Source organism: Lissotriton helveticus, chromosome 3_1, assembly GCF_964261635.1.
Source record: "Lissotriton helveticus chromosome 3_1, aLisHel1.1, whole genome shotgun sequence".
Classification (NCBI taxonomy): domain Eukaryota; kingdom Metazoa; phylum Chordata; class Amphibia; order Caudata; family Salamandridae; genus Lissotriton; species Lissotriton helveticus.
Genome location: NC_136061.1, coordinates 1,768,836,878 through 1,768,981,056, shown reverse-complemented (window position 1 = coordinate 1,768,981,056; position 144,179 = coordinate 1,768,836,878). Strand labels below are relative to the sequence as shown.

Here is a 144,179-nt window from a genome sequence, read left to right as displayed (position 1 = left end):
CAAGGACCACCTTTCCTGCCACCTTCTGGGAGGAGTCAATTAGACTTATGGGTCGATAGTTAGCTGGGTCGTCCCGACCTCCCTTCTTGAAGATCGGAACGACCTCCACTCCCATCCAGGAGTCAGGGAGTGCGGCACCAAAGTAATAAGTAATATATAGTGTAGGAGGAGTACGGAAGTGCTAGAGGGTGAGCCCCCAGAACGGTAACCAGGAAGAGGACTAAGGATGACAGCATGGAGAGACTATGATCCTGTAGCGGGGCGGTTTTCCGACTGCCAGCACGAGGTCAGCATTTCTCCTGCAAGAAATGCCTTGCCCATGAGACTGGTGCCCTCTGGTGACCGGGCACCGCTGACGCCCACGCCGAAGCGGTGAGGATTGTTTGGCGCATAGGAAACGTTTTGAATGACGATCCCCCTCTACCCAGAGTCAGTGCTTGATTTTGAACTTATAGTTGGCGCTGCTTGTCACCAAAGAAATTGCGAACTTTACCCCAACGAGACGATATTTCATTGTCCTTAGTATGCATGTAGTGCTTTTCTATCGGCCAGTCTTAATATATCCATGCCTTTGACTCTCTCACGGACATTTACTTATGAATTGTTGCCAAATAAATAACCGTCAAGATGCATTATGGGACAGGCAGTCCCGTTGTAAATACAGGCATGCGCTGGGAGGCTGTCATTTAAGTCTTTTCAGTTTAAATTATACACAATTTGCTCCTGGGGCATGTTTGCGATCGTTTTGGCTCTTTGCAGGCTCAGTTGAAATTGTTGTATTTGTGACACACAGCTGTGAACATTTTTCCTGCAACAGAGGTCAGAGGTCTGCCATCAGCGGCTGGGTTACTGGTGTAGCATTACATTTGAGGTTAAAAGTTATGTCAATGTACCGAGTTTATGACATGCAGCAGTGCCGCTTCATTTTAATAATATTTACATATTTTGTGTTTGATTTATAGGCAACACACGAGTGATGGGCGCCATATATTTAATGCTTAAAGTATTCCTATTAAGGAGGGTATTATACACAGTTTCGAAATGTATTTTGAACCATACATGCATTTATAATTAATGGAAAGCATATTAATTGGTCTTTGGCAATGTGCTAATCTCATTTTGATTTATGTTTTACTCGTTATTGCATGTGTATATTGAAGCACTGTGCTTGCTAGTATTTCTTCTGTGTCTATCCAAGCCTTAAGTGGGAAGGATACTATATATACCTACCTGATATTTATTTTTTATTTTATTTATTTAAGAGGTTTTATATAGCGCTAGCCAGACCCGAAGGTATCAGAGCGCTTTACAGCGAGTAGAAAAACACATAAAAGAGGAACAAGAAAGCGTAAGTGATCAAAAGATCCAGTGTGCTGTGCGTCCCTCGGAGCACATTGAGGTAGAGTGGTTCCGATGTAGTTTCGATCCGAGGGTAAAGTCCTGAGCTCCGTTTCCCTCCGGGAGTGGAGGAGAGTAGGGGGTTAAGGGGCGTGGATGAGGATGGGAATGTTGGAGCAATTGTCTGTTGGCAGCAAGGTGTCAGCTTGTGCACTTCGGATTTCAGTTTGGGAAGGTACGGTTGAGGTATAAGTCTTTTAGGAGTCTTTTGAATTTTATGAAGGAGGGAGTAGTCCTGATGTCAACCGGGATGGAGTTCCATATTTTGGGTGCGTTTCCTGCGAAAGAACGAGCTGCAGTTTTTTGCTTGCGTGTTTTCAGAGGGATTAGTAGGAGGGTGTTGGAACTCCTAAGGTTTCTTGACTGGCCGGCTTTCTTGAGCTTGGAGGCCAGGTATTCTGGTTTCCCTGTGTGTAAGGCTTTGTGAGTAAGGCAGGCGGTTCTGAAGTTGGCACGCAATTCCACTGGGAGCCATTTTAGTTCTCTGAGTGCGGGAGATAGGTGGTCGTACTTTTTGACTCCGGTGACCATTCTGGCAGCCGCGTTGAGAGTTGTTTTGAGTGGGGCTAGGCGGGAGAGATCTGTACCGGAGAGAACTGCATTCCCATAGTCCAGTCTAGATAACACCAGTGATTGGGTGGCTTGCTTGAGGTCCGTGGGTGGGATGAAAGGTTTGATTTTGTTGAGGAGCTTCAAATTAAGGAAGGCACTCTTGGCAGAGGTCATGATGTGATTTGTCATGGTTAGTTTTTGGTCGAGGGTGATTCCTAGAGATTTTACTGAGTTAGCCAGGGTGAGATTGCCATTGAGAGCATCTATAGCTTTCAGCCACTCTCTAATTTGCGGGTTTTCATCTTTGTTGGAGATAAGGAGGATTTCGTTTTTTTCATGATTAAGTTTAAGGTGGTTTGTGGCAAGCCATTGTTGAACTTCTTTGAGAGTGTTGTTGAGTCTTAGGATGTCATTAATGGAGGAGGTTTCCAAGTAGATCTGGGTGTCGTCAGCATATAGGTGGAAGGGTATGTTGGCTTTTTGTAGGATGGTTGTGAGGGGTTCCATGTATATGTTGAACAGTTGAGGAGAGAGTACTGAGCCTTGGGGGACGCCTCTGTTGACGGGGAGTGGGTCGGACGTAAAGGATTTGATTTTTATCCTTTGGGAGCGACCATGAAAGAAGGAAGAGAACCATTGAAGGACCACCTCGTCTGCACCTACTCGGTCTTTGAGAGCCTTGATGAGAAGATTGTGATCCACAGTGTCGAAGGCTGCCGAGAGGTCTAGGAGATATTGGCGCCAATCAGATTGACAAAGGCTTCTGTGAAGCCGAAACGCGTCTCTTGTGCCTTTGGGTGGAGGGTGACCAGAAACAATAAAAGAAGCCACATCCTAAACAGCCTCGAGTCCGTGCCTTCTTCTTTGGATGTTTCTGAGGAAGCTGGAGTGTTTGTTCATATTTTTATATATATATATATATATATTCACTGAAAAAACCATAGGTTATAGACCATATATAGTTAGGAATTAGCATTTACAAAACCTTATTTTACTCACACAAAACCATTGAAATTCCATATATAGTTAGTTGCACTAACTATATATCGCGCACCCACAATCCACTGCTGATGATGTCACATATTACATCATTCATGACATGGTCAGTGACATCACTGATGACATCACTGATGACATCTCAAATGACATCACTGATGACATCACTGATGACATCTCAAATGACATCACAGATGACATCACTGATGACAACATCCAATGACTGTATGTTTCTGTAAAGTTAAAATATGTCTTACATATTGAAGAATGAGTGGATTTATAAGTGTCTGGATGAAGGATTTAGTAGGTGCATGACTGACTGTATGAGTGAGTGATTAAATGTGTCTCACTGAGTGCATGGGTTAGTGACTAAACTGTCTTAATTTCTGCATGATTATATCTTTTGTTCTGTAAACTGATGCATGTGTTGATCAGTAGCTATATGAGTAACTATATGGGTTATTGATTGGTTGCCCATGTATTTGTATGGGAGACTGAGTGTGTGTGTGGGTGTCTGGTAGGTGTATGACTCTGTGCATAGATGTGTGAGCAGTTGATTCACTAGATGTATGGGTTCAAAAGTGCATGTGGAAACAGCTGTATGGGGGGTTGACTGTGTGCATGAGTGTATTGGTGAGTGAATGGATATCTCAGTGCTACATGTCAAAGTAAGTACATATGTAAAACACAGTACATGTGAGAGTTGACATATATAAATAACTGTGCATAAGAGCCAGTGAATGTGTGAGTGGCTGTATGGATCATTGTGAACTTGTATCCGGGATTGTATAAGAGAGTAAATATGTGTTAGTATGTGTTTGAATAAGTAAGGTGTGTATAACTGTATAGTTGAGAAAATGGAGGTGTGATTGATTCTTTGCATGACTGACTAGGTGTGTGTGTAACTTCATGGATGAGTGACAGTCTGTGAGTGTCTGTTTACACTGAGTGTATCTAAGGTTATATTAGAGTCTGAAGAAGTTCATCGTATTATCACATGAATGATGTCATCAGTGATGTGATCAGTAATGTCAAACCAGTGATGTCATCAGTGATGTCATTTGAGATGTCATCAGTGATGTCATCAGTGATGTCATTTGAGATGTCATCAGTGATGTCATCAGTGATGTCACTGACCATGTCATGAATGATGTAATATGTGACATCATCAGCAGTGGATTGCGGGTGCGCGATATATAGTTAGTGCAACTAACTATATATGGAATTTCAATGGTTTTGTGTGAGTAAAATAAGGTTTTGTAAATGCTAATTCCTAACTATATATGGTCTATAACCTATGGTTTTTTCAGTGAATTTTCAAGGTTTTGTAAATGCTAATTCCTAACTATACATGGTGTATAACCTATGGTTTTTTCAGTGAATTTCAATGGTTTTTTAATAGCAAATATCAAAAGCTTTAAAATGTATTCTTCTTTAAATCTAAAAATATATTTTATATGTTTTTAATACAATTTTTTAATGTATTTTTTTTAATATATTTTTTTGTTTCGCTTCCGGTCCGCGAACCGGGTAGCTTCCCGTTAGCTCAATTTCTTGCCGCGACCTGGTCCGCGAACCGGTAAACGTTCCGTTTGCGCAACTGCCACGTTAGAAAACAACATCGTGACGCATCGCGTAATCGCGAAGTATCGCGTTGTCGCGTAATGCGTCATATGACGCGCCGCGTCAGCGCACCCGGAAGCGCTCCGGTCCGCGAAGCGAAGCGCGAAGCGCAGCTTCCCGGAAGCGATCCGGGGCGCGGCGCGGAGCGCGTAACGTAAGCATAACAGGTCATGTGATTTGTCATGTGACTTGTTAATAACACTTTTCATTGGTTCATTTCACTTTTGGTTTCCTAATGTTGTTAGGCTAGGTCATGTGACCTAAAAATAACACTTTTCATTGGTTTAGAACTATTTTTTTTCCCCAAATGATGAAAACCCCTCCTTGTTTTTACCTCATTCTTACTTTCTACTTCCAGAGAGCAAGACCTATTTTTCACAATGGCTTCTGTAATAGCTGCAGCTGGTGCTTCTCAGCAACCACCACCACCACCACCACCACCAAAAGGACCACCTCCAACACTGGACTTTGGTAGAGAGGAAGATAATGAGGACGAAGAGGAGGAGGAGGAGGAAGAGCAAGTAAGGCAGTTCCTGCCAGAAACACCAAGGCAGAGCCATATTAAAGAGCACTACATATGGCAATTTTTTTAAATTCCACCTGGACAAAATAAGGTCAATGCACCCCAGGTGTCTTGTTCGATATGTAAAAATATACTTTCTCGTGGCAACCCCAACAAGAAATACAGCTTTGGCAATCATACAATGATTTGCCACATGGAACGATGGCACCCTAATAATCTTTCCCAAGCAAAAGTAAGGGATCTTGCTGCCAATCCCCCAAATGTCATCCCCAGCACATCCAGTGGACAAAGCTCATTCGCCGGACCAGACAATATTCAAGCTCCTTTTGAACACTACAAAATAGTTTGTATATATTGTGGAGGAACTATTTGTTATAGAGAGAAGAGTATTACTTTGATTAACCGAGCTGGAGAAAATCATAAATGCAACAAGATGAGAAAACAATGAATCCTTTTTTTTTTTTTTTGCTCCTGTTGAGACATGTTCAAACCCTGCTTTTTTGTTATTTCCTCTAAAAAAACACTAAAAAAACACAAAATAGTTTTCAAAAATCAAAAAAAAACAAAAAATTGTTCAGAAAATTAATAAAAAAAAATAAAAAAAATAAAAAGAATAAAAAAACAGTTCTTTTCAGAACTACCTTCCATTTATAACAAAATTGCCCAATTTTTTATACCCTGTCTTTCTTTTTTCCTCATAGTACGCTCCTCGGACCGCTTCCCGGTGCGCGTACCGGGCGCTCCCCACGCAAAAACAAAGAAAAAAAATATTATTTTTTTTGCCCCGTGGTGCCCTTTTAAAGCCTCCACATCAAACCTAGGGGGTCAGGGAGGATCTACTATGCCCCCTTATGGTCATTTCCCCCTTTGTTTTGGCCTCCTCTTGTCTCTCGATCCTACCGAGAGACATGCATTTGCATGTGTGAATTTGTGTGTGAGTAACTATATGGATGAGTATTAGTGTGTAACAGGATGTATAGGTGTATGAGTACATATGATGAGTAAGGACATGCATGAGTGACTATATAGAACTGTTGGTGAATGAGTGGATGTGTATGTAGATGTTGGAATTACCTAATAAGTTGTTGTAATTGGTATTGGTTTCTCCTTTTTTAAGAAAATGTTAGTTTCTATTTTTGAATGTGTGTGTCAAAGGTTATTTTATGCTGATAGGAGGTCTGCCACTTTGTCACAAGGATGTTGTCATCAGTGATGTCATTTGAGATGTCATCAGTGATGTCATGAGTGATGTCACTGACCATGTCATGAGTGATGTAATATGTGACATCATCAGAAGTGCATTGCACGCGCACGTTATAGTGAGTCCAACTAACTATAACGTGGGAATTTCAATGGTTTTATGCGAGTAAAATTTCCACCTAACTATAAATGGTGTGAAACCTATGGTTTTTTCAGTGAATATATATATATATATATATATATATATATATTCACGCTCCAAGGTTGTCCACCTTATGAGTAGCACGCGAGCAGCAGCTTTATTTATGTGTAGGTGAGGACGGGGATCCGCTCGTAGACGCCGCTCCGTAATGGATCTGCCCGGCGCGTTTCGAAGCTCCATCTGCTTCTCTTCAGGGGCTTTAACGGAAGCGGTGTGCGCACCCGTTACACTTCTCCAATTTCATATAACTCACCCGCCAATGGGAGGCTCCAATGAGACTTCTGGGAAGTGTAGTGCGGAAAGCACACAATCAAGTCCTGTATGGACTCCACGAGTGGGCCCGTCCTCGATCCCATGTACGGCTGCTACTTCACTGCCGTGACCCCCACGTTAACGGGGTGGTGCATACTCTGCGGCTGGACTGCCGCATATAGATTCACGCTCCAAGGTTGTCCACCTTATGAGTAGCACGCGAGCAGCAGCTTTATTTATGTGTAGGTGAGGACGGGGATCCGCTCGTAGACGCCGCTCCGTAATGGATCTGCCCGACGCGTTTCGAAGCTCCATCTGCTTCTCTTCAGGGGCTTTAATGGAAGCGGTGTGCGCACCCGTTACACTTCTCCAATTTCATATAACTCACCCGCCAATGGGAGGCTCCAATGAGACTTCTGGGAAGTGTAGTGCGGAAAGCACACAATCAAGTCCTGTATGGACTCCACGAGTGGGCCCGTCCTCGATCCCATGTACGGCTGCTACTTCACTGCCGTGACCCCCACGTTAACGGGGTGGTGCATACTCTGCGGCTGGACTGCCGCATATAGATTCACGCTCCAAGGTTGTCCACCTTATGAGTAGCACGCGAGCAGCAGCTTTATTTATGTGTAGGTGAGGACGGGGATCCGCTCGTAGACGCCGCTCCGTAATGGATCTGCCCGACGCGTTTCGAAGCTCCATCTGCTTCTCTTCAGGGGCTTTAACGGAAGCGGTGTGCGCACCCGTTACACTTCTCCAATTTCATATAACTCACCCGCCAATGGGAGGCTCCAATGAGACTTCTGGGAAGTGTAGTGCGGAAAGCACACAATCAAGTCCTGTATGGACTCCACGAGTGGGCCCGTCCTCGATCCCATGTACGGCTGCTACTTCACTGCCGTGACCCCCACGTTAACGGGGTGGTGCATACTCTGCGGCTGGACTGCCGCATATAGATTCACGCTCCAAGGTTGTCCACCTTATGAGTAGCACGCGAGCAGCAGCTTTATTTATGTGTAGGTGAAGACGGGGATCCGCTCGTAGAAGCGGTGTGCGCACCCGTTACACTTCTCCAATTTCATATAACTCACCCGCCAATGGGAGGCTCCAATGAGACTTCTGGGAAGTGTAGTGCGGAAAGCACACAATCAAGTCCTGTATGGACTCCACGAGTGGGCCCGTCCTCGATCCCATGTACGGCTGCTACTTCACTGCCGTGACCCCCACGTTAACGGGGTGGTGCATACTCTGCGGCTGGACTGCCGCATATAGATTCACGCTCCAAGGTTGTCCACCTTATGAGTAGCACGCGAGCAGCAGCTTTATTTATGTGTAGGTGAGGACGGGGATCCGCTCGTAGACGCCGCTCCGTAATGGATCTGCCCGACACGTTTCGAAGCTCCATCTGCTTCTCTTCAGGGGCTTTAACGGAAGCGGTGTGCGCACCCGTTACACTTCTCCAATTTCATATAACTCACCCGCACACCGCTTCCGTTAAAGCCCCTGAAGAGAAGCAGATGGAGCTTCGAAACGCGTCGGGCAGATCCATTACAGAGCGGCGTCTACGAGCAGATCCCCGTCCTCACCTACACATAAATAAAGCTGCTGCTCGCGTGCTACTCATAAGGTGGACAACCTTGGAGCGTGAATCTATATGCGGCAGTCCAGCCGCAGAGTATGCACCACCCCGTTAACGTGGGGGTCACGGCAGTGAAGTAGCAGCCGTACATGGGATCGAGGACGGGCCCACTCGTGGAGTCCATACAGGACTTGATTGTGTGCTTTCCGCACTACACTTCCCAGAAGTCTCATTGGAGCCTCCCATTGGCGGGTGAGTTATATGAAATTGGAGAAGTGTAACGGGTGCGCACACCGCTTCCGTTAAAGCCCCTGAAGAGAAGCAGATGGAGCTTCGAAACGCGTCGGGCAGATCCATTACGGAGCGGCGTCTACGAGCGGATCCCCGTCCTCACCTACACATAAATAAAGCTGCTGCTCGCGTGCTACTCATAAGGTGGACAACCTTGGAGCGTGAATCTATATGCGGCAGTCCAGCCGCAGAGTATGCACCACCCCGTTAACGTGGGGGTCACGGCAGTGAAGTAGCAGCCGTACATGGGATCGAGGACGGGCCCACTCGTGGAGTCCATACAGGACTTGATTGTGTGCTTTCCGCACTACACTTCCCAGAAGTCTCATTGGAGCCTCCCATTGGCGGGTGAGTTATATGAAATTGGAGAAGTGTAACGGGTGCGCACACCGCTTCCGTTAAAGCCCCTGAAGAGAAGCAGATGGAGCTTCGAAACGCGTCGGGCAGATCCATTACGGAGCGGCGTCTACGAGCGGATCCCCGTCCTCACCTACACATAAATAAAGCTGCTGCTCGCGTGCTACTCATAAGGTGGACAACCTTGGAGCGTGAATCTATATGCGGCAGTCCAGCCGCAGAGTATGCACCACCCCGTTAACGTGGGGGTCACGGCAGTGAAGTAGCAGCCGTACATGGGATCGAGGACGGGCCCACTCGTGGAGTCCATACAGGACTTGATTGTGTGCTTTCCGCACTACACTTCCCAGAAGTCTCATTGGAGCCTCCCATTGGCGGGTGAGTTATATGAAATTGGAGAAGTGTAACGGGTGCGCACACCGCTTCCGTTAAAGCCCCTGAAGAGAAGCAGATGGAGCTTCGAAACGCGTCGGGCAGATCCATTACGGAGCGGCGTCTACGAGCGGATCCCCGTCCTCACCTACACATAAATAAAGCTGCTGCTCGCGTGCTACTCATAAGGTGGACAACCTTGGAGCGTGAATCTATATGCGGCAGTCCAGCCGCAGAGTATGCACCACCCCGTTAACGTGGGGGTCACGGCAGTGAAGTAGCAGCCGTACATGGGATCGAGGACGGGCCCACTCGTGGAGTCCATACAGGACTTGATTGTGTGCTTTCCGCACTACACTTCCCAGAAGTCTCATTGGAGCCTCCCATTGGCGGGTGAGTTATATGAAATTGGAGAAGTGTAACGGGTGCGCACACCGCTTCCGTTAAAGCCCCTGAAGAGAAGCAGATGGAGCTTCGAAACGCGTCGGGCAGATCCATTACGGAGCGGCGTCTACGAGCGGATCCCCGTCCTCACCTACACATAAATAAAGCTGCTGCTCGCGTGCTACTCATAAGGTGGACAACCTTGGAGCGTGAATATATATATATATATATATATGAGAAAAACAGAGTTATCCACAAAGAGGAAGCCACACTGGATGAAATCAAGCCATTTATTCGAAGGATTAGTCCGCCAGGTACTCCCAACAAAATTGTAGCCAAACGCGTTTCGGGCGTAACCACCGCCCTTGATCACTGGCAACAGGGAAAGCGGCAAGTGAACCCGATGCACTCATTTAATGTCCCGCCCCAGTGGGCGTGAGCACGGTTGCATGTTGGTCTCCGTAGTCCACCTGATATCAAGACCACTGTGGGTCCCGCCGTACCTGCCAAATATACAGTCTTGCCCTAGTGGGCCTGTCAGGAGCATAACTGGCCGAACAAATGAGGCAATCCTTCGAACGGTTTCATCCCTCCTGAAGCGTCCCTTGATCTCTGACGCTGTGGACCCGCTCTGTACGCGGTGGGGCTTCCTCGCGGCTGGACGGCCGCTACACAAGAAAAACAGAGTTATCCACAAAGAGGAAGCCACACTGGATGAAATCAAGCCATTTATTCGAAGGATTAGTCCGCCAGGTACTCCCAACAAAATTGTAGCCAAACGCGTTTCGGGCGTAACCACCGCCCTTGATCACTGGCAACAGGGAAAGCGGCAAGTGAACCCGCTGCACTCATTTAATGTCCCGCCCCAGTGGGCGTGAGCACGGTTGCATGTTGGTCTCCGTAGTCCACCTGATATCAAGACCACTGTGGGTATATATATTTGGGCCTACATAAATATATTTAATCTGGTGATACATTCCCTTGTTATGGACAGCGACAACTAATGGCCGGTGTTTTTTTTTAGTGCTTATTAAAATTTGAACAATCTTAATATTTCATTATTCATGCCAACATTTCCCCGTTTGTTAGCATTATCTCGACAGTTCATTATTCCATCAGTTACAAGATTCAAGCTGAAACCAAAAGAAACCAGTCATTATATTTATAGGTGAACATGTAAGTCCTCGCTCTGATTCAATCCATATGGCCACAGCGTTCTGAAATTTAAGATCTGCCTCGACTCTCTTCTTCTCAGCTTTTTTATCCGGTCCCCTCCTCTTACATGTGATGAAATTGATACCAATGCATAAAAGGTTAGTTGTTTCCAATCTCCTTTATGTTCCGCCTCCATGTGTTTAGCAATGGCGTTACTGCGATCTTTATTCACAGTAGCACAAACGTGTTCTAATGTCCTTTTTCCAATTCATATATTATACTGCCAATGTACATTAGTGGGCAAGGACATTCCACGACATATACCACAAACTGTCTCTTACATGTTATTAGATCTCTAATCTGCCACATAGAGTTATCTGGGAGTTTTACTTCCGTTTTATTACATGCTATTTGGCAAACTTTACAATTAAAACACTTTAAGAAGCCTTTCGTTTTCAGCCATTGAGAGCCTTTTGATTTCCCACTTCCTTGATGGTGACTGTGGATTAGTTTGTCCTTTAAGTTTTTTGCCCTACGAAATGTGATATTTGGATGGGTACCCATGATTTTTCCCACTGTTGGGTCCAGTTGTAATAATTTCCAATTCTTTCTCAATATCTTCGTAATTTGTTTTGATTCATTTGAAAAGTCCAAGATCAATCTTACTGGATCTTTTTTCACTTGTGTGTCTTCAAGGGGTTTCCTTTATATTGTGTCATCTCTTAGTTTCTGGTCGGCTCTCTTCCAACTTTTTTCCACCATGTGGACTTTATATCCTCGTTGTTTGAACCTCCTAGCCGTATTCATACTCTGTTTCTCTCTTTCATTATTTTCCGAGCAAATCCGCCGGATCCTAAGGAACTCTCCATAGAGTATGTTTTCAATTACTGTTGCTTTGTGAAAGCTTTCGGCATGTAATGTCGCATTGGTAGATGTTGATTTACGATGTAACGTTGTATGTAATTTATTTTCACGAACGTAAATTTCAGTATCCAGGAATATGACCCTTTCTTTAATTATGTTATACGTAAATGTGATGTTCGCACTTGTAGAATTCAGGATTTTAAAATATTCTTCAAATTCCTCCTCTTTGTGCACCTCTCCTACGGCTTTCTTTACCCCTCTTACCTCTTTTTGCACCTCTGTTGGTTCTTTCTGCACTGCTCTTGCTTCTTTCTGCATCTCACTTGCCTCTTTCTGCACTTATCTTGCTTCCTTTTAAACTTCTGTTGCTTCTTTCAGCATTTATCTTGCCTCTTTCTGCATTTCTCTTCCTTCTTTCTGCAGCCCTCCTGCCTCTTTCTGTACCTTCCCGACCTTCCCGACGTTCGCAGAAATTGGACACGGACCCAAGGTAAGTGCTTCAGATTATTTTAATCCTGTATGTCATATATATATCTATATCTATATCTATATATATATATATATATATATATATGTATATATATTTTAAATAAAAGTGGGGCGACAGCAAGTGAAGGCCATGAAACATCAGAATCAGAGGTTGAGTTATACGATGGTGAACAGCCTGGAAATAAAGCAGGAACTAGCAGAGCGAACATAGAAACAACATCTGAACCGCCATTTTTTCACGAATACCAACTAATCAGGGAAACGCGGCAAAGGCCGGTACAAAGAACCCACCCTCCAACACCGCAACAATCGAAAAACACAAAAAGCGGAAAACAAGGAGGGGGAGGAAAGGCAGCAGAAGAAGCGCCCACCCCGAGAGTGACCAGAAGCAGAGGGAGGAGAGGCAAATGGTGAAACAAATGCCAGCCCAAACGGTCATAAATCTCTCAAATAGAATCTTAACTGACGCTGAACAAATTGTTTTGGAATTGGGCCCAAGTTTCTGCCCCACATCTGGATATGACTTTGCAGAAGTCCGAATAGATCTTTTTAAATTTATTAGAAAACTTAAACTTCAAAAAATATTTCTAATAAATCCCAGAAATGATTTGACCAATATAAACGAAGAGAATATCGCAACTGAAACTGAGGAATTATCAAAAAATAACTTTCTGGCAACAATGCAAGCACTAGAAACCATGAGTGCGGGCGAAACCTCAATAAGAAATACCCAAGAGTCTCTTGAACAAGCTGGCATCACCCAAATTGGGGGTCACAGTAAATTTAAGAAAAAATCTAGAACCATACCACATACCACGTCGGATGCCATCGATGTGTTTAATGATGTAGTCCTATCAGACCTTAAAGATCTTGCTAAACATTCTAGTGCAAAAATTGAACATTATAACATGCCACGAAAATACTTACATACTATAAATTGCAAAATAATAAGAAAATTGAAATCAAGCCATCAGATAAAGGCGGCAATATGGTTATTTTTAACAAAGAACATTACCATAGGGAGGCATTGCGGCAGTTGGAAGATAAAGAAGGCTATACTCCTATTCATCGGAGAGAATATGTGAAGTGCATTGAACTATACTATCGGCTTTTGGGCAACTGGAGAGATGATGGCATGTTAAATCAGGACGAATATCTTTTCCTTTTTTATGACATGCCAACTTTGCCCACGTTTTATCATCTTCCAAAAGTTCATAAACACTACACCAATCCTCCCGGAAGACCTATTGTCGCCTCAATTAATAGCTTGTTGGAGAACACTGCTATTTATATAGACTCCTTTTTGGCTCCGATAGTAAAAGATTTGGCATTCTATGTACAGGACACACAAGACTTTTTAAGACAAATTGAAGGAATAACTTGGGAGGACGATATGCTACTGATAACGCTGGATATTACCAGCTTATATACATGCATCTTTCACTCAGATGGCTTGAGTGCTGTCAAATGGTTCCTAGGCAAAAGGCACCCTAAATTCATCAAACATAATGCCATGCTATTGGACATGATCTCCTACTGCCTACTTAATAACATGTTCACCTTTGCAGGCCAGCTGTACCAGCAAAAACGGGGGACAGCGATGGGTACGTGCTTCGCCCCCAGCTATGCAAATTTATTCGTCGGCTGGTGGGAGAAGCACGTAGCCTGGGGGGACAAAAACGACCTGTGGTTAGATAAGATTATACTATGGTCACGATACATAGACGACCTTTTTATTATCTGGCGCGGTACTCGTTCCTCGGCTGAGGAATATGTTGCTGCTCTTAATAGTAATAATCTTAATCTAATATTTGCAGAGATAATCAGCAACACCGCAGTTAATTATCTTGACTTACAGGTCTACATTGAGAATAACACGCTATTGACACGACTCTTTAGAAAACCTATGGCAGGGAATGCTGTTTTGCATGCAGGAAGCCATCACTCCAAAAAATATACCCTATGGGGAACTATTGCGCCTTAAGCGCAATTGTTCCAACAAAACAAGCTACATTTTAGCTAAAGATGAAGCACTACAGCGCTTCAGGGAAAGGGTCTACAGAAGGGGAGATTTAGAACTGGCAGAAACTAAGGTCCAAAAAATTGAAAGAAGGGACCTTTTGATTAAAAAGAACAAGAATGTTGGCCCTACTGAAACTCCTGCCCGCATGATTACAAAATACAACGAAAAATCAGCAAACATTGTCCAAATCTTTAAAAAGAATTGGCACATCCTCTGAACAGATAGTGTCCTCAAACATCCCCTCCCAGATTGACCATTAATTACCTACAGAAGATGCCCATCTATTGGGGACCAATCAATTCATAGCCACTTTAGCCAGTCCACAGTAGCAAAAAGCAGACTGGGAATTTATGGCTTTTTTCCTTGTAGGAATTGCAAAGCGTGTAAATACAGCAACAAGATTACCACCTTTGACGGCAGACCAGGGGACCCTAGGCCTTTCAGAACGATCAAACAGTTCCTCAATTGTAATTCAGACTTTACAATTTACTGTCTGATCTGCCCATGTAAACAAGCATTAAAAATGCAATAGGTCTCGCCATTAATTAGGTTAAAGCCATTTGCTATGCTGTACAATACCATTAGCAAAGCAAATGGCTTTAACTTAATACAAGCATTTGCAATGCAATAGGTCTCGCATTAGGAAAGTTTGAGCTATTTGTCTTGTAAATGACACATTTTTTATTTGTGTGTTGGTTTTGAAAATAGCGAAATTAATAGCTTTGTCAATTACAATGCCAATAGTTATAACTTTCACAAATGTGACACCTATAGCATTTGTAATGCAACATGTTTTGTATTTACGTGACTTAGATGTATTGCTATTACAAATAACAATGGCTTTTATTTTTTTTAAATAATTAATACTTAAATAACAGTTATTGTAATTTATAATGGCAATAGCTTAAACTTTTGTAAATAACATGCCTTGGGAGGAATGCAACAAATGAGCTGCAGCAATGCAAGCACCATCCTACGGTTGTGCATGGCTGCAGTGGCAGCCTCTATTGCGGTCTCTCTTCTGCTGGTTGGGTTTTGAACTGCGGTCTCTTTTCTTCTCTGAGGACTATCAGCACAATTTGTAAAGGGTACCTTAGAGGTTTTTATAGGGTAAAGCTAGATGAAACATTACATTACTGAAATAATTGTAAAATTATAGCAAGCTGAATCAATGTCAGACGCCTTTTAATTGCTCATATCAGGGACAACTCTCAAGAAACACATTTTATGTCCACTTTATATTCTGCTGCACCTACACATTTTAGATTGCCCTCTGTGACTTGCGGGGAAGGACCTTCGTCTTTTCCAAAATAAAGCACATTTGGTAACTAAGCAACGAATAACCGCTTTGAGCTTAAAAGCAGAAGAAATTATTTTTTACACACTTGTGGATGTTTTAACTTACCTGCCAATAGCCAGTTCCATTTTTTACTCCAGTGGTAAATAAGTGTGATGTGTTATTGAAGACATTTCATGTTCCCTGAAAAAGTCTTTCTCGGTTCTTAAATCTCCCTTTATTTAGACACAGAGTTAAGAAGGTTCGACGTTGTTTGAGCAAAGAAGGAAGTAGGCTTTCCATTGTTCATTGATTGACAGACACCACCTTTAAATGCGTTAATAAGCGTGCAGTCTGCACTTCAAAGACTGCTGTCATTCCTATACATACCACCCAGACATTTCTACACATTTGTAACCTCAGTTTTTTTGCTCATCTTAAGAGCCCTTTAGGCAACATCTTGTTAAAGTGAGAGGCTTCGAATATTTTAATTTCCGAGCCGAATTATTTAAAAGCGCTCCTTGATAAAGGACTACTCCAGTCCGAAATGCATTGGAGCATTTGTTGAACTACTGTTGATTCATAATGAACACAGCGTGATGTAACGCTTGACTGTACACTTTTGTGAATCCACTAAATACAAACGATGATGAAACTTTGAACCCATCTTCTTGAACTATTTTCGATTGAACCCATATTTGAGTCAGGCCTTCCTGAACATTTACAAGTGTGCCTATCATACAGGGATGCGCTTACGTACCCACGTAGCGCACTCATCTTCAGACTCTAACCATTTGAGCCACACTTCTCCACATACAAGAAGCATGGCTCTGTGAGCTGGCAGATAATGTGCCGGCAGAAGGCAGTTTTTCTTCTGCCTTTTTTCTTCTCAGGAGCCCTACTGTTGGGGTGATTTAGAGTGAATATTTATTGCTATTCTGTCAGAACGCTGGGTCTGTGTTCTGAAAAATGACATGTTGGTGCTTTGATCTCTTTGACATACGTGTATGCAATGGTAATGTGCATTTACATATGATAATCCCATAAAGGCTTCTCACCATGGCAACACCAACCAACACACGCCATGTCTGTGAATCATCAGACCAATCATATTTATTTTCCGCGTTATAATGAATTTGTTTTTCAGTGCATAAATACCTCTACACTCTATCTAGTGCACATTTGTCGAAAAGTCTTCTTTCGGGTGAGTGACTATTGTTTTGGGTTCAGCTAGATAATATGCAAAAAAGAAATTAACTCGTATAATGAAAGCCAAAAACGAATTTCACTTACCCTAAAGATCTTTCTGTGTATCAAATATTCTATTGGCTTATCATATTGCATGAGTCTTACGGGTGGTAAATGGCCTTTCTAGTTTAAAAGTTATGACAGCTTTGTACTTCTGTTTACCCCCTTCGTAAGAAAAAATAAAACACACATCGCACATCGATGACGTCACGTGTTTTTTTAGATGCCTTGCCTAAACATCGTAATGGTGCTGCGCAGCCCGGTCCAAACAACATTTCAGGAAGGATGACAACTTGCACCCTTCATCGAAGGCACTCAGCACATTTCCCAGAATCCTTCTGGCCCGTGTAAGCACCCATCCAATGCAGGACTATCAACCCCTGTCGGCAGATCTTTCAAACTAGAGAGGTACCGGCGTTGATTCACAAAGCATTTTATGCAGCGAAGTGTAACGCAGGTGCGCAAACAGCAACTCCGAGAACGTAACTTTTACATTTAGGAATTGAACTTCTGAATGCTGCAATAATAACAGTGTTACTGCTGGGTGGGGCACACTGAAAAACAGGAGAAGACTCACAAACTCAGAAGATTGTCGGTATCCACATAAATGCAGATTTGCTTCTGTTAAAGCATCATTTCCACCGGCGGTCGTTGGGAACGAACACCCTCATGTATATTACAAGGTTTACAATCCCGGGCGGAAGTCAGGCAGGCCGGTGGCAGGACGTGAAGACACACCGGAAGCCCGGGCGGGCTCCCGTGAGGCGAGAGAGCCTCGCACGCACAGAAGGAAGAGACCGCCGCCGCCTGCAACGAGCCCTCGCCTGGAGACGAGTACCGGTGAGTGGGGGCCTTTGCTGAGCTGCGAGGGCGGGGGGCATGTGTGTGTGCGTGGGGCGGCGGGGGGCTCTGTATGTGTGTGAGCGTGTGTGTATGTGTCTTGGAGTCTGTGTGTATGCGTGCGTGTGTGTATGCGTGTGTGTATGTGTCTTGGAGTCTGTGTGTGCCTGCGTGTGTGCCTGCCTGTGCCTGCGTGTGTGCCTGCCTGTGTGCCTGCCTGTGCCTGCGTGTGTGCCTGCGTGTGCATGTGTTGTGAACAGCCGGCCGGGATCGGAGCGCGTGACCTGATCCGATTCCGGCCGGCTGCGTGCGCGTGACAGTCTGTTGTCTTTGCCTAGTCCTTGAACGGGAAAAGGACTAAAATGATTACAATAGATCGCTTTGCGACAGCAGGGGCTTTCGCCCCTGCATCGCAGGCGCGACCTAAAAACGATATATAGGCAGCACAATAAATCCAACCAAAAAGCATATTCTTGAACATATGCGCGCCATCATTAACAAAGATTCGACGTACCCTGTTGCCCGTCATTTTGAAATACACCATCAGAGTGATGAAGCAAGGTGAAGAACAAAATTTTGTTCAAACTTGTGAAGTTGATCTCCCATAATAGTAACTGAATTAATAAGCTTGTGGTGAAATAACTAATCACCTTAGTTCAAGAAAACATTCATCAGTACACGCGGGATAAACTAATGTGCTTTATGTTGCAAATGCAAAAGAAAAAATAATAAACTAACCTTGTCTATTGTCTTTGTCAGTATTAAATGCGGCTGTTTAACTAATGGCATGTGCTTATTTTATGTGCTTATGTTATGTCTTTCTGTGATAAAAGCTCAAGGAGTTCGTGCAGTTCCCAAAGGAGAAGTAAATATAATGCTGCTTATTTGTGCTTCTGCTAGGTAACATAATTAACATGATTAATTAGTAAAGGGGGTGGGTAACAGAATGGGTCTCAATTCTTTAATTAATTGATGTCTTGTGTTTGTTTAATAATAGTTTCCAAAGTGAGGCCTAAAGGTGGTACAGAAAACATGGCTGACAGAGCTGCAGATGCGAAAGCTTGTCCAGAGTGAAGCCTTGCACATGCGTAGCTGTGAAGATTTTTACAGCACAGTCATCATTAATTGAAAAAGCAGTTCTTTGGCTGTATTGAACGTGCTCACGGAGAAAAGGCTCAAGGACAGAAACTTAAAGTGTCTGCCAAGGCTAGGAAGTAAATGTTTGAAACTCGAGGAAAAGTAACTTTCCTGAGGAAGCCGAGAGATGTGGAAATGAATAGACAATAGGGCTTATGTGAAGCCTGGATTTGGTCAAGAAACGGAGATGACCTAATTGTGGACTGACACAGGACAGCCAATGAAAAGTTTGGATTTACTCAAAAGAATGTAAAATGTAGAAAGTTTAGCTAGAAAGAAAAGTATAAAACCTGACACTAGGAGCAGAAAAAAAACCTCTCTTCTTTCTGATTCCTGAATGACGTGACATGCTGTTGAACTTTTTGCGCACGTAAGGACAGCAGACTTTAAATGATTTTTCCTTTCTTAGGTGAAGTGAGAAATAGACAGGGAAATAGATTTAGGGAATGGAAACTGTTATTCTGCTAATATTTCATGTTTCTGAGCTTGCTTTGAAAAAGTCAGTTCATTAATTCATTTCCTTATTAAAATGCTGCTTTCTTAATTGCTTATGAAATAAAGATTTTAAACGTAAATGCTTTTTCTTTTTGAAAAATAAAGTTAATAAAAATAGATTTGAAATGACAAGCTGGTTTTGTTTATTCATGATCTAGGTACCATCAGTTGATTCAATCGCCTTGGTGGTCTGATTAATAAATGATAAATGATAAAACCATGGTAATAATAGATAAACAGCTGTTGTATATAATTATGTAAATAATATGTAAGTAGTTTAGCTAATCATACCACCTGATTCAGACGCTCAATAATTGTCTCATTGGTAGTATGGGCCTTTATATGTGTTTCATGATTAATGGTGAGTATTGAGGTGATAGGTAGCGTTTGTGAGACAGTTTTTCAAACAGAGCGCTGGATCAAGAGCAACAGGGATCTCCTACAATTCTTTTGTATTGACAGACTGGAGAAACATGAGAGGGGTGGTGACAGAGTCAGAAAATTAAGGGCAATGGAATCCCGCTACATCATTGAGTTACAAAGTATGACTCCAGTGGGACTCATTAATGATGAGGAACTGTGGACACATTTGGAATGAAACTATTCTGACCCAAAGTATTGGCAATTTGAATGAGACATGAATGTCCTGAGTCACTTTTCTGCTATTTTTCTTGCCTTCTCTCTCTCAATTTCTATCTTTTCCCTCTCCACTCAATTTCTTCTCCTATTGAATGTGCATTTGTGCTAGGAGATTGGAAAACGGAAAACATAAACAGAAACCATACAGGGCACAATTATGGAAACAGCATTCGTAAAATACTGATATACACGTTTTGTATTATGATCAAATATATTTTGGTATATACATATACACATATATGTTTGTTTTTCCTACGCTGGATGATTGTAACAAAATACCACATGAATTCATTGTTATTGGTATTGCAATTATCATGATGATCATTATTTTGTTTTGTTTTTGCACATGCACTTTATATAATTTGGTAAACCAATTTTGTTTAAAACACACTACAAGATGGCTGCCATGGATTTTTAGTATCATGTTATGCAGAAGTCTGTCTTTTATGTCTATTAACATCTATGACGAGTGGTGGTTTTAAAATGAATGCAAAGTGGCACTTGCAATTTGACATTGAGAAAGCCGCAAGGCGAAACGCGTCTGTCAAAGAAAGGGGGGGGTCAGCACCAATAAAGCATCTTTGCTTTGGATCCTTCGTGTGTGCCTTTTTCCCCTTCAACAAGGGGTGGTGATGGACAGAGTCTCTGAATTAAGCAGAGTACTCTCACCCAGTCAAGAGATCAGGGCTAGATCCAACACCGTTTTTTTAGCTCATTGCACCATCCCAGTTTCAGAACCCGGCTGTATGCAAATTAGTCTGTCCCTGGCCCAGTGCATCATGGGAACAGGGCAGACCAGACTACAAAAGCCAATTCTTACACTGGGAAGGAAACAAGCTTCCGGGGACCGGTTTCTGCCATTTCAGGCGTCGTCGGCCCGGCTTGCTTGAATCCTGATGGTGCAATGAGCAAGGGACTCACATCTGAGCATACCCTTCCACGCCTAGGGTGGACAAAATTATTTACAACAAGGGGTGGTGATGGACAGAGTCTCTGAATTAAGCAGAGTACTCTCACTCAGTCAAGAGATCAGGGCTAGATCCAACACCGTTTTTTTAGCTCATTGCACCATCCCAGTTTCAGAACCCGGCTGTATGCAAATTAGTCTGTCCCTGGCCCAGTGCATCATGGGAACAGGGCAGACCAGACTACAAAAGCCAATTCTTACACTGGGAAGGAAACAAGCTTCCGGGGACCGGTTTCTGCCATTTCAGGCGTCTTCGGCCCGGCTTGCTTGAATCCTGATGGTGCAATGAGCAAGGGACTCACATCTGAGCATACCCTTCCACGCCTAGGGTGGCCAAAATTATTTACAACAAGGGGTGGTGATGGACAGAGTCTCTGAATTAAGCAGAGTACTCCCATCCAGTCAAGAGATCAGGGCTAGATCCAACACCGTTTTTTAGCTCATTGCACCATCCCAGTTTCAGAACCCGGCTGTATGCAAATTAGTCTGTCCCTGGCCCAGTGCATCATGGGAACAGGGCAGACCAGACTACAAAAGCCAATTCTTACACTGGGAAGGAAACAAGCTTCCGGGGACCGGTTTCTGCCATTTCAGGCGTCTTCGGCCCGGCTTGCTTGAATCCTGATGGTGCAATGAGCAAGGGACTCACATCTGAGCATACCCTTCCACGCCTAGGGTGGACAAAATTATTTACAACAAGGGGTGGTGATGGACAGAGTCTCTGAATTAAGCAGAGTACTCTCACCCAGTCAAGAGATCAGGGCTAGATCCAACACCGTTTTTTTAGCTCATTGCACCATCCCAGTTTCAGAACCCGGCTGTATGCAAATTAGTCTGTCCCTGGCCCAGTGCATCATGGGAACAGGGCAGACCAGACTACAAAAGCCAATTCTTACACTGGGAAGGAAACAAGCTTCCGGGGACCGGTTTCTGCCATTTCAGGCGTCTTCGGCCCGGCTTGCTTGAATCCTGATGGTGCAATGAGCAAGGGACTCACATCTGAGCATACCCTTCCACGCCTAGGGTGGACAAAATTATTTACAACAAGGGGTGGTGATGGACAGAGTCTCTGAATTAAGCAGAGTACTCTCACCCAGTCAAGAGATCAGGGCTAGATCCAACACCGTTTTTTTAGCTCATTGCACCATCCCAGTTTCAGAACCCGGCTGTATGCAAATTAGTCTGTCCCTGGCCCAGTGCATCATGGGAACAGGGCAGACCAGACTACAAAAGCCAATTCTTACACTGGGAAGGAAACAAGCTTCCGGGGACCGGTTTCTGCCATTTCAGGCGTCTTCGGCCCGGCTTGCTTGAATCCTGATGGTGCAATGAGCAAGGGACTCACATCTGAGCATACCCTTCCACGCCTAGGGTGGACAAAATTATTTACAACAAGGGGTGGTGATGGACAGAGTCTCTGAATTAAGCAGAGTACTCTCACCCAGTCAAGAGATCAGGGCTAGATCCAACACCGTTTTTTTAGCTCATTGCACCATCCCAGTTTCAGAACCCGGCTGTATGCAAATTAGTCTGTCCCTGGCCCAGTGCATCATGGGAACAGGGCAGACCAGACTACAAAAGCCAATTCTTACACTGGGAAGGTGTTATGATCTGACTCGCGCCTCACTGTACTGACACGGAGAGCAAACAACTACAGGGTCCAGAATGCTTAGCGGCATGGAGGAGGGAATAAAAGGGCCTTAACTTCCTGTTTCCGGTGTCGGATATTCTGATTCGTGACCCGGCTGGGTTGTGACCTGCTTCGATCTTGTGTTCTTCGTGTGGATCCGTCCGTTTTGCTGTTCTACTTGCTGGAGTGTTGCTACCCTGGTGGGAAGCGCCAGAGACCGAGATTCGGTGTGCGCGTTCTTCGGCTTTCCGTTGGCGAGCCTTTTCCTCGGCTCATGCGGAAGGCGCTCCAGAGTTCATCTTGTGCGCTGCTTTCACTGTACCTCCGTTGGCGAGCCTTACCATCGGCTCATGCGGAGGACAGGAATTGAAGGGTCCAGCGCAACAGTAGTCTCTCCGTTTCCGTTGGCGAGCCTCCTTGCATCGGCTCTTGCGGAAACGGAATTGTTATAGCTTTCTATTATCGTAACCCTATTCCGTTGGATAGCCTTATTGCATCGGCTAATGCGGAAAGGGTTTTTTCCAATTCTATTTAATCCTCTGTTGGCGAGCCTTTTTTCATCGGCTATTGCAGAGGATTAATTCGTCAGTATTGCTTCAGGAGGAGAGGTCTTGGTGGAGTTAACCAAGGCTGCATTTCTTCAACCTTTTGGAGGCTGGTTCGTGTGGCTCCAGACTACAAAGGTACTGGTTGATCTTTACATCATTAGGGTGACGTAACCCATTTTCCTTTATTAGTTTACCACATGGCTGTTGAGAAGGCATGTTCATAGACCCCCACTTAATACCTGAACAAAGGGAGTTTAGGGTAGGTGGAGTTTCAGTTCTTCATTTCCATTTGTTCTATGATAGTGTTGGTGCATGACATTTCATACCTTGGTTCAAATTGTGTATTACAGAAGGGAGGTCCCAGTTATTCAGACAAGGCCTGTTCTCATAAGACGAGAGGTATCTTTTGAGTATCGCAGCCTTTATTCATTTATCAGGTAGGGAACTAGTAGATGCACGTCCTTGATTATATATCTTTGAATAAGAACAGATTTCATTATCTTTGTTCTTTGTCTTACAGCTCTCCCTCCCTGCTGTCCCCTTCCTTTCCTTCCCGTTTGTTCCTGCAGCCCTCATCTGATCCGTCTTTAGCCCACGGCTTTAATAGCAATCTGGGTTTGGATAGATCTGAAGGGGGCCTTTTCTAACTACATACTGATCCCGAGGAAACTGAGGTCAACAGAAGGAAACAAGCTTCCGGGGACCGGTTTCTGCCATTTCAGGCGTCTTCGGCCCGGCTTGCTTGAATCCTGATGGTGCAATGAGCAAGGGACTCACATCTGAGCATACCCTTCCACGCCTAGGGTGGACAAAATTATTTACAACAAGGGGTGGTGATGGACAGAGTCTCTGAATTAAGCAGAGTACTCTCACCCAGTCAAGAGATCAGGGCTAGATCCAACACCGTTTTTTTAGCTCATTGCACCATCCCAGTTTCAGAACCCGGCTGTATGCAAATTAGTCTGTCCCTGGCCCAGTGCATCATGGGAACAGGGCAGACCAGACTACAAAAGCCAATTCTTACACTGGGAAGGAAACAAGCTTCCGGGGACCGGTTTCTGCCATTTCAGGCGTCTTCGGCCCGGCTTGCTTGAATCCTGATGGTGCAATGAGCAAGGGACTCACATCTGAGCATACCCTTCCACGCCTTGGGTGGACAAAATTATTTACAACAAGGGGTGGTGATGGACAGAGTCTCTGAATTAAGCAGAGTAAGAGTGGTCTGCTTAATTCAGACACTCTGTTCATCACCACCCCCTTTTCTGAATCGTTTTTGGCCACTATAGGTGTGGCAGGGTATACTCAGACATGAGTCCCTTGCTCACTGCTCCATCAGGATTCAAGCAAGCCGGGCCGACGACGGCTGAAATGCCAGAAACCGGTCCCCGGAAGCTTGTCTCCTTTCTGGTGAAGAATTGGCTTGGTAGTTTGGTCTGCCCTGTTCCCATGATGCACTGGGCCAGGGACAGACTAATTTGCATATAGCCAGGTTCTGAGCTGGGATGGGGCAGTGAGCTAAATAACGGTGATGGATCAAGCCCTGATCTTTGGACTGGGTAAGAGTGGTCTGCTTAATTCAGACACTCTGTTCATCACCACCCCCTTTTCTGAATCGTTTTTGGCCACTATAGGTGTGGAAGGGTATACTCAGACATGAGTCCCTTGCTCACTGCTCCATCAGGATTCAAGCAAGCCGGGCCGACGACGGCTGAAATGCCAGAAACCGGTCCCCGGAAGCTTGTCTCCTTTCCAGTGAAGAATTGGCTTGGTAGTTTGGTCTGCCCTGTTCCCATGATGCACTGGGCCAGGGACAGACTAATTTGCATATAGCCAGGTTCTGAGCTGGGATGGGGCAGTGAGCTAAATAACGGTGATGGATCAAGCCCTGATCTTTGGACTGGGTACGAGTGGTCTGCTTAATTCAGACACTCTGTTCATCACCACCCCCTTTTCTGAATCGTTTTTGGCCACTATAGGTGTGGCAGGGTATACTCAGACATGAGTCCCTTGCTCACTGCTCCATCAGGATTCAAGCAAGCCGGGCCGACGACGGCTGAAATGCCAGAAACCGGTCCCCGGAAGCTTGTCTCCTTTCTGGTGAAGAATTGGCTTGGTAATTTGGTCTGCCCTGTTCCCATGATGCACTGGGCCAGGGACAGACTAATTTGCATATAGCCAGGTTCTGAGCTGGGATGGGGCAGTGAGCTAAATAACGGTGATGGATCAAGCCCTGATCTTTGGACTGGGTAAGAGTGGTCTGCTTAATTCAGACACTCTGTTCATCACCACCCCCTTTTCTGAATCGTTTTTGGCCACTATAGGTGTGGCAGGGTATACTCAGACATGAGTCCCTTGCTCACTGCTCCATCAGGATTCAAGCAAGCCGAGCCGACGACGGCTGAAATGCCAGAAACCGGTCCCCAGAAGCTTGTCTCCTTTCTGGTGAAGAATTGGCTTGGTAGTTTGGTCTGCCCTGTTCCCATGATGCACTGGGCCAGGGACAGACTAATTTGCATATAGCCAGGTTCTGAGCTGGGATGGGGCAGTGAGCTAAATAACGGTGATGGATCAAGCCCTGATCTTTGGACTGGGTAAGAGTGGTCTGCTTAATTCAGACACTCTGTTCATCACCACCCCCTTTTCTGAATCGTTTTTGGCCACTATAGGTGTGGCAGGGTATACTCAGACATGAGTCCCTTGCTCACTGCTCCATCAGGATTCAAGCAAGCCGGGCCGACGACGGCTGAAATGCCAGAAACCGGTCCCCGGAAGCTTGTCTCCTTTCTGGTGAAGAATTGGCTTGGTAGTTTGGTCTGCCCTGTTCCCATGATGCACTGGGCCAGGGACAGACTAATTTGCATATAGCCAGGTTCTGAGCTGGGATGGGGCAGTGAGCTAAATAACGGTGATGGATCAAGCCCTGATCTTTGGACTGGGTAAGAGTGGTCTGCTTAATTCAGACACTCTGTTCATCACCACCCCCTTTTCTGAATCGTTTTTCCCCTTCATACATCAAGAAAAGTTTGACGTTGCAGACAAATATATATATATATATGGGCTTAATGAACCTTCCGGGCACTGTTGAACTAGTGACGGATTTGGTTTTTAGCCTCCCTGTAAATATGTGTTTTAAATTGGTTGGATAAGCTGATATTTTATCATGACTAACCGTATTTTTCATACACATTTTACCATGGTTTTAGGGAAGCGAAGTCTTTTATCTTTGCAATGATTTATGAATATTTATATTTTAAAACATCTTAGAGTGACATTCATTGTGTTTTATCATTATTCTTAATTGCAAACGATAATCAATTTAACCTTATACTGTGTATAGTATGTGCAATCAGTAATGGCGAGATAATGTGATTATAACATTTGCCACGCAATACTATTTGATGTTAAGACACTATGTCATGAAGTATTTTCTCTATGTCTATGTTTACTAATGGCACTGTGCACTTTAAATTTGCTAGTCCGCTTCCCTGACGTTGTCATGTGATCAAGGCCTTGCCAGGCCGAAACGCGTCATGGCAGAGTGGTGTTGGGTCTAAAATAAATTAACACGCACCAGATACTGGGTTTGCCTTGTCCTTTGACTGAACCATTGGTTGCTGGGACGTCCACGTACCGAATATGTATATATATGTATATATATATACGAGAAAAAACACCATTCCACCCAGGGCCAGCCGAACTCACGGCGGGTGCAACCAAAAAGCGGAGGTGGAACAGCTTTAAAGATCAATAAACACAGGGCAACTTCGGTGCACACTCGGGCATTAGTGGGCTTTGTCATATCCGCAGACGCGTTTCTGGCTTCTGCCTTCATCAGTGCGGAAAAGCCATCTATGATTGGCCACAGTCTTTTAAACAGTCCTGCCATTTAATAGGTGTATCCTTGGCCAATGAGCGACCAGCAATGGGGCGTCTTCATTCCCGTTGTTTCTTGCCAATCGCAATGTTCATGGCGCATCCATTGTTAAAATTAAATGACAACTGCATTTCCTGTGGTCCTGTGTCCCCTCGCCTACCGCTCCACACCTGTGAGTGCCCCACGTATTAGAGAGACACTCCTACTTTATATAAGCAACGACCTCACTCGGTCGACAGTATCTGTTAGCGGCGTTTCCGGCAGCCCAATTTAACAGAAAAAACACCATTCCACCCAGGGCCTATTAAATGGCAGGACTGTTTAAAAGACTGTGGCCAATCATCGATGGCTTATCCGCACTGATGAAGGCAGAAGCCAGAAACGCGTCTGCGGATATGACAAAGCCCACTAATGCCCGAGTGTGCACCGAAGTTGCCCTGTGTTTATTGATATATATATATATATATATAATTTTTTTCAAACGTAATCCTGATTTGTGGTCATCCATCACAACCAGCAGGAAAACAGCCCCACCAACGCAGTTTTCTGTAACACAGTTTTATTACAGCAAAAGAAACAGACGTGTTTCAAACTTTCGGTCTTTATCACACCTAGTCAATCATGCAAAGAATCATTCACACTCCAATTTACTCACCTATACAGTTATACACACACCACCTCACTTTTTCATACAGATACTAACACATACTTACTCTCTTTTACAATCACTGATACAAGCACACACTAATCCATACAGCCACTCTCCTAATCACTCACTCTCACATATACTCATTTATATACTCCAACACTCGCTTACACTGCCTTTCACATATGTAGTTATTCACCCATGTACCACTGAGACATCCATTCACTCACCAACACACCCATTCACACACTCACCCACCCATACAGCCCCTCACAGACACTCTCTTGAACCTATACACCAGTGAATCACCCACTAACATATCCATGCAATGAGTCACACACACCCCACCCACACAGACACTCAGGCACCTATACAGATACTCAGAAAAGCAATCAATAACCCATATAGACACTCATGTAGCTGCTCACCAACCCAGGCAACCGCTTACACACCAACAGACAGACTGATAAAAATATTCACACTGTTTAGTCACTAACCCATGCATTCAGTAAGACACGTTAATCACTCACTTATACAGTCAGTCACACACCTACTAAATCATCCATTCAGACAGTCATACACCCACTCATTCTTCAATATACCTTGGCCTATATATGTATAAAACATAGTTATACTTTACAGAAATACATAGTCACTGGATGATGTCATCAGTGATGTCATTTGAGAAGTCATCAGTGATGTCACTGACCATGCCATGAATGATGTAATATGTGACAGCATCAGCAGTGCATTGCGGGGGCGCGAGTTATAGTTAGCTCAACTAACTATAACAGCAGAATTTCTCTGGTTTTGTATGAGTGAAACGTCCAACTGACTATAACATCCCTGAAACATATGTTTTTTAGTGAATATATATATATATATATATATATATGTATATATATATATATTACCTACTGGCGGTCGCCAGTAGGTATATATAGTTAGGATTTTTTCTCTATGGGTTTTTTGAAAATTCTATGTCTAATAACTTTGGCGTTTGTGGACGGAATTGGCTGAAATTTTCAGGAAAATGGCACATTTTGTTTCTGAGCAGCCCCTGAAAATTTTGGGGGGGTTCGTCAAGGGGGGGCCGAGAAAAAAGGGGGGTCCCAAAACGCGTTTTTAACATTGAGTTTTCCATAGGGCGGTTGGCCTCACTTTTAGCCCGAACGGCTGAATGGATTTGCACGAAACTTGGCAAAATTGTAGGGACTGGTAGCCCGATGTGCCTTTTGTAGGTCTCAATATATGTGCTGCAGTGGATTTTGAGAAATTAACGTTTAAAAAAAGATATATATCTGTAACAGCGGACTGGGCAGCGGCCCAGGACGCGGACTTTTCGCGCAACGGAGCTTTGTGAAGCGAAGCTGATTGGTTCTCCGGCGTCTGTCAACATTCCAAATAGTCCGTAGCGGCCGCCATCTTGTCTCTCGGTAGGATCGAGAGACAAGAGGAGGCGAAAGCGAAGGGGCAAATGACCATAAGGGGGAATAGTAGATCCTCGCTGACCCCCTAGGTTTGATGTGGAGGTTTTAAAAGGGCCCCGCGGGGCAAAAAAAAAAAATAATAATAATAATCGAACGGCTGAATGGATTTGCACAAAACTTGGTAAAATATTAGGGACTGGTAGCCCGATGTGCCTTTGCTAGGTCTCAATATATGTGCTCCAGTGGATTTTGAGAAATTAACGTTCAAAAAAAGATATATATCTGTAACAGCGCTCCGCTTCGCGTACTTTTCGCGTTACGGAGCTTTGCGAAGCTGATTGGTTCTCCGGCGTCTGTCAACATTCCAAACAGTCCGTAGCGGCCGCCATCTTGTCTCTCGGTAGGATTGAGAGACAAGAGGAGGCCAAAGCGAAGGGGGAAATGACCATAAGGGGGCATAGTAGATCCTTCCTGACCTCTTAGGTTTGATGTACCATTTTGCCAAGTTTGGTGTAATTCCGTTCAGCCATTCAGGCTGTAGACGTATGTAAATGTCCTATGGAAAATTGCATGGGGAAAACACATTTGAAAGTGTTGAAATTTAGAACCAATTAAAATGTTACTTTGGTTTTGTATTTGTGTGTGATGAAAGTTAATTGGTTATGTATATATGTCAAATGAGAGGAAACCACAGCCATTTTGTGATACTACTGTCTGAGGTACATTTGTGAGGAATTTTTGGTGGTGAATTTCTGGTGTTTGATTTACACAGTACTAACACTTTTCCTACTTTTAAAAAGGTGAGTTGTTAATTTGTAAGGGGAACTATGTTGTACACTTGAAGATAATTTGAAAAATGTTTTCTGTTATTTATTTGCAGTCCTTCTGTTATACTAAATACTTGATAAAGTTAGTTTTATATTATGTATTACTAAAAACGATAAATGAAAGTGATTATTTTTTTCTGCAATTTACAGCAAGCAATTTCAAAATAAAATGGCTCACAATGAAGAGACCGTGGCAATTTCTTTTGAATTGTCCACTACATTGATTGAAATTGAGAGCACCAATAATGAAACATTGTCACAAGGAGGACATGACTTGTATGATTCCATTAGATTGATTGAAATGGACAGCACCAAGAATGAAATATTGTCACAAGGAGATGACTTGAATGATTCCACTACGTTGATTGAAATTGAGAGCAGCAATAATGAAATATTGTCACAAGGAGGAGATGACTTGTATGATTCCATTAGATTGATTGAAATGGACAGCACCAATAATGAAATATTGTCACAAGGAGGAGATGACTTGAATGATTCCACTACATTGATTGAAATTGAGAGCACCAATAATGAAATATTGTCACGAGGAGATGACTTGAATGATTCCACTACATTGATTGAAATTGACAGCACCAATAATGAAATATTGTCAGAAGGAGGAGATGACTTGAATGATTTTTTTGATCAATCTCTTGATGGCGAATTTATCGAGTGTTTGGAGACGATAGAGTTACAAGAATCATTATTGCAGACTTTTCATGAGGACATTGCTGATGAGGACATGTTACTAGTTCTTTCAAATTTAGAAAATTCTGAAGAATAAATTTATATTTAGAAATCAAAAATTGTTTGAGACATTATTCATTTTTATTTTTAATTTATGAGGTTGTAGCGAAGTGATTGTAGTATAAAATGAGACTTATAGTATAGAGTGCAACATTTTTATGTTACATGGTAAGTTTACTCATATTTACTTCCCTTCTGCCACTATATTATCTCCAATGTGTATTTGACATCTCTTCTTCATCTCCGGCCTCCTTTCTCTCACTGTGTGTCTCCGATGCATCTTATCGGTGCTATTTTGTGTAATTACAGAAGAGAGTAAAATAAAATAGTTCGGAACGTGAAAAGGGGGCAAAGTAGAGTACTCCTCACCCCCTAGGCCTTTTTAGGCGGTCCCAAAAGGATCAGTTTCTGCTTTCCTGAGAGATTATGGTATGAGTTCCATATACCACAATAACTTGCATTACAACATGCAAGATATCTATCTCCTATTACCAACTTTTGGAGATATTCGCGCTAAGCGCGAATATCTCCAAAAAGTAACACCTGCCCTGAGCAGTTCTTAGCCATGTTATCCAATGGGAGGTGGATAACATGGCTAAGAGCATTAGCTCGGTAATGTATGAATATCGCTGAGTTTTTAGCGATATTCATGCATTGCGGCCGTTTATTATCGCATTTGTGATAAACCTTGATAATAGCAAGGTTTATCTTTGATAATTTCTGACGATGCTTAGCGGTAAAAAATTCGTTGGTAAGCATCGTTAGCGATAAATATCGCTTAACTTTGGTAATATGCCCCAACGTCTGTTAACGTTCGATTCGAAGGAAATGAGGAAGTGTTGAAAAACATTGTCTGCGCCATCTTGCCTTTTTTGAAATGCCACACTTTTGTCGTGCACGGCAGCCATTTTAGATGTCTTGACCAGACCCACTCTCTGCACGCTGTCGATTCGTAGCATGGCTCCTCACCCTCGCAAGCATCTTCCCCAGGCACTGGTCACCCCCGCTCTCTGTCTTATGCATGGGCAATAAACCTCCCCCCATCTGCGCTGCTCTTCCCTGAGAATCACACTCTGTGCCCGCCCGACACCTCCCTTTCGCCCTATTCACTACCGCACCCTCTGACACTCCTCTTCCTCTGTGTCCGATTGTCCAGGCTATCAGCTAGCCCTGCAGATGTAGTTTATGGCCTCAGCTGTAAAGAATCACCCCTCTTCAAAGGAGTTATAGTAGATCAAGGCCCACACCCGATGAGATCCGTCACACCACACGTGTTCCTACTATCTGAAAACTATCCTGTATTGTGATTGGGGAGGGGATCGAGCCTGAAGCGGAAGATTCCAGGAATGACTCTTTGTACATCAAAGTTTTTACAATTATGTCTCACATTAAAAATATATAGCACTCCAACAAAGTAGTAGGAATATAAAACTTTAATAACATATAAATATATACAACAAAACAAAAACAGTAAAAACATTTAAACAACGAAGAGACCGTGGCAATTTCTTTTGAATTATCCAATAGATTTATTGAAATTGACAGCACCAATAATGAAATATTCTTGTCAGTAGCGGTCTGTTGTGCGAATAGTTCCAAGGCAGCAGAACGCGCTGAAATCTAGATGGCACTAAAGTGATGTCTAGCAAGTTGCCGCCCAGCACATAACGGCGTGGGGCGCCGCGGGGGTGAGTGAGTCCAGTAGGCACCACAGCTATTCTTACCGGCATTGCAGAATTACTGCTGGGGACAATGCCTGTGCTGTAGCAGGGTCACAGCAGAAACAAAAAGGATTCTGTTGAAGATGTTGTTGGTTTTCAATTTGAAAACAGTTCTGGTGTCAACTGCTATGCTAATGTAGTGGTTAATGTTTTGTTTTCTCTAGAAAATGTAAAAGAGGGGGAGGCAGTCCAAAGTTCCGTTAAAAGGGCAAAGGAAAGGATCGGTGGTTTGAACTATCAGTCAAAAAGGGGAGGGGGTGCAACAATTTTTCCTACCGGGTCACACTGTGCTTTTACCGGAAGTGAGGTCTGCAGGATTCTAGTAATTCAAAGTGAGGCTGGCGCCGACGTCCCGCGAATACAGTTTCGTCACTCCACGGGTGATCATGGCAGTCATTCCCCATCGGGGGTCGGAGACTCCCGCGGCTCCTCTAGAATCTTCAAGGTCGTGGAGGACTACGGTGGTGGAGTCAACCAGTGACCGGGCCATTTCTTTATGCTGGGCCCGCTCTTGCAAGGTCGACCGCCATTTTGAGAGTTCGGTAGCTACTGGCGATCGCGGGGTCAAATGAGCGGACGGGCTCCAACCTGCCGGGCGAGACGTTGCAGCATGGCCACAGTGGAAGAACTCTTTTCCGGGCGCCTGGAGCGCTGAGGGTGCAGCTGGGAAGCCTCCACTGGGGAGGCGGGAGAGGCCTGTTCGCACCGTCTCTTCCTCCCAGTGCACCCCACGGCGTCTCGCTTGATATTTGTTATGGCCGGACCAGGCGATGAGGACGAGGGGGGGGGGGTCGGAGGCATGTGCAAGACATCCCCCCCCAGGGTTGTTGCAGCAATTATACAAGAAAGAAGAAGTGTCCCGTTCGTCTTCGGGCCGGGCTTCCGGTAGATGTCGGCCGGACGCCCCTGGCTCTGGCCCCATGAACGGGTTTCTTGGTTTATCGGCTGCAGCCGGATCCCGTCGGCCTCGGCCCCCCGACCGTTGGTGGCCGGACCGGAAGAGCATGTGGCGGGACTACCTGCAACTCTCAAGGGCCACCGCGGCCGGACTGGGAGAGAGAGGGGAGGGTCGAGGAGACATTTCCCCCCCCCTGCAACTGTTCAGCGTTGTAAAGGCAATCCCCTGGCCGGGTCCCGCTGGTCTCGGCCTCTCCTCCGGCTACACCCTACGTTAGGATCTCCTGGCCGAGGCGTGGCAGCAGGACCTGCCTTATATGGGCTGCTCCCGGCTGGGCGTAGCCGGAACCCTGCTCCACCTTGGAAGTTTCCAGAGTGGGGGCGGATGTTCTACTGACTTGCATTTTCCCTAGTCTATCGATTTTTTTGGCGTGGCAGGCGGTGGGACAGCGAGGGGTGATTTGGTTTCTCTTACTGTTTTTCTGGTCTCTCACCAATGGCATATTTTAACGTTTTCTTGTTTCTAGGACATTAACAGGTTTTATCATTATGTTATGTTATCGTTTCTTTGTTCGTTGTTTAATAAAAGTTCATGTTCATCAGTGGCCTACTGATTTTCGTTTTCCTATTCTTTTCTTTCCAGGTTGTTTCATGCTAAAGTTTCTGTTAACAGGATACAGTGATCACTTCGTTATTATTGCATATGTCCTTTTCACTAGGGGTGCTCTCTGGTCGGGCCAGATGACGTATGTCTAGTAAATGGTCCGGGTGAAACAGGTGCATCAATCAGTGGGGAGTAGATAGGCATGACAGATTACAACGGGGGAGAAAGGTCCGCATTACGTACCCTTTCACTACTTGCAAAGATTTTCCTACGTTTATTTGCAAACAGGGAATACCTCCAAAAAGAACTAATTCCCAAACAGTCAATGTTCGGACAATCAATCAATCAATGAGGAATGAAATAGGTACGACGTGTTAAAGGCTTGCGTTACCTACCCTTCACTATCTGCAAAGGGAGAGAGAATATTCCTATTCTTCCTCGTTTGCAGGCAGAGAAGATCCTTAAGAGAACCAACTTCGAACAATTCAATGCTCGATTCAAACAATCAACAAGGGGTACTGTGAACACAAATGAACGCCGCTTATGTACATACGCATTGCTATTTTCAACAGGTTGTTCCTAATGTTTCTATTTTAGCGAGGTCAAAAAGAGATCCCATTAGTGGCCTACTGATTTTGCTCGATTCCTTTTGTTTTTTTACACGGTTTTTCGCTATCTGCAAAGACTAAACAGAGTATTGCGACTCTGTGCTTGTTTGTAAATAGAGAATGAACCAAAGAGAACAATCAATCAAATGGAGAGAGAAGCAGGCACGACGGATTACAAAGGGGGCAAAGGGCTGCGTTAACTACCCTTCACTATCTGCAAAGAGAGAGTACTCCTAATAGAAATGAGGGGTGGGGGGCAGCATTCAAAGCAGATCAGTGTGCATAAACACGAAAATGTTTTTACTTACCACGTACTTGACATTCGACAGCTTATGATATTTGCTATTAAAAAACCATTGAAATTCACTGAAAAAACCATAGGTTATAGACCATATATAGTTAGGAATTAGCATTTACAAAACCTTGAAAATTCACTGAAAAAACCATAGGTTATAGACCATATATAGTTAGGAATTAGCATTTAAAAAACCTTATTTTACTCACACAAAACCATTGAAATTCCATATATAGTTAGTTGCACTAACTATATATCGCGCACCCGCAATCCACTGCTGATCATGTCACATATTACATCATTCATGACATGGTCAGTGACATCACTGATGACATCACTGATGACATCTCAAATGACATCACTGATGACGTCTCATTTGACATCATTCTTGTGCTAATACGATAAACCTCTTCAGACTCTAATATAACCTTAGATACACTCAGTGTATACAGACACTCACACACTGCCACTCATCCATGGAGTTACTCACACACCCAGTCAGTCATGCAAAGAAACAATCTCACCTCCATTTCTTCAACTATACAGTTATACACACCTTACTTATTGAAACATATACTAACACATATTTACTCTCTTATACAATCCCTGATACAAGTTCACAATGATCGATACAACCACTCACTCATTCAGTGGCTCTCATGCACAGTTATTTATATATGCCAACTCTCACATGTACTGTGTTTTACATATGTACTTACTATGACATGTAGCATTGAGATATCCATTCACTCATCAATACACTCATGCACACAGTCAACTGCCCATGTAGCTGTTTCCACATGCACTCTTGAACTCATACACCTAGTGAATAAACTGCTCACACATCTATGCACAGAGTCACACACCTTCCAGCCACCCCCACACAAACTCAATCTCCCATAGAAATACTTGGGCAACCAATTAATAACACATATAGCCTCTCGTATAGCTAATGATCAACACATGCAGCAGTTTACATCACAACAGACATACTGATGCACAAATTAAGACAGTTTAGTCACTAACCCATGCATTCAGTGAGACACATTTAATCACTCACTCATACAGTCAGTCACGCACCTACTAAATCCTTCATCCAGACACTTATACATCCACTCATTCTTCAATATGTAAGACATATTTTAACTTTACAGAAACATACAGTCACTGGATGTTGTCATCAGTGATGTCATCAGTGATGTCATTTGAGATGTCATCAGTGATGTCATCAGTGATGTCACTGACCATGTCATGAATGATGTAATATGTGACATGATCAGCAGTGGATTGCGGGTGCGCGATATATAGTTAGTGCAACTAACTATATATGGAATTTCAATGGTTTTGTGTGAGTAAAATAAGGTTTTTTAAATGCTAATTCCTAACTATATATGGTCTATAACCTATGGTTTTTTCAGTGAATATATATATATATATATCAAATGTTTGCATTAACACATAGACATGCTGATGATATTTGTAAAAAGATATTATGTTTATCCAGGTTTAGCTTTATTATACCTAATGAAGGAATGAAGTTAAAAATGAATTAATATTGGTTGCCATCTTGCTTTGTGACACATGAACATTGTATTTCTAGGTAAGCTGGATGTTGCTTAAAATGTTTTAAAACGTGATGTTCTTCTCCTTTCTTTCCCATGTGAAGAAATACTTTCTTTCCTTTGTGATTATCGTGGAATGTTTTAATGAATAGCACATTAAAGAGACGCCTGCTGTGTGCAGACTAGTCCATGTATCATATCTTGTTAGTGGATAGTTTTCCAGAGAACTGTGTGTAGCTGTACAACTGTTGGAATCCTTTGGGTTTTATTTAGTGCGCACCCGCTTAGAAAGGGTGTTACTCTTTCGCCACTTCTCTTTGCTCTTTGGCAGTGACCCTGATGGAGGGAGGTGGCAAACACAAAATTATGTGTACCCCTCTCGAAGTTAATGTCCCATAACGTTAATATTTACTAATTGCATGTTTTGTGAAAATTAACCAACCATAGAGTGAGATGCATACAATATTTTGTTATTATACATGGGAAAACTAACTTTGCTTGCATGTTGCAATAAAAACTACCTTATATGTACTGTTATTGTGTTGTGAATTAATGCATAGCTTAAATATATAAACAAAATGCAATTTAAATGTGCTTATTGTCTTTGTTTGTGTGGCGGAGAGGTCGAAAATGTAAGTATACAATGCGTTTATGTGGCTTATTTGCTAGGTAACAACTAATTGGGAAACATTAGTAAGGTGGGAGGTAAACAGAATAGGTTTAAATTCAATAATTAACATGAATCTGTGTTTGTTTCTACGATAGTTCCAAAGAGTGGTTTCTGAGGCCTACAATAAAAATGGCCGTTTGGCTAAACAGTGAGCAAGAGCTGAACTGCGCAGACGCGCCAAAACCTGTAATTCAGAGTGAACTGCCTGTGCTCGAGGAGGTTCAAGGCTGCCTTAACCCGGAACCTAGGATGGGTGCCAAACATGGACTCTTGTACGTTGTGATCATGGGAAAGGGTGTCGATGTATCTAATACAAGAAATAATTACGCTATGGACTGTCCTAAAACAAAGACCCTTTATTTTTCTGATGAACCATCGAGAAAATGATGTTGTAATGGTGAGAAGATGTTCACCTACCCCGAAATTGTCCAATGAAATTCTGAATAAGAGATGATAGCTACTTTTTAGATAGATTAAGTTAGAGAAATAGGGTATAAAAACCCCTGGATTTGAATAGAAGGGGTCGCTTTTCCGATTTCTACTGGAGATGCTGTCCGATTGCTGACTGATTCCTGGATGTAAGATTCTAACGACGTTTTACTTGTTTGCTTTGCAGGATTGAAGGATAAGATGAGGGTGTTAGTTAGGGATGTTAGGGGAGAATGAATTTGGAACTATCAATCTTTTGCTAAACTTGAACTGTTTTCCTAAAATAAAGCGATTTTCGTGAGCTCTAAATAAAATGATCATTTTGAAATAAAGTTTAAGATTTTACTGAATAAAGATTTACTAATGTATAAATATCAGACATAAATTGCAGTTTTGCTTTGAATAAAAATTAGATAAATGAAGAAGTAAAAGCTGGTCTTTGATTCTTCCTACGCCTAATTTTAGTTCTAGCAGATCCATTGCCACTAGGGTGGTGTGTCTGAATAATTAAATGTTCGAATAAAACCATGGTAAAATGTTTTAAATCTGCAGGTGTAAATAATAAATAGTTAAATAGGTTTAGACGCTCCACCAAATGTTACAGCATTTCTCCATTGCGATTCACCAAAGCCTTGAAGTCAAGTGTAAGTGAACAGGGTAAATGCACAGTGTTATGGGCCCCACTGATGCATGATTTTTGAGTTTTAAGGTTTCAGGGAAATGGTGAGTATTGATTAGAAATGATTTCTGGAACCGCGCTGTAGCAGTAATAACTTGGTAGCAGAGTAGTGGGTGCTTAGGAAATTAGCTAGGATTATGTATAAAGTACTATTTAGAGTTTGATGTACAGAATTATGACTAACATCTGTTGAGTTTGTATTACGTTACATGTATCCTGGAAAGGCTTCCAAGTGTTGGGTGAAGCCAGGGCCGCTGTCTGCAGGCGGAGGAAGTGAGGCTAGGTAAAGTCGCACAGTGAATTAGTCTGTTTCAAAAAAGGAGTATTGCTGAATACTGCAGTGGTATCGTCGTATATCACTGTTTAGGAACCTTAGGTGTGAAAGGATAAATGTATAGTGAGGACAGTCTATGAAATTTCAGCCTTCAAGTATAGGGATCATTCCGTGCATACTGACTAAAACTTACTGCTGGGAGAGTAATAGGTCTTAACCCGAGCTTGATTGAAGGGTAAAGGGAGTGGCGTCTCTCTTTTGCTAACAATAGAGGAATTCTGTGGTGGGTTAGATGGACGCGCTGCCTACTGGTAAACAGAGTTCATGTATATATGAATAGGGTTTTATGTATGAACGTGTGTAAATGATATTGCAATATGCGTTCAAGTGAAACTCTGGGACTGTCCCTAAGGAGGTGAAAAAGCTCTCTGTATGTGCTTTCCTAGAGAAACGAGATCGTTATTGCCTGATAGAAGGGTAAGGCCAGTTGTGTTGCTTTATCGGCGAGTCTAAAAATTCTGTGGAGATAAGCGTTGTCTACTCCGGTTAAAGAATACTTGTGTGAATGAAAATTCTATCACTTTATTAGCGAAACAGATTAGTGGAATTGTTTTGTGTAAGTTACTAACTGATTTTGTAAAATATCTTGTAAATACGGCTTCTTGAAAAAACCCTGTAAAGGAGGGGTCAGTCGGCGCTGCAGAAGCTGGAGCGCTGGTGACGTCAAAAGTGTCACGCTGGGATTGGTCCGTCTGACCGAGACAGAGTAGGAGCTGATTGGTTCATCACAGAAAGAAGCAAAGGCTATTGGTTAAGCAATATAGTGATGTATTGTGTTCTAATTGGTGCATTAGTGCGAACCGCGCTGTGATAGGTTGGTGTTACGGAATCAGCAACAGAATAGTACGTGATCTTTTGAAAGCAGGAAATTTTACCGAAAATGTCATACTACTATTATGATGATGACAAGAAGAAATCTTCATGGTTTAAAAAGCTGAAAAACATGTTTGTAAAAGACAAGGAGGTGGTTACAAGAGAGGGAAAAATACTTCCTTCACCAAAAACGCCTGCTTCCTGTATGTTGACGAAATATGGTTACCTTACGTGTGTTTGGTTGGAAAATTGGGTACATTATACCAAGGATGATGGTGTGTTAGCTTTTCTGGAAGGAGGATCATTTTATTTGGCTATTCTGAGGAATTTGAGAGACAAAATGATGATACTTGAACCGAGACCCAGACCAACTCAATTTGAGGCATTAGTTGAGTGGGAGGATGAGATGCATCAAATGGAGAGTGAGAGGTTGAGTAGACATCTTAGACCGAGAGGTAGAGGTAGAGATTTGTGGGGAGAAACACATGAGACTAGAATGCAAAGATGGAGAGATGGAAGTATGTGCGATGGCATGTATCCCGTCAGATTGGTTGAAGAATATGAGGGACGAAAAAGTACAGAAAAGAAAAAGAATATAGAATTGGGAAATCAAAGCTGTGGTGAAAGTGAATCAGAGGATGCTGTTTTAGAAGAAATATTAAATAGGAGACCACCCCCATATCAACCAAGTTCTTTATGGACTACCCCAAATGCCCCGATGGCAGAAGAAAGAGTTAATGAAACGCCAAGACAACCATTACATTTTAGAGATTTTCCTGAAAGAGTAGAAACAAGATCTGTCCCAAGTACACCGATAGGAGAAGCTAGAATTATAGGAACTCCTGTACAAAGTAATGATTCACACAGAATTGTGCTAAGTGCGGAAAGACGAAGTAATGAACAGCCAAATATGTCTGATTATGAGCGTCCTGCACAAGAAGTGATTCAAAACCTTACTAAGAATATGGAAGCTGTAACTGTACCAGTAACTATAGGACCTGTGATACCAGTATTTGAAGATCAGAAATTAAAAGAGATTACCCATTCCATTACAACAAAGTCTACAGAGAGCAAAAGAGAGTACTGGTCATGATTTATCAGAAATAAGGCAGAATATAAGTGTAAATCCACCAGAGTTAACATTTAATCAAAATTTGTCATGCGGATACCCGACAGGAGCAGAATCTGACTCTGCTACTCCAGAGAGAAGTGCAGATAAAGTAGATTTAACGCAAACACCTATGGGACCATCAGAAAAAGGAGTTAAGTGAATGGATAAAATTATTAAAATTAAAAGAGTAGGAAATATAAGTGTTGGATGTGACTAAATTAAAAGTGGATAGGGAAGAATTAATAATTGGAACAATTGGGACTGACAGATTAAAAACTTACCAGGATGATGAGCTCATGTTTTTATGTAAAAGTATAACAAGGAGAGCTAAGACAATGTATGATCAATTAGAAGAAGTGGCAAGTGAATTTGGAATAGATTTTTCAAAAATAAAGTCATTGCAGAAAACCTATCGAGTAGATTTTGCAGAAAGAGACATTGAAAATATGAATACTGCAGGAAGACAAGTTCAGATAAAAGATTTGGGGCCAGATGTAGGAGAGGAAATACCGGTCGGTAACGGCCGAATTCGGCCGTTACCGACCGGTATTTAGGATTCGGCATGTAGGGGCCAGCATTTTACAGATTCGGTAAATTTACCGAATCGGTAAATTTACCGAATCTGTAAAATACCGAATCGGTAATTTTACCGATTCGGTAATTCCACATGTAGGTGACACTCCTGAGAGTGCCACAGGCCCTTTAGAGTCGGTATTTTACCACCCAATCCTATTGGGTGGTAAAATACCGAATGCAGGTGTGCATGCACATCGGTGCATGCACACCTGTGCCATGTGACACACAGACATGCCCTTAGGGCATGTATGTGTGCCACATGCCTAACATGCCTGTATTTGGGGTGCTAGAGGGTGTCAAAGTGACACCCCCTGCACCCTTGCAGGATTCGGTATTTACCGAATCGGTAAATACCGAATCGGGGCCCATAGGAATCAATGGGCAATACCGAATCGGTATTTACCGATTCGGTAAATACCGATTTTTACAGAATCGGTAAATCAAATACAGATTTTACCTACATCTCCCTCCTTCTATTTTACCGATTCATAAATATCGGTAAAATTCGGTATTTATGAGTCGGTAAAATAGAATTACCTACATCTAGCCCTTAATTGTGTTATTGCACAAATGGGGTGATGTAGGCAAATGGAGAGTCAAGTGGGCAAAGAAGAAAGAAGAAAATAGTGATAAGTCTACCTTAGCTTTCCCCATTAGAGAAAAGGGAAAGGTGTTAACTGAATTCCCTATGAGAGAGATTCCTGGAGGAGGATATGTACATGTTCCTTGGAGCAGACAAGATATATTGTCATTTACGAAAGATTTCCCCAGACTAAGAGAAAAGCCAGTAGAATGGTATCAACAAGTTGACAGATTTGTAAAGGTGTCAAAGGTACTGTGGATTGATTTGGATGGATTGTTTGACATAGTGGTGCCAACAGATTTATGGACAGAATGTCAAATATCTGTTGATTGGCCAAGGGAAGAATATCCCAGAGATGAGAATACAGGAGCTCCGATGTGATGAGAAAATAGGAACAAGTGATAGTGTGGTTGAAAAACAAAATACCTCCAAATGAAAATGATTGGGTAAAGATAGACAGAACTACCCAGGAGCCGAAAGAAACTGTGCATTCATTTTATGAAAGGTTGTTGTTGGTTTTCAAACAGTATAGTGGTTATGAGGAATTAAATGAACAAGACATGAGCCACTTTGTATACAGATTTGAATATGGATTAAGAACAGAAATTTCAGACATGATTAGGCATAGCATGATGGATTGGCAGTCAAGTTCAGTAGATAAGGTATTGAGAAAAGCAAAATATTGCAGTGAGGAGATTGATGCAAAACAAAAGAAGCTGAAAGAGAAAGCCATGTGGGCACAAGTAAAAGTAGCCGAACAACAAGTAGCACAGATGGAGAATAAGAATGCAGGAGATCAAGTTGGGTTTAAAGGCAAACCTAAATTGGTAGGGAATATTGATGAATTGAAGAAGAAAATGCCATGTTTCAACTGCGGCAAGATAGGGTATTGGAAACGAGAGTGTAAATGTCCGCCTAGAGTTAATGGGAAACATACATCATTTAATCCGCAGGTGCAGTTTGAGGTAAATCAGCAGCAACCGCAGCAACAACAGATAGCAAATCAGCAAAGTCAGGTGCCGCAACCGCCACTGCCATACAGTGGGAATCAGCAGAGATACAGTGCAGAGACAGGATTCAGCGGTGGTGAGCAGGTAAAAAGACCGCAAAGAGTAAATGCGTGTCCTCAATATTGGTTGCAAGAAGAGAATGGCAGTGAGCCGGATGAAAGTTTCTGACAGTGCCTGAGGGAGGAAGAAGAGTGTGTGCTTGGAGCCACTCTTGAGGTAGATCAGTCAGGTCCATTTGTGAGCGGAAAGGTGAATGATGTGGAAATAACTTTCCTAGTGGACACTGGTGCTACCCGTTCTACTGTTAGATCAGTGGAAATTCAAAATCTTCCTCTCTCGGGTGAAACAATCCAGGTTGTAGGTGTAGCTAACAGACAAATAAATACTCCTTTGGCAAAACCAGTTGAAATAGAGATTGGGACATACAAAGATATGCATCGGTTTGTGGTGTGCGACAGCAGTCCTGTTAATTTGCTAGGTAGGGATATATTGTGTAAAATGAACTGTGCCATATACTGTTCACCAGATGGCATAGAATTGCAGACTCCAGACGAAGATAGTTTGTATAAATTGACAATGCTCATGATTGAAGCAGAACAAGACAAACTGTTTCCTGTTTTTGATAAAGAGACAATTCCTGTTTGTTAGAACCGGCTATTTCTGGTAGGCTAAGGCTGACGCCAAAGCCAGGCAGAAACCACCATTCTAGTCAGGGCAAGGAAGTCACACGCCAAGATAACCCCTGCTCACCCTCTAGGTAGCTTGGCACGAGCAGTCTAGGCTAAACTCGGAGGCGATGTGTAAAGCATTCGCGCCAGTGCACAACAGCAACAACATACTAGGCACACCACAAAAGGAACTCCACACAAGGTTATATTAAAATAACTTTTGTATTGTAAAAATCACATCAGATAGAAATTACACATGTACATGGTGCCAACTGGCACGGCAATATTCACAAGGGATTATTTACAAGACAGGGCCACATGGGCCACTGTCATAATCAGCACTTTTAGAAATAGAAATAGTACTTATAGAACTTAGAATAAAAGTGTATAAAATCACTGTAACACAAAGTAACAGTTATAGATCACATCCAGTAACTACTGGGAACAGGTAAGTACCTCCTACGCAACCCTAAACACATTAGGAGAATGTCACGCCGGGGACCAGGACCTCACTAGGACCACCTGTACTAAAAAGAACACCCACCTAAGTATCACACAGCATTTGGGGGTCTAAGCAAGAACACATTACCCATGATGTATGAAACACATTCAGGGGAGTAGTAAAGGAAAACCACCTAAGTATCACACAGCATTTAGGGGTCTAAGAAAGAACACATTACCCATGATGCATAAATATACATTCAGAGGAGTAGTAAAGAAAAACACATAATGTATAAACCTACACATTCAGTGGTGTTAAGAATAAAGCAAATGATGCAATACAGAACAAGACAAACTGTTTCCTGTTTTTGATAAAGAGACAATTCAGAGGTACCAGAATACTACAATAGCGCAAAAGCCACATGATGTCTAAAACATTCAGAGGTGCAGGAATAACACGTGATGCAAGGAAATACATTCAGAAGTGCAATAACCATACAATTGCGCAAAACCTACATAAGCCACCACCTGTGGCAGCCCCTAGGCCAACTGGCCTTGTTGGGGCTAGTACGCCCTGAGTCTCAATGTCAGGGGCCTAAACGATGCAGGTGCCCACTACTTGCTGGGCACCTGGGAACACTCACAAGGGCCTAAACGCTGCAGCTGGCACTAAGTGCTGCGCAGCTGTGACTGGCCGGGCACCTCTGTGCCATCTCTATCCCTCTCAGGGACTCACTCTCCATCTTGCGCCTAAACGGTGCAGCTGCCCACTAATTGCTGGGCAGCTGGAGAAAAACTGCGCCGGGGCCCTCACTGGCCCTCAGGCGCCCACTGCGCCACGCTGGAGCCACACAGGCTCTACAAACACCTAGGTCCACGTTGAAGCCACACAGGCTCTGGCATTACACCTGCCCAACGTTGGAGCCACACAGGCTCTTGAAAACAATGGTGCCCCCTCTACCTAAAACGAATGGCCCCCGAGCCTTTTCAGGGCTCTCCAACAACCACAGCCAGAGGGGGAGCCAGCACGGGCTCAAAAATACATAGGGCCCCACGGGGCGCACTGGCGCTCAAAACAACCATCCCCACGTGGTAGGAGCAGCGTGGGCTCTAGGAATGCGCCATGCCCCCATGGGGCCACACAAGGGCCCAAAAAGCTGTCTAGGCACGTTGGGGCGGCCCGCTGCCATCTGGGGCCGCCCGACACTGACACGGCGCCCTGCCCCAGCCCTCACTCACCGGGCTGCTCCCTTTGCTCTCGCCGGTCTTCGGTGCGGCGGGGGCGGGCTCGTCGGCATCTGAGGAGCTTCTGCTCCTCGCAGACTCTCCTAGCTTTGCCCGGTCCCCCGTCTCGGGACCGGGACTCAGGGTGGAGCCAGCAAGGCTCCCGGAGGCAGTCTCTTCTCTCGAGGGTGAAGGCGGGGCTCTCCCGGCCACGTGGGAGCCTCGCTACTCCCGCGCCGGACTTCTCTCTCTGCAGGGCTCCCTCGGCACACGGGAGCCCTGTTAACCGGCCGCCACGTTTCTTCCTCGCCGCCTCGTCTTCTCGGGGCTCCCTCAGCCGAGAGGAGCCCCGCGAACGGCCGCCATCTCCTGCGCCTTCTCCTTTCCTTCTCCCGGGCTGCGGGGGCGGGCACTTCCGGCCGGCCGCGCTGGGATTGGCCGGCCGGCCAACCGCTCCCGGGTCGCTGCGGGCAGCGCAGCGGCCCTTCTCCTTAGGCAGGCAGGCGGGGGCTGATTTCTTTTAGGGTCAACAATTAAACAGCGCTCTCACGCGCTGGGGGGAACAAAGCGCTCCAAAGCGCTTAGAACACAGCTAGAGCGCTCCCAGGCGCCAAAGGAGAATTAAAGCGCTCCATGCGCTAAAAATAGCAAGTCAAGCGCTTCCAGCGCTAGAACTAAAAATAAAGCGCTCTTTAGCGCTAGAGCACAATCCACAGCGCTCCAAGCGCTAGAACAGCAGGCAGAGCGCTCCCCGGTGCTCAGGGGGAAGCACAGCGCCTCCAGGCGCTGGAAATACCACTCCAGCGCTCTTCACAGGACAATGCAGCTTCTCCATGCTGCAACGGTCCCAGAGCTTCCCAGGGGGCAAAGCCAAGTCCCCCCATCAGCCCAGGTAGGGCAGAGGGGTCCCCCAGGAGTCCAGGAATCCAGGCATCCAGGGGCTGGGCAGCACCCGCCCCTGGTAGATTCAAGTCAGCAACAAGAACATTTTGGAAGGGGACACAGCCCCTTCTTATACACAGAAAAGTCTTTGAAGTCCTTTGAAGTCTTTGTGTAAGCGGGCCCTGAGCCCTGGGTGTTTCTGGTTTCCCTCTCCTGTCAGCCTCAGGTCAGAGGTGACAGTGGGCCATCAGGAGGGGGAGCCAGCAGGGTGGCCAGGCAGACACAGCCCTGCACCATCAGACGCTATCTCCTCCCGCTTCCCTGGCAGCAGATGTGCCCTTTCATCTACGGGCTGACTCCGACCCCCTCCCTCCGGGGGCTCTGCAGCGCCTCTCACCCTCAGACCAGACAGTCAATCCACAAGCAGGCCCAGGCACTCCTGGGCCAGGCTCACCAGCCAATCACGTGCCAGCAGACTCACTACACAAATATGCCAACTTCTAAAAGTGGCGCTTCTAGACTAGACACAACCATGCTGCATACACCATTACGCAGCATTCATTCTCACGAGTTCACACATATCAAACTCGACCCTGTACTCCACACACATCAGGAACTACCATGGGCATACATATTCCCCATTCATTCCTATGGGAGGGCAGGTCACTCACCACACATACACAGAGAGCACACGTACTTTACACTGTACCACAGTGAAAAAGTGCGCAGCGGCCTAAAATCACCAACCCAGGTTCCAGAAACAGGCTAGGAAAAAGCAAAAAGTCTCGGCGTGAACCTGCCCAAAGGACCGGGTCCAACACAACCCCCTTCCAGCCAAAACGCAGGGTAGACCAATCACTTCACTGATGGGCTTCACTGCTTTGGGCGACAAAACCATGGACACGGGCCTGCACGGCAGGGACACCTTCCAGTTTTTCGCCACTCTGAACCCACATAGATTTCCCTCAGAAAAAAAACTCTCTGGCACAACTAGGATACCCCACTGGTACACACTAGTCATCCACAGCCAGGACCAGGCCCTAGGCCATCCAAATATCACAGGTCCTAACCAATCCACAGAGTGGGGGCAGTAGCCCCTGGCACACAATAGCCAATCTCCACTCTCTCTCTCAGGGTAGCTACAACTACCACTGATCCAACAACCTTGGGACCACACCCTCAGGTTGACCAGAGGTCACGGCAAGAATGCCCCATCCCACCTCTACTCCACCAATGTTAGAACTGGGGGTCTCTAGTTGGCAGAGGTAAGTACCTTAGACCAAGTAGGGACCCTTGCTTCTAGTCAGGGTGAAGGAATAACCCTCACAGGGAAGCACTCACCAGAACACAACTCTCCTACCAGATCAGGACCTCACTCCGTCACTGGTCTACCACCTGGAAACTATTCCACTTCTGAGGTACAAAGCACACAGCACAGTCCCTCTTCAAGCAGGTGGGGGGCACAGCACACAGCAAAGTCCCCTTTCCTCTACCTTAGGGGAAACAACAACTGCAGGTGGGCCCCAGAACACACAGCAAGGGCAGGCCCCTCAGTCTCTTCAGCTGATCCAATTTGGTAGAGATTCCTCTTGACCTAGAAGATTCCTAATCTCCCAACCTAGGATCTAAACCCTCAGGTTGCACCGGGGTCAGAAGTACACCGTCCTTCTGCACCCCCTTCCAGTTCCGTGATTACAGGCCCAGTATGTCTCAGGCTAGATAGAGCACACGCCAGCGGCGTATCAGCGACACACTCTCCTCCAGTACTCCCTATCACAGGGTGATTCTCAGTATGTTCCAGGCTAGACAGAGCACACGCCAGCGGCGTATCAGCAACACACTTTCTTCCCACCGGGGTCAGAAGTAAGGACACCGTCCCTCTGCACCCCCCTCCAGAGTTCTGCACCCTCCCACCTTGGAGCGGTACCCCTGGAAGCCAACACCAGGTCAGGGCACTGATTACAGATGCCCTTCCCTCCAGGTCAGGCTGAACCTGAACCTGGCCTCCCCCCTCCTCGGGGAACAACCTCCAGAGGCCCCAAAAAAATGGTCAAGCACTCTAGACGGTCAAATGCCCAGCGAACCAGGACTTTTGCACTTTCCACTTAGGAGCGGTACTGCCCAACACTAGGACCGCAGGAGTTCTGATTACAGACACTCCCCGTCCTCTAGACACAGGAAGCTCCTCCTCAAATGACTTGTAAGTACAGCCTAGGCCCCTGACCTGGTGCTCCCTTAGGGAGCCCTCCAGGCCCTGAGACAGGGTTTCGGGCCAACGTGGGACACACCGTCCCACACTCACTCCACCTCCAGTGAGACAGGACGTGAGCCCCTACACCCCTACTATCCTAATGGGACCTAGCTGGGCTACACATGAACCTCTTCACCTACACAGGATCATCAGATACACAAGCCACTACTTTTAGAATCACTCCCTAATGTCTCTGCAAGACATCCAGCACACCGCCAGACATCCACCTTCTTGTCCAATGCCTCTGCAGGACCTCCTGCACACCACCAGAGGTACACCTCACGTGCAAGCTCCTTAAAAAAACTCACACCAACTCCTCCAGTTCAAGACACCACTCATCCACCCACTCCCCCTCCAGACTGGTGAGACAGTTCCTCACTGCCTCTGACTCTCAACCCGTCACCCTCTTACTGAGCACCAGGCACCATACTCTGGGAACTGGGAATGGGAATTCACGCACTGGACCTATTTAAGCTGCCACCACTGGATCCTACCATACTGGGGAATCCAGACACACACACTACACTCAGGGAATAACCACCGTCCTGAGCAAGCAATTTCTCCTCCACACTCCCTCTCTTCCATCTACCCACACAGGGGCAGGAACAGGAATTGGACACTGGACCCAGCAAGGGATTCCTAATCTATGGGAACCTCCCCTCTCTACTGGCGTCCCGCCCTGTCATTTTCTCTCATCTGTCACTAAACATAAAGCGCAGGAACACCGTCTGAAAATGACACTCTTGAGGAAAAACAAAATCAAAAACAATAATCCCAAATATGTGACTATCTGAAAAACGCAGAGTTTTTGTAATGTAGCCAGCTGTCGCTGTGGCACTGCGCAAACACAAGTCCAAATCCGCACCGCTGTCCAACAATGTTAGAACCGGCTATTTCTGGTAGGCTAAGGCTGACGCCAAAGCCAGGCAGAAACCACCATTCTAGTCAGGGCAAGGAAGTCACACGCCAAGATAAACCCTGCTCACCCTCTAGGTAGCTTGGCACGAGCAGTCTAGGCTAAACTCGGAGGCGATGTGTAAAGCATTCGCGCCAGTGCACAACAGCAACAACATACTAGGCACACCACAAAAGGAACTCCACACAAGGTTATATTAAAATAACTTTTGTATTGTAAAAATCACATCAGATAGAAATTACACATGTGTGGCACGGCAATATTCACAAGGGATTATTTACAAGACAGGGCCACATGGGCCACTGTCATAATCAGCACTTTTAGAAATAGAAATAGTACTTATAGAACTTAGAATAAAAGTGTATAAAATCACTGTAACACAAAGTAACAGTTATAGATCACATCCAGTAACTACTGGGAACAGGTAAGTACCTCCTACGCAACCCTAAACACCTTAGGAGAATGTCACGCCGGGGACCAGGAACTCACTAGGACCACCTGTACTAAAAAGAACACCCACCTAAGTATCACACAGCATTTGGGGGTCTAAGCAAGAACACATTACCCATGATGCATAAATATACATTCAGACGAGTAGTAAAGAAAAACACATAATGTATAAACCTACACATTCAGCGGTGTTAAGAATAAAGCACATGATGCAATACAAATACATTCAGAGGTACCAGAATACTACAGTAGCGCAAAAGCCACATGATGTCTAAAACATTCAGAGGTGCAGGAATAACACGTGATGCAAGGAAATACATTCAGAAGTGCAATAACCATACAATTGCGCAAAACCTACATAAGCCACCACCTGTGGCAGTTCCTAGGCCAACTGGCCTTGTTGGGGCTAGTACGCCCTGAGTCTCAATGTCAGGGGCCTAAACGATGCAGGTGCCCACTACTTGCTGGGCACCTGGGAACACTCACGAGGGCCTAAACGCTGCAGCTGGCACTAAGTGCTGCGCAGCTGTGACTGGCCGGGCACCTCTGTGCCATCTCTATCCCTCTCAGGGACTCACTCTCCATCTTGCGCCTAAACGGTGCAGCTGCCCACTAATTGCTGGGCAGCTGGAGAAAAACTGCGCCGGGGCCCTCACTGGCCCTCAGGCGCCCACTGCGCCACGCTGGAGCAACACAGGCTCTACAAACACCTAGGTCCACGTTGGAGCCACACAGGCTCTGGCATTACACGTGCCCAACGTTGGAGCCACACAGGCTCTTGAAAACAATGGTGCCCCCTCTACCTAAAACGAATGGCCCCCGAGCCTTCTCAGGGCTCTCCAACAACCACAGCCAGAGGGGGAGCCAGCATGGGCTCAAAAATACATAGGGCCCCACGGGGCGCACTGGCGCTCGAAACAACCATCCCCACGTGGTAGGAGCAGCGTGGGCTCTAGGAATGCGCCATGCCCCCATGGGGCCACACAAGGGCCCAAAAAGCTGTCTAGGCACGTTGGGGCGGCCCGCTGCCATCTGGGGCCGCCCTACACTGACACGGAGCCCTGCCCCAGCCCTCACTCACAGGGTTGCTCCCTTTGCTCTCGCCGGTCTTCGGTGCCGCGAGGGCGGGCTCGTCGGCATCTGAGGAGCTCCTGCTCCTCACAGACTCTCCTCGCTTTGCCCGGTCCCCCGTCTCAGGACCAGGACTCAGGGTGGAGCCAGCAAGGCTCCCGGAGGCAGTCTCTTCTCTCGGGGGTGAAACGGGGCTCTCCCGGCCACGTGGGAGCCTCGCTACTCCCGCGCTGGACTTCTCTCTCTGCAGGGCTCCCTCGGCACACGGGAGCCCTGTTAACCGGCCGCCACGTTTCTTCCTCGCCGCCTCGTCTTCTCGGGGCTCCCTCAGCCGAGAGGAGCCCCGCGAACGGCCGCCATCTCCCGCGCCTTCTCCTTTCCTTCTCCCGGGCTGCGGGGGCGGGCACTTCCGGCCGGCCGTGCTGGGATTGGCCGGCCGGCCAACCGCTCCTGAGTCGCTGCGGGCAGCGCAGCGGCCCTTCTCCTTAGGCAGGCAGGCGGGGGCTGATTTCTTTTAAGGTCAACAAATAAACAGCGCTCTCACGCGCTGGGGGGAACAAAGCGCTCCAAAGCGCTTAGAACACAGCTAGAGCGCTCCCAGGCACCAAAGGAGATTTAAAGCGCTCCATGCGCTAAAAATAGCAAGTCAAGCGCTTCCAGCGCTAGAACCAAAATTAAAGCGCTCTGTAGCGCTAGAGCACAATCCACAGCGCTCCTAGCACTAGAACAACAGGCAGAGCGCTTCCCGGCGCTCAGGGGGAAGCACAGCGCCTCCAGGCGCTGGAAATACCACTCCAGCGCTCTTCACAGGACAATGCAGCTTCTCCATGCTGCAACGGTCCCAGAGCTTCCCAGGGGGCAAAGCCAAGTCCCCCCATCAGCCCAGGTAGGGCCGAGGGGTCCCCCAGGAGTCCAGGAATCCAGGCATCCAGGGGCTGGGCAGCGCCCGCCCCTGGTAGATTCAAGTCAGCAACAATAACATTTTGGAAGGGGACACAGCCCCTTCTTATACACAGAAAAGTCTTTGAAGTCCTTTGAAGTCTTTGTGTAAGCGGGCCCTGAGCCCTGGGTGTTTCTGGTTTCCCTCTCCTGTCAGCCTCAGGTCAGAGGTGACAGTGGGCCATCAGGAGGGGGAGCCAGCAGGGTGGCCAGGCAGACACAGCCCTGCACCATCAGACGCTATCTCCTCCCGCTTCCCTGGCAGCAGATGTGCCCTTTCATCTACGGGCTGACTCCGACCCCCTCACTCCGGGGGCTCTGCAGCGCCTCTCACCCTCAGACCAGACAGTCAATCCACAAGCAGGCCCAGGCACTCCTGGGCCAGGCTTACCAGCCAATCACATGCCAGCAGACTCACTACACAAATATGCCAACTTCTAAAAGTGGCGCTTCTAGACTAGACACAACCATGCTGCATACACCATTACGCAGCATTCATTCTCACGAGTTCACACATATCAAACTCGACCCTGCACTCCCCACACATCAGGAACTACCATGGGCATACATATTCCCCATTCATTCCTATGGGAGGGCAGGTCACTCACCACACATACACAGAGAGCACACGCACTTTACACTGTACCACAGTGAAAAAGTGCGCAGAGGCCTAAAATCACCAACCCAGGTTCCAGAAACAGGCTAGGAAAAAGCAAAAAGTCTCGGGGTGAACCTGCCCAAAGGACCGGGTCCAACACAGTTGAACTGAAAGAGGCAGTAAAAGAAAGTGTGTGGGATTTCACTGGAAAAGATATAGGTTTGATGAAAGGAGTGGATCCTGTGAGTGTCCATAAAAGAAGGTGTAAGTTATCCGAATATACCACAGTATAAAATGACTGCAGAAGTAATTCTAGGAAGTACTCCAGTGATTGACAAAATGATTGAGCAAGGAATTCTAAGAGAAATTGAGAGTAGTCCTTGTAATTCACCAATTATGGGATTGAAAAAGCCAAATGGAACATTTAGGATTGTGCAGGACCTGAGAAAGGTTAATAAAATCGTAGTCCCATGTTGTCCAATTGTTCCGAATCCAGCAGTGATTGTGTACCAAATACCTCATGATGCAGAATGGTACACAGTGATTGATTTATGTAATGCGTTCTTTACTGTTCCATTGCATCCAGAAAGCCAACCAATTTTTGTGTTTCGTTTACAAAATCGTATCCTAGCATGGTGTAGAATTCCACAAGGGTACACTGAGAGTCCATCGATTTTTAATCAGCTGCTAAAGAAATCATTAGAAAATTTGAGCATGTCTGGATAATCTGTGTTAGTAGAGTACATTCATGATTTTTGGTTGCATCAAAAACAAAGGATGCCTGTATAATTGATACAGTAGCATTATTGAATCATTTGGCTGAGGAGGGACAGAAAGTGTGTCCATCAAAATTGCAGTTTTGCCAGAAAGAAGTACAGTATTTAGGTCACAAGATTGCTAGAGGAATCAGACAGGTCACAATTGAGAGAATTAAAATGGTACAAGGAATGCAGCCCCCCAAGACTCAAAAACAGATAAGAATGTTCTTAGGAATGGTGGGTTATTGCAGACAGTGGATAAGTGGATTTTCATTGATTGCAAAACCATTGCAGAGACTGACAAAGGCAGACATCAGAGACCCTGTTGTTTTGACCAAAACAGAGATGGAAGCATTTGAACAGCTAAAAACGAAATTATGTGAAGCACCAGCTTTGGGAATGCCTGATTACGAAAAAGAATTTGAGCTGTACTGCAGTGAGCGAGAAGGATGTGCTCTGTCAGTATTAATTCAAAGGCATGGAAGAATGAGAAAACCAATTGCGTATTACTCAGCTGTTTTGGACCCTGTTGCAAAGGCTTTGCCAGGTTGTCTGAAAGCAGTAGCAGCAACCAGTGTAGGTTTGGAGCAAAGTGAAGGAATTGTGATGGGATTTCCTGTGAGAGTCTATGTACTTCATTCAGTCGAGATTCTTCTCACAAGAGCAAAGACTCAGTACATGACTAACAGCAGAATGACACGTTATGAGAAAATAATTTTGGGAGCTGAGAATGTGCCAATTGCAAGATGTGTAAATGTCAACCCATCGACACTTTTACCTGATACAGTTGAAGCAGAAGTGAAAGGTGAGCTTGATCACAAGTGTTTGGATGTTCTGGAATATTGTACAAAGCCTCGTCCAGACATTAAAGATGAACCATTGCTCGAATCAGATTTTCTAATGTTTGTGGATGGATCATGCTTGAGAACATAGAGTGGTGTTCTAAGTGCTGCATATGCTGTTTGTACAGTGGCAGAAGTGTTGGAAGCATCTTGTCTGAAAGGAATTCATTCTGCTCAAATAGCAGAGTTGATTGCTTTGATACGAGTATGTGAGTTAGGAAAAGAGGTGAAAGAAACCATAGTGACTGATAGTCAATATGGTTATGGAGTTGTTCATGATTATGGACAGCTCTGGTCCCAAAGAGGTTATTTGACCTCTGCAGGAACACCCATTCGGAATGCAGAGTTTGTGAAGACATTGATTGGTGTGATCCAGTTGCCTGAAAAATTGGCTGTGGTAAAATGTTTCGCTCACAAGAAAGGCAAAGATTATATCACAAGAGGAAACAGTTACGCTGATGCAATTGCAAAGCATTGCGCAAAGAATCAAATTTCAATCAATCGAGAAAAAACTGAAGAACATGTTCCAAGTCCTTTAATGCTAACCACAGTAGTTGAGACTTGGCAGGAAGTGAAGCAGATGCAGGAAGAGGCAGAAACAGAAGGAAAAGATAATTGGTTAAAATCAGGTTGCAGACAAAGGGAAGAAGATAAAATTTGGGTTTACAAAGATGAAATACCAGTAATGCCCGATAGCATGATTTCAGATATGGCCCGAATGTACCATGGTCAAGCACACATTGGCAGAGACGCTATGATTCGTCTCTTTAGACAGACTTGGTATAATCCTAAATTCAGGATGATTGCTGAAAGTTTGTGTCAAAGATGCTTAGTCTGCCAGCAATTTAATCCAAACAGAAAAACTATTGTAAGTTTGGGAACCATAGGACGGGAGGGTGGCCCATTCACAAGAGTTCAGATGGATTTTGTTGAATTACCTCCATGCAACAGACTCAGATATGTTCTTGTGATAATCTATTTGTTCTCTCGATGGGTAGAAGCTTTCCCCACAAGAAGGAATGATGGATTAACTGTTGCTAAACTGTTCTTGCGTGAGATAATACCACGTTTCGGGTTTGAATCGGACAGAGGCCCGCATTTCCAAAATGAGATGATGCAGATGATTTGTGAAGCTCTGGACATTCGCCAGAAGCTACATTGTGCATATAGACCTGAGGCTTCAGGAGTAGTTGAACAGGTGAATGGAACAATTAAAAACAGAATTGCAAAAATGTGTTTGGCAACAGGAATGAAGTGGCCAGATGCTTTGCCACTTGTGTTAATGACATTACGAAGCATACCTGACAGAAAAACTGGATTAAGTCCACACGAAATCTTGATGGGAAGGGTGATGAGACAGGCCTATGTACGAGTTAATACGTTGTTGACAATAAATGATGACATCATACTGGATTACTGCAAGAATCTATCTGATGTAGTAACTTCTGTGCTCCACCAAGTGGGAACTGAATCAAATACCAAAGAGAAAATTCCAGCTCATGATCTAGTCCCTGGAGACTGGGTACGAGTGAAAGTCCATCGTAGAAGGAATTGTTTGGTACCAAGGTGGCAAAGACCACGTCAAGTTATCTTGGTCAGTACTACTGCAGTTAAGTGTGCTGGACTGAAAAGGTGGGTTCATGCTAGTCACACCATCCGTGTGCCGGAACCTGAATACCCATACGACGGTGAAAGTACAACTGACTCTGATTGTGAAGGTGAACCAGAGAAGGATCCAGATATTGAAGATCGACAGGAACGTCGACATCTGGAAGTATCAGAAGCCAGTTCTGCGTCTGAAGGTGAAGATGAAAGGGAGATTGTTGAAGTACCAGATTCAGAAGATCAACTTGAAGGTCGAGAATCAGTAAAGACAAGCACCAGTAAACACGCAAAAGAAAGTGAGGAAAAAGTTGTTGAAAAGGAGAAAACTGTAAAACAATCTGAAGACTCTGAAAGCAGGAACGGAAATCCTGAAACTGGAGAAAAGGAAGTAACTCACGACAAGGACGAGATTCCAAGTACCAGTTATGAAGGTGTTCCCAACAGAGTAACAGTAGAGAGAACTGAAACTGATGAAGACAAAGACATTGTGAAGATCATAATCAATGATACAGTAGAAGACACTGAAAGTGAAACTGATGACAGTGCAGATAAAACTCCATTAAGAAAAAGCACAAGAAAAAGAGCTTGGAGAGTGGAGCATAATACAATAGAGCCAAAGACTAAGAAAGTCTGCAAAGGAGACAATTGGCCTAAAGGAGCTGGAGGATTAAGATTCAAAATAGTGAATGAAACAAAAGAGCAAGAAGACCAAGTAAATGAGTTCTCCAGCCAGAAAGAGACATTGGGAAAGAAAATAGAGACTATTCAGGGGCCTAAAAGAGTAAGACGTCAAAATCAGAGGTACAAATCACCTGAGTGGACATATATCGTCCTGCCACCAATTGTTGAAGTTAATAGTAGTCAAGAAAACTTGTACAACCCAAAGCCAATTGGGAAAAGTGAGTAAAGAAGTCAACTTAGAAAATGGAAAGTTAGGTGCTCAAAGAATATGATATTTAAATAAAAGTCTGAAGTCCTGTGAGACAGATTTTGTAAATATAGAAGAGGTCGGACTTGACAAAAGGTCGATGAAAACTTGTTAGAGAATCTAATTATAGTATAATTTAGAATAGAAATGGACATAAGGTCGAAGAAAACTTGTTAGAGTGCTCAGTGGTGTGAAATTTATAGGTGACATAAGGTCGAAGAAACGGTGTTAGGGAAGATGGCAATGAACAATCATAGAACGAAATGTTCTATTTTTAGAAAATGGTGTAGATGTTTTACAATATGTATGGGGTTGTTGATGATATTGTGGGTAATTTTAGCTATTGTGATTCCTTTTCAAACTAACTTAACAAGATTAAAACCAAATGTGAGTTCAAATAAGCCAATTGAGAAAGAAAAAGTACATGAGACTCATGTGTACAAGCCAGAGTTGCATCAAGATATGTCTATTAGCGATTACACCAAGAATACTTTTTCAAAGTTATTGCTTGAGTACATTAAAACAATGAATGTTGATGACTGTTATGTTTGTGTAAAATTGCCAGCATCAGTGTCAGAAGGGGTGACCTATCACCACCTTCCTCTTACATATGGAGTAACTTGTAGTGTAATTGCAAGTTTACTTTATAAGACTGGGAAACTGGAGTATCATTATTCTAATGTAGATGAGATATTTGCGAATTTAAAGATTGACAATACATTAAATAAAAGAAAACATGCAGAGGTAATGGGAGAATATTTTCTAGAAGTAGATGAGTTAACGCACGAGTTTGCATTTAATAATAATTTGACATGTAAAATGAGAGTTAAAAAAAGGCATTCTTAAATATGGTTGAGGAAAGAAGAATTGCTTACAAACGAAATGAGAAAATGAAACATGCAAAGTCTAAATATTACACATTTAATGATGAGAACATTGAGGACAAGAATGTAAATGTAGCAATCAATATAGATGCACCAATGTTGGGAAAATGTTGTATTAGAAGAGACAACTCAATGTATGACAATTATTTTGTGGGTGCGAGTCATAGAATTATAGGGCGTTGGGGATTTAAAGGAGGAAATGATCCTGTTTTTCCTGAAATTTATTTCATATGTGGGAATAGAGCTTATTATAGACTGCCAGACCACTGGTATGGGACATGTTATGTGGGTTTGGTCTTTCCTAAAATGTTCCATGTAGATAGAAGTACTAATGGAAAGCATGAGATAGGTAAAGTTCTAAGTCGAAAAAGAAGAGACAGTGTGTTAGAAATAATAGGTGATGTATTTGGAGCACTGATACCAGCAGTGGGAATTTCGTTTAATGCAAATAGAATCAGAAAATTGTCCACAATAGTTGATAAATTATCAACAGATACAGCAGGAGGATTCCTGATGGTAGATACTGAAATGGTTGCTATGAGAGCTATGGTTATGCAAAACAGACTTGCCCGTGATATAATTTTAGCAAAAGAGGGAGGAGTCTGTGGAATTTTGAAAGTTCAACATTGTTGTACTTACATTCCAGATAAAAGTCAGAATATTGAAAAGTATACTATAAATATTACAGATTTGCATAAAGAAATTGAACCACTGGAGGTTGAAGGTGTCCTTGAAAGACTGGGAAAAAGTTTCTCAGCAATTAAGCATTGGTTTCAAGAAATAGGTAGTTCAATTATAGGTAAAATACTAATACCGATAACAGTCTTAGTGATAGTAATCCTTATGATAAGGTTATGCTGTAAGTACAGAGGTAGAAGAGATTTCAGAAACTTGATAAAGAAAAGGAATGAAGACCGACTAGCAAGAACGAGAGAAAAGAATGAGATAGAAATGGAAGAAATAAAAGAAAAGTTTTTCAAAAATTCAAAAGAAAAGGAGACAAAAGTATAGATGACATTAACAAAAGGAAATTGAAACATGTTCTGCTAAATTTTCCAAAATTTTGAGGGTTATTTGGTGATATAATCACCAGATGAGGGAATTGATGGAGCGAGGTGGCAAACACAAAATTTTGTGTACCCCTCTTGAAGTTAATGTCCCATAACGTTAATATTTACTAATTGCATGTATTGTGAAAATTAACCAACCGTAGAGTAAGATGCATACATTATTTTATTATTATACACGGGAAAACTAACTTTGCTTGCATGTTGCAATAAAAACTAGCTAATATGTATTGTTATTGTGTTGTGAATTCATGCATAGCTTAAATATATAAACAAAATGCAATTTAAATGTGCTTATTGTCTTTGTGTGGCGGAGAGGTCGAAAATGTAAGTATAAAATGCGTTTATGTGGCTTATTTGCTAGGTAACAACTATGTGGGAAACATTAGTAAGGTGGGAGGTAAACAGAATGGGTTTAAATTCAATAATTAACATGAATCTGTGTTTGTTTCTACGATAGTTCCAAAGAGTGGTTTCTGAGGCCTAAAATAAAAATGGACGCTTGGCTAAACAGTGAGCAAGAGCTGAACTGCGCAGGCGCGCCAAAACCTGCAAGTCAGAGTGAACTGCCTGTGCTCGAGGAGGTTCAAGGCTGCCTTAGCCCGGAACCTAGGATGGGTGCCACACATGGACTCTTGGACGTTGTGATCATGGGAAAGGGTGTCGATGTATCTAATACAAGAAATAGTTACGCTATGGACTGTCCTAAAACAAAGACCCTTTATTTTTCTGCTGAACCATCGAGAAAATGATGTTGTAATGATGAGAAGATGTTCACCCACCCCGAAATTGTCCAATGAAATTCTGACTAAGAGACGATAGCTACTTTTTAGATAGATTAAGTTAGAGAAATAGGGTATAAAAAACCCCGGATTTGACTAGAAGGGGTCGCTTTTCCGATTTCTACTGCTTACACTAACATCCTCGGCCCCTACCACGATTCAGGGAATCGAGGGGCTTCACTTTTGCTTTCAGGTAAGCCCTCAGCTGTCTTTAGCGGGACTAGTGATCTACCGCCCACCTGGCGGTGAGGTTCCCAATCTGTCAACTCTGATGGAGACAATTGTTCAGAGCTCCCTCCTCCACCCTCAATTCATCGTGGTCGGGGATTTTAACATTCACATGGACACAGCGGACTGCGCTCTTGCAGAGTTGCTGAGATCCACACTAAATACAGCCAAGCTGAGACTGATTAATGTTGGCCCCACACACAGAGCAGGTCACACGCTTGACCTAATTTTCTCCAATATTAGTGATGCTAAGGCGGAGGCACCTATACCGTTAGTCTGGTCAGATCACTCACTGATCCCATTCAAATTAAATATAGCTACGGTTAGTCCTGCTCCAAGCAAATGCTCTTTCATGAAGAGACAATGGAAAAACCTTGTCCCTGATATTATGGGCCCTGCTTTGGCTCAGAATATCCCCTCTCTCACCTCAAATGCTAATATGGACGCACAGCTACTTAATGACTGGGTCGGGAATATGGTATCTTCCATTGCACCAGCCTCTCGCGCAATATCTAAACGGGACTCCCCCTCCGCTCCCTGGTTCTCTCAGGACCTCAGAGTAGAGAAAGCAGCCTGTAAGAGGCTAGAGAGACTGTGGAGGGTTAATTATGGGCCCGTAGAAAAAACTAGATATAAGGAAGCATCCAAACAATTCCAGAAGGCGATTAGAAAGGCAAAAAAACAATTTTATGCGGATTCAATCCAGCAAGCGGAGCATTCGAGCAAACAGATCATCCTTCTTCAAACCTAAATGTATTGAAAGGGAGGTCCCACCGTCAACCACTCTGTGCGAAAACATCTCAGAGTTTTTTGACCAAAAAATTAAACACGTTTATGAGTCCTTTGGGCCCGAGGAAAAAACAGTGAAAACGGATCTAGCCACCCAAGAGGGGTCGTATATGAAACCCTAGTCCAATTCCAGATGATACCCCTGACGGCGGTTAGGCAAGAACTAACTTGCTGCAAATCAGGCTCTCCGGACGATCCATGTCCCCCTAAACTCTGGAGAATCATAGCTGACTTTGTAGCACCCACATTACAACAGATCTGGAATACGTCCATCGCTTCTGGGGTCTTCCCGAACATCTGGAAACATGCAACCCTCCTCCCGCTAAAAAAGAAACCTAGTGGAGATCCTAAAGACCTTAGCAATCTACGCCCGATCTCTTTGCTAGCAGCACCTGGAAAAATGCTCGAGAAAATAATACAGCGCCAGCTGAATAAATTTATTGAAGACAATAAGATACTGCATGAGACACAATCTGGCTTTCGACCTGGTTTCAGCACAGAGACAGCATTAATTGAGGTGGCAGAGTCAGTAAGGTGGTCGATGGATTCGGGAAGCTCAGCAATGCTGGTTCTCCTGGATCTGTCGGCCGCCTTCGACACGGTTGATCATGCTAGACTCCTGATGCGCCTGGAGGAGATAGGCATCCATGACCAGGCACTGGGATGGATAAACTCTTATTTGTCCCAGAGAACACAGAAGGTTGCGCTGGGATCTGTATCTTCAACACCTAAAGTTCTCAGTTGTGGCGTCCCCCAAGGGTCGGCACTCAGCCCCCTCTTGTTCAACATCTACCTCGCCCCTCTCTTTACGCTGATTGCCAATTGGGGTGTTAAGGCAATTTCATATGCCGACGACACCCAATTGGTATTTCCGTACTCAGAGGTGTCGGAGGAGTCCTTCTCGAGTTTCAAGGGTTGTCTCCAAGATGTGGCCTGTTGGATGAATACGAATAAATTTAAACTTAATGCCAATAAAACGGAAGTGATCTTTTTTGGGAAAGGCCTCCCTCCACCCTCAGAGCTTTGGTGGCCAGCGGAAATGGGACAAGCCCCGTCACCCAGCCTAACAGCAAAAAATCTAGGTGTGCGGTGGGATGACAGTCTGTCTTTTACCTCGCACATCCAACAAGTAGTCGGCTGCTGCTTGAGCAAACTGAGGAATCTTCGCAAGATTCTGAGACTGCTACCAGAGAGCTGCCATAAAACAGTAATTGTGAGAAGTTGGCCTGGTATATGATGCTTCCAATTCTGGAATCACCTTGTATCAGTCCAAACAATCCCTTATGGTGTCTAGTTGTAAGTCAACCTTGTAGACAAGCTATCTTAAGGGTAGCAGTTACAGGGGGGGTTCACTCCATCTCCTGAATCTAGGGGAGCTGCACTCGCCTTAGCTAAGTCATCCTGTTCTAGAATGGCTATCAGGGTAGGAATGGTGGGACCTCTGCCCCTTTTTAGCCCTCTTGATATGCACAAGGCACACAATTCTTTGTGGCTACGTTTGTCATAGCTGGAAGTTGCCTTGGTAAGGTCAACTGTCACAGGCAGAGAGCTTGGAGCTTCACCTGTGCCAGACATGACTGCTAGTGAGGTGTAAGTGGTGCACTTACCTACACTAAGTGTTTTCCTACTGTACCTTGCTAGTGAGTTGTAGTCAGGGTGTGCTAATCCCTTTAATCTACAACTACTAAGTTCAGTAGAACTTAATATGCTAAGCTTTTGATTTATATGTACCTAAGGTACTTGATGTGATCTTTCAATTTGATAAAAAGATTGCAATGGTAAAACAACAGCAAGCTCAAATCCGCACCGCTGCGCACCAATGTGAGAAGTTGGCCTGGTATATGATGCTTCCAATTCTGGAATCACCTTGTATCAGTCCAAACAATCCCTTATGGTGTCTGGTTGTAAGTCAACCTTGTAGACAAGCTATCTTAAGGGTAGCATAGACTAAGCAGCCTTAAAGGCTTAACTCAAGAGGTCGTGTTAAGCGAGCTGTTTTACCAATCACAGTCCTGTAATATCAAATGAAAGGTCACCACACAAGTATATATTATAAAAATATATGTATTTATTACTTAAAATAATCCCCAGTATTCTTTATGAACAAAGGGGCACAAGCGTTAAATCAAAAGCACAGAATAACATACAAAATTGCACAATTATGGATGAGGGCGAGGGGCCACTCAGACCATATACTAAGAAAGTGGTATAAGAGATACCAATCGAACAGTGATTAGGCCTAGGGCCTAGGGAATTGCTGGGAGCAGTCGGGACAAGCAATGCTGAAGTCGGGAAAAGCCCGCGGGATTCGGGTGCAGTGCTTAAAGCACACGCATGCACCAATGCAAGTCAATGGTGCGTAAAAGTTAAACAAGCAGTGTTTAAGGATACTTCCTCTGAACCTAGAAGGACAAAACTTTAGTCACAGACCCTAGAGGTGTGTACCAGTGTGGGAACACCGGTGTTGCAATGTTACCTCACCCACAGGAAGCGGGTGCATAGGGTCGAAGTGGCGTCGGCTTTCGTCGTGAAGGTTCTGGGTGCTTGAAGCTGAAGATGCTGCAGGCGATGTGAAGGAGAAGTGTCCGGTGTGATCCAAGGGTGGATCAGAGTCGTAAAGTACCTGAAAGCAGAGGGGACAGAGTCTGGGTCACTCAGCAGTGACCAGGGTGGAACCAGGATGGAACCAGGCAATGTCGGGCGCAATCAGGTGGTTGTCGAGGAGCTTCTCTCCACTGTCACGTGGGCTTTGGGGCATCTACGACGTCCAGGAGCGGGTCACGATCTGTCCCACAAAGGCTCTCACCGTCGGCGCTGTCGGCTTCAAGATTGGAGCAAACAACACTTGGCAAAAGCAATCCACGCGGAACTGGAAGATTGCTTCTCACTCGGACCAGGAGGGTCAGAGTGGGGGCTCCTTTCCAGGGGAGCTGGTGTAAATCTGGAGCAACCAGAATCACAAGTCTTATTTTGGTTTTCGTCGGCACAGGGACCACAAGCCAGCTGGCAAGTGACCGGGCCAACGCGTTGAGCCAAAAGAAGCAGAAGGGCCCCACGTAGCACTCATCGAGTGTGGAGGGCTGAACTTCGGTGCAAGAGTGGCTCAGGGTTGAGGCTTCTCAAACCCCGGTGTACAGCTTCGAGGGTCACTCGTGGGCTGCACGGTCAGCGTCTCGTGGTCTTTTCAAGATGGCGTGCCCCATGCTTCCGGTCGCCTCCACGGGTCTCAGCTCTGCAAGGACTGTGGATCGGGCTGTTAGAAGGCAGGCAAGCTTGATCTCGTCGATCTCCGTCGCTCGAGTTCCGGCGGGAACTGCAACAAAGCAGATGTCGATGGCTGGATGGTGCCTGTTTGCACAGGGTGGTCACTCCTTGACCACAAGGGAGATTCTTCAGTCTTCTACGTTGAGTAAGATGTCGAAGGGTCCAGAGTTTCGTTTCTTATGTTTCATCAGGATAATCTGAAGTGCATTGGCACTGCTTCCATTCTTATACCAATCTAGGGGGCTGGATTACCTGCTAGGTCCCCTCCTATGGGTGGGACCCAGGAAGGGGGTGGGTACACCCCTTTCCTTTGATCCAGGCCGCGCTGGGACTGGGGCTGGTGTGCCCCAGAATCGGTTTGACCGGATTATGCAAGGGGCAGCCTTGTGCTCCCCATGCAGTGTCTGGTTTCTTTCAAACCTCCCTGCTACAATCCACTATCTCCTGTCTGGGGTGGTGTGACACCTCCCTGCGACAGGAAACCCTTTGTCCAGGCCCCCTTGGCTGAGTTTCGGTCAGCTTCAGGGGGTCAGACTTGTGTCTGTGGCAGAAGCATCCATTTTGTGGATCTGAGGCTCTTTTAAAAATCAACCGCATTTCAGTAAAGTAACATGTCTTCTCCCTCTAGAGGGGTGGAATGCTATCCCCGTCGCCAGAACTGGCGAGGGGATAGTATTCCAAATCGTATGACACCTTACACGACATGTTTTGATAAAGCCAAACCAAAGTTGCTATATAACCGCGAGGATTATAATGCACTTAATAGTATATGGTATGGCATTATCCTGAAACAGCTTAGGGATATGTTCCCGACGGCTGCAGACAGGCTCAGCTCATGCTAGAGCTCCATCTCACATTAAACCACGCACTCTGCCTCCAGGATTGATAAGGCCTTCCATATGAGTGGCTCACAGGTTGATATGTGTCCAGATATAGGTTTAGATATAGGTATACTATATCTAAGCAAGAGGTGATTACACCACCTTGCCCCAGCTGAGTGATCAGCCAGTTGTGTCAATTTAAGAACCAGCCAGGGGTGGCAAAAGATATGCTGCAGCCCCTGGTAGGCCTTGGTGGCACCTATGCCCTGAGCACCTATAGTGCATGGTACAGGGGCTAACCAGGAGTCCATTTCCAATTGTGGTATGTACCTATAGCACATGTATCAATAATTTGGAGAGAGAACAGCAGGCTGGGGGTCTGATTAGCAGGCCCACAGCCTCAGTAGTCGAAAACCAGTGAAGCAAAAAGCAAAAATTTGGGGTGACCATAGGATAGCAGACCCTACTCTCCTACAGTAATCCATGCCACAGTGACATCTAGGCTAGATTACGCCAACGGCCTCTATCTGGGCTTACCAAAATACCTAATTCATAAACTTCAGTTGGTCCAAAATGCGGCTGCGAGACTGTTAATGAGGATTCCTTTCAAGCACTCAGTCTCTCCGTATCTTCGATCACTTCACTGGCTACCAGTTGCCAGCAGAATTAAATTCAAGGCACTTACGCTGGCCTTCAGATCTCTCTTTGGCTCCTGCCCTAAATACTTGAAAGCTCGGCTCCTGAGATATTCCCAGGCCCGTGCGTTACGCTCCAACCGCCGCGTCCAGCTTGCTGCCCCTCGAGTGAAAAGGGCTCGACTGGGGGGACGTACCTTTTCGGCTAATGTTGTGACATTGTGGAACACATTGCCCCCAGCAATTCAGCAAGCCCCCTCTGAAATCTGCTTCAAGCGGCTACTAAAAACATGGCTCTTCACCCAACCACACTAGGCATCCTCACTTAAGTCCTCTTGGTCAACTGTGCTCTTTTCAGCGCTGGGACACCTCCTTGTGAGGTAGCTGTTCGCGCTTTACAAAATGCAGTATTATTATTATTAGATGCTGTCCGATTGCTGACCGATTCCTGGATGTAAGACTCTAACAACTTTTTACTTGTTTGCTTTGCAGGATTGAAGGATAAGATGAGGGTGTTAGTTAGGGATGTTAGGGGAGAATGAATTTGGAGCTATCGGTCCTTTGCTAAACTTTAACTGTTTTCCTAAAATAAAGCGATTTTCTTGAGCTCTAAATCAAATGATCATTTTGAAATAAAGTTTAAGATTTTACTGAATAAAGATTTACTAATGTATAAATGTCAGACATAAATTGCAGTTTTGCTTTGAATAAAAATTAGATAAATGAAGAAGTAAAAGCTGGTCTTTGATTCTTCCTAAGCCTAATTTTCGTTCTAGCAGATCCATTGCCACTATGGTGGTGTGTCTGAATAATTAAATGTTCGAATAAAACCATGGTAAAATGTTTTAAATCTGAAGGTGTAAATAATAAATAGTTAAATAGGTTATGACGCTCCACCAAATGTTACAGCATTTCTCCATTGCGATTCACCAAAGCCTTGAAGCCAAGTGTAAGTGAACAGGGTAAATGCGCAGTGTTATGGGACCCATTGATGCATGATTTTTGAGTTTCAGGGAAATGTGAGTATTGATTAGAAATGATTTCTGGAACCGCGCTGTAGCAACCCCATGCTGGATCGTCCTCTAATTTATAAGACATATATTTAACCAGATTTGCATATCATTTTATATTTATACATTGATTGTTAACTGCTGCTTACCTGATTTTGCCATTTGTACACCTTTCATTTTTAAATAAACCTTCATGGTTTGATACTAAAATATTTGCTGTCCTCTTTATGGAGTCAAATGTGCTTCACTAATTAGTGAATGTATTGATTTGTTGATCAGGCTCAGATGTGGAGCACCAAAATCATTAGGGGATTTACATTGCTTCCGGTCCATGAAGAGAAGCTCTTTATAGTCTCAGAATTTGTCACTAAGTAAACCACTAACAATGGCATCAGTATGTGCAGACAAAAACAGATGCATTTGGAGCTAAAAAGGCACAGTGATATGCTAGAGTCTAGCATAGTGCTGTAGCGTCCTCCCCAGCCTGGGCATTCGCCAATGACTATCTCACACACAGAGATTAGCATAACAAGACTATATTCTTCTATGGGTAACCGCAAACTCAACATTCTAAACCTGCATTCACTTCACTACTCTCCGATGATGCTTACGTTACAGTTCTATGGACTCCATCAGTAGCTCCAAGGGTGCCACTATTTCAAACACATGTGACACTACAAATAGTTTTTCTTTAAGAAATTAAAAACACATTTCGAAAAGCTCTGAATTTCCATTAACATCTCTATTTTTGTATATTCATGTTGTTCGTGGATTAAAAACAATATTTTAAAGTTTGTGTATGTGCTTGACATATAAGTGTTCCGGATGTTTTATATATTGTTTCAAGCTTCCAACAGCGGTGATTGCTTAGACCGAATCCCGGCTTCTAATAGTAATTCAATGCAGTCCAGAGAAGTCAAAGTTCCGTTGCCATCTAAACCATCTAAAATGTTTTATTAAAAAACACTAGTGGGACAGCGGTTACTGCTGTAATCGTTTGAAATAAGCAATGAAACTACATACCCCATAATTCTCTGGTGCTTCGAGTGGCAAGCATAGACGTCAGAGACTAGGAGGGAGGTTCAAGGTGGCGGCTTCTGTTGTCACAGCATCTGATTGGCGAAGTAAGCTTGCTTCTCTATTTTTGATTGGTGAAAGATCCAGTCACGTCACAATCCCTTCGCAGACGTATAAGCAGCTGTTGCTGCCCAATTATTCGGAGAGTGTCGCCGTCTGAAGTAGAGAGCGGAGCCGGAGACATGGAGCTGCTTCCCAGACGCGTAGGCCCCTTGTTACCCCTTCAGTCCGCCGAGTGCGGCAGTACGCCCAGTCTGCTGTGCAGAGAGTCTGGGGGAGACCAGTATTTCAGAGCTAGGGAGCAGGTAAGATCCCGGGGCGTTTCGCTTATACGAGTTAAACTGACCTTGGGGGGGGGGTCGCTTAGACCAGTTTAATTGAGGATCAGCACCGTCCCACACCCGAGCTGCGCCCAAAACTAAGTCCGTGGGGAGAGTCCAAGACTATTAGCATAGAGCGACACCCCGCTCTCCCGTTAGCTTAACTGGAACAGCACCCAGGCCAAGTCCCCCCCAAGGTCTGGCCTGCCCCCCTCTCCGCCACCAACAGGGTTAACAATTTCCGCATCTTGAAAAGCGTGAATGGCTAGTTTAACTCCCATCCCCCCTACAGAGTAAGGCCCAAGGCTAATTCTCTTCCTTCGGTGGGGGAACAAGACTACCCTCCCCCCGCTTGAGTTGGACACACAACCTCGAAACCTTTCTGAGCCATATACTGCACTCCAGTTAGCCCAATCCTACTTTTGAGCAGCCCTGCTCTGCATAATCCCCGAAGCAATACATTTGACTCCCTTTCTTTGCTCCCGTTTACATTGCTCCCCTGCAACCCTCATCGATTTCCAATGATCCGGACCCTTAGGGCACCCATTCCCTTCATATCAATAAGTGTCATCAACATTAGCCCCAGCTTTAAAGGTGAGACCCCATGCTACCCTTGAAATAAAACTTATCGGGTGTACCCCAAAACCGGCGGTGATGTATAGAGGTGTTTTGAGCGGAGACGGATTGTGAACATTATATTAGTGTTACGCTCTCGGTAACTTTTAGCATTTGGGTTTGCCTTTGGACATTCTCTATTCTTGGGACTGCCCTTTGAATGGGGGCCATAAAATGGGCGTGGTAGTTTTGCGGGCCACGGTGCATTGGCTAATCTGTGAAGAGTTAATTAACCCGGTGCACTTTAGGCATGCAGTAAGTGCATCATATAGGCATAACTGAGTGATCAGTACTTCTGTACAGATACCTAGCATATCTTCACCCTTTCGATTACGTCTGCAGCAGATCAGAGACATCATTTTTCTGCTGAATATATGCCTTTAGTTTGGTGCGTCCAAATCTTCCTAGGTCGTGTGTGGTTTTTTTTTTTTTTTTTTTTTTTTAGTGGGTATTCCAGAAACTTCCGCAGCTTTCCTGACCCGCACGGACATGCCCAGGCAGCCCCTTGGCTTGTGGGGGCGCAGACACTGTTATGACTCCGCCCATTTGTGGCTGGAAAGGCGACTACAGGGCAGAAGGCAGCAGCCGAAGAGTAGTTACTGGTCTCCTTGTGTGTCATGGGAGTGACTTTTCTATTGGACGAACACAACCAGTGAATGCCCTCTTTGCTGGTGATAGCTGTGTGCACTTTTCCCCTACATTGCTCTTATTATAGTCGGGGGAATAAGGAAGTGACCGACAGGAACATAAAACGCCTCAACAAACAGTTATGATTGGCAGACTTGAAGTTTCACTATAAAACCTAGGGAACAAACGCCTAGACGCATAGTAGTACTTAAGAATATTCTGGGTTCCTAAATGTGTGCGTCTGTCTAGGGAAGCACTTAAATTAGAAGATCCCTCTTTCTTTGTTTAGATCACCCTACTTTTTATTGACGATATTATTCTTTTGGAACATTTCAAGCTACGTGGTGTCTATTCTGAGTTGCAGGTCAACGGATAAGCCGGGGATAGTCACAAGATGTCCATTTCATGCTTGTAAATTTGTGTCGTTATGTGGCTTGGGAGGGCCAACTTATGTGGCAGAGTTGAGTAAATTATGCTGCTAGAAAAGACCACCTATGTGACGCAGTACAGCCCATTTTGTGATGGTATTACTTCATTGTTTTGTCATTTTTACACTTTTTGACACGGTCTAGGCATTGGTTGCGCTTAACTAGTACCATTTTAACACTTAAAAATAGCAATAAGCAACAGGTTCCCAGTTAAGCTTTGCAAATGGCCTTCCACTGCACAGCAATGTGCATCACTGTGCTGTTATTACCTTCTGAACGGTTTGATCCAGAAACAAAAAAAGTTGATTAAAATCTATAAATTATACAGTGGATTGTGTGGTAAATCTATAAGTCAATACCCTAGTTAAGGGATGGGCTAACCTGCAAGCTCCACTTTGTATAGGGCTTCGTCCCCAGCTAGCATAATAGGACTGAACAGTAACTGGCGTCTGCAAGGTGCTGCTTACCCTTTTCAAACAGACCAGTAATCATTATTTAGAACTATACTAATAAATGCACATTCACACACAGTACTACACTGCAAACCTGATTTCCAATTTATGACAGTAAAATTAAACTGAAGTGATAAAATATTGTGTATTACTCTACACTGGAAAAGCTGGCCTAACCAACGACACTACAATGTATAGATTTAACCTCATTCTTATGGGATTTTGTGACCTGTGAACTTTAAAAATGCCATGCATATAGCTTTGATGCAGATGTGATTGCCAATATATTGTTACCAATCTTGTTACGGGGTGAAGGGCTAGGCATGGCACCATGGTGACCATATTCAAGTCTAACCTCTTGTAAGACTTCCCCCCTCCCCACACTCAACACAGTGCTCCCTGCTGCAATGTACTTATCTTTACTGAGCACTGATTGGTGAAAGACTGAGACATACATGTCTGGTTCAGGCCTTAGGAGTACACACAGTCCTGAAGCCGACTCTTTCGCCCACAGTGCTGTTAAAAGAATGGCTATCACACTTAAATGGATACCGACCTGCGCATGTCTCCTTTTGGTTATCAGAACCTTTCCCACGTTTACTTCTTACGCTATTCGACCTCATTATTTTACTGTGCTAGCCCTGTACTTCACACAATGACCACTCTGAACTCCCTCAGTCTTTACTTCGACTGGTATGCCTGAATTGACGCGACACTGCATGGGTTTTTCAGTTCACCCCGTTTTCGCTGTGTCATGTGATGCCGGCTTTTCCCCAGATGACGGTGTGAAAAAAAATCTCTTGATACAGAGATGCTGTGGTCATGTCTGTACTCCTATGTAAATACCAGAATAGGTTGTTTTGACGGGGTGTTTTTAGAGCTAGTCCATACCTGCCAATTTTCTCAAACGGGAAAGTCGGTGGTTTTAAAACCAAATCGGGGGAATGTTCTTTTCCCTTTGACTTCTAATGAAGCAGAGGCAGTTTTAGGTGAGAACAGCTAAAATGAAACCATGCTTCAGCCATTTTAGACTTCAAAAATCGTGAGTCTCCTGCCTGAACCGGGTCTGGGTTGTTTGCTAGCCTGGGGCAGCAGGAGGCGACCGGCGCGATTGCATCAACAGGGGGAGTAGTTGCATCGCTGGCCCCGTCGCAGGAGTGACGTCATGGCCTTCTCCCTGCCTTAGGCCCTCCTTCGCCCTCCGCTCCTATTTATAAGTCACTGCCTGCCCCCGCGATCTCCGCAGAGTGAAATCCAATGGCCGTCTTGCATCAGAAACCTGTTTCTGATGCAAGGCAGCCTGTCAGGCCAGCAATAAGGAGGGCATGTCGTGTACAGACGAGATCCGAGGCTGCCACTTAACAGGCACTGTGGACCTTCTGGTCTAGGCCGGCATGCTGGCGAGCCAGGTGGGCGCCCATAGCAACTGTCTATTGACATTTAACGTTGTTCAGGTTCCACCACCATTCTCTAACAGTTAATAGCTAATATAGAAGCGGACATTCATCCGTGGGCCCCTTAAATTCGTACCGTTGGTGATATGGGTAACGTGTCCTCATATTGAGTAACGTAAGCATCGAATAGTGTCGGTTGTGTTGCCTGGGTGTTAAACTTCACTTGGAGGGAGTTCTCGTCAAATGTTGTAATGCGCAGCGTATGTGCCACTGTTTTGTATGCTCGTTATGTAGAGTTTGCCAGTGTCTGTTGAGCGCTAGTGACTGAGATGTGATTGCCCCGGGCAGCTTTTCACTAGGTGCTCCGAGTCCTAAGCTGGAAAATCGCGATAGGGGAATGATAATACGATGGATATTCGAATATAGCATGTCTCAAACTGACTTGTCTACCAGAGCTCTATTCTCCCACAACCCTCGGGTTCGTGACGAGTGCATTGTCTCTATTCAATCTCAGGGGTCCGACAATAAATACATCAAGTGTGTAAATATTGTGTCAATAGTGTTGGCGTTTGGGGTAGTTAATAGAATAGAATATGTATGCTGTATTTCAAGGTAAACGTTCGAGATGCAGTGATCCCAACGTAGTGTTATGACGGAAAAAGTCTAAAAATATATGTAGTACTTCATTTTATAAACCAATTTACCACTTCTTGACTCTGCTCCACGCATAGGACCTCGATCGTTACAGTTTAGCTGCATTCCTAAAGTGTTGGTAGTAGAATGGTGCATTCACCCCATCCCCGGGTTTTTGTTTTCGTGTTGGTATCTGTTTCCAGTAAACTAAGCCCTTGTGGGGAAGGGAAGAACTTGTTCGACCTCGTGCTTGTGCACGTGAATTTTGAGCATTGGAGCCAGAGGCTAAATGTAATCCATTTAATTGTACAATTAATAAGTGGAATTGGAGGCGTATGTGGTTGGGCTGCTGTGTGTCAGGAAGCTGGGTGAATCTCTGTTGCATCAGCTTCCAACCACGCCCCTTCCACTGCTGCCTGTTATGGGAGGGAGTCTGGTAGTTTATTATGAACACTGATTTTTGGGGCTTTGAGTCCTGATGGTTAAAGTAGCATGAAGTGGAGGGTAGGTTGGCGCAATGTAAGAAGTCATGTACTTTGCGGTTAGGGTTTTGGGCTATCGTGAGGTCCCCGCCCATAGAACGCCATTGGGATTTTGAATCTAGTGGTGCCCTGTTCTGTTACTTGCTCGTAGTAATGGGCCCCAGGGAGACACGTTCTTGGTTCGGCTTGGGCATATATTGAAGTTGTTTTCTTCTTTTGCCAGTGCAGTGGTCGATTTTGTTTCGATGGCATTCATGCTGAAATAAGGGGTTCTTGGATTGTTTGCCCTTCATGGAGAACTTAGCATGCCAGTTTTCCGTAACAACAATGACCCGTGCTGGTCACAAACTGCCCAGTGTAGATCAAGGGGCTTCGTGGGGCTGTCGATACGAGTGGTTCACGAGGTGAAAATATCTTGGGCACTGACCTCACAAGGACTTCTGCTCTAACCTTAGTCGCTGTCCTTCGGTGAGTTTGTAGCTGGTACAGGTAAAGGGTACCCCTCCGGCACTCCACCATGTTCCCTTTAGTGGACTCAGAAATGTCAAAGTCCGTTTCATCCTTGTTCGCCTGAACTATCGTCAGGGCAGCCCCATGGTTCTCAAGAGGCTGATCTTTCCGGCACTAGTTTCTCCTTGACCAGGGTTGGTCGTTGATAAGCTTCTGGCCTTAGTTCAAGGGTGCATAGTGTCCATCTTGTCTCCAACTGGTGACTAATAATGTGGACGCCATGCCAGGTGCATGCGCTGTGGACCTGCTTGTGAACACTGACTTGGAAATGTGATCGTGAGGTGGCTGGGCCGGTTCTGCTTCCGAGTCACCCGGGGGCACGTGAAAGCTCGCGTGTTGTCCTTCATCAACTAAATGCAGAAGCATAAAGTTCCAAGGACTTGGCACGGTCTGGCACAGCCCCCTGTGCAGTTCTGCTTCTGCTATATGGAAGTCTTTTCTTGTTCCATTGCCCCCTCACAAACTGTATAATTTTGTTGCAAGGCTCACACGATTCCTCTTCATCGTTGACAGCTTGCTGCTCACAGCCATGACTGATCTAAACTGCAGGCTTAAATCCTGCCGTGACCAACAATTCCGTTTTTCGTGCTTTGGAATGGTGGCATTGGGCCCACACGTTCCTCTTTGCTCTATGGCCCCAGGAATGGAATCGGGCATTTGAACCAAGGTAACCTCACGGCAGACTCTGCGCATGCCCGTCTAGTTGATTCAGCCCACGGGCGAGCTGGGTGATCATTGGCTGGAGTAGCGTCGGCTGTTCGCACTTGTGCGCCCTGTGCCAATCCTGGGCCCTTTATGCCGGGTTGCCAAGTCAGCGGCTTGCCCTGCTGCCAGATGTCAGCGACGAGGCGGCGGCTGGCCAGGGTGCCGACTCAGCAGCCTCGGCACTTATCTTGGCAGCCAGGGTTGTTGGAGGATGGACAAAAGGTCAGACAGGAAGGAAGGTGCATCAAGGAAGGTCTGAGAATGGGGAAGCGGTTGTTCTCGGTCCGTGAATGCCTTCGTGCCTTCATCCTGTCGCATAAGACCATCTCCCAGCCCCCCATGTCTTGTGTGTGGAAATCTTTCTGAAGAGTTATGTCCAAAGCAGCCGAAAAGTCCCGAAACAGTTGCACATTTCATCCCTGCACGGTAGTACGAATAAGGCGGTGCAAGCGGCCATCAAGCCACTAACACTTCTGTTACCTTATGGTAGATGCAGTGCAGGTTATGATGTTTTTGAAGTACTCGGAAGTACAAAAGTGGTAGCCGTCAGTTTGGGCGCACCCAGAGCTTGCGTGTCTTGATGTGTGTTCTTGTCCATCTTAAGCAGAAAGTAGCTGGTAGGTTTGGGGTGCTTAACGGGGTCTATAAATGTGAAGCACCACTGCAAGCGAAAACAGGAGCATCCCACAGCATGTCAACCACATGACTCTCGGAGGACGGAGGGCACTGCCAGCAAGTAGGTATCAATTATCCGTTGCATTCTGGTAGATGCAGTTCAGTGTTTTGAGACTGCTCTCCAGTAGGCAAGTCCTTGCCATCAGCGTGTACGCAGCCAGTACTAGCATTTCGGGGTACGTTTCTTCAACTCTCATTGCCAGCAGTTATTTACCTGTGAGCAGTTGAGAAGACCGTGGACTGCTTGTCATGTGCGGGTCCATCACCATCTCCTTGACAGTTTATTCTTAGCCACTGTGATTCTCTATCCTTCTGCTATCATTCCAAATAACTGACTAACCTATCCACCACTTAAAATGTACTTGCATGTTTTACTATACTAATTCAACACTAATCCTCTATGGGTTCCGGAGTAGCATGCTACTCACCGAAAAAGCGATTTGACGCCTCGTCTGGGGTAGTAAGTGCTATATAAATGCAATTACAATACAACACTCTACTAGCTGCCCTCAGATGGGCCGAAGTCAAGAGACCTTGGGGATTTGTACTGATGTCCCCTGTGGTGATGCCCTTGCCTTCTTTCAAAGATTAGATCCTTCCCCAAGCACCCACTGGAGATAACGGTGCCGGAGCAAGGTCGGCTGGATAGTATTTTTCTCTGAGACCTTGTTACAAGAATGCTCTAGTCTTGATTTTAATCTAACCATTCCATGAGGGTTCAAGATCCTTTGGCGTGACAGAATAGGAAGAAGTGGTGCAGTATCTATTATTTTCTGTAAGTCCCTTGTTTTAGAGGTAAATGGAGAATGTACTGGAGTCATGTCTGAAATGCTAGTATCTAGTTTGCGTTTGACATCTACCTTTCTTTCCCTGATATTGGTTTATTTTCCTCTTTGCTTGAAGTAGACGTTTGTAGGATTATGCTGCTTGACCTCCCTTAGGCATCATATTCCAGTCAGAGTTGGAAGAGCTCTGTCTGAGACAAAGAGAGAAAGTCTGTACAGAAAGCACGGACGTACTTTAGATCTGTCCTTTTTTTAGGTCACAGCATACTTTGCTAAATACATCTTGGAGACATTCAGGGAGGTTCCCTGGGAATGCGTTTTGCCCCTGGTTTACCATTGGTTTTGTGGCTTATAACTCGCATCATCTGACTTTCTATTTGCAGGCTCAATTTGTTTTAGGCTGTTCAGCTTCAGTTTGTCACTCCCAAGGAGCGAAGCCTTTTCACCTCTCCTTGTATTCTCTCCCAATTTCTCCTTTCAGTAACCAGTTGTGTAAATCTGGTTTTTATCTTGTCACATTTGTTGTGCATTCAGAGACCGAGGTAAAATGTCATGGTCCATCTTCTGAGGGAGCTTGGTGTCACATTTGTTGTGCATTCAGAGACCGAGGTAAAATGTCATGGTCCATCTTCTGAGGGAGCTTGGTGTTTACTTTTCTTTCCCTGACTTCGAAGTGAGAAGATTTGTAACTATCTTGCTGGATACTGGGAGTAAGAGGTTTTTTTCTTTTTCCTTCCACACAACATTTAAATGGACTTTGTTAAGTATTTCAGAATTAGGAAAACCCAAATGGAAACACTTTTTTTGTTAATTCTGAAGTGTTGGAAACAAATACTTTACGATCAAATCCATACACTAGATGATGCCATTTCCACATCTCGTTTGGGCACTATATAGTTTTATTAGTAAAACTGTCTGTGCAAAAGTAAGTCTTTTCAATTGAAAATGTGCAGTCTTTATTTGCAGTGTCCTACCACACCAAGAATAAGCCACTCCATGCCTCTGCACCACTCCACTTTACACCACTCTATGCCACTGCACTCTGCACCTTTAATATTATGCCACTCTAATCTACTCCGCTCTACTCTATCCTGTCCCACTCCGTCATTTCACTTCACTCCCCAAATCTAGTCTACACCATGCTGCACTCTACGCCACACTAAAGCACTGCACGCCACTCACTTTTCACTTGTCTACACTACTCCACTTTATTTTACCCTGCACCACTCCAAGCCTGTATACTGTATGCCACTTGACTCTGCACCACTTTACTCTACACCATTTCACTGCTCTGACACAATCTGCTTTGTGCCACTGAACTCTATGCTGCATTACCTCACTCTACTATGCACCACTCTAATCGGTCGCTGCACTCTCCCACTACAGTCTAGACCTCTCTGCAATACGGCATTCTTTGCCAATGCACTCTGCAGCACTGTAGCCTACACTGCACTCTACTGAGCAACACTAATCAACACCACTTTATTGTATGCCTCTTCGCTCTACACCACAATACTCTGCAACATTCGACACCAGTCCACTCTATGCCTCTCAACTGTATGCCACTCTGCGCGACTCCACTCCACACCAGTAACTTTTAGCCATGCTGATGCACAATATTGCTAAAACACATTGGGATGGATAATAGCTTTGGCTTAGATGAAACCTATTGGCTTTGTCAGTGCAGTTAATTGTTTTGCGAGCCTACCAACGTCCTAGGTAGGGCAGACATCATCCCAGACACCTGTTGATTACATTTTCCATTATCTATAACTCTCCAATGAAAGCAGGAATGGGGATTGCTTGGTCTGACAAGAGTGGAGTAAAACTAACATGGAGGTTGCCCATGCTCTCTACAAACAGCTGAATGTTATTTCATGTGGCATGCTATCTCTTCCCTTTTAGTGGATGCTATTTCTATTCCAATTTCAAATGGGTGACTGAAGTAAAGTAAAGTAAAGTCCACATTTGTAAAGTGCACAATCACCCGTAAGGGTCTCTAGGCGCTGGGGGGCCGTCGGGAAGATTAAGCGAGCTATTGCCCAGAGTCACATGGTGCTGGGCTGACCTGCCGCCGGAGCCGGGGATCGAACCGTGGTCCCCAGATTCCAGCGTCAGTCGCCCTGGCCGCGGCGCCACACCTCTTCCTGAGGAACCTTTTGATTAATGGGGAAGAGGGTTTAACCAGCAACTGATAATAGTTCCCTGTAGAGTTGGGGGGGGGGGGGGGGGGGGAGTTTTTGTCTCAGCAGATGGATGAAAGCATACAATCCAATTCAAGAAGCAGTTTAGAAAGTCAGATGTGATACCCTAAGAAGGTAACGAAGCATGTTTAATATTAGAATAGGCAAAAAAAATTAGTCGGTGAGCCCAGCGATGCATTAACAATTGTTAATAAATTCTGACCATCCTTCTAAATTGCTAACCGGTTTCTCCAGCTCAAACCCTTTAAGATAATTCTCTGAACTGTGGCATGTGCAGCTCTCCATGAGCTGCCTCTGAGTTCTGTGTTAAGACCTCTTAGTCTCACTTATGTCGGAGTTTCCAAACTACTACTGTTGTCCCATCAATATCTTTAAAGAAATGTTCCCTGTCAGTGAAGAACATCTTTCACCTGCTATCTACATATTATTATGGTCTTGTTTACTCCCTGACCCCTTTAGCAAAGGGGTGGTAAAACCTTTGTTGAAAACAAAACTGGGATTAATGACCCTAAACTTCCAACTTTTCACCCAATACCTTTCATGGCCCAAAATGCTGGACAAACATTTGGTGTCCAGGTTGGCAAAATTCTTGGAGAACAAAATGATCATAAATCGGCATCAAGCCGGTTTTTGGTTTAAACTCTGCTCAGAGGTATTGTTGGTAGCAGTTCTTGACTACTAAAAGGACTGTAGAAGAAAGAATCGGTGCAGAGGGGTTCTGCTTTTAGATATTTCTGCAGACTTTGGCACGGTCAGTCATGGATTGTTCGATCAAGTGCCAAAATTTAGCCTGGTTTCTCTCTTCCCTGAAGAACACATCCCAGTCTCACATAGTTAACAATTGGCTCACTAGAGATCATACTGACCTATGGAGGGCTCCAAGGCTTGCTTAATCCCCGGCATCCTTTGAGCAACCTAAGTAGATCATATGGTTTGATTATCTTTTCCTATGTTAATGGCAATCACTGCTTCTTAAATTTTATCGAGGGTCAACTAATCCCATCTTCAAGATGGTGCTTTCAGACATGGGTGACCAATAACTTTCTTAAAGCTTAACGAGAACAAGATTGAGATGTTAGTAGTCGATGGTGATGCTGAACGTTGGTTGCCTGAGCCTCCGGAATTGGGCGGCCGCTTCCATCCTGATAACCTGGCAGAGCACAAATGTTTATAGGCTTGCCTAATTATGCTTTAGGAAAACGTCAATGTCTTCAAAATTTGCCTGGCAGAACTGTTAGGAGATAAAATAAATATGAGTATGTCTCAGTAGCTAAAGAAAAAGTGGGCTGGTTGCCCATAGGGGGAAAAAGTATGTTTAACAGCCTAGCTGGCTAACAGGTTCTTTTATGAAACACTTTAGCAAATTCAATAGGTCTGGTCTTTTGAGATTAATGGCTTTGCCAATAATTTTCCGTCATGCTGCACAGCATTGGGGAGAAACATTTGACTTTTTTTTTCTCTGCCTCCTTTTTAGTTACCAGTCTGTTGGTTAGTTAAGTAAAAAAAAAAAAAAAACCACAAATACTTTTGTTTGGAGGGGGTAGGTTGAAAGCAACCCTGGGATGCTGGGGCAGTTGGAAGCTACACAGGGGTGAGACGAAAGCAAAAAACAAAACTGGGAACACTAGTGGGGACGAAGTAATGGATGGGTGGAGCAAACAGGTGTGAAAGAGCAATGTGGAGCAGGCAGAGAAACCCACAGGCGAGAAACCAACTTGGAGAGGGGAGAAGCACACCACAGAGGAGCACTGGGTGTGGGGGGATATGTTTTTCAAGGGAGACAACTGGTAAGCACACATGCTCTGTAGTATGCTTAAACAAAAAGAATAAAGTTGTGCCTGAAAATAAAGTAGTGGAAGAACACCAGTATTGTCAGTGCCCCAGAGGAGGAAAGAAATGCCATACAATCCAGCAAATTAGAAACCAGCAAATAAGTGACAAAACCAACCAATGGTAAGCAATTGATGGGCTGTAAGCCCACCCTAAGCTAGCAATAGGTCTTGCAACAGACAGCACATGCGCACTCTAGTAGGGGAGACCTTTAAAACCAAGCACAGGCAAAGCCAATAGGTCTCGCCTGCGAGAGCTTTTGACTTTGGCGATGTTATGTTGCCATGCTGTACAGCAGCGCAGATTATTATTATTATTATTATTATTATTATTATTATTGGGTCTTGTAGAGCGCGTAGTCACCCGTAAGTATCCCAGCGCTAAGATCCGATCTAACCAGAGGGCGGCTCAAGAGGGAGGGGAGAAAAAAAAAGGGGGGAGGGGGAGATCAGGGGAACAAGTGTGTTTTGAGCCGTTTCCTAAAGCGGAGGTAGTCAGTCAGCAGATGCTTTGGAGTTGGTCAGCCAGGGCTAAAACAATTGTTTTTTGTTTGTTGTAAAGTGCATTAGCAATGGATGGATGATAGTTCTTTTAAAAAAAAAATATTTTTAGCTGCCCTGCACAGCAGACATTCTGCATGGCTAAAAATCATTGCAAAAGACAGCTATGTCTATGTTGTACAGCATGAACAAAAGGCAACGGCAGAGCCGGTAGTCTTAAGGGTGAGACAGATTTAACTTTGCTAATGCTTTTTAGGTTTTGGCAAATCGCCTCTGATTCTGAGCAAATCCATTAATCTCCCCATGAGTGAACAAGAAAAGTGACACATGGCAAAAAGTTCCTGTCCATAAAGAAAGCATTTGTGCCCATGTAGTAATACATTTGGAAGCCGATAACGCCTGTTACAATAAAAGCAGATAACATCTGTTGCAATATGATGTGCTCCACTGTCAGTGATGGTGCCGAATGTGTTACTTGTATATTATATATTGAATAGCCGGATAAAGACCCCCAAATCTGAACTGTTGAACAGGACTTCTGGTTAAAGAGCCGCTCTACCGAAGCATCAAGTGCAGTGCTGCTGACAAGCACCAGAACCTCACCAGAAGTCATGCAGTATATCTGCTGTATGATGAGTAAGTATCGCATACGCAGTGCATTGCTTCAGTATATTCCTGTGACCAGGCACACGTCTCCTGTATGTCCCTCAAACACCTTAGCAATCCATGTGTAATGCCACATAATGCATGTGAGCAGACAGCAGCCCTGGTCCCTACTTGTGCAAGTAAAGCCTGTGTGATCTCTGCGTACTATTGAGCACCTGCTATCTGCCCTGCAAACTAAAGAAATATTGTGCTTAGAAAAGGGTTAGTGTCAGCATATAGCACTGTTTACATTAAAATAACCTTCTAAAACACTTAACATGGGAAAGAGAGAGGATATTTGTTTGAGTAAATGAAATCAGAGGGAAGCAGAGCCTGAAAGACAACCACAGGAGAAAGGGCCATGAGACTCTTTCCAGCGACAGCCTGTCCCCTTGAGATAAAATGAGAGCCTTTGAGAAGGCGAGACATGCAGATAATAATGGGCTGTAGCAAACCAAAGTCACCGTGTATGAAAGAGGAGAGACTGCAAGCTTAAAATACCAGCATTTGCAATGCAATGGGTCTTGCATTTGCGAGATTTTAAGGTATTGGCATTGTAAATGCCTTTTATTTATCTGTTTTGATAACATAAGTAAAAGGCATTGTCATTTACAATGCCAATAGCTCAAACTCTTGTAAATGTGAGAACTATTCAAAGAAGGGGCCGCCGTTGTCCCGGCTGCTCGGAAAGTGAAAATTGCAAAAAACACAGTTGATGGACAGAATGTAGAACAATGTCATACATTCACCCCAGTACAAGGATTTGGGCCTAAATCCATCTTTTTTTGCACTCCACACCACCCTGGGTTAGACACTGGTTATATGCAAATCAGCTCTGACCCTGTGCCTCATGGGAACAGTCCAGTCCGAACTACCAAGCCATGTCTTTCCCAGACCGGAATCAAGCATCCAAGGACCGGTTTCTGGCTATCAGCCTTCATTCCGCCTGGATAGCTTGACTCCAGTGGTGTGGAGAGCCTGGGACTCACGTCTGAGCATACCCAGCCCACTCGGGGTGAAAATTGCAAAAAACACAGTTGATGGACAGAATGTAGAACAATGTCATATCGGAAAGTGAAAGCACGCATGGCCCGCTGAATGTTGCAGGCAAGCATGTCGTGCCTGCAGTAGAAGAAACTCCTTAAAGAAAATGGTGCTTATACTGAGTAACAATCAAAGTAAAAGGGCCAGTCCTCTTGGGAGGTTACAAATGAAGACCAGGCTGTACTAAGGAAGGACTAACTGGCCCATTAACAAATCAGAATCCAGCATTTACGAAGGGCATTTACACAAGCCAATGACCAATATGGGTGGCGAGTGGGCTGGGCTTCAAATCCATACTCTAATACTGCATGCCTTGCAGAGCAGCGCATGCGCTGTCCAGGCTCGACCTAAAACCGCTCTAGGAAGGAGCTGCAGGCCATGTGAGGGGGAAGAAATAGTACCTGAATCGCAACACGAGCAGCGGACAGGCACTGGTTCCTGCTTCACTGAAAGGGTTGGGACTGATGTTTGGCTATTACGGGCAAATTAAGGAGGCTACAAAGAAGAGGGACACTGCAGACCACATGGTAAGCAATGGACGGGCTCCTTTTTGTCAACAATAGTGTCTTGCAAGGGAGACGTGTGCGCTAGCGCATGCTCTCAGGCGTGACCCTAAAAAAAAAAAAATCTTCAGATCCGATTTACTTCTCAGTTATGTGAGATCTGATCAAGCACATACTGTTCTATTGGGTACAGTGCCTCAGAGTAACAAAATAGATAATGTGAGCAGGTCCTTTCGAGCAGCAGCAGAGCCCGGAATCTGGAATGAACTTCTCTAAATAGTCCAGCTTTTTTTTTTTTTTTTTTTTTTTTTTTACCTGTCCTTCTGGGTGGTTCTATTTTTGGTTTTACTTTTATTTACCCGAGTATATTGCTAGCGCAGAGATGCGTTGGCAAATCTGCTCTTTATAACTAAAAATGTGCCATAGCCCAGCTTAACTAGTTTGTGATTTATAAATCAATGCGGCTTTAACTTATTGTTAATCGGGTATTGTAGTGAGTTGGGGACGTGGCGTAAGAGTGGAAATAAGAGGGTGCCTTTGTTACTAGAAATGGCATGAGGGATAGGGCTTTTTTTATGCTGCATAATTTCACTTTGTGGTGCAAAACATTTTGTAAAACTTGAAAGCAAATGTATTTTGGGAGAATCTCTATGGTGTACTACATTTTCTCTCTATCCAAAGGTAATTGTGTAGCTGTTGATGCTTGTTCATTCCAGCCCTATGCTGCAGGACCTGCAAAGCTATCCCAACAATTAAGTTTTAGTGCCTGGGTTTGGGTTCAGTGCTACGCAAACAAATGATGGACGGAATGCTGAATAAATCATACATTCACCCCAGTCAAGAGATCTGGGTTAAATCCATCGTTCTTTTGCTCACCATGCCACCCCAGTTTAGACCCAGTCATATGTAAATCAGAATTGACCCTGTGTCTCATGGGAACAGTCCAGACCGAACTGCTAAGCTAGGTCCTCCCTGGACCAGAAACAAGCATCCTGGGACCGGTTCAGGCGTGAATGCGATGGTCAGTAAGTCTTTATTCAGTCGGGTTCCGCTGTGGCTTTTTCAACAAGAATTGTTGAGTCTGTATTTTCTGTGGCTTTTAGGTTTCCATCACAAGCTGCATGTTTGTGGTCTCCTCTTCCTAATACTTGCCCAGTTGAGCAGTAGATTTAACTGGGATTTCTTTAAAAACACTTGTGTTTTGAGCTTTTTTTTTTTAAAGCTTGATTATAAGAGGATGCTAAGTTGGGATTCTTCAGTGTACCGGAGTGGTTAGTTGATGACTGGAAGTGAACAAAGGGAGTGGATGTGCACTGCTGGGAGAAGAGGAGGCTTACTGAGGTAACAGTTAAAGAAGCTGAATCACCAGGTGTAAAAAGCAAGGCCCAAGACCTAGTTTAGGATGTAGAGAACTAGAAGACAAACTGTATTGCCCTGCAGAGGAGAGGTGTTACCCGACGGCACGCTCAAAAGCAAGGCCCTGCCGACTGAATTCTGCTTCAAGTAGTGCTAGTGACAGTGCCTACCATGGAGTGGAAAGGTCTTTGTACCCTAGCAGCAGGGGTGTATAGTAGCTTCAGGGGCGTGTTTGGGGTGTTGACACCACCCCCTAAATATATTTTCTGATAAATGGTTGGGTACACGTGTTCTCAGTCGGGTATGGTGAAGGGTCTGTCGAATTTCACCCGAGATGTTTACATATACACAAACAAAAGCAAGCGCGCACTTTCCCTCTCTCTGTTTTAAAAGTTTTTAAAAATGTTGGCTTTCTTTTACTTAGTAACCCTACCGATCTACATTCCTCTCCCTTTCCGCAGTTCTTAAGCCCCTCGCATGTGCCCTCCTTACTGTATAATATAATGCTAGCGTGAATTTTAGAAAATCTGAAGATGATCGTTCCCAGGTGATGGGCGCTGCATAGGGTTGAGCGCAAAAAATGGAAATCCGGCCATTTGTTAAATGTTTTTTTTTTTTTTTATGGCTTATCTGGGAGAAAGCAGGGCTGATCTGGGAGGGGGTAAGCACAGAGAGGGGAGGTTGCCCCAGGTTCTGCAGTTGCTAGGGCTCTTTCTCCTTCAACTTGATGTTATGGATTTTTTATTATAAGTAACACAGCTGTTTTCTTACCTGAGACAACTTGTGTGTGGTTATTAGTCGCTATCTTTTCGCTATCCCCGAAGGTACATGCTTTTTTATTTACTTTTAAAACGGGTGCTACTTATTTTACCTGCCCTAAACTGGATGTATTTGGGGGGAGGGTAGTCGGTGTTGGGGTCAGTGATCTGATATTGAAGTCTATTGGATGATGGGGGGGTTGGTCTCTTCTGATGCCTAGTGTAATTTAGTGGGGACGTTAAAGGCAAGATTCTTATGTGGCTAGGCGGGGGAGGGGTCGTGTATAGCTTTCTGCTTTAAGGATTAGTTGTGGCTGGCAGCGGCCACTTAAAGCAATCATTCCTCATCCTCGCTTGTAATCAAAATAATACATGCATGTGCGCATACTTAGAGGGGCTCCGAGTTAGTAATTGTCGTCCATTGATCCTTTTAACTGTCAATCTCACCACATCATACAATATGGGGCAATGAGTCACCTTACTTGAGCAAATCGGCTCTTCCTCTATCGCCCTACCAAACAATTAAGATCCATAAACTTACACCAATTAGTGGTGACAAGGACTGTTACCTGGGGAGACAGATGTTTTACGAACACTGCAGCCAGACTTTGGAATACTCTTCCGCTGGCGATTATATCTACCCCTTCACTGTTTCAATTCAGAAAACTGTTGAAGACTTGGTTGTTTGACCAGTAATTTTTCCTCTCTACTTTACCACTTTTTGGATTTCGATATTTTCTCCACTGAGACTATAAGTTGAGACACAGTGCCAAGACACCTACGGGTAGAAGTTGCGCTTTACACATTTTTAAAATAAATAAATTATTCTCTGATAGCATTTTGTCTCCTCACATCTGCCTCAAGTGTGCTTTACTGCCAGTGCTGCAGGGACAATATCGTTTTCTTAAATTTTTTTTATATTTTGGGGGGGTTGAAACTATCTCTTTGGGTTACAAGAATTACCTTTTTTATCTGTGCCAATAAGTATCATATTTTCCTCTGCAAATTAAAACTAGAAAGGGGTTATCTTTTCCAAATACCGTGTCTGCTAGGAAGCATCCGTGGTGTTATGCTAAACTCCTATGCAGAGCTTGCTTTATTTTTAAATTAACATGTTTATTGCAAGCATATCGTTAACATTTTTGTTTCTGGTAGTGTATGCTTGCTATAAAAAAAATTGACATGGCACCAGCTTCCCCTCTGCCAGTGCTTGCTTTTTATTTGTGTATATTATGGATGTCTCTTCTCTGACGGGCTCAACATCGAAGTCCACAAAATCAGTTCTATCCCATGCAGTTACCTCCTAATGCGTTTATAGGTCTCTCCCACAGACCTAATGTGGACAGTACCAATATGTACACTGTTTACACTGGGGCGCCGTAGTATTATGGGACTTATATCGTCCACAAAAAGCACCGGCCAAGCACAAGTTGAGACCGGTTTGTTGGCTTTGCTCGTTTTATGTAGCTCTTCTGCCTGGAGCTGTGGTAGCCGACGTTGCCAGGGTGCAGATCAGTGGCAGTGGGCGGCTGACTGTCCTGCGAAGCATGCTGTGGCTGTAGGTATCGCAGGTCACGGAGAGGCTGCATAAACCGCTAGACTGTCACCTGCCGTGGCTTCTCGAGTGGACCTGTCTGCGCGTTAATGTAGCCATTGTCATACCACCTTGCGAAACCCACCTACTGTTCTTGTTCCGCCTGGTTCCTTGAAGCTGGCTGTTTAGAGAGCGATAGGTCTCTTTTGTTTTTGGCAGTTTGCAGTTCTGCTGACTAGAGAAATTGCTTTTTTTTGTGTTCCAGAGTTCATTTGTATGCTTTTCTTTTAAATATTTTAAAACTTGATTAACCCCTTCACTAATTAGACTTGTTCTTCCTTACTTTGCATTGGGTACCCGAGTACTTCTCAGTGATGGTGTCCTGTGAAGTCTTTGTGTGGCTCCACCTCATTAAAACCAATGAATGCTTCGGAGCACGGCTGCACATTTAGGGCCGAGGTTTATTGTTCTCCATCTCCTCCCCCACCACCCCACCCTACCCTGGAGGGTTTGAATGCGCATTGTTTGTGTTGAGGAAGGTCACGTGTGCACGCTCTGCAACACCCCACCCCCAAAAGGCACGTGCACATCTCCCAGATGGCTGCTGCTTTGATACAGGCCGACACTTCCTGCCGTGCGTTCCTTGCCCCCACCCCCGAAAGAATTTGAGATGGCATGTTTGACCTCCGACCTTGCTTATCCATCCCAGTCATCTTCTGTTCTTAATTTCAGTTTCCATACCCCTGCACACCAACTGTTTGAAAACCACGCAGGGTATAATTATACTGGGTTAGAATTTGCCACGTCAGTCATGGGTTGATGTGGTCTGGGGAATCTTTTTGGGGGTGGTAATAGGGGAAGGGGGTTATGCCAGGCACCCTTCGAGGCCTAATTGCCTCCTTGTGCTTTCATGTATTTAATTCTGGGTATAATAGTTGAATAATATCGGTTGATACAAGTTGGGTTTTCAGTTTAAGCCTGAATGTTAATCTTGAGGTAGACGAGGCTGTTGGACACAAGTATATTAACTTGTTAATAATTCTTTAAAATGCGCATTCTGTCCTGAGGAACATTTCTCTCTGCCTATGTTAATGGCTGTTCTGCACCTACTGTCCCGTGATTCTACCGTATACACCTATCCAGGCATGTCATTATCTAACCAAACTAGATCATCTTTAGGCGTGTTGATCATTCCTGTGTTGTGTATTTTCTTTGCTCTGCAGTGCTATGTTATGTTAGCAATATTTATTACGCGCACAGATGCTCCAGCAAAGGAGCGTCCTGGCGCCCGACAAGGTAGCAACACAACACAACTGGACCAAACATAAAAAGATCTAAGGGAACAAAAAAGTTTTGACAGCTCGGCGGAAGGAGAGCAAATCCCCGAGGGCACGAATTTCTAAAGGAAGAGAATTCCAGAGAACAGCGGCGCGAACTTGAAAAGAGCGACCGCCGGCACGGCTGCGCTTGAAACTGGGAACAGCTAGTTCTAGGTCCGAAGATCTTAAGGCACGGGCCGGGACATAGCGGGACAAGAGTTTAGAAAGTGCTAGCCATATACATTCAGTTTTTTAGCTACCTTTGAATATGTTGGTCTTTAAATTAGCATGCATGCGCTGTTATGTTTGTGTAGATCATGGCCACTGCTGTCACATTTTTTCACGATTCTTTACTCCCGCTATAATTCAGATGCTCAGTAAGCGCACTGAAGCGCCCAGCACTGGGTGTAGTCGTGCTGTAACTACTACAAGTGGCAGTTTTATATTATGATGGCACATAGAACTCCTTAAATGTACCACTCTAGTACTGGTATTTGCAGACTCTAAACTGTCTCCTGTACTCCCCCAAGTGTTTTTATTAAATTTCTTGTGATTCATTACCTTACTTTTCATTGTTTCTGCCTCTTGGGGCAGTTTATTGAATTTCCTCCGTGATTAGGGTTCCATGCAGACATTGTTTTATGTTCCTAATGTCTGTACGCGGTCAGTATATATTTCAATATCCATTTCTCTAAGCTCAGTGTTACCTGATTTGTGCCCCCTCTGTTTTCCTGTTGTGACCTGCAAGGCAGTTGCTGTTTCCAGTCAGTGAAGACTTTGTGTCTGAGCTTGTGCGTTTTCTGCGTTCCTGTTTGCAGTGGGTATTGTGCACTTTTGAGGTGCAGTGCAAGTGGCCTTTGGGGTTTACCATCTTGCATCTTGTTGCACATACACCTGGAGTATAGCACTCCTGCTTTCAGGCTGGTTCGATGATCAGGGACCGCTCCAGTCTTCCTTGTTTGGGTGGGACTGTGGGATTCAAGGGTGTTACCTATCAGATTGGTGAGACCCAGGCTGTAGACATTTTGGGTCTTTATTTTAATACGTTATCATCTGGACCATCCTTGGTACTGAAGACCAGAGCTGGTCACAGTGGGGGCAAGGAGATCTACTGGTAGAAGCAGTTTTGTATTGTTCATGTTGTAGTTTGTTTTGGTAGTGTAGCTGCTGTCTAGATCCCAATGTTACTGGAGGCTATTAAACCTAGCGATCCTCCGCTTCAACCTGTGTTCGTTGAATATTAGTAGTCATCACAAAACGGCCTCATTGGAGACCTGAAATTTCATCTTTAGACACAACTTAAATGCCCTTCAGGAAACATGGGCTACTCATAACTGCCCTATTGTCGTATTCATCGAATATTGGAAACCAGCTGTAAGGGATTGTAAATATGGACGCCCCAAGGATCTGTCAATTTATATTTCATGCAGTCTAAAGGGTTCAATTGAGTCATTAAACTTCGATGAGGACTGGCTGCTTGGGGTTAAAATGAACTTGTGGAGACAACCGCGATCCCTGCTGCTTAATGTTTATATCAATCCAAGTGCACAAATAAAAATGCTCCCCTAAACAGTCTGCTCAAAACTGTGATCTGGCTGGGGATTTTCCTCACGCAGATGGCTTGCTCAATGGGGACCTTAACACCAACCTTGTCCAGGGAAACCCAGTGTAATTTGGAGGTCTTCTACCACTCCTTCCGCCGGCATTGAAGGACCAGTTTAAACCCCCAACTCAACCACATTGTGGTTTAGGGGAGCTCTGTGTGTTGCAACTTTATAGCGCTGGTTTCATCGTAATGAATGGTAGGTCCGCACAGGACATTCCCCCGAATTGGACATGGACAAATGGTTGAACGTACTCTTACCTAGACTACACCATCTGTAACTCAGCCTTGTTGTCATACCTGGAAAACGATAGCATCATAGAGCGATCCGAGAGCGACCACCGCCCACAAGTCGTCACCTTAAACCCAGCTCACCACGATCCTTCTCCAACTACTCCCAAGGGAGTCCACTCCAAAAACTTAATACGTTTAAGATGAAATGATGACCTCCGTATTAACATCATGAAGGAATGCTTTTTACTTACATTTGGTGGTTTTCACTCAACAGCCTCTCTCATCGCTGATTGTTCCAACTTCTGTTCTCATTTGTTAAACCTCTTTCCATCACATTTGCACTCCCATGCGGTTTTTCGCAGCACTCAGTTCCCTATTTCAAACCAAACTATGGTGCTAAAGATGATCAGAAACCCCTCCCTACAGGCAATTAGGAAGCACCTTGTCTCTAATGATTGACTGTACGACTACAAAATCTCACAAAAAAACTACAGACAGGCCTACCAAAAGGACAAACAATCCCACTTTGAACAATTCTGGTGTAAGCTTCTCTGGGAAAGCAAAAACCAGAACTCAAGAAAATTTTGGGTGTTAATGAATAGACAAATCAACGGAACAACCAGCCAGGGGAGTGCAAACACCGCAGAGGTAAAATGGGTCACATTTCTGACTTGCCACTTTAGGGCCAATGGAGAAGTGGAACCTACAGCAATGAACAATTCCACACTGATTAAAGATAGCCCTATGGAGTGCCTGGACTGTTCAAGTCGATGCAATATCAATGCGAAAAAAAAATCCATCACCCCAGTAAGGCTGGCTAAAACACTATCAAAAGCAAGACCAGGTGGAGGTCCAGGTCCAAATATTCCTTTCTGGTCAAAACTAGCAACTCTTCGGGGCGTGGCTTGGAGGGCGTCGATGGCGGTCGCAGCTTAGAGGAGCTCCCGCCGGCCCACACGTTATCCGACTGTTATCCTGGCCCCCGAGCCCCGCAAACTACCCTACCTGTGCTGGCAGTGTTCCGGGTGGCACCGAGACCTGTCCGGTGTGCCGCCCCGCTTCTTCAGCTGCTCCGGCGACCCGCACTTGCTGGCGACGAGGTGCGGCCTACTGCCCACGAGTGGAGCCGGGGCCTCGATTTTCGAGACCCGAGACCGTCGGCCGGCGGTTGAGCCGGTCGGGAGAACCCTCACCCAGCAGCATCGGCACCGGAACCCGCGGGGACCGCTGAGAGTGCCTGAATCATCGGAGGCTACCCCTGGGGTGTTCCTGGGACGGTGTGGGGACGCCGCGGCCTGTGTGGACCCCGGGAGACCGGGGCCTCGAGTTTTGCGACCCCGGGCCGGTCCGTGTCTGTGCGACCGGGGGTCGCGGAAGTTGGCTCCTGGGGTCAGTGCGGCACCTGTTGTGAGCGGTGACCGCTGTCGTCATCCAGGGGGACCCTGAAGGACTGGGTCGCGGATCGCGCCCTACTGCCCGGTGGCCTTGCAATCTCCTCGTAACGTGCGCTCTGAGGCGCGACTCCCCGGGCCTGTTCCCAGGATTGATTGGGGCCGGTGGGACGACGGAGGGAGTCCCCGCTGGATCCTGCCTCGGATACTGGGGCGCTGGAGTGTCCTTGCTGCCTGCCTGGCCCTGGAGACGCCGGGGCCTCGAGTTTGGTGGGCCTTAGCCGGATGGTGCTTTCCCTGGCTCCTGGACCGAGAGGTGGGCTCAGAGCAGATAGAGTCCTAGCGATTTGCATGCCACGTCGGTCTTGGTTGGCCAGAGCTGGTGATACCTGGAGGGACAAGCCTGCTGCCCGGATGGTGCGTGGAGGTCTCCTACGGATAGCCCGAGACGAACTGTGAGTGCCCCCCCCCCCCCCCCTCCTCTGCATTAGCCGCTGCTTTGCGACTCGGGTGGGGTGTGGAGTGGCCGGGCGGTCGACGGGGCTGGACGTCCCCGATTCCTGGAACCTTCCTCTGCGCGTCCCGGCTCATAGGTCCGGGGTAGGGTCCAGTCTGCGATCCTGGAAGCCCTTCCCTAGTGCCGTGACTGTCCTGCCAGGTATTCCCGCTGGGGCTTGCTGCCTGGAGCTGGGCTGCGGTGTTGGTGTGCTGGGGGTGCTCACTGGAGACGGCATTTGAACCCCGACGGAGTTTCCCTGGCCCCCCTGAGTGGCCGTACCTGTTGCATTGCTGTCGACGAGGGGCCCCCCGCTGGGGCAGTGTGGCCATTTTCCTTGCCGCTAACCATGACGAGAGGAGGGGGCGGCACTGGGTCCACCAAGCAAGGGACAATTGATAAATTCACGGGGCCCAGTGGAGGATCCGGGGCCTCCGGTGGTGGCCAGAACGCGGGCCCTGATAATGCGGCCCTGATGGCCGCCATTACGCAGTCCAGAGACATGCTTGATGCCAAGATTGGGGCCGTTGGCGCCGATGTCATGCTGCTGCGTCAAGATCTCCGCAATGCTGTGGCCCGCATCACCGAAACCGAGACTCGGATTACTGGCGTGGAGGACGATGTGGTGGCCCTGAAAAAGAAGGTGGAGGACATGGCCAGGATCCAAAAAGGGCTGGCGCTCCGTGTCGAGGATGCGGAGGGGAGGGCGCGAAGGAATAATCTGCGCTTTGTGGGCTTTCCGGAGGATTGTGAGAAGGGGTCCATGGATTCATTCTTGGCGCACTGGTTGGAGAGCTGGCTTCCCCCGGACGCTTTATCGCGCTGCTTTGTGGTGGAGCGTGCCCATAGAGCCTTGGCGCAGAAACCACCGGCGGGGGAGCGACCGCGTCCGGTCATCGCTAAGATCCTCAATTTTCACGACCGGGATGTGATCCTTAGGGAAGCAAGGGCGAAGGAGGACTTGTCGTTTGAGGGTCACAGGATAATGATCTTTCCGGACTATACCAGGCTGGTGCAGCAGCAGCGCCGATCCTTCCAGGATGCGAAAGCCAAGTTACGTGGACTGAAAATTCAGTATTCGCTGTTGTACCCTGCACGTCTGCGTGTTGTGTTTCATTCCAAGACCCACTTCTTTGACACCCCGGAGGCGGTTTTTCAATGGACAGATGAGACTGTCAGGATCCGTCCGAATGCCCAGCCGGGCCTGAACTCCGGAGCATCGCGTGGGTCATCGCCGGAGAGGGGCGAATCTTCCAACGGGAGCAGGAGACGCCGGAAGTCCAGATCGCGACGACGCTCCCGGTCCGGGGGTGACCTACTGGATGGTGCACAGTCAGATACTGCTCAGTCTGGGACTGGGACCTGAGGGGCGTAGGGCCCTCTCCTATCTCCTGCATGTCCTTCGTTTCTAGCCTGGGCTGGTGGCCATAGGGGTGACACTATTGATTGATGGGCTGGTGTGTGGTGTGGGGTGGTCTGGGTCGTGGCTGGTCCCACAGGGGATGGGCGTGATGTTTATGGTAGTTCTGTCCCGCTGCGCTTAAGCGGTGGGCCACATGTGAGTAATGGGGTTCGGGGTGCTGACCCATGGGCGGCCCATTCCTCCCATGTTCGAGGGGGGCCCAAAGGGGAGGTACTGTTAGTTGGGGAGTGTGAGGGGATCCATTGGCCTGGGGGACCTTGGGCGCTCTGTTTTGGGCCCGGGGCTCCTTATGCCGCGACAGGTACTTCACTGTTTCATGAGGTATAGGGGTGGGGGAGGGGGGATAGGCGGGGGTTTGGTAGTTGAGGATGTTGTGTGGGTGTTCGGGTGGGGGGGGGTGCAGGGTGGTTGGATAGGGATGCACGTGATTTTTGCTGCTGTGGTTTTTGTACTACTGGGTGCTTGGGCTGGGTCCGGGGATTTCCAGATGCTCTCCCACCGAGACTATGGGTGATTCTCCAGGGGCGGCGCCTGTTAGTGGCTCCATGAGGATTCTTAGCTGGAATGTCAGGGGCATGCTGGACAAAATTAAAAGGGGGGCAGTGCTGCGCTGGGGTAAGAGGGACTCGGCAGATGTCATGTTGCTGCAAGAAACACATATGTTAGGGACGAAGGTGCTGAGTCTACAACGTTTTGGTTATACCCAGGTGTTCCATGCAGGTTTTACCAGGGGGTCGAGAGGGGCGGCTGTCCTCATCCATCGACGCTTATCTTATGTTCACGAGCGCCATTGGCTTGATCCCCAGGGTCGGTTTGTGTTTGTCAAGGGCATGATTGGTGTGGAACCTGTGGTATTCGGCAGTGTGTATGCTCCCCCTCCCCTGCAGTGGTCTCTAGCGGAGCGCCTGTTTGAATTGTGGGCCGATATTCCGGACTGCCTAGCTGTCATAGGGGGTGACTGGAATGATGTGATGGATGTGAATCTAGACAGGCAGAGACTGCAAGTGGCCGCGGGGGCGCCTGCCCCTACTCGTCTGAGAGCTATGAGTGATGGGCTCGGTTGGGTGGATGCATGGCGACATCTGCATGCCAGGGCGCGTGAGTACACGTTTGTGTCGGCGGTGCATGGCTCCTTTTCCCGGTTAGACTGTGTGTTTGTATCCGGGGCCTTCCTCGATAGGGTGCAACAGGCCGTGATCCAGCCCCGTGGATTGTCAGATCATTCCCCGGTCGCAGTGCGGATTGCACTATGTAAACCCCGTCAGCCGTTCCGTTGGCGGATGTCTTCGTGGCATCTCCAACGGGCGGAATATACGACCCACTTGCGCGGTGCGATAGCCCGATATTGGCGGGAGAATTTGACCGAAGGCATGGACAGTGTGACGGTCTGGGAGGCCATGAAACCCACGCTACGGGGCGTAGACATCGCCTGGTGTGCTGCCGCCCGTCGGGGGCGTCAGGAGGCCACTGTAGCGGCTGCGGCTGCGGTGAGAACTTTGGAGGGGCAGTGTGGTGACAATGCAGGGGATGTGGCGCTTAGGCTACTTCTCCAGGCGCAGCGTTCCTATGCTTCGATCCTGCTGGATGAGGCTCGTCAGGCCTGGCTGGCCACGCGCAGTAGGGTGTATCAGTGGGGTGACAAATCGTGCACTATGCTCCACCGCCTGTGTCAGCGAACTCTACAGCCGATCTCTCTGCCGGGCCTTACGGACAGGGAGGGGATTGCTATGACGGACCCTGCTGCGCTTGCGGCGAGTTTTGCCGACTATTATAGGGTACAATACGCTTCGCGTGATTGTCTCCCACCGGAGGCGATTGACAAATTCATAGCTGACCTACCCCCCCGGGCATTATCGGATGAGGCCAGGATAGCCCTTGACCTTCCCCTGTCGGCGGAGGAACTGGGCGATGCGCTGGGACAGCTTAACACGGGCAAGGCGCCGGGACCGAGTGGCTTCCCTAGCGAATTTTACAAGAAATTTCATTTGCAGCTGGGACCGCACTATCGGAAGGCTTTAGAGGCGGCGCGAGAGGGTGGTTGCTTGCCGGTCGACTGGCGTCAGGCTGAAATAGTGGTGTTCCTGAAACCGGGTAGGCCCCCTGACAGGCACGAGTCGTATCGCCCGATTTCTCTTATTAATTTTGAGGCCAAATTATTGGCTAAGGCGTTGGCTAATCGCCTTCTCCCGTATGTGACGGATCTGGTCCACCCGGATCAGGCGGGATTTATGCCGGGCAGGGCGACAAGGCACAACATCAGACGGGCGCAGGTGGCGGTTAGTGCGATGGGGGCGACTGGGGAGCGGGCGGCGCTCTTACTGGCGGACATCGACAGAGCGTTTGATTCTGTCAGTTGGACATACCTCTTTGCTCTGTTGCCGCGCCTCAACTTAGGCCCAGTTTTTGTCTCGTACGTCCGACTGCTGTACACCGACATCACAGCCTCGGTGCGTGTCTCGGGCGCCATTTCGGAGAAATTCCCGATTGCTAGGGGGACCCGGCAAGGGTGCCCCCTGTCCCCGTATCTCTTTGCGCTAGCCATGGAGCCGCTGGCGGCCTGGGTGCGCATTGATGCACAGCTTCGTGGCTTTGTGTGGAGTGCGAGCCTCACGGACAGAATCGCACTGTATGCGGATGATGTACTTTTCTTTTTGACAGACCTGGATCGTTCGGGACCGCGTATTTTGGAGATAATGCGTGTGTTTGGGGAAGTCTCGGGACTATACCTTAACCCACGCAAATCGACCCTCTGGTTGTTGGGGGGCCGGCGCGAGGTGTCTCCTTGGGCAGTGGATCTGCAGGTGGCGGTTGGTGGCCTGAAGTATCTCGGAGTCTTCCTGTCGGAGTCTGCCGCTGTTGCCTGGGAGCGTAACATACAACCGGTGTGGGACAGGGTTCAATCCGACGTTAAGACATGGTCACGCATGCCTCTGAACATCTATGGCAGATCTGCTATTTTTAAGATGGTGGCCCTCCCTAGACTACTTTACCAACTACAGAACCATCCATACAGAGTGGACCCGCAGTGGTTCCGGCGTGTGAACTCCCTATTAGGCCGGTTTTTGTGGGCTGGGGGTGCTTCTAGGGTGGCACTGCGGACCTGCTTTTTGTCCACGTACTGTGGAGGCCTCGCGACGTCAGACATATTGTCCTACTATCAGGCCTCTCATTTGTTGGTCTTGAATGAGTGGTGGTACGGGGGCCGCGACGACCCGGCGTATGCCCTGGAACATTTTCTGATGGGAGATGCCACGCTCCATACCCTCTTGTATTCAGCGGGGCGGCGGAAGTCGCTGCCACATGCGACACAAGTGGTCTTCCTGATTTGGAGGCAGGCACTACGTCGAATGGGTTGGTGGGGACGGCTGACGGCCGAAACTCCGCTGTGGCACAACGGGCGACTCCCGGCGCTGGCTTCTTTGCAAGGGTTTGGTGGCTGGGACTCCATAGGGATCTCGTCGCTTGGTCACGTACTTACCGGGACTACCCTTAAGTCCTTTGAAGTGCTCAGCGGTGAGTTTGCGATGCCCAAGACCCAGTTTTTTAAGTACCTACAGCTTCGTCATGCGCTGGCGCCGAGCCTAGTGGAGCTGGACCAGCTTCCAGACTTCAGCCCCGTTGAGGCTAAGCTGTTCATGGGAGACCTTGGGGATAAAAAAGTCTCGAAAATCTACCAATCGTTGGTCACTCACTGCTCCTCTTCCCTGGTGTCGTTGAAGGCCGCTTGGGAGGTGGATGTTGGACCGCTGGATGAGGATGACTGGAGAGAGGCGCTGGAATCCCCCCGGGGTGCGGCTATTGCAGTACGGTTGAGATTCATACAATTTAAATACCTACATCGGGCCTATTACACCAGGGAGAGACTGTGGAGGGCGGGCCTTATTGCTTCCCCAGATTGCCTGCGCTGTGGGGCCGAGAGGGGCACATTAGTGCATACTGTGTGGTCATGTGTGGGCCTGGTCCGGTTCTGGGGTGGGGTGTGGGACTGCCTGTCGGAGGTGCTGGGGTGGGAGCTACCTCGTACACCTAGGTTGGGTCTTCTTCATGTCCTAGATCAAGTGGGTGGTAACGTCTATAAGCGCCATCTCCTGCTGTTGGGCCTTGTTGTGGCCAAGAGAGACCTGGCGAGGGCCTGGAAGAGTGACCGTGCCCCCCCACTTGGCGCCTGGAAGGCGGGCTTAGACTTCCTCATGGGGCTGGAAAAACCGGTGTTTGAGGCCAGGGGCTGCCCTAGGAAACATTACAAGATCTGGAAGCGGTGGGCGGACTACAGAGACCTGACATTAGATCCTCCCATTGTAACGGATGATGGTCTGTCTGATGATTGAAGCCTCGGGGCCCGGATAGCTCCAAGACACTTAGTGTGTTTTCTCTTGTCTTCTGCAGCTAATTGTGATCACGTGCATCGGGTTAGGGTGGGATAAGGGGTGGGTAGTTGGTACTGTTGGGATTGTGGGGGGGATACAGGGGCGGGTAGGGGTTAATCGAAAGTTTGAGCCATACGTATTTTCTACTGTACTTTGCATATTGTCGTGTTCCCCTGCTCTTGGGGTGCTGTACACTTGATCTGCTTGAACTTTTAATAAATACGGTTTTGAAAAAAAAAAAACTAGCAACTCTTCAATTTTACACTGAGGAGCTCAACCATACCTGACTCTTGGCAAGGTGCAATAATCCACCCAATCTACAAGTCTGGCTCCCACTCGTCCCCAAACAATTATAGGTTGATAGCCTTACTGGACAATGAGGCAAAGTACTTTGCAAGTATCTTACTCTAAGAACTGAGCTCTTGGGCTGACCTGAAAGGTCTGATCCCAAAAAATTAAACTGGTTTCATTGCAAACTCTGGCGCCATATCCAACTTATTGGCATTATCAGTACTCCTCGATAAAGCACTAATCTCATCTATGGTGTTTTATTGTTGTTTTGTTGACTTTAAAGCTGCCTTTGACCGGGTCCCTGGGGCTGCACTTTGGCCGAAGTGAACGAAATGGGGCATCCCGGTCAAACTTTTGAGGCCATAGTCAAACTACATACTAACACCTGAATAAAAGTTAAGCTTGGCACCGGCTCACATCTGTCTCAAAATCAAGATGACAAGGGAAGTCAAACGGGGATGTGTGCTAGCTCAATTGCTTTTTAACTTGTTCATCGCTGGTCTTTTCTACAAAAGTCTTTCATATGCCAATATCAGCATCTGCTGCACAGATCCGGCTAGAATTGGGCCTTCTAAATTACGAAATGCTTAGTGCCTATTTAAAGCTGTGCCATAAGTTAAGGCAAGCTGGAGTTGGTTCTCTCCAGTCTCTGTTATGTTCTGATATTAGCTTTAGTAATCCTGGTGGGTCCTACAGTCGTTTATTTTCACGAATGCGTTCAGCACTTATCAGCAAGCGATCTCTGGAACCTTAACCCTAGTAATACAGCTTTTAAAACCAGTATCAAGAAGCGCATCCGTATGTCGTCACATACCAGCGATAAAGTACTCTTCGCCAATCGCAAGCATGCATGGGCAGTAATCAACTCCTACCAGTTGGCTACTCTTTCACCATACCTGCCCTGCACATGTCCCCTGTACCCTAAAGTTGCGGTTTATGGCACTTAGATTGGGACAATGGCATTTCCTGAAACATTTACCACTTTGGCATCGCCCATCAGACGAGCTACAGTGCAGGGGCTGCGGGGACTTGGTGGAGTCTTTGGAGCACGTTGTATGCCTCTGCCCAGCATTGCTTGCTCAGCGCATACTAAAACTGAGGCCAGAGTGGAACAGATTGGGAGTTCGGTCTTGTAGGCAGGCAATCATCGCGGCATTGAACCCAGAGAACACTACTCTAAATATAAGCTTCACAATCTTTATTCTCTGCATATCGCAATTTCAACCAGCAAATTCCAGGCCCTGTTCCAACCTCTAGGAACGTGCAAAGGTGATTAAAACAACGGCACATCCATGAAGCACTATTCCAGCAAAATGTGTGTACTCTGCCGCAGCAATAATCTGGAACGTGACCCTGATGACCTGACGTCGACCACTGACAATTGACCGCTGCGACATCAAACTGTATCTATGCTTTGGGACACTTTACAACTTGGAGTCTTATCTGTAGTTTTTAGAAGCAATTTTATTTTCATATAACGTTTTTTAATGATTTTATGCTGCCATGTGATTTTATGTAAGTGATGGCTATTTTGCATTAGAAGAAACGTCACATCAAACACTATACATTTCGAAGATAACCAATATTTGTGTTGCCTTCCACTTCTATATGCCATGAGGAGCTTGGTTTTCCTTAATCAAAGATTTCACAAAATAAGCCCCATTATCATCCCGGCTCAGTTCGGTCCTATCTTCTGGTTACCTTCAATAAATCCCAGTTTGATCCAATGTTCTTGTCACTTTTGTTTTTTAGAATTCTTTTTATTGATGCACACAAAAATAAAAACACAGACAAACTATATAATACACTGGGTTACGTCCAAGCAAACCATGAATGATGTCACCTCTCTTAAGTACAGAAATACATTACTAATATTAATCAATGGGTTCAGGGAATTATCTGACAAAGCCAGGTCATCAGGAATGACGGAGGGAGCACAGATATCGCCCCTATACGCATTCCAAGCCCCCCAGATTCTCCCCCACTTCTTGGGCCTCCCCCTCGCCACATATACTGCCCACTCTCAACATGCACCAGTCCAGGTCTTCCATCCATTTCCCTATAGTAGGCGACTGATTTGCCCCCCACAGTTGAGCAATATTACGCTTGGCGATAGCGCATGTCAGCGTGACCCACACCTTACCATGAGACGTAAGATCAGTTGGCTCCCAGACACTCAGAAGGCACAGACGTGCTTCCAGCTCGAAGCCCACACCTCGCGCACCTTGCTATGAACTGCGGATCAATACCCCCAAATGAGTGTACAATCCCACAACACATGCATAAACGTTCCAGCCTCACCACACCCCCTTCTGCACTCACCACTTGCAGCCAAACCCATGCGCACCAATCAAGGGCCGGTAACATAGCAGCGGTGGAGGATCTTCAATTGCACCAGCCGGAGCCTCATTTGGATAGCGATGACCTTTGGAGAAGCCACCTCCTCCCTCCAGTCCTCATCGTCCAGGACCAGCCTGTCCGCAGTCCACTGGTTTCTAAGAGCCCCGAGGGGATCCACCATGTAGTTAACTAACTTTTTATAAATCAAGGAGATCGGTTTCGTTGGCAGATGACCATCCAACACCCGATCCTCCAACGGGGAAGCCTCCGGGGGTATCACTCCCTGGGGGATAGCAGCTAGCAGCGCATGTCTAATCTGCAAATAACGAAACCGCTCACTCCCCTTCAGTTGATAACTCTCCTGTAAGGTCTCAAAAGGGAGGATCCCATCCTGGCCCCACATATCTCTGACTCGAGAAATCCCTATGAGGTCCCACTTGTCAAAACCTTTGGTCTTCGATAAACTGCCCAGACATTCAGTATTCCACAGCGGTGTAGCCCGAGTTATCCTCCCCTCCCATTTAAGGGAACAGGTAGCCTCATGCCAGACCTGCACAGCAACCGCCGTAGGCCCCACCAGAGGAAACCACCCCCGCCTGGCATACAATGCCCGAGCGAACTCTCCGCCGGGTATCTGGCCGTGATCCATAGCATATCCGGGATCCAGCGGCGATCCATAAATAGCGTGGTTCACTGCCGCCAGCTGGGACGCCCAATAGTACCTCCGCATGTCTGGTAGGCCAATCCCCCCCGTCGTACCAGGGTAGCGTCAGTTTCGTGAAAGCAATTTGCGGCCTACCATCCCAAAGGAGCTGTCTCTGGAGAGACTCGATCTCCTTAAAGTACAGAGGAGGAACCAGGTCCAGAGAATTTCGGAGTGCATAGTGGAAACGGGGAAGAGCCATCATTTTGAACAGAACTGCGCATCCCAGCAGAGAGAGCGGAGCGAATTCCAACGCACCACGTCTCTCCGGAGTCTGGCCAGAGGCGGCAATAGGTTATGTTCATATCTACTCTGGGAATGTAAGGACACATAAATACCTAAATACCTGAACCCCTCCCTCTCCAATCTAACCGGACAGCCCGCTGGGACGACTGGGGGATCACCACTCAAGACAGAGGACCAACTTCGCCCAGTTAATGGCAAAGCCAGAATATCTACCAAACACCGCCAGGACGTCCAAGAAAGCAATTGGCGAAGACCGTGGGGAGGACAAATACAGTAAAATGTCGTCCGCGTAAAGTGATATCTTATCCTCCCACTCGGATGTCCACCGAAGCCCCCTAATCGACCTGTCCCAACGGACCCATGCCGCCAGCGGCTCCAGCGCCAAGGTGAATAACAGTGGGGAGAGAGGGCATCCCTGCCTGGTGCCCCTTCCCAAGGCAAAATCAGCAGATCTATGATTGTTTACAATAACCAGAGCTAGGGTATCGGAATACAACAGACGAACCCATGAGGCAAACTCCGGACCAATGCCCAACTTGTCCAAGACGCCAAAGAGATAAGGCCACTCCACCCTATCGAATGCCATGGTGGCATCTAATGACAACAAGACCGTCGGCTCATGGATCCGGGAGGCACCGCCCAGTACCCCATGCAATCTGCAAGTTAAGGGCTATATTGCGACTGGGCATAAAACCGGATTGATCGGGATGGATCAGTGTTGTGTTGTCACTTTTAATCCACCTGGTATCAGGGATTCATCGAAGGTGGCTGGGTGTGTGAATAGGACACTCCCTACTCATTGTCGGTCCGGTATTACTCCTTTCCAAATCTGTCTTCCATTGGGTTGGTATCACCACTCTGTGTGTCTGTCACTGTGATGGGGTCTCTGTCCAGGCATTTTTACATTTTGAATCGCCCATCAAATTGTACTGTATTTATTCAAAATGCTTTTTAATTCTCACATGGAAAAGATACAACTTTGTTCAGTATAGAACAGTGCTTTGCTTTTGAACTTTACTAAAGGGGGATGTTGTTTGTTTTGTTGGAAGTTCTTTTTAAAATCTGCCTCGACATGCCGAAAGACAATGTAGTTCTTAAATTTAGTAGTCTTATTACATTTTGGTCCTCTTAACCACTCAGTTTTGTATATGTATTGTATGTGTGTTCTACTTTTATGATTATTTTTTAATCCAATAAAGTACCAATTCTAATTCTACTACTGGCGTATATAGTATAGCATGACCTTGGCCAGTATGGCGGGACCTGGCTGACCCTTAAAACCACAGGCTTCAGACTATGAAGTTACCTGGCCAAGGTTGTCCTTATTCTCTGCTTGAGTAATTGTGTTTTTATCATACCGTGTGGAGAAATCCTGGTAGTTATGAGCACCCAACCTTAAATAGGGCTACATATCAGAGAGGACATGGTGCCCATATAGTGGCACTCTGAGCTTACGTAAAAGTATCTAGGACAATTGGAGATCTCGGATGTAAAATAATGTTAATTCATAAAGTACCACATTTAAATCCAATCTATGCTCTTTCTCTGGACAGGCGATGCCTGGGCCAATCGGAACAGATTCACCCTCTTCTTCCAGAAGATGCTATTTCGCAGCCCTTAAATCCTGTTCTGTCTTTCAAATGCATGAGCTTCTCGGCTTCCCCTTAATGTCACCGCTTTCCCATAACATGTAGTCTATGCCAAACACGAGTGTACTCTAAATGGATGCATCCTATATTTGCTTTGGATTATTCAGCACGGTTATTCCTGTGTAAAGACCTCCTTTCAATAGTCTTAATTTGTTTTACAATGGTAAATTATGAATTGTAACCTATATATATTAGCACTGCACTGTTTTGAGGGTCCGGTATAAGCTGTCAAACTACAATCTGAAAAAAATGCCCTTTCTGCCTACGCTGGCAGTGCTGACCCTGACAGCCCAGCAGTCCTCTTCCTCAGCTCTTAGCATGCGTCAGTTGTAGCTCCAGGCAGTCGGCCTGCTTGTCTTTGTGAGCGTGGGTGGGAAGCTGGCTCACCTGTCCTGGGCACATCCCAGAGCTGGATTCTTTTGCCATGTGTGCTGGCACCGAACCATCGGATTTGGCAGCTGGGCAGGTACCTCTGCCACTTCCGGCTAGTCCAGTCGCGTTTCTGTTTGTATGTCTGACTCGGTGGCAGGGCCGAGAGGGAGCTGGTGAGTGAATGATTTGACGCTTGTGGATGACTTATTGTTCCTGTGTTCGGGTTGCCAGTACTCATGGTTTCTCTTGTCGTTCACAGGAGCGACGGGTGAACATCGCGCAGCAGCTGATGCGGGGTCCAAGTTCCTTCATCCCCGTTGGCCAGGTAAGAGCAAATATGCTTCGGTTATGGGCAGAAGCGGCTTTCATGGAGAGCCCCGAGGGATTGGGCTGTTTTCTAATGCAGGTCTTAATCACCGTCACATCTTTCGTTGGATTTGGGGGACACTGTTCTGTCTGCAGAGAATGTTTTGTGCTGTTCTCATTTTTCCCTTGTAAGTCTGTGGTGTGGGTCACGGTGACACTGTGCGGTTGGGGACAGAACTTGGAGCTGGTGAGTGCGCCTCCTTAACTACCCCTTACTGCTCTGAGGGAGTTGGTGTTTTTTTGTAATAAACTGTAGACAGCTGCTTTTAATATTGATAGAAACGAAGGTTCTTACTGACACAAGGTAAGACCTCTTGATTTTAAACTTTTTTATATTTACATACATAGCACCAGACAGCCCTCTCTATGCACGAGTCTTATATTTTTCCTCTGACCAAGCTCACTTCAGCCTTTTACTAACTTGACTGTGGGTGACTGCATTCTGCTCTTTCAGAAAGAGTGCACCTGGGGCCGTATTACGTTTTGGCATTGATTGCGCTCAACGCACCATTGAAAAGGTGCGCCAACAATGCCAATGGCGCCCCATTATGGTGAATGAGCTGCCCTGGGGGCAGCACATTCATGTGAAAACAAGGAACAGCTTTCTCTGTGTTTTCAGAGTGCAGGCGGGTGCAGTCAGTGACTGGCCCTGCCTGCAAGGGGATGTCTGAGGGGTCCACGGGACCCCCTTTACCCACTGCAGAGGGCTGCTATCAGGGGGGGCACTGTCAGTGCACCACCTTTTAAATAGCGCATGGTCAGTACCGGCTTTTGACTCTGCGCCCCTGTCTGTAATATGGCACGGGCGCAGAGTTAAAGCAATCCTCTCGTTTGCATAGGGCAATTTCCTAAAAAAAACTAATCAATCAAAAAGGCATTCACACCAGGAGGCAAACTGTTAGCCTGTCTAAATCCAGAAAATATCCAGCTAAATTGTCGTCTAGTAAAATTCCTAACGATAGCCGAACAAAAACTGCTTAAGACTACGCAAGACAAACCAGGCTTAGCCTCCACGTTCTACCTATCTCTGGGAATATGTCCCAAAAAAAGACCATCCTCTCGGATTCATCTCTAATCACCCTGGGACCATGTATGCTGTATGTAAACGCACTTCAAATTAAACTATTATTAAGATCTGGGTTCTGGCCGATGTGTTATGATGCTAAAGTCACAGCAGGTTACCTCTAAAGAACATACAATAATTTTAAGACCGACTGTACAGAACCTTTTTTTTCGTATAAGACTTTTAATCGCAGGACCCTTTCTACAAACCTAGAAACGCTCAGACAAATGTTAAAAATGCTAAGGGCTTTAGAGCCGGACTGAGATGCTCATAATTTTATCTTTTATATCTTTTATTCTGTGTATTTGACTTGGTTTTACTGTAAGCAATGCTTTTAATTAACTATGAAAAAAATAAACTTACTTACCTATGCAAAGGATGGAACACCCTCTATTGATAGCGCAGGCGCACTTTAAGAGCTGACGCTATTATAGAAGGGGACTCACAACCGTCTGCGACCCCCTTCTATAATACCAAAGTGCCCCTGGGGCGCGCAAGCTGCTGCAAATGCCTGTTGCGCCCCCGGGGTACCTTATGTAATACGCCCCCTGGGCTCAATGTAGTTCCCTTCCGTGTCAGGGACGACTGTTGTAGTGTGCTTTTTAGCCCAGGGATACTTGTACTTTTAGGAAGTGTGTGTGTGTGGCAGGCATGGGAGAACGTTAACAGAGGGGCACACTTAACGGGCCTGCATGACAAAAAAGTGAAAGTTAAAAAAACAAATCCGGGAGTTGTGCGCCCGCTAAAAATTTTTAAAAGCACGCGACGGCAAAAGTGAAAGCAGGCTGGCGAGTGGTGTGCGATGTGCTCGCACCATGAGAGAGATGGCCCCCCTGCTCGTCATTGTGCGCGTAACCGCACGCTCTATGCCAGACAAAAAGCTGTGGTCGGCTTTTTAAAGCCCACACACTAAATGTCTCGCCAGAGCAGCACATGTGCTGGCTCAGGTGAGACTTAAAAAGGGCTGTCATCAGAATATTCAGGAGGAAAACTTCACCAAAACAAAGTACTATCAATCCGACGAAACCCACGGGGCTCACTTGCCATCACCTTATTATTTAAGCTGAAATTACACAACATAACTTTAAGAAATTAGACAAGCATCAATTTAACAGCCTCTTGATGATAAATAAGGCCCAAGTCCAAGTAGTGTGCAAGAGCTAATGTCTTTTTTTTAAATATACAGAATAACATAAAATGAATTGTTTGTCTGGCTTTCCATTACATGGGCAGCTTGAAGTTCAAAGTCCACAAGTAAAGTTTGGGGAATACCACGAGATAGAGGAGCTGGTCTAGACGTAATCTAGTTAGCAGGAACCTACCCTGGCTATTGGTCACATTGACAAGGTATCCTTGGATCACCTGTGAGGGTACACCCATACAGTATCTATCCACAATGGACTTTGTTTTTCCCCTGACACTCCCTGATGGCTCCATTGCCCCATACATTTTAATTCCCTTTTTCTAAACTGCAACATACTATGATGTAAAACGGTTGGGCTACTGTCCAATTCTTGTAGTAATGTTAACATACTGATGGTATCTTTCCGTGGTGGTAAAGTTCCAGGCAATCCCTTATGTCTCTAGTGGATTTGGTACCATGTTTCATCCAAATACTTTGCCACCTAGTTAGTGTGTTAAGCTTAATGGCATCTTCCATGCACCCAATGTCCAGTTGTTATGTAAAATATAGGTAGTGGTCGGGCTTGGAACCACCAAAAGCCTATGTAAAAATATATTTTCTTGTGTCTAACACATTAGTTCGTCCAACCCCAGACTGAGGAACCATGTAATGCAACTGAGGGGTGCTTCCTTTTATACAATTTCGTAATTTCTTGAAGGGGTTTGCTACCAATCTTTTCAGCAAAACTGAACTGCTCCAATGGTTCTTATAAATGTTAGGTTAGCAGTTTTCAAGTGTGGTGTCCAGTCTCCTCTCTGTGAAAACCATATGCTGTGGTAACAGTCTTTACTTTTAGGTTTTGACTCTGAACTCTTCACCTTTTTTATCTTTTGCTTCATACCATGGCTTAGGTTTTTGTTAGGTTAAGTTTTAGATCTCTACCCTCCATTAGGGACTCGTGTGCCCTTGTATATTTATTAATAATGAGGTGCAAATGTGTACCCTGCTCCACTGTGTATTTCTTTCCTAAACTCATATTGTGACTCTGCCAGTATGGCTTTTTCCTGAGTCCAGGCTTCTAACCTACTTATGGTCATCCTACCCATAGTTTTCACAGATGAGTCCAAAAGCAAAATCAGACTAACACCTCTAGCATTGCCTTTGTCCCCTCTTAAATATAGCAATGATCACACTTGCGCTCCAGGGATTTTGGGATACGGCCTTTCATGCTGGGTTAAAATTGGAACCCATAAGAATGTGTATACTTTGTATCCTGTCATGCCCCAGTGCTTTCCCTGGGGCACTACTGTTTAAGGCTGCACTGACTTCCTCCATAGTTGTCTCCAGGGGCACAAAACCAATTATGTGTGGGTGACCCAGGGGCATGTCCATGGCTACCTTATTGGCATAAAAGATGCTACCGAAATGTGTAACCCAGGCATGTGGTTGAACTGAAACCATAGTAGGAATAGAATTTTCGTTGAGAGGCTGAATTTATAGTTTTCCAAATTAGGTTATCACCAGTTTCTGCTGCCTATTTCAAATCTTCCTGCTCCTGAAGGTCCTTTTTAGGTCTCGCTGAGCCAGCGCAAGCGCTGCTGTGCAAGACATTTTGTAAGCGGCTTTTGAAAGTGCCACCACACAGGCTTTTGGTGGCCTCAAGCTTGCGTGCAGCCGCCATGCGATCACTCTCGCGGCCGTGTCATCTTCACGGCCGCGCGGCCAATGCTTGCATTGCTTGTTACTTTCTCCTAGTCTTCTCTCCAACTCTCTCCTTTCTGTGTCTTCATTCATTAACTCCTTTCTGTTTTCCCTTGCTCTGTTATGGTCTCAACCTGGCTTTCCTATTCTCTTCCCACTCCTACCGCTACCATGTTTCTTTCATTCTCTGTTGCATTCGATTATTCTCTCTACTTTGTCCGCCCCTTGCCTTTTCTATGTTCTCTCACTATCTGTTTTTGTCTTTCACTGTCTCCATGTGTCTGTGCCTTCCTGTTCCTATCTGTCCCATTGATGCGGTCTCCCACTTTCTTCCCCTTTCTTCTTTCCTCCCCAGACTTCCGCTGCCTGCACTTTCCCTCGCGCCCCCTTCTCCCACCCACAGCCCCTCTTCTCCCACTTGGCCACAGCCTGTATGCAGCCTCCTGAGCATGCCTCACAAGGTAGTGGACGCATGAATCACGCATTGTTTCCAGTGTATTTTGATACTTTAAATGGTCGGTTATTTCCTTCCTTGCCATCAACCCTTCGCTGACCCAACAGTTTCATCCTTCATCTGGGTAGCGATCAATGTTCTCTATGCACCCTGGCACCTCCCTGGCGTTTTCTCTCGCGTGTTCGTAGCTCTTAGCACAGCCCACTTGCATCTCCCAACCTGCTCAGCCCCATCACTTGTGCCAAGCACTTTCCTCCATCCAAGAGTCCTCATGTTTTTATCTGCCTTCTTTCCTCCTGTCTCCTCCACTTTCTGCCCCTCATTTCTTCCTACATTTTCAACCCCACATGTGTGCTTTCATTTTCTTTCCACCTACTTTCTTCCTGTCCTCTGCTCCTCATCTGGAAACTCAATAACTAAATAGCTTTTCTCGCATGCTTCCCATTTCCTCCTTTCTTTCTGTTTCCCATTTTCCCTGTTTCTTATTTTAATTTTCTGACATTCTTTCTGCCCTTTAACCTTGTTTTCTGTTTCCGATTCTTTGCACTTTGTCTCTGACTTCTATTCTCATTCTCTCTGTCTCCTGTTCTTGTTTTCTCCCTGTGTTCTATTTTCATTTTCTCTGTTTTGTTGTGATTTTCTCTCTTGTGTTGTCCTGTTCTCCACACTCATTTTAGCGTCCATGAGATTTCAGTTTTTCTTTATAGGTGTTGGCTAAACGCCTCACAAGGGCAAGATGTATTGAATTCTAGAAAGGAGAGGGTTGGAGCTTATCCCCAGTTGGCAATAGTGTTCCTATTCTAGTGCATCGCACTGCAGTGCTCACAAGAGAAAGCGTGGTGCAGTGATTCTGTTTTAGGCAAGCCAGTGTTCCATCCTTCTGGAATTGCAACCACACCTATTCCCAGGCAAGTGGTGCTGTTGGAATTTTGCAAACTGAGCTTTTTCTGTGTGAAGCTTTAGTTGGAGCTTAGAGAAAACGGGCAGGAGCGTGTTTTCAGGACTATTGAGAGCATCATTCAGACAAATCGTGTTCTGCTGGACCACCTTTAAACATCCATGAGGCAGTTTAAGACACCCCCTCCCCCTCCCTCTTTGGAAAGTACGATGCAAATTGACATGGGATTGAGAGATCCTGGGTTCTGGCTCCGGAGCAATCTCAGCTGGAGGAATTGAAGAGTTGATGACCGTACATCACTCTGTGGGCCTCTGCAAGAGATGGTGGCCAGGCGCATCAGTAGAAATATAGTCTGGCTTGATGAGACCTGTTGGCCAGGAAGGAGGCAAATCATTGGAGGGCATGTTCTCTTACACCACAGGGCATTGAGTGACATAAGAGGAGCATCGTATGGTCGGCTCTATTGTTATCTATCAAGAGATAAAGTAAGATGAAGTGCAGAGGTGACCGTGACCTAGTGAGCAGAGCAGTTTTCTATGACATTAATCCGAGCAGTCTGTACTCCGTCGAGGGTGCAATGCTGATTGGAAGTAATTGGGGGGAGTTCTGTGTCGCACATAGCAATCCGAAACCTGGGCGACTATGTTGTCTGTGTCTGCAGAACTGCAAGTCACAGACACCGCTTAGTCGAGAAACCATGCCTTCGGCCCGCTGGGGGAGCAAATTGCAGCCATAGCGCTTTCTTGTGAACGATCTGCCGGGCTTTTTATTTCATTCTTGAACCGCATTTCTTCAAATGTCCGCGGACTAAAGTTAGAGTTGTCATTGAGTATTTTCAACCTCTAATCCCTGAGATTATTTTCGATGTAATAATGTCCAGCTGCCTCCTCTTCACTTTCACCAGCGCCCTTCCATTTGTGTCGCACCCCCTCTTTACTCTGACATACTACTACATTTCTGTTCACTAGTCTCCACACATCCTGCCCTGTCCTCGGTTCACTCCAGCGCTACCACCCTTTATTTGGGTTTTTTTCTTCACATTCTCCTATTAACAACCATGCTCTTCTCTCCTCTTCACCCACACAGTGACCAGCAGTTCCGCTGTTCTTACCCCATCCCATCTTCACCTCAGGGCTGACTTCCTTTTCTCTGTTCTCACCCCTGCCTCCTCTTCACCCTGGATCTGACTTCCTAAATACTTATAAGGTCCCAAAGGCGAGAGCTATTGGCTATGCCAATGCTAGTCCTTTTTAGGTCTCGCCTGTCGATGCGCATGCGCATCGAGCAAGGCGAGAGTATTGCGAGTTATCCACTCTTTATCCACACTGCAAGGAATCGTGGCGATTCCTTGCAGTGCCCGTGACTTTTAAGGTCAATGCGCATGCGCATTAAGCTTATGCGCATGCGCATTGACCTTAAAAGTCACGGGCGCGTGCATGTCCGTCTTTGTTTACCCGCTCCGCCCCCTCCCGCCGTGTCGCCTTGCCTACTCTCTTCCACAGCCTCCCCCAGCTCCGCCCCCTCACTACTTGATTGCACGGCCGCTAGGCCGTGCCTCCCCTACTCTCCTCCCCCCTCCTCCTCTCCTCCCCTGCCTCCTCCCCAAAAAAATGTCCAACAATTCAGTGCTATTGCACTGCTACTAGCTAAGCATGAAATCACTCTACACTGAGGGAGCAGACATGTGCCCACTGCATACAACAAGTGAACTGTATGCCACACGTCAGCCCCCAGCCTCCAGACCAAGGGGCATTTGGCAACCCCTACAGTACTACCTGCGGGTATCGGAGTCCACGGAGATGAACTCCTGACTGCAAGTGTGGTCTTTCTGTGGCTTGAGTCGGCCTTGCAGACCCGCACTGTATATGACGGATGAGCCCTGCTCTCATTGGGTTCGCTGCCGCCTATACTTCCTTCCCAATTTCCAGGACTCGCTGTCAGTACTGTACCAGCTGACGTTACCGGTGTCCTCTTCGATACACTGCTCTATTGTACACACCATAATGCTCCCATACCTGGGGGTTACTGTTGGTTTTGTTTATGTCATGATGACATTTTAAATAAAGTTTTTTTTTTAAAGAATAAAGTGTGAATGTTTACAGTATAAGCAACTTTGGTAAACATTTATGGCAACTAGAGTAGTTATAATCGCTCGACTCAGTCCCTCCTTCACATGCCTTAATAACACTCACCCTCGGAATACGATATAACATTTTAAAAACATGCCACATCTATTTGACGCATGCACCCACTCCTCCGACCCGCCGGTCCTCCACTGGGTGACATAAGGGGCAGGCAAGGTGGGACAGGGCACAGCCCTCCTCTACTGCTGTATTCCACAAGCTAACTCTCCTATGTTGACACTTGCCAGGATGAAGTCGGGCACGGAGAGGCTTTTGCCGTTCCAGAAGACTATGGGAGGTAATGTGCGCCAGGGACTTTTTAATTCTTTTCTCCACTCCACGCCCTTCGCCACAGCAATCCCAGGTGGGAGTGATCAGCAGAGTGGCATGATGAAAGGCAAATGAATGGGCTTGGCTATGCAACTTTAATAAGATTATCTAGCAATTCTGATACTCAATTTACTAGCCAAATCTCAAATTAGAAGACACACTAGAAACTCTCACTTTTGTAACATAGTGAGTGTCTGCAATCCTTACCATAGCTTCCTGCACGATTTCATTCATAACCATCAACGCTGAAAAGAAAGACCTATAATTTCCCATAAAAAGAGATTACTTCTGTCACAGGGGGACCAGGCGTCGCGGATTTGCCAGGACGGTCCCCGTTTTTCACCAGCTGTCCAAATATACGCAAAGTACTTACTATATTTGCATTCTGTAAATAGGGAATTCTATACGCTAGGGCATGCGTTAAACAAGAAACGTCCATTCGTCCTAATTGCATGCAAAGTGAATGACAATGCGATGCAAGGGCTTGCGTTGTTACGCCTTACGATGTAAAGCTTCCCGCGATGTTGAAATTGCGTTGTGCTGTCGCCGCGAAGTAAGCACATCGTTGTAATGGGTGTACGCCCCCTACGTTCTGTGCCCTCTTATCAGTGACCACTAAGGTCCTTTAATTGCGTGCCCTCACTGGTTTTGTTACCTTATGTCACTAGATTACCATGCAAGAGCAAAATCTGCTTCAGTTTCTACTCACATTGAGGTAATGCATCACAGGCCAAACTGTGACGTACACCAGACACACTTGCAAGATTCCTCACCAAAAAGATGGAAAAAAGACTTCCAGAATGGTAGACCAGAAACAACCTATCATCTGCTTGTCCGTGCTCTGCCATGAACTACTGTAAGGCATTTTGTGCTATGTAAACCACTTCAGATATACACAAAGCAATTCTAGGTGAGCATGAACCAATCTTTCCCAGAGAGGAAACAAAACAAGCCAGGATTTGACTACAAGTACTTTCGATTCGGTCACAAGAGCTAACCCGCAGACCACACTTCCCCCTGTGGTTATCCTACCACCCTCAGATGAGGTGGCAGACTAGATATACACAGCAGCTTGTTTCCGCAAAGGACAACAAACACAAATTACTTTTAGCAGGTCTTTGGATTCAAGCAATGACACCTGTATAGAGTGGGGAATTTGAGAAAATGAAGCTCTAGAATATGCTGGGGGCACAACAGGGCCGGCTCTAGAGCGGTGCGGCCGGTGCCACCGCACCAGATGCTGACTTTGTGTGGGGGCGCTAATATGATGATTTAAAAGCACCTGCTGCTGCTTTCCTGGAATCCGGCAATTTTCAGCCACCAATAAAAAGGTCTAAATTACTGCAGTGATTAATGTACTTAGTGATTAATGTACTTCTTAGAGAGCGAGGGAGAGATCGAGGTTTTGTGTAATAGAAGTATCTACTCATCGTAGGGTAGCGCAGAGGGTTACTATGCCTGCTGCAAAGAACGTGCAGCTCACAAAGTGCGTATAATGTAAAGTAAATAGGTCAGTGGGTTACACTTTTGTCAGAGAGACCATATTGTTTCTAACTCTTTATGAGTTAAAATACTAATGTGAAACAGTGAGCAAGTAACTTTTATCAAAGATGCACGCAAACTGCAGGGGATAGGCTGGCTACAGCGTTATGATTTCCCCCCAGTTTTTCATTATACTAATGTTGCAAAATAGGTTCATTTGGGTAGAAATCAATTCTTATTCTTCTTATTAAAGAGAACCCCCATCCATGTTGCTAGGTTTTAAATTCTAAGTTTCTGATACTCCTGACCAAGCACTCTGAAACGATCCTGCCTACCTGTATGGATGGCCTGTGGCTCTTACACCTTCTTGTCCTCTGCCGTATGTAACATTTCCTATGCACTGATTTACACACTTATGATTGATTGTCTCTCTGTAATCTGTGTGATGTAAAGTGTTCCGACACCTTACACTGACAGGAGTGGCGCATACAATGAATTAAATGCATCTGAGACTGAGTGGTTATGTAGGCTTGAGGAGCACTGTGAAAGGATTGTTATGAAGGAATTTGTTCTCGCTAGCCCAGGCTCATTTTTGCCACCGGTACCAATCACAGTCGGACGGATGTGTTCTTTGTGCAGCCCAGTTACATACATAACAATAAATATTAGGGGGTGTTTGTTTTACATACATTCAGATCTGTGCACTCACCCTCAACCCCTCACCCTCAAACCCTCACCCTCAAGACCCTCACCTCAAACTCCTCACCCTCACCTCACCCTCAACCCCTCACCCTCAACCCCTCACCCTCAACCCCTCACCCTCACCCCTCCACTCACCCTCACTCACCCTCACTCTCACTCATCCTCACTCACCCTCAACCCTCACCCCACCCTCCACCCTCACTCACCTCAACCCCCTCACCCTCACTCACCACCTCAACCCTCACTCACCCTCACCCTCACTCACCCTCACTCACCCTCACTCACCCTCCACTCACCCTCACTCATCCCTCACTCACCCTCACCTCACCCTCACTCACCCTCACTCCCCTCACTCACCCTCCTCTCCCTCACTCACCTCACTCACCCTCACTCACCCTCACTCACCCTCACTCACCCCTCTCACCCTCACTCACCCTCACTCACCCTCACTCACCCTCACTCACCCTCACTCACCCTCACTCACCCTCACTCACCCTCACTCACCCTCACTCACCCTCACTCACCCTCACTCACCCTCACTCACCCTCACTCACCCTCACTCACCCTCACCACCTAATAAAGATAGATAAGATAGATAAAGATAGATAAAGATAGATAAAGATAGATCACCCTCACTCACCCTCACTCACCCTCCTTCACTCACCCTCACTCACCTCACTCACCCTCACTCACCCTCACTCACCCTCACTCACCCTCACTCACCCTCACTCACCCTCACTCACCCTCACTCACCCTCACTCACCCTCACTCACCCTCACTCACCCTCACTCACCCTCACTCACCCTCACTCACCCTCACTCACCCTCACTCACCCTCACTCACCCTCACTCACCCTCACTCACCCTCACTCACCCTCACTCACCCTCACTCACCCTCACTCACCCTCACTCACCCTCACTCACCCTCACTCACCCTCACTCACCCTCACTCACCCTCACTCACCCTCACTCACCCTCACTCACCCTCACTCACCCTCACTCACCCTCACTCACCCTCACTCACCCTCACTCACCCTCACTCACCCTCACTCACCCTCACTCACCCTCACTCACCCTCACTCACCCTCACTCACCCTCACTCACCCTCACTCACCCTCACTCACCCTCACTCACCCTCACTCACCCTCACTCACCCTCACTCACCCTCACTCACCCTCACTCACCCTCACTCACCCTCACTCACCCTCACTCACCCTCACTCACCCTCACTCACCCTCACTCACCCTCACTCACCCTCACTCACCCTCACTCACCCTCACTCACCCTCACTCACCCTCACTCACCCTCACTCACCCTCACTCACCCTCACTCACCCTCACTCACCCTCACTCACCCTCACTCACCCTCACTCACCCTCACTCACCCTCACTCACCCTCACTCACCCTCACTCACACTCACTCACCCTCACTCACCCTCACTCACTCACCCTCACTCACCCTCACTCACCCTCACTCACACTCACCTCACTCACCCTCACTCACCCTCACTCACCCTCACTCACACTCACTCACCCTCACTCACTCACCCTCACTCACTCACCCTCACTCACTCACCCTCACTCACTCACCCTCACTCACCCCAATAGGTCTCGGAGCATTTGAGTTACAGCTTTTAGAAATGTTTATGGCTTTTTTTTTTTATTCTTTAGCATTGGCTACAGGAAACAAAAATGCTAAAGATTTACACAAAAAACCATAAACAATTCTAAAAGCACTAACTCTAATGCTGCGAGACCTATTGCATTTCCAATGCTTGTTGACTAGTTCTACCTTTATAGATCATTCTCACCTTAACCCACAAAACAGGTGAAGGATTATCTTGCAGGGCCTTCCTTGGACCTTGATCGTGCAGTGTGAGTTGAACCAACCTTTTCTTAGCTTCCCTTGGCCTTTAACCAGGATTATCAAATTATCTGCAATTTGCTGAAGTTATTTTGGAAAATGCTTCCATCCGCCTTTCAGGATCCATCCCCTATTCTGTGCATATAACAAATGTTTCCCAATTCTCAGTGACTATAAATACGAGCATTTTTGGTTCATTGACGCTTGCCCATTTAACACTGACACCACTTCTATCCACCGCCTTCATGGAGGCTCACTGCCCATCACATTAGATTTAATATTAGGTGATGTTTAAAATGAGTTTAAGGACATCATGGTTGCTAAGCACTGTACTTTCAATTGCAAGGATTGTTATCAATTTATGTCTTTTTACAGATAGAAGTCGGTAACCCAGGACCATGGTCTCCTAATTCCTGTTCTCACTTCCAAATGTAATTTGTACAGGAGCTCAGCTAGCGAATCCCAATATGGGTAATGGGGAAAGTGGGGCTGGTCAATCCCGAAACCATCTAGAAAATCGCATGCATCACTAAAGGAGCTCTGACGTTTACTCGTATAAAAATCAGCAACCCAAAGGTGTACATAATTTGCTATCTCTAGTTCTTCAATTAGTTCAATAACGATAGTATTGTTAAACGTTATTATAAAAATTAATTTAAATCTCGTACTTTTGATCTATTACTAAATACACCTGCCGGTGATAGGGAAATGTGTTCGAGGTTTTCTTAATAACTGTAGGTGATGGGTTTGAAATTAAAATCTCCATACCACCTTTGGGTCGTCCATGGGCCAAGGTATATAGCTGGGGTCTGTATAGAGACATAACCATATAAATGGAATCTTCCATGTTTCCTGCAAGCATATTATATGGGCTGACTTTATGGTGTTTAAACTGAACTGTGAGAATTGATTAGATTTTACACAATCCAGGACATAATTATTGAATGCTGATCTGTGGTGCTTATGGAGTTTGTATGACGAAGCACCAACTGGGGCCGCACCAAGTCCCAGAGAGCCTTTTCTCTGACCGCTCAGTTTCGACATTAACCACCCCTAGGGCTCTTTCGAACATGGGGTCAATCGCCATGTTTTGTGGGTGGGCTCAGGGTAGGGATTCCTCCTGTACCTTTCTTTTGACCATGATCACGCCTGTTCGGCAAACAAGACCATTCCTCTAATGTGATAACGCCATCAGGCGTTAAATAGTCCTAGGCAAGTGATGTTCAAGGGGAAGACTCTTTTAGAGGGACATGGTTGTACTTCCGGGGAAAGATGGTGGGGCAGCGCTATAAGTGTGATGGTGAATCATCCACCAATGAGCAACTGCAGAGTTGGTGCAGGGTCCAGTGCACCTTGGGACAGGGAGTCCCACCAGGGCGAAAGAGCATGCCAAAGAGAACATGTGTGTCCAGTCAGTTTGAGCTTTTGTGTTACAGAAAGGTTATGGGTGGGAAACGTTGCTCTGCTCCGAGTTGGCTTTTGATGTGGTGAGTCAGTATGGTAAAGATGAAGTTTAGTTGTTTTCTAATCTTTCTTTGGACTGTAAAGAATAAAGCTGCCACTGTCAGTCTGGATATGTTCTTTTGTAGCTTGTGCCATGGTCTTCGGGTGCTGTTTAGGCATCTGTGGAGCTGTGTGTTAAGTGATGATAATCGTGTAAGGATATTTGGCAAGTCTAGAATGACTAAGCATGGGCGGATTTTGCGGATCCACGATTCGCGGATTCAGCGGATTCACGGATCGTGGATCCGCAAAATTTGCGGATTTGGGGGCGGGGCTTCCTCGAGCGTGTGGGCGGGGCCAAACGGACGGGGCTTCCACGCGAGCGCACATGCCTCTTGTGTGTCTAAAAGGTCAGAGACCGATCAGAGCAGCAGATTAAGAGACAGAAGCCCCTGGTCACAGGAACAGCACGGGGGTTGCGCTCGTAAAAGTCAAAGATGCCCAGCCTCCCAACGCTCACGTTTTTTTTTGGGCTGCTGAATGAGTCACTGCATTTGCGCTTCAACTAGTTCCAGCGACCAAGTGTGTGTCACTATGCAATCGCGCCGAAGTGCGCAGGGGTCCCTTGAGTGAAATGTCCATCATAGTGGGTAAATGGCGGGAAGACGGTGCACACCTCGAGTGTGTGGGCGGGGCCAAACGGACGGGGCGTCCATGCGAGCATGCCTCTTGTGTGTATAAAAGGTCAGAGACCGATCAGAGCAGCAGATTAATTTTTGGGCTGATGAATGAGTCACTGAATTTAAGCTTCAACTAGGGCACATGCTTTATTGATATTTGCAAGTGTTTCCTGTTGAGGTTTATTTTTTTGTGCCAGGACCGTCGTGCCCGAATGAACCCTGCCCTTCATATTTATTCAAGAAGACACCACTGTTGAAATAATTTACGATGGCGCCGGCAAGCTGCCAGCGCCATCCTGCAAAAGTTACTTAATTAGCTTCAACAGGAAGCTCCAACTGCTAAAATAAAGCAGGCGCTCGAGCCCCTGCTGTATCTTATCTGTTAGAGCTTCCTGTTGAAGCTAATTAAGTAACTATTGCAGGATGGCGCTGGCAGCTTGCCGGCGCCATCGTTAATTAGGCGCGCTTGAACTTTTGACCGCAAAATCCGCTCGGATTGCGGATTTTCGGCAAATCCGCGAGAGTTCGCGGATTTGCCGAAAATCCGCAAAATCCGCGATCGGAGCGGATTTTGCGCTCATGCTTAAGAATGACTGGTTTCCAACTCGTGGTGCCTGAACAGGACTTTTGCAGTACGAGCAAGCCCTGCTATCTGCTGCTTGGGTTTGGGATTATTTTCTTTAGGTGCGACAGCAATCATTACCACCAACTCCACACACCCAAACCCTCTAAAAAACGTGATAGATACCCTTAAATATAATCCCTGCCCTACTGTAGGTTAGGAGGCAGCCTATGACTGCCTGTGCAGGCGGAGCATAAATCGTCCCGTGCCCGTGGTCACCCAACCAGTTCTGTCCTTCACACGTCACCAACAGCCTCAGGTGCACGCTGAACCAGAGCTAAGTCTGCGCTGCTTACGTAAGGTAGCAATGACTAATCCTACCGGAAACTGTGGATATTTTTGGCGTGTATATGGCTATGATTATTCATATCAGCTCGCAGGCACCTCCAAGTACATTGGAAGCAGAGTATTTAATGTACTGGGAAATTTGATGAATCAACTAAACGGCTGTACAGCCAGCAAAGCCCAACACCTTGTACTGTTGCACTGCAGCATAGTCTGGGTGAAAATATGTTAGGAGGTCCGAACAACTGCTATGGTGGGTGTGTAAATTGGTTTGTAACAATACTTGAACACTGTCAGTTGGGAGTGGAAGGGGAAAGGGGAGAGGGGAGTGAGCAGATTTTTAGACTGGTTCCACTCTAGGTCCTGGAATGTCTCCTTTCTCTTACTCGGCAGGCAGTGGAGCGCCTGCTCTCCACCGATGAGAGGCTGTCGCAACTGCTTGCTACAAGTATTGATGGCAACAACGCTGCCTTTCCGTTACTAGTTCCTAAGGGTAATTTTAATTGAGCAACAAAGCGGCTGAAGTACTGCATATACTCATTTTTAAGTGCCTAATTTAGACTATCTCCTAAGAAAAGGTACCCTAGTAGAAGGAAGTTCAATTTGGGCGCCTGGGGAAATTGTAATATTTTTATTTAGTGTTTTGAGAATAAATGGAGCAGTAAAATGGTATGGTTCAATGTTTATTTAACTTTTGAACTTTCACTCAGACCTGGATGCCTGTCACGATTTAGCAAATAAAGGAGCCACGTTTTGGCCTAACTGCTAGGGCGGTCGACCTCTAATCTGGGAAACCGGGTTCGAGTCTCGACAATGACGCTGAACATCCTGTGATTCTGGGCAAATCATTAAATCTCCCAGTGCCTAACAAAAATGAAATGTGTCCTCATGTAACGCAACTGGAGCTATGTAAAGCGCTCCGATACCAGTTACCGGGTCAAGTTATCGCTATATAAAACTCCGTTCAAAAAATAACTACACTCACAGGTACATATTAGTCTTATACTACAAATATGTTAACATATACCTGTATTAAAGGAAATTGCATTCTATTTTTTTACTCTCCATGCTGTGTGTCTACCTGGCTGTTGCCTGGATTTGATGAAAGACCCCGTTGAAAGTCTCACAACGAGCACCATTTTCAGTATTTTCCTGCTTTTAAAAATAAATACAGGAAACTCATTGTTTTCTGTTGCGTAAAAAAACTGAAAATGGTTCTTGTGAGACTCTCCACGCTAGCTTTCATGAATTCCAGGCAACAAATGAGCAAACGGACAGCCTGGACAGTTAAACAGAATGAGATTTCCTTAAATACAGGCCTGTTAACATATATTTGTAGTATGACACTAATATGTACCTGTGAGTGTAGTGTTATACGTGGCTGCTTATTTTGCTAAAACTTGACTGGCATACATGTGAGCACACATCCAAGAGATGAATAAACGTGGAAATATACCATTTTCCGGCTCCATTTACACTCCAAACACAATAAATATGGAAAAATACCAGTAAGATGGCCAGAAAAAATATGGATAAATACAGACGGAAATGTATAAATAAAAAATACCATAAAACTGGGAGCCCTAATTAGAATATGCCATTAAACCACTTTTAGTGCTCACGCTTCAGCAACCTTCTCCTGTATCCCTTGATTTTAGATTCTCTTACTTGAATACCTTTTGTCAACTCACCTTGATATACTTCAGTCATGAACTACTTTTTAGTTGAATGCGCAAAAAGTGGTTAGTAGTACTCTGCTCCTCACATTTTTTTTTTGTTTTTTTCATTTTAAAAAAAATACTTTTCTGGTTGTCTGCCATAACATATCATCGAAGTTGTTAGTGGGACCATGAAAGCAGTTCTGTGATTAATGTCGACAACCTAGTAAGATCTGCCAGCCTTGGGTAGGGTGACCAGATCTTGTGACCCAAAAACCAGTACATCTTGCAAAAATAGAGGAAGAACTACAATTTTACGTTAACGAAGAAGGAAAGAATAACCGCCCTCTTCAACATAGAAACACAGAAGAAGCACTAAACTGTAATTTTAAAACCATCATCTTACCTGTTAATAAAAGTGCTTACTTATAACCGCTGCTAACTAGCCCTGTTTTGGAACACCTAAAAAAGTACCTTTCACTGTTTTCAGTTGAGCCTCTTTAAAAACCGGGACATGCGCCAAATATGCCGAAATCTGCCGAGACTGCTGTTGAAACCCAGGGACTGTCCCGGCAACTCCGGGACGCCTGGTCACCCTAGCTAGCCTTGGTACATAGCAGAAAATGTCTACCTGCTGGGGACTCAGGTTGTGCTGCCTCCATGTTCAGCAATGGTTTCAAATCCGCAATTTGCACACCCAGTAACATTGATGTGAAGTCATTTTCCACCATTACAAGAACTGAAAAAAACAGTTTCAGAACCCGCAGTTTATCAGATGAAAGACTAGTCCTAAATCCACAAACCGCACGGTATTTTGCTCGTACAACAATTGGTTTAGACTTTAAATAATTTCTGCTCCCCATTCCCATACCTCTCCAGCCCACTCTTTTCGTAGCTGGCATTACATGATACGGGTAGCTATTAATGTTTTGTAAGAAAGGAATTCATGCTTTCTGTTGTAGAGATAGTGTTTTGGACATCTGTAGTCATGCAAGTTTTACTTTTGGTTTAGCAGCTCTGTAAACTACGACTTACTAAAGTCCTTTCGGTTGGATATAAAGGCCATGGTTCTCAGGTGAACTTCGATGTGCCCCTGTCACTAATTTTTGCCCAAGCAGTGGGCTGAAACACTGGGCCTTTTATTTCGAGGATCTTTGTGGTTGGGCTGACACTACATAAAGCAACAAAAGAGGGTTGTTGAGTCTCGCACACTGATCGGTGGTGTAGTCGGGAGACTAGTATTTCTTTAACGCTGACACTCCAGTATCTTTTGCAGATTGTCCAGGAGGGTTCGCAGAAGGACGGGCGGCATCTCTTTCTTGAAGCTTTTGTTTCCACCGGCCGCGTGGACCATACAACCATGGTGATGGGCTTGCACCCGGAGTACCTTTCCCGCTTCTGGAAGACACAGTACCACCTGCTACACATGGATGGGCCTCTTCCCTTCCCAGAAAGACACTATGTGGCCATCATGGTGAGCTAAGAGTCAGGGTTTGTGGACGATGACATTTAAAATAAGCCTCGTACAGTGATTTGTTGGTAGCTAACGCTGCATGTGTTTTGTTTTAGGGTGGTGGGGATTGAGGGGGAAGGGTAGTGCTTGGGCATTGTATTAATTTTGTAGTGATGGGTTCGGACCCCTAAGCAATGACTACTTAAGTCTCGCACTTTGGAGAGGGTCCCATGTTAGCCCTCTCATTGTATTAGGAAAGCATAGGCCCAAGTTTTACTGGTGTATTTGGCGTTCTGTTCTTCAGTTTGTGCAACAGTATATTGTCGCGAGTGCTTGAGGTTCATGGTGGGTTTGTCATACTTTTCTTTCTTCCTTCCCTCTACGGCAGGCAGCAGCACGGCACCAGTGCTCATACCTTGTGAACTTGCACATGGCAGAGTTCCTGCAGGTTGGTGGAAATCCAGAGTGGCTGCATGGTTTGCAGTGCGCCCCTCGGAAGTTGCGAAACCTGAACGAGATTAACAAGATTCTGGCGCACCGTCCCTGGCTCATCACCAAAGATCACATAGAGGTCAGGGCAAAGGCATGAGATGGGGGTTGGGTATCTTGGATCTTATTAATCAGTGATCGTTGATGGATTGTCTGTATTCTGCACAGCGATGATGCGGATAGGAAGGCATGGAAATGCCCAATAGTGCTCTTGGTTTAGTGAGAAAGAAGTCTTGTACTGATTGTGGGCAGATTTGGGGTGGGATCTTAGAGGTACTTCAAGTGATTTTTTTCCTTCACTTGCTTGGTTCTTCCTTAGTTTTGGAGTATCTCCTGTTCTTGGCTTTACATTGTTATGCTCCTATAATGGAAGGTTGGATCTCTGCAGCTGACTGGGCTCTTCTGGTAACCAACCATCTTTTATTTTCCTCAGGCTCTCCTGAAGACTGAGCAAAGCAGTTGGTCTTTGGCGGAGCTCATCCACGCCCTTGTACTACTCACGCACTACCACTCGCTTGCGTCTTTCGTATTTGGCTGTGGCATCAACCCAGAAAGTGATCAAGAAGGGGGGCGGCCGCCCTCTCCCCGGAACTGTGAAAGCACCAACCAGGAGGACATGATGAATGGCAGTGGTGTAAGTGAGCAGAGTTCAGATGGTCCTCTGACGGGTTGGTGAAGATGTCCTGGACATTATCACTCTTGTTTGTGTACTTACTTGGACCGCTAGATGTTCAATACCCATCCCATGCACCTCCCACTATGCCTTCTGCAACCCTATAGGCTTTATGAAAAACTGGAGGGGACACGTAGAAGAGCAGCAAAGGTATAAATGTCACCCTGGCATGAAGAGTAGGCTTTTCCTGCTAATTTCTTTAATAAGTTGCTGTGGTGATAGTTATTTCATCGTAAATGAAACTGAGCACAACTGTGAGCGAGTGCAGGACATGTGCTGTAGTGAAGAAACAAGCCAGAGTGAAACCAGACATTTGAGGAAGTGGTGACCGTTCTGCAGTAGTATGATGAAAGTGGCTGCTTGTATGAGCAAATCAGCAACCTGCTAAGGACCTCATGCAGATGGACAACTGACCAAAGGTTGGGTTCGTGAGGGTAGATTGGAGGGGTGAATGACCTGGTGGTAAGAAGAAAAACTGTTGTAATGCATTTTAAAGAATAGGGCAGCGCAGGTTGGGTAAAGTATTTGGGTGGTCGGGTTTGGGGTTGAGGTATATGTACACATTGGAAATGAAAAGATGTGAGATGCAGGTTTTGATATAAAAGCATTTCCATATTGTGTGCGCTCTGAAGGTTGAGCAAAGCATTAGCAAACTGGGTAACTAAGGGGCCCCAAGTGACTTCTTGAACCTCTTGTCTCAGGGCCGGGACGCCATGCAGGAGGTGGAGGCCCTGATGGAGCGGATGAAGCTACTCCACAAATGCCAGCTGGAGGAGGAGGCGGCCAGCCAGGAGGAGATGGAAACTCGCTTCGAGAAGGAAAAGACTGAGAGTTCATTTGTAGCACCCGCAGGTAGGCATAATACGAAGTATAAACCGGGGGACCTTGAGGGCTGAGAGGTTCTGCATCCAAAGATTTAATTCTGTTCCTGTCACTGTTTACCTGCCAAGGTTTCACGGTTTTCATCCGTGACCTTTCTTGCTATTTCTTTCTCTGTTCCACGGTAACAAACTAAATGAATGTTCACACTCGAGCCTTCCGACCTGGCAAACTTTCTTTACATTTGATTTGTGGTTGGGGACGGTGTGGCGTGAGAGGAGCAGTTTTTGTTGGGTGAAGCGGGCTATGCAGGGTAAGAGTAGAGGACCTGTATAGTTTGCGTTTTCGAATTAAGAACAGGAATGGAGAACACTAAAATTTCTTAAACCTACACACAGTAGTGGCTGCTATGGGGCTGTAGTGGTGGGGCAGGGAGGGGGGCGACTTAAGAAGAAAAGAAAAATCCACATACTCCATTCCGTCCGACGCACGAAACTGGAAGCACAGACTCCCCTAGCCAATCAATGCTGCTGTCACCAGAATGACAGCAGCGTCATGATTGGTCGGCGCTCAGACAGGGACTCTCAGCATGTTCTCCACCCTGGCTGTGCAATTCAGCTGCCATACAGACCTGCTATGGGTGCATGACTGTATGGCCGGCCCAAGACGGCTGTCCAAACGGCCATGCACACTTAGAACGTGTCCACCACTCCTCCCCCTGCTCTGCGGACAGCCCAGCTCCGCCACACATAAACAGAGCCAGTTTGGAAAAATAAAATGATAATAACATGGTGTTATTATTTTATTTTTCCTGTGGGGCAATGCTCCCCGCCTTAGCGGAGGAGCTGCAGCTGCCTACACAGATCTTAACTGACTGAACTATTTAGGGGCGAACGCTTGCCGAAGGTTTAAAGAAAAAGAGCTAGTTTGTTCTCGGCCTGTAGAGAAGTAATATAACGGAGCCTAACAGTCTGTTCCCTTTTCCCCCCAGCCCATCTTACTGGAGTCTTCTTCCAGGCTCCCTCTTGTTTGCACTTTGGTGTTCATCCTGTGACCATAGGAGTAGTTGGACTACCATGATCCTCTAACCTCATTGCCTGTCCAATTTGTCTCTAGATTTGGCAGATCGCACTCTCCCTCCCAGTGTCCTCTGCTTTGTGGAAGATCCAGAGTTCGGTTACCAGGACTTCACCCGCCGAGGAGAGCAGACGCCGCCCACATTTCGAGCACAGGTTTGCCTCAATTTTTTTTAATTTTTTTTTAGCGCTCTGCCTTTTGGACTTTAACTTCACATTGCATCAGAGTTGAGGCCTCTAAAGACTAACTGTGTTGCCCTTGAACCCATGCGAGGTTTTAAAGCATCGGTCTGATTGGTTAGATTGAGGGGAGCCTTTTATTTTAGAGTTTTCTATAGCGCGAACTTGAACCGATTAGGTTATCAGAGCGCTTTACATAGCACCAGTTCCGTTACATGTTATCACAGCAGTTTACATAGAATCAATTACGTTGCACATTTCAGAATCTTGAGCCGGTTAGGTTATCAGAGCGCTTTACATAAGACAGCATTCGATGTCCAGTGCCCTCCTCCGCCGTGTAGCGGGGGACCACTTCCAGCCCTCCGAAGTCGTCGAGCTGTCGGGACTAGGCTCCTGGAATTTCAGCTGCCCCTTTACAAGGCACTTTACATAAAATCAGTTACGTTACACATTTCAGGAACACCTTTCTTTTTGCTCTAGTGGATAGGGTTATCTCTTCACACGGGGGAGGGGGTACACCTGGCTATATTTCACCAGTTCCACAGGCGATTAGTCGTAAAAGCTATAATTCTAACCCAGGGAGGGGATACACATGGATACAGTCTAAAAATCAAATAGTAAACTAGTCATTAGAGTTATCATCTATCTTGACAGGAGGGATGTGACTGGAAACACTCTAGGGGTAATATAGGGGTGGTAGAGAGTACAGAGGACCGCTGCAAACACTACACGAGTACCAGCATAGAGGAGGGGTGGGTGGGATGCAAAGGTCTGGAGGGAAGGAAGGGCTAGAGTCCAGCGAGAACTGTCCAAGAAAAAAAACAGCAGCATTCACAGCATAGAGGAAGGGTGGGTAGGATGCAGGGTATGTAGGGAGGGACTAGTCCAACGAAAAAGTCCTCCAGAGTCCACCAGGGCACTATCCTCTGCGTTCGTGTTCCCGTAGCCTGCGTCTGCCGGTCATAGAAAGTGTGTCCCCAAGGGCGCCATCTTGAAGTCAGGCACCGCCGGCGCCAAACAGCGCGGCCGGGAAGGGGGGGGGCGCATCTCTGCCCTCGGGCCCAGGCTCGTCTGTGGCGGAGAGAGGGGTGAATGGCCCCCGGAGCAGGTCGGTGGGAAGGCCTCAGGGCGGCGCCGTCATCAGCAGGGGCGCCGCCGTCAATCACCGGCCCTTTACTGGTGTGCCCCTGGAATGCCCTCAGTCTCGGCGGGTGACAGCGGGTGGCAGCGGGGTACGCAGAGGGAGCTCTACATACCGCTCAGGTGATCAGCGCCTGTCCGACTCGCCCCCGGTCTCCGCTCCTCTTCCCTGATGCCCTTCAGTCCGGGCCGGCAGCGGGCGTCCGCCATGTTGGGTCCCCGGCAGGGATCGACAGCAGCCAGCCAGCGCCGCTCCACAGACACCAGCAACGAGGTGGCAGCGGGGGACGCGGCAGGAGCCCTACATCGGCTCGGGTGAACAGCGCCCGCCCGTCCGACTCTCCCCCGGTCTCCGCTCCTCCTCCTTGTTGCTCCATAGCCCGAGCTGGTAACGGGCGGCCGCCATGTTGGGTCCTTGGCGGGGATCGGGAGCACTCAGCAATCGCCGCTCCACAGGCACCAGCAGCGATCAGGGTAGCCCTGCAGATGCCCCACACCCTCCGCTACAATCAGGGAGTGTGTGCGTCGCGGGGGGCCTCCCAAGGACGCTGGGCTCCAGGCCGGAGCAGCGCGCGGGCCGGGAGCCTTTCATGATAAAGTGAACATGAGCAGTGTTTACATTGTGATGCCCCTATAAAAAAAATTGCAAAATGTCTGAGATGGGTTTTGTACAGTCTTGGCTTATTTTTATTTATTTCTTAAATACAGGACTACACCTGGGAGGACCATGGCTACTCGTTAATCAATCGCCTTCTGCCAGAAGTGGGCCAGCTCCTGGATGAGAAGTTCCAAATTGTTTACAACCTCACCTACCATACCATGGCCATGCACAGTGGTGTGGACACCTCCATGCTGCGCCGGGCGATCTGGAACTACATTCATTGCGTCTTTGGCATCCGGTGCGTTCTCTTGTCAGTCCATTCTCTTCTAATCCAAGCCTCTCAATGAAGTTGTCCTTCCTGTTATGTTTGGAGACTCCTAATCCGTGGGTGCTGGCATGAGTGAGGAGTAACTGGTTTTATTGCTTTGTTTGCAGGTATGATGATTACGATTACGGGGAAGTGAATCAGTTGCTGGAGCGCAGCCTGAAAGTCTATATAAAAACAGTGGCCTGTTACCCAGAGAAGACCAACAAGCGGATGTACACCGGCTTCTGGAGACACTTCCGGCATTCTGAGAAGGTACAACCTCAGACTTACTGTCTGCCTCTGCTCACGTGTCTTCAATCGCATGTTAATCCAGCATTGAACACTCTGCAGCTCCCACACCCAGTGAGACAGATATGTCATCCAACCGGCCCTGCTTGGCCTGGCCCGGCCCAACAACAGTTTTCCCAATCCAGCCAGGGGTTTGTTGGGGTCATCCCATTTACGGATGGTGCACGGTTTAGAACGTCACTGATTCACCCATGTCTTAAGAAATCCGCTTTTGTGATGGGATCATTGGGAGCATAGAGTTGTAGGTTTGTGGCTGCCATACAGTAATCTTCCTAAGAACATTTCTCTTTATTAGAGCATAATACTGCATAGGCATGACTTTTTGTTTTGTGTTCTGTCTCACAAAATGTTGCTTGATGGCATGAATTCTCCACTACCTTTTTTGATTAATAGAGGAGTTCGTTAATTTGGATTCCCTTAATGTCAGGATTGTTTTTAACATGTGAGACAGAATGCTGAATGGTCGGCAATTTTGATTGACAGATGTTACTTCAGCATTCCTCGGTCCGCCAGCTTTTCAGTTCTGTATGAAGGATTTCTAAGTCCAATATCCGTGGCAGCTTCTTTATCTTTATTTATTTTACCACCAAGCGATCAGCCCTTACTTTCTATTCTTTTTGCTCCTGTAACCACTTGCTTCGTATTTTTTTTTTTAATAGAGGACATTCATCTTTGCTAGGGTTTTCTTTGCATTGGAATTAAGCATTGCCTGAGACATGTAGTCTCATTACTTATTGCCTTCCATTTAGGCCTTCTATTGTTTTGTATTGTGCCATAGTGCATACTGATGTAAAGATGGCACAGAGACCCTGCTTTATGCAGATCAGTGATCTGTTCTATTTCACCAAGAACGGAAGTAATCGCCAGTCCCTAAAAGCTGATCCCAAAAATGCAGAATAGCTGTTCTGATTAAGTCAGACGTCTTGGCTCCATTGTTTCACCTACTACTTTATGGGGACCCTAGTTTCACCCACCAGCTTCCCCTCAAACTGTTCCCTGTTTTCACGCTGGCCTTGTGTAGACCCACCATCTATTATGGGTTGCAGAACACACTGCTGCCAGTGCTTGTTGGTTGCCTTTCATCCTCTTCATTACCAGCTATCAGTATGACCCATTCTGTAGTAGGGGATCTCTGTGTATAGTCCTAATCTAGTGAATAGTCCCGCTCATGTGCGGGGACCCCGGAGCAATCAAAAATAATCTCTTAAGCTGTCTCAATGTGCAGTCCTGCATAGACACTTAAGAGAATTTAAAGACAAATAATGCAGCCTATACTAAAAAGGCTACACTGTCCAGTACTTCAACTAGATATTCCACCAAAATTAAAATTCAGCACAGCCTACCAAGTTTCTCTCATAGAAAAACGTCCCCTTTTACCAAGAAAGCCTCTGGAAGATAGAGAGGAAGAGGTGGACAGACAAGCCCCATAGGCTGCCATTATGTGGCTCACAAAGGGATACTGTGCCTTTAAGGAAACTTTCTAGAACTCTCAGTATCCCAGAATGCACAGCAGGTCCCCTCCACTTTCAGTTTTTAGGAGGCGTAAAAAGCTAGACCTGTAGCATTCAGTACATGAACATCTTTCTCCACCGGGGAGGCGGGCGCTTATGACTATAACAGAGATACCCCTACTACAGAACTGGAGTTACAGGTAAGAAACTACTCCTTCTGTAGTAGGGGATCTCTGTGTATAGTCATAATCTAGTGAATAGAATGGCAAGCCCATCCCCAACACCAAAGCGGCGGTGGAGAAGAAGTACAACCCCAATACTGTGCGAACAGATTTCGCAGCGAAGCCTGCCCAACCTGAGCATCTGCCTTGGCATCAGAGTCCAGACAGTAATGCCTAGCAAAGGTATGGACTGACTTCCAAGTGGCAGCCCTGCAGATCTCTGCAATGGGAACATTACGGAGCAAAGCTGTCGTGGCCACTTTGACCCTGGTGGAATGAGCCTTTGGCTTACCCCCTAAGGTCTTATTAGCCTTTTGATTACACAATTGTATACAGGACACAATCCACCTCGAGATGGACTGTTTAGAGGTAGCAAGACCAGTCCTGACTGACCCATAGTTGATTAACAATTGGTCTGACCTACGAATATCCTTGGTTTTATCCAGATAAAATTTCAACACCCTTCTGACATCCAGGGAATGAAGAGATCTTTCCACTGGAGTGGAGGAATTCTAAAAAAATGTAGGTAACGTTATAGTCTGGTTAACATGGAAATCAGAAATAACCTTAGGAAGAAACTTAGGGTGAGTACGCATTACAACCTTAGCAGCATGAAATACAGTATAAGGTTCTTGGCAACACAATGCCTGAATCTCACTCACCCTGCGGGCCAATGTAATGGCCACGAGGAACACCGCCTTGCAGGACAAGTGCTGTAGCGAAGCCTTATGAATAGGTTCCAAAGGTTCCTTCATCAATCTGGACAGCACCACATTCAATTCTCGTCTTTGAGTTTGGCGGCATGGCTCCTGAGAGAGTACAATATGGCCATTTGAATCTTCCTGCGGATTGTATGGACCTACTGAAGGAGGGTAAGAGACCTTCCACTAGGACTTCTTATGCTTACAAGTGGAAGAGATTCTGCATCTGGTGCAAGTCCCAGAACTATGAGCCGACGACATGTAAGGAAGATGTCATCCTTCCATATCTTCTGCATTTGGCACAGTCTGGCCTTAACTTCCTTTCCATTAAGGTCCATCTAGCTGCGCTGACTGCCTACAGGAAATGCCTTTCACAGACTTCCTTTTTCCAAATTCCTGTGATTAAGAATTTTTTGGGATTTTTTGGAAGGCTTGAAGAAAGTGTTTCCTCCTGTTCATCTTCCTTCACATTCATGGGAATTGAATGTGGTGCTGTCCAGATTGATGAAGGAACCTTTGGAACCTATTGATAAGGCTTTGCTACAGCACTTGTCCTGGAAGGCAGTGTTCCTCGTGGCCATTACATCGGCCCGCAGGGTGAGTCAGATTCAGGCATTGTGTTGACACTGGGGTTCCTGCTTGATTGTGTAAAAAAATAACCTAAGTATTGGAAGTGAGGAGGCCTGTTTGATGGGGCAGGCAGGGCTGGACTGAAAAAGTATATGTAGGAGAAAATGAGATGGTGAATTGAAAGCTTTGCAATTTGATATTTGGAGGGGAGTAATGGTGCAGTTTAATTAGTCCTTTAGTATAATAACTATGCCGCCCCCCTACCCTTCCTATACAATCTTGTCTGAGTATTTGAAACCCAGAGGGAAGGGCCATCAAAATATCCAGATCTGAACTTTTGTTAAGCCAACATTGCATAATAAACAAAACATCGAAATCTCCCTCTTCCAACAGAAGCCGTAATTTCTATTTTATATTTTGGGAGGGAACGACTATTAATTAGGCTTAGCTTCCATATTTTGGCTTCCGGTTGTAAAGTTCACCTTTTCTGCCCAACCCTGACACTAACGCATTTTAAGTTACATTACCACATGTAAAACAATTGTCACGCAAATAAGCGTACTTAAAAGCTGAGTGTATTACCGGTTTTTATGGTTTGTAGAGTCTGATATTTTGTTAGGTTACAGAAACACAAAGCAGACGGGGCACAGCAGCCTACATGAATTATGCTATGCTTTGATTGTTCACCCTGGTATTTTGCTTGTTATGTAGGTAGGCTGACCTTTCCAACCTCCCCCGACACTAATTGGTCAGTATTAATATGCACATGCGTGCAGACTTATGGCCTGCTCAACACAGCGAAGTTTACTAGTGCCAGGCGGTCCATGGAATGTTAGTTCTGCTAAAGGACGAAGTTAAACAGCAGCCTGCTGGCTTGTGTCAGGGACTGAAACGCTCGGCGCAGGCAGAATGTTTTCAGTTTTCAAATCCTCTTGCAACTATCCCGGGCCACAAGGAATTGCTGCCACCAGAATGAAATTGAAGGACAAGGTAGTCCTCATTGACACGTACTGCCTTCCCCTGCTGGAAGGGTGGGGGAGGAAGTGTTCGACAGGGGCTATCACAAGGAAATGTGCCAAGGGTCTTAAGGCTCTGCGTGCCAGCCTCGCCATGCCCTCTTCAAATGTGGTGAATATTTCACATTTGATTATTGATTACTTTTTGAGATGAGACAAAACTTAGCGACAAAACAGTTGACATGGAGCAAAATAGGCTGCGAGGCAGGATACCATTCTCCCCAATTATCCGTTCCAAGGAGGCAGAGTAATGCTAAACTGTGAAAGAACTACACCTTGAAACAGATGTAGAAAATGCAGACCCTTCTCAGAAAAAAAGCATGCTGTTCCTTCCTTAAAAAAAAAAATCACAAACTACTGCTGCAGATAAGGTACAACGCAGTACTCTATGGTATGCCGAGAGGAGCATCAGAATCATTTGTCACTGTGCTATCCTGCTATCTTCAGACTGCAACTGTCTCCAGCACATCACAGCCCTTTCCACAGTCTAAGCAACTGTCTGCAGTGAGAGTATCACCACAGACTGCAGCTGCCATGTACATGCGGAGCAGCAGAAGTTATTTTCCCAGCACTGAATCCATTGTTCAGTCAAAGAGAACCTGGGGTTTAATGTTCCTCCTGGGAGAGAGATTTGCCCCATGCAAGTTGATTCACCAGTAGCATAAAGGGTTGATGTGCCTGCTGCAAAGAACAGGCATCATGCATATCACAGATCCTAATGTTGCTAAAAGGTATTAGATTGGTTAGAAATGGGGGAGAGGATTTATGCCTTACGGCTAGAGCTGTCAACTTCGAAGCTGGTGGTGGTGAAGTCTCGGCAACAATGCTCAACATCCTGTGATTCTGAGAAAATCACTGAATTTTGCTGTGCCTAACAAATGAATGTGTCCTTCTGCAACGAAACTGGTGCTCATGTAAAGCGCTCCAATACCGGATATCTCGGGTCTAGTTTGCGATATGAAACACTCTAAAAAAAAAAAAAATTTATTATGTCAACCCCAACTACTGTGGTACGTTTTCAATCCTCAATTTGTGCTCCTCCAGATCAAACACTTAAAATATACTGCAGTTACACAATTGTTTTACTGTACGGATAGCTCAAAAGGATACGAGATGAGTGCCCTTCCATATAGGTTTCCCTTGTCTTCATTGCTTGATTTTGCTTGCGAGAAAGGGTCACTCATAGTCGTTGAATGTCACTTATAATTACACTAAAATTACGAAAATGTCACATAGCAATCTGGAACCTTGGCAGCTATGTCTGCCCTTTTAGCTCATGGTTACACTGTGCACATACCTTAATTCCCTCATCTGAATTGCATTACCCCGAGTACTTAAGAAGCGAGTGCAGGAATGTACAACCCACAGATATCTACAGCAGGTGCATTAACCTGACAGGCTGCCTCACTGGGACCAGAAGCATAACTTTTACATAGATGTCTTACTAGTGGGTGCATTCACCAACCAATGTAAGGGGCGTAATGTGTGCCCTGCATTTAGACAAGAGTTCTGCCACAGAGTTCAACCCACTGAGCTATCTAACTGGAATTCAAACATAGAACCTGTGGAGTGCAGGGTTTTCCGTGGCATGTGATGGTTTCACTGATATATTACCCGGCACTCTGTGCGAGGCCCTCGGAGCACCACCTGATATTTTACAGCTTTTTAACAGCGTTGCGGTGAACAGATTCGTACAACCTCTTGGGGCTCTCAGATGAAACCGTCCGAATGTGTAGAGCGCCTTGTAAGTGACTGGCCTGGTCCTGGCGCTGTTCTAGCAGGGGTTGTATCGCAGCGCTCCAATGCCCGCAGAAACTTGTTTTTCCGAATCCGTTTCAGAGTCCCGTGAACAGCTCGGCGCTGAGGCCCAGGAAACTAATGCAAGTCGGAGCTCTGTGTGGGCTGTGATGCCTTGTGAGCCCTGAAGGTGTGCCAGTGCATGAGGTACAAGGGGCAATGCAAGAGGCTCGAGGCGCTTTGGGCTTGCTGTAATTCCTCCTTAATGGAGCACAGCTGCGGGGTGAGTTTTTTTTTCTTTTTTTTTTTTTTTTTTTTTTTGCAGAGTTTTATATAGCGCGAACTAGACCCGAACCGAATCAGGTAACGGAGCGCTTTACATATTTTTCCAGTTACGTTACATTTTACGTTTTTCCAGTTACTTTCATTTTAGGCACGGGGAGATTAAGTGATTTGCCCAGAATCACAGGAGGTTTGTGGCGTCGTTACCGAGACTCGAACCCAGATCCCCAGGTCCGAGGTCGAGCGCCCTAGCCGTTAGGCCAACCCCTCTCCCCTATTGTGGGCCATTGTGGAAATATTTATGTTAATTGCAGCGCATTACGGTGCTACATTTAACAAATATTTCCACAATGGCCCACAATCACCCCGTAGCTGTGCTCCATTAAGGAGGAAATACAGCAAATGCAGGAGCCACAACAACCTGGAAAGTGTAATTTTTCGTGCCGCTCGAGTTATAAAAACAGCGGCGCGAATGATCTCCCGGGCTGTGTTGTGGGTGTGCACTCCACTCGCAGCACTGCGCGCTCGGAGGACCAGATATGCGCGCGCTGCCGCGCACGTTGCTGGGAACAATGGTCACGGGGTTACCACGCTCCTGGTCAACGGCCATAATAGTGCCAATCTTAAAAAAGGGGAGCAGGGATAACCCTTAGTGTTACTGCCCCATCTCCCTGATAGACGTGACAGCCAAGGTCTTGGGAAGAGTTGTTTTGAATCGCCTGATGAGCTGGGAAGAGGAACATGGTATTCTCACGGATGTGCAGGATGGGTTTCGGGTGTGTAGGTCTACCACTGACCGATGCCTGAACTAATACCTGCTGGTGACAAAATACACAGTGGCCAGTAAGGGAAAGGTCTATTTAGCGTTTATGGACCTAGCTGCCGTCTTTGATTGCGTGAATAGGGAGAAGTTATGGATCATAATGTCCAATATGGGGGTAGATATTGACCTGATTAACATACTGAGAGCCCTACATCACAATAAATCTGCAAGAGAGGGGTACAATTTAGAGGGCTATAAACCGAACCGTTCAATTGTTCTAGTGGGGTCAGACAGGGATGTATTCTTGCCCCCTTTTTGTTTTCTTTATACATAAATGGTCTTGAACAATCCCTCATGGAATTAAAGGTGGATTCACCAAGAATAGGAACGAGCGATTCCTGTCCTGCTTTATGCAGACTATGCAGTCCTGCTGGCACGAACACCACTCTGACTGCAGCGACTGATAGATGGGTTCGTAGACTTCATGAACGGGTTAGGTTGAACTGCAAATTGGTCTAAATTTTATGTCATGGAGGTTGGTCCAAGAAGTGCGGGGATAAAGTTCAATTATAAAATAGGTACTTTTAGTCTAACAAAGGTTCAGCCCTTTTCTTACCTGGCAATTTTAATTGACCAGGGTCTTAATTTTAAACCTCTGATTGAGGAACGTAACAAATTAGTTGCAAGCTCAGGGGCAATAATGAATTTTGGTCGCAGACTTGGGCGATGTTCTCCTGAGCAGATGATGGTGTTTTATAATGCTATTTGTTAGCCGAAAGTGGCATATGGGGCGGAACTATGGGGAATGGTGGATGCAACCAAATTGCAAATCGAGGAGAATAAATATCTGAGAAGGCTCCTCAAAATTCCCCAGGGAGTTCCCTCCCACATTATACACGAAGAACTGGGCTGTGATTTTCTAGTTGATAGGGTGGGGTGTAGGCCATTGATTGCATGGCTAAAGATCTGGATCAACCCAGAAGCAAGTCTGTCTAGACTGATTATTAGGGACTGCCTGGGGAGGGAGAAGGGAATGGTAATTCCCTGGCTCAAGTATGTTAAGGGTGGATTGGAAAGCATCAGGAGTGAAGATCTTTTTCAGACACCTTCCTGTATCACAAAAGGGATCAGACTAGAGTTAAAAAGATGTTTTTCAAATACCAAGCCAATACACGAGAAGCCAAGGATAGCACCAAACAATCGGTTAAGGCATATACCCAGATAAGGTCCTGTGTAGGAATGGAGCCCTACCTAGCACTAATACATAACGCGCATGACAGATTTTTAATAACTCATTTTAGGCTCAACCTTTTACATCACCTGCTTGCTGAGCCAGCAGGTTTTAAAAATTCTGAGTCAAAGGGTCCCTGCGGCTGCGATCAACGATCTCCACAGGATATCCTACATTTTGTATTGTTATGCCCTTTTTATTCAATGCCCAGGCGTCCTTTTTTAATTTGTTAAAAGAGGCTAATGTTATACACGTGTCTGAAGCCCTCATATTTACAAATGGCCCGAGATCGCCTGACCCTCTTTGCGATGACAAATTATTAAAGATGAGCTGTTAAACTTAGGGATACTAGAGGTATCCGTTAAACATGTATTGGGGGGAGTAGGGGTTCTTTAAATGAATTATGTAATTATTTATAGTACTCAGTTTCCAATGTGGTCTTCATTATGACCATTTTTATTTGTATAGTTCAAAAGTTTTTATTGTACTTTTATGGTGTTTAATGAAAATGCTGAATAAAGATTTATTACTTAGTTACATCTGAGTTGCAGCCAGCCCATCTTATCGTCTGGGACCAGTCCCATGGTACCGAAATGGTTGATGGGAAAGAAAGCTCCATCAACCAATACGACGGCCCTATTTTTATTTAATTTGATCATTTTCGGTACTATGGGACCGCAAAACTCTCGGAGAAAAATTCTTAAACGTAACGCATACACTAAAGCACACTTTCTGAATAAAGTCTTAACTTTTTCCAAATTTGATGTAATTCTATATAGCTGTTTTTCTGTATCGGAGAGCACATTTTCCTATGGGAATTAAGGGAAATCAATGTTTTGGAGCTTACAACCCCAATTTTTTTTTCTGGCCCCTAATTGATGGATTGGGGTGAAACTTCCATGAAGGAGCAGAGATCAGTAAAGTTTGTTTTGTAAAGTGCTATGTCGATTCGTCATACAGTGCCAGAGTTGATAGCCAAAAAAACCTCTTCCTTTTGTAAACTCTGACTTAACTATAACATTGAGGAATTGGTGAATGTCTGAAAGTTTGTACCAGTTCTGAGTAGACTTTGATAATTTGAGGTATAACCTTTGCATGGCTTTGGGGTACTTGGTGTTTCTGAGGACTAGATTTCTTTTTTTACTTTTTGTTTAACCCATTCTTCACTTTTCATTGCAGGTCCATGTGAACCTGCTGCTCCTGGAAGCTCGAATGCAGGCTGCACTCCTTTATGCTTTAAGAGCCATCACTCGCTACATGACATGAGCTGCTCCTTGGTCCCCTTCTTCCTGACAGCACCTTCTGCACAGTTCCACCCCTTATACATATTTGGAGTTGCAAACCATCAGTAAAGATTTTCTTTCTGGAGGAGTATGCTGTGACACTGGAGGATGCTCAGCTCATGCACTGATTGCTCAAGGCTGCACTGATTCATCGTCACAACCAGTATTAAAGTTCACCTGGTCAAAATGTATGGGGGCTGGACCCCTGACTCGTACTTGAATGATATGTGCCCATTGTGGATCGCTTCTGCTCTCCAACGCTAGTTTTCGACCAGGAAAGCTGTGCATCCCTCTTCATGTGTTCAGTGCATCATACTGGCACACCACTGTGAGCGTGGAACTTCTACAGCTGGTCGGGGCTGTGGTCAGCTGGGACCAAAGTGATTCTGATGCAGATGCCCCTTGCACTTTTTCTGAATAAAAACAATATTTTCACCAAAGATCTCCAGCATCACTCGTCCACAAAGAGGCCACCTGGGACTACTGCAACGTTCCTTCGGACCGCGTGTGTACCCCTCAGGGTTGCTGTGGGAAGGCAGAATATCTGTTTTCCCTAGGGATCGTGAGTTAGTTTACTAATGTGAAACTGGGGCAGTGGAGAAAAGGGACTTGTACGCGCTTTGAACACAAGGCTTTTGTAACATCCACAATTGGTGCAAATGTCTCTTGCTGCAGCAGTTTAACGCTATTCAAAAGTTTGCACTGATGGGAGGGTGGTAACTGGGAGGGGGGGTGGTAGCAGGCAGAGTGTTGTATTGGGGGTTCATTGCCCAAAAGGACTGCTTCAGACAAATGGGTTTCTTGCACTAGGGGCTTTTAAAGTGAAGGGTTAAGTCTTAGACCGGTCTTTCACCCTTGTGCCATAGCGTAAATCGGAGAAGCAGATATTTGTGGGCTACAAGCACACTCCGTGGAGGGAGGGGCATGGGTTAGATTAGGCATGTTTGCACATATTTGAAGCCAATGTTTTTCTTTTGTCCCCAATAAGTCATCAGTTTATATCCTTTTTGTTGTATTCATATTTGGCTGTAGAATGGTAGGATTGGGATTTTCAGCTTGGAGTCATTAGGCACAGGAGATCACTTTCAACAGGGGAGTGTTCATACAGTCTGCACTGTGGCTTGGTATTAAGGTAGTTTCACAAAAGTTCAGCAAGTGCCTGATTTGGGGGGGGGAAACACAAACTAGGTACCGAGGACCAAAGAGCTGCTTTTGGGGGGGGGGGGGGGGGGGGGCACTTTGTTTGGAAATACTTTCTTTCAGGTATTTGCCCCAGTGCCTCTGGGTACTGTAGTCTGTTTCATGCTCTGGTTCTCGTGTATGCATCATGTGGTGTTGGTATGCGGACTCTGGCTGCTTTGGTATGTCTTTAGTCTTAGAACGTATACCGATGTAGTCGGCAGTATTGTCTCCCTGTCCTCGCTACTTTGCTTACCTGTAAGAATTGGTACTTTCTCCATTCAGTGTCTCCTTGTGATTCTTTGTGACCATATATCTTTAGTTGGTATCTTGCGTGCTCCAAAGATGGCCTATTCACCCCCCCCCCCCCCCCCCCCCCCCCCCCCCCATGTGCGCTGCCTAGGTTAAAAGCAATTTGTGTTTATCCGTCTTGGAGCAGAAATTAGCACTCCCTCAAAGTCATGGCTGACCTTGCAGCCATTACATGAGGTTTGCAAATACCTGGTCTGTGCTGCATGTGGCTCCGGTCTTCTTAAACCTTTGGCTTGCCACATGTGGCTTTGTTGACATTACTGAAGTATGAAAGGCCCTTTTTGCAGGTTGGGTTAACTAAGTGTGCCGGTTTGTTTTAAACTGCTGTGTGCCAAACGGCATTTAAATTGTTGTCACTGGCGCAAGTCCCTCAGATACCGTGTTGATTTCTCCCCCCTACCACCCCCAAGGTTTTTGGGCTGACAGAGGACGCTTTTTTCCGACTAGGTATACCCATGGGGTTGGGGAGGGGTAGTGTTAGGCGGCGTTGTGGAGAGTAGAGGGGTAGTACTATAACTTTGCAACCAAATGTGCCTCTACATTTCACATAAGCTGTAGCCCTCCTCAGTGAAATGAAAGGAAGGCTTTTACTGTGATCGGGGGCATGTCCCCTATACTGCTGTACACTTTAGGGATTTTTGGGGGGGAGGGGTGGGATTGTTTTGATGACGCAACTTCTGCAGTCGAGTGAAATGTATGCTCCTTTTTAATTTATTGTAATTTGACGTACTTGGTTTTTTTCTTCTTTCGTAGTTGAAATTTTGTGTCTTGCTTGTTTTTTGTGTGGATTTTCTACTAATTCTGTTCAATGAGAAATAAAGACTTCTGTTTTTTTCAATAACATGTGCAACATTGTTTTTTCGTTGTGCCAAGACCCGTTTGCGCTCTCTGCTAGAGTTGGCTATCTGAGCTCCTGTAGGTAGAGGGGTTGGGGGCTCTATGGGGCTAGAGTTTGATAAACGAGTGAATAGTCATGGAAATCTTACAACTTCGGTCTATATGGTGTGTGACACTACTAGAAACAAATGTCATCCTCACTGGGCTGCCCCCCTCCGCTCTAGGTCCACATAGTAATGTGGGTGGCAGATATGCTGGGTATGCAGTTAACTGGGTGTGCTTAGCAGGAATGTTTAACCTCATTTTAGGAAGTGAAGTGGCATGTAATCAGGGTTAAGGGTTATGCAATGTTAAAGAATCCTAAACCCCCAAAGTACTTATGTGCAGTAGTATTATGAAAAAAGTGTGTGTATGTTTGTGTGTATGTATAGGTTGTATATATGGTGTGTGTGTGTGTGTGTGTGTGTATATATATATAGTTCTAGTTAGGACCTAGTTTTCATAGGAAAAGCATTTTTTGATTTGCCATTATCTTGGGTGCCGTTTGAAGAATCTTCGTGACATTTTCAAAACTAATGGGGTGCTCTGGTCCGCTCCTTTCTTGAAGTTTTTGGGTGATTCGTTAAGCGGGGGCTGAGGGGGGGAAAAAAGGGGGGGGGTCCCAAAACACATTTTCTCCATGTTTATTTCCATAGGAAACTTTAGACCAGGCTACAAGCCAAACTGCCGAACGGAATTACACCAAATTTGGCAAAAAAGGTAGCTCTTGGTTCAGAAAGCAACTTTTCTTTTTTGGTGTAAATCTGTTCAGTAGTTGCTGAGAAATTCATAGATTTAGAAATATTAATATCTGGTGGCCGCATTGGATCCGTGAACCATCCCGATCTCGAGCTTGACTCTGATTGGCTGCCAACAGTTGCAACCAGGTAGTGTTGGCAGCCATTTTGTGACTCGATTGAACCGTGTCACAAAAACAAGGAAAGTGGGCAGGATAGAAACACCCTGACAACCGGCTCAGAGATCCCACAAGGGCTCAAAAAAGCATTAAAAAAAAAAGTGTGGGATTCGTATAGTCCACGAAGCACGGTCTCCCACGCTTGGATTAATTAGGCTCCCGGGTGGTCCAGGTCCCAGAGGGCAATGCAAAATAGGATGTGAGGCAATTTTAATGATATGTAGGGGTATGCACCCATCCCATTTCCCCCCCGCACCATTAGTAAATGGTGCGGGGGGGGCTCCTGCCTCCCCACCAACTCCTTGGGGCGGCACACAATATGTAAATGCAAGGGTCTGTTGCAGACCCCTGGGGATCACCACCTACCCAGGGCTTATATTTGATGGAGGTGGGTGAGTGAGGCCCTCAATGGCCCTGTGGACCCCCCCTCCTCCCTAGAGCTGGCTCAGCAATGTCCTGGGATGCCCATTCCCAGAACATTGCAGTTTGCTATGGCAGGGCGGGAGTACTGCTCCTACCCTGCCATAGCAAGCTAATGCATCGCTTCATGGAAGCGAGTGCAGAAAAACTGTTCTTGCTTCCATGAAGCGAAGCAGATTTGCCTTTGGGGAAAGGGAGCCGCATGTTTGCAGCTCCCTTACTCCAAAAGCAAAGATTGTTCCTGCAGAAGGCTGGTAGCTGTCGGGGACCGCTGGGACATGGGGGCTCCCCACGTGGTCTCCAACGTGAGGCCAAGCCCCAGGCGATGGGGTCCCTGGGGCTGAAATCTGCCTGGGAAGGGGGCCACACCCTTTTTTAAAAAAAAATTACCAAGTCCCCGGTGCTGAAAATGGCCTGAGATGGAAGGGGGCCACGCCGTCCCCCTCCTTTAAATAACTATATAAAAAAAAATAGAAATGCCCATGCCCCGGGGATGGGGTCCCCAGGGCTGAAATCGCTTGGGGAAAGGCCCCCCGCATGGCCCCTCCCCTTTAAAAGAAAAAAACCAAAGGCCTTGCTCCGGGGGATGGGGTCCCCCGGGGCCGTAATCTGCCTTACGATGGGGGGCCTGACACCCCTCAACCCTTGTGATATAAGTGCTAATGCAAAAGCAAAAATGATTGGTACAGGAGGGAACTGTGTGTTCCAGGCATATGAGCTGCAGATTGTACACTTAGCATTAGATCGCCACCTGGTGGTGAGCTCGGATGATTGCATGTTGTCTTCTTGGAAGAAGTCTTTCTAGTCAAGAGATCGGTGACTCCTCCCTTGGACAATAGTGCGCATGGGCATCGGCTCCATCCTTAGATTATTTTTTTCCGCCACTGGGTTCTGATGAAAGTTTTCCGCTCTGGCTAGAAATAGACTTTTCAAGCACTTCGAAGCACAAAAAAACTTCCCAAACTACTCTCGATATAGACTAACATCGTTTCGACTCCATCAGCTCGATTCTGGTAGTCGACGCGGGCCGTTGGGCCTATCCACGCCATGAGGCCTACACCACATGGAAAGGACGCCATTCAAGAAATGCCCCGGGTGTGGAGCAAAGTTTCCACACAGTGACCACCACGAGGTTTGTAACCTGTGCTTATCGCCAGAACATGACGAATCCAGCTGTACAGCCTGCGCGTCCTTTAGGTCCAAGAAAACCATCCGAGATCGGAGGGCCCGTCGACACGACATGCAGAGATCAGCTCCGGAACCGGTGGATATCTTCGAGTAGGTTCTGCTCGTTCCCGAAGAAGATTCCGCTGATCTCCAGATCGTATCAGAGGCAGACGACTCTGATGACTCCATACCATTGGATCAGCGCGTGAGTACTACTGCCCCTGCACCACACGCAACACCCAGATCAAAGGCAAAGGTCAACACTCTGCCTCCGGGGCCCAGTCGCGACTGAAAATCCACTTCGACAGCCTCGCCATCGAGCCCGGCTCCGAAGAAAATAACTAAGCCTTCCGGTAGCTCGGTTCCGAGCAAGCCGCACATGCTGATCCCACAAGCTCCCTCAGCACCAAAACCGAAAGAAGTCTCTGCTCTGAAACAGTCTACTTCTAAAGACAAGGGTTCGAAGCCAGTGTCCGACGCCTCGAAGCAGACGAGACCAGCTTCCACTCCGAAGACCTAGTCTTAAATGCCGAAACCGACAAGGCCTGATTCCGATGCGCCAAAGCCCTCGAAACAGCCTACCACACCCAAAACAACACCTTCGGTGCCGAAAATTATGCCAAAGGACACTGTAACCACTCCTAAGGCTAAAGACAAGCAGCAACCTTGTCCGGCACCGAAAAAATAGACGCTGACAAAGGTTTCTCAAGGAGAAGAACTCTTCCAGCCAGATCCTCTCCAAAAGAAGATCTACATTGACCCAAAGACAGCTCACATGTTCACTACACCACACAAGAAGAGGAAGGCAAATGACACACCTGCCAAGAAGAAGGACTCTGGCACATTCCCTATGCACCCTTCTTCACCAATACTTCCTTCTTCATCTCCTGCTGCTCTTAACATTTCACTACAAATATCTCCTTCTCATTCTCCTCTGTTACCTCCACACTCACCTCAAAATAATGATGAGTATAGTTTAGGAGGGGGGATGGACACAGATCAGCCTTTCCCATACCCTACACATGATACACACCAGGAGTACCCAAACCCACAGGATATACCAGACATTCCTGACCCACAGTCATACCCATCAAAACCTTCTCCCCCAGAAGATAACATTGGCTTTGGGGACCTATTGAACAGAGCTGCCATGTACCATAAGGTCACTAACAGAAAATCCTCCTCTGCCTCATCAGAATGCATAGACACATTCAAACAATCGCAAAGATCTGTTCAAATTCTTCCCATGATCAAAGGGGTCATCAAACATGCTACAGAAGTTTTTAAAGACCCTGTACGTACTAGGATTTCAAACCCTAGAATTGAGAAAAAATATAGGCCTGCACACACAGATCCTACCTACATTAAGGGACAACTACCATTAGGTTCATTAGTTGTATCAAATGCTAGGAAGAGAGCAAACTCGCAAACTTCAGGTGAAGCACCCCCACCTGACAAAGAATCCAACGTCATAGATCCCTCAGGCAAAAGAATAGCTGCGCAGGCTACCAACATATGGCGTATAGCTAATACACAAGCCCTACTTTCCTGGTATGATAGGGCTCATTATGACCAGTTGGAGAAACTGCTAGAACATCTACCTGACCAATTTAAGACACAGGCAAATGATATTACACAGGAAGGCAAGCTTATCTCAAATGCCTCAATCAAGTGCACACTAGATGTAGCAGATACTGCATCTAGAGTTGTAAATTCCAGTGTCGTACTTAGAAGACATGCGTGGCTACGCATATCTGAAAGAGACACGTTCGTGATGGATTCCTTACCTATCCCCAGGCGTCAGACTGGATCCGGAACTTTTTGCGTAGCAATACCCCTGCACATCGGTAGGCGGCGTCCGCAGCTCTGCGTCCGTCGGCGCCGGAATGACGTCGCCGGAGTACTTGGACGCCGCCCTCGCGCTGACGTCAGTTCTTTTATCCGCGCCAGCTAGCGCAGATCCGGAGAAGCTCTACCCCTTAGTCACTTTTTGACGAAACTTTTTTGATCTTTTGATCTGTTTTTTTGAGTCGCTAGACTCCTACGGTGCCGGTAGGGATGCCCGGGTTCAAACCCTGCTCCAAGTGCAGCCGACTGTCGGTTACCGACCCACATCGCTGGTGTCTTCAGTGTCTGGGCCTCGACCACGATGACCGAACCTGCTCCGCCGGGCCCTGACGTCTAAGGTTAGGCGGGAGCGGGCCCGCAAGCGGCTTGAGCTCCGGCAGACGGCCCGCGCCGTTCAAGGTCCCGGTCCCACAGGAGGTCGAGGGACCGGTCGCGGGGTCGGAGCACTCGTAGTTCCGAGAGTCTGCATCGGTCTTCGGGATCAAGGTCCTCAGATAAGAGGCATGAGAGGTCGGAAAGGCGTTATCGTTCTTCCGACCCACCTCTACGCTCGCGCGACGCGGGGTTCTGGTGACACCACCCACGCGGCTTCGTCGGATTTGCGGGCGTCGCAACCTGCCGCATACCTTCCGGTCCCTGGGCACGATGCGACGCCAGAGGAGGTCGAGCGGTACCTCATAGCCATGAGGTCTCTCCCTCCTCCACCGGGCTCCGTGGCGCCTTTGGGCACAGCGGTCCTGGCTGGGGGGGCCTAGCGGGTTGGGTGCTTCGGCTCCGACGCCGTCGGGTGCTTCGGCCCTGGCGCCGCCGGCGACTTAGGTCCAGGTGCCACAGGCTCTCACTGGATCCGGGTCATCGCCGGTTGACCTCACGGACGCCGGCCCCTAGGGTGTCGCCCCCGGTGCCGCCTACGGGTGACACCGTCCCGATACTGCCCTTGATTCAGTTCCGGCGCTGCTGGGCACCGCTCTGGACGTCGTATGGAGACTTTAACTTCCACGAACCGGCCCCATCCTTTGAACCTGAATTTCAGGTGATGGGTGACGAGGGAGATTGGGAGGGGTCTGTGGACCCTCTGGCACAGGAGTGCCAATCGCAATAGGACTGGACATGTGAGATTGGGGATGCCAGTGGACTGGACACTTCGCCAGACACTGGTTTTGTCTCCCCTCCAACCGTGGCTACGGAGGAGGGGGCTGCCTACAGTGTAGTGTTGACGCGGGCGGCCAAGGCATTGGGCCTAGAGCTCCCCGTCACGGCCGGAGGACTAACCTCCTCACTGAGGTCCTTAAACCGCAGGCAAGCTCGGCTGAGCCTCTGCTGCCGTTTAATGAGGCCTTGTGTGACGTTCTTTTGGGCACTTGGTCCAAGCCCACTACAGGTCAGCCTGTATATAGGAACGTGGCCAGACGTTACTGCCTGGCTCTGGGCGACCCTTGCTTCTTGTCCACCCACCCCACCCCTGAGAGCCTGGTTATCCAGGCCTCTACTTCCCAGACGGATTCCAGATCGGAGGTACGAACAATTCAGTAAGGTGTTCTCGTCCCTGAGTTTGGGACTGCGGTCAGTCAATACCGCATGCCTCTTGTGCCGCTACACCCACACTCTGTGGGACACGGTTGCGTACGTGCTGCCACAATGTCCGGTGGAGGCCTGGACTAAACTCGCCTAAGCCCTTGCGGAGGGTCGAGATGCGGCGCGCTATTCCATCCGGTATGGGCTGGATACCACGGACTCACTAGGCAGAGCGATGGCAATGACGGTGGCGGTTCGACGCCACGCCTGGTTGAGGACAGCCATCTTTTCGGCTGATGTCCAAGCCACCCTTCTGGACATGCCGTTTGATGGCCGTCGCCTCTTTGGCAACAAGGCAGACCATGCGCTTGAGCGTTTTAAGGACTCCAGGGCTACTGCCAAGTCCTTGGTCCTCTCGGCCCCACGCCAGCAAACGGGTGCCTTTCGCTCCTTTCGTGGCCAAGGAAGGGGCGCTCCCACACGTGCTGCCAGCCACGCCCCGCAGACTAATACACAGCGCGGTGGTGGCCGTGGAAACCGCCGTGGCGGCGGTCGGGGACAACTGCGAGGCCAGTCCACACCTTCCCCTGCAGCATCCACCTCAAAACCCTCATAGTCAGTGCTTTCAGGCCCATGTGACGCCAGTGGGGGGCAGGGTTCGCCATCACCACTTCCACTGGCGCACTGTCACGTCGGACGTGTGGGTGCTGCAAATCGTCTGAAGGGGCTACTCCCTCCCCTTCAAGGCGACCCCCTCCAGCCATGCCACCACAATACCACCGCGTGTCGGGGGATCACTTGCAAGGGGGCCTTCGAGCGCGTTCCTGGGCCGGAAGTAGGGTGTGGTTGTTACTCCCACTACTTTCTGGTATCCAAGAAGGGCAAGGTGGGCTGCGCCCTATCTTGGACCTACGGAACGTCAACAGCTTCCTCCCGAAGGAGAAGTTCAAAATGCTGACATTGGCTCAGGTCTTAGCTGCCCTGGACCCAGGAGACTGGATTGTAGCGTTGGACTTACAGGACGCTTTTTTCCACATCCCCGTCCTGCCGGCCCACCGGCGCTACCTGCGGTTCACGGTAGGCCTCGAGCACTTTCAGTTTACCGTGCTCCCCTACGGCCTTACCAGCGCCCCTCGGGTGTTCACGAAAGTGATCGCGGTGGTCGCAGCTCATCTGCACAGGTTAGGGCTTTCAGTCTTCCCCTACCTCGACGACTGGTTGTTGGAGGCGAGCTCGCCCCAGACAGTCGTCAGCCACCTCCAGACTACGGCGGACCTCCTGCACCAGCTGGGGTTTTCCATCAACGTGCCGAAGTCGCACCTGTGCCCCTCTCAGAAGCTCCTCATCATCGGAGCGGTCCTCGACTCTGCGCAGTTTTGGGTTTATCCTCCCGAACAGCGGATCCGGGATATTCAGGCTCTGATTCCAATCTTTCGGCCTTTATCCCGGGTCTCGGTCAGGTTGACGCTGCAGCTTCTGGGGCTGATGGCCTCCTGCATCCTTCTGGTGCATCACGCCGGGTGGCGGATGTGGGCTCTGCAGTGGGACCTGAAGTTTCAGTGGGCCCAGCATCAGGGCAACCTGTCCGACCATGTCAGGATCTCAGAGGGCACTGCGAGACCGCTGCAGTGGTGGCTCACGGACCGCGATTGGGTCAGCGGCAGATCCCTCTCCCTTCCCCATCTGGAGCACGTAGTTGTGACGGACGCGTCCATCTAGGGCTGGGGAGGCCACATGGGAGAGGCAGAGATCAGAGGCCTCTGGTCTCCGGCAGAGTCCCAGCGCCATATCAACCTTCCGGTGCTGCGGGCGATTCGTCTTTCACTGAAGGC

At 46.3% G+C, this 144,179-nt stretch overlaps 1 protein-coding gene across 1 annotated transcript; it reads left to right on the top strand.

Annotated features, from left to right (window-relative positions):
- Positions 1–66,707: 66,707 nt before the first annotated feature.
- Positions 66,708–136,446, top strand: SESN2 (sestrin 2). The gene is made up of 10 exons (XM_078682602.1): positions 66,708–66,891; positions 101,280–101,345; positions 119,089–119,286; positions 119,654–119,836; positions 120,188–120,388; positions 121,129–121,279; positions 122,363–122,478; positions 124,351–124,541; positions 124,679–124,823; positions 134,011–136,446. The coding sequence occupies exons 1-10, from the start codon at positions 66,769–66,771 to the stop codon at positions 134,095–134,097; spliced, it is 1,461 nt and encodes a 486-aa protein (XP_078538728.1). The 5' UTR covers positions 66,708–66,768; the 3' UTR covers positions 134,098–136,446.
- The last annotated feature ends 7,733 nt before the right edge of the window (positions 136,447–144,179 follow it).

Excerpts from the sequence above, each read along its gene's own strand:
- SESN2 (XM_078682602.1), top strand. The coding sequence starts at position 66,769 with ATGGAGCTGCTTCCCAGACGCGTAGGCCCCTTGTTACCCCTTCAGTCC. Across the intron at positions 101,346-119,088 it reads CCTTCATCCCCGTTGGCCAG|ATTGTCCAGGAGGGTTCGCA; the intron begins GTAAGAGCAAAT and ends TATCTTTTGCAG. Across the intron at positions 121,280-122,362 it reads TTCATTTGTAGCACCCGCAG|ATTTGGCAGATCGCACTCTC; the intron begins GTAGGCATAATA and ends ATTTGTCTCTAG.